The sequence below is a fragment of the Sipha flava genome, unplaced genomic scaffold (genome assembly GCF_003268045.1).
Source record: "Sipha flava isolate LNK unplaced genomic scaffold, YSA_version1 247_pilon_pilon, whole genome shotgun sequence".
NCBI lineage: Eukaryota > Metazoa > Arthropoda > Insecta > Hemiptera > Aphididae > Sipha > Sipha flava.
Genome location: NW_020272895.1, coordinates 486563 through 611626, shown reverse-complemented (window position 1 = coordinate 611626; position 125064 = coordinate 486563). Strand labels below are relative to the sequence as shown.

General features: G+C 28.9%; 11 protein-coding genes and 2 long non-coding RNA genes across 23 annotated transcripts; 6 read left to right on the top strand and 7 right to left on the bottom strand.

Moving 5' to 3' along the window:
• Positions 1-10889: 10889 nt before the first annotated feature.
• Positions 10890-18188, bottom strand: LOC112684265 (RNA polymerase II subunit A C-terminal domain phosphatase). 2 transcript variants are annotated; one of them, XM_025555692.1, is made up of 8 exons: positions 17993-18188; positions 17654-17911; positions 17374-17533; positions 17180-17305; positions 16874-17118; positions 16044-16249; positions 15055-15930; positions 10890-11286 (listed from the first exon to the last, which is right to left on the bottom strand). In XM_025555692.1, the coding sequence occupies exons 2-8, from the start codon at positions 17872-17874 to the stop codon at positions 11057-11059; spliced, it is 2064 nt and encodes a 687-aa protein (XP_025411477.1). In that variant the 5' UTR covers positions 17875-17911; positions 17993-18188; the 3' UTR covers positions 10890-11056. The 2 variants fall into 2 exon arrangements, with proteins under 2 accessions (XP_025411477.1, XP_025411476.1); XM_025555691.1 differs by having other exon boundaries at positions 17654-17894; positions 17993-18187.
• Positions 18189-18976: 788 nt separating this feature from the next.
• Positions 18977-20920, bottom strand: LOC112684261. The gene is given in 3 exon segments (XM_025555687.1): positions 18977-19009; positions 19012-20659; positions 20745-20920. Coding segments are annotated over 3 exon segments (1857 nt in total).
• Positions 20921-23322: 2402 nt separating this feature from the next.
• LOC112684254 lies at positions 23323-28286 on the top strand. Of its 3 annotated transcripts, XM_025555672.1 has the most exons (8): positions 23323-23508; positions 25171-25224; positions 25408-25458; positions 26455-26529; positions 26768-26973; positions 27368-27735; positions 27904-28081; positions 28139-28286. In XM_025555672.1, the coding sequence occupies exons 1-8, from the start codon at positions 23472-23474 to the stop codon at positions 28211-28213; spliced, it is 1044 nt and encodes a 347-aa protein (XP_025411457.1). In that variant the 5' UTR covers positions 23323-23471; the 3' UTR covers positions 28214-28286. The 3 variants fall into 3 exon arrangements, with proteins under 3 accessions (XP_025411457.1, XP_025411459.1, XP_025411458.1); XM_025555674.1 differs by lacking the exons at positions 23323-23508; positions 25171-25224 and having other exon boundaries at positions 25409-25478; XM_025555673.1 differs by lacking the exons at positions 23323-23508; positions 25171-25224 and having other exon boundaries at positions 25409-25482.
• A 1742-nt stretch (positions 28287-30028) lies between these two features.
• LOC112684252 (ras-related protein Rab-2A) lies at positions 30029-31727 on the bottom strand. Its single transcript, XM_025555669.1, has 5 exons — positions 31151-31727; positions 30997-31068; positions 30636-30879; positions 30400-30580; positions 30029-30339 (listed from the first exon to the last, which is right to left on the bottom strand). The coding sequence occupies exons 1-5, from the start codon at positions 31194-31196 to the stop codon at positions 30247-30249; spliced, it is 636 nt and encodes a 211-aa protein (XP_025411454.1). The 5' UTR covers positions 31197-31727; the 3' UTR covers positions 30029-30246.
• A 2424-nt stretch (positions 31728-34151) lies between these two features.
• LOC112684251 (phospholipid scramblase 2) lies at positions 34152-54046 on the top strand. Of its 5 annotated transcripts, none has more exons than XM_025555664.1 (9): positions 34152-34453; positions 49477-49653; positions 51388-51447; positions 52045-52335; positions 52473-52583; positions 53097-53314; positions 53403-53567; positions 53659-53820; positions 53881-54046. In XM_025555664.1, exons 3-9 carry the CDS (start codon positions 51414-51416, stop codon positions 53938-53940), a joined length of 1041 nt encoding a protein of 346 aa, XP_025411449.1. In that variant the 5' UTR covers positions 34152-34453; positions 49477-49653; positions 51388-51413; the 3' UTR covers positions 53941-54046. The 5 variants fall into 5 exon arrangements, with proteins under 5 accessions (XP_025411449.1, XP_025411448.1, XP_025411450.1 ...); XM_025555665.1 differs by lacking the exon at positions 34152-34453 and adding an exon at positions 35713-35956; XM_025555663.1 differs by lacking the exon at positions 49477-49653.
• A 7478-nt stretch (positions 54047-61524) lies between these two features.
• Positions 61525-67699, bottom strand: LOC112684246 (dolichol kinase). Its single transcript, XM_025555658.1, has 8 exons — positions 67592-67699; positions 67292-67530; positions 65958-66172; positions 63381-63572; positions 63044-63253; positions 62672-62930; positions 62191-62268; positions 61525-61801 (listed from the first exon to the last, which is right to left on the bottom strand). Exons 3-8 carry the CDS (start codon positions 66012-66014, stop codon positions 61671-61673), a joined length of 927 nt encoding a protein of 308 aa, XP_025411443.1. The 5' UTR covers positions 66015-66172; positions 67292-67530; positions 67592-67699; the 3' UTR covers positions 61525-61670.
• Positions 67700-70663: 2964 nt separating this feature from the next.
• On the bottom strand, positions 70664-75250 carry LOC112684245 (DNA polymerase delta catalytic subunit). Its single transcript, XM_025555657.1, has 2 exons — positions 75160-75250; positions 70664-74130 (listed from the first exon to the last, which is right to left on the bottom strand). Exon 2 carries the CDS (start codon positions 74105-74107, stop codon positions 70835-70837), a length of 3273 nt encoding a protein of 1090 aa, XP_025411442.1. The 5' UTR covers positions 74108-74130; positions 75160-75250; the 3' UTR covers positions 70664-70834.
• A 3351-nt stretch (positions 75251-78601) lies between these two features.
• On the top strand, positions 78602-82472 carry LOC112684249 (heat shock 70 kDa protein cognate 4). Its single transcript, XM_025555661.1, has 4 exons — positions 78602-78708; positions 80211-80474; positions 80536-80684; positions 80780-82472. The coding sequence occupies exons 2-4, from the start codon at positions 80270-80272 to the stop codon at positions 82400-82402; spliced, it is 1977 nt and encodes a 658-aa protein (XP_025411446.1). The 5' UTR covers positions 78602-78708; positions 80211-80269; the 3' UTR covers positions 82403-82472.
• Positions 82473-84642: 2170 nt separating this feature from the next.
• Positions 84643-92568, top strand: LOC112684283. Of its 3 annotated transcripts, none has more exons than XR_003148681.1 (4): positions 84643-84782; positions 84904-85070; positions 92262-92370; positions 92445-92568. It is a non-coding gene; the product is annotated as an uncharacterized LOC112684283 (long non-coding RNA). The 3 variants fall into 3 exon arrangements; XR_003148680.1 differs by having other exon boundaries at positions 84644-84782; positions 84961-85098; XR_003148679.1 differs by having other exon boundaries at positions 84644-84782; positions 84904-85098.
• LOC112684280 (gastrula zinc finger protein XlCGF26.1-like) lies at positions 90056-92861 on the bottom strand. 2 transcript variants are annotated; one of them, XM_025555707.1, is made up of 5 exons: positions 92727-92861; positions 92575-92639; positions 91727-92212; positions 91510-91648; positions 90056-91015 (listed from the first exon to the last, which is right to left on the bottom strand). In XM_025555707.1, the coding sequence occupies exons 3-5, from the start codon at positions 92138-92140 to the stop codon at positions 90096-90098; spliced, it is 1473 nt and encodes a 490-aa protein (XP_025411492.1). In that variant the 5' UTR covers positions 92141-92212; positions 92575-92639; positions 92727-92861; the 3' UTR covers positions 90056-90095. The 2 variants fall into 2 exon arrangements, with proteins under 2 accessions (XP_025411492.1, XP_025411491.1); XM_025555706.1 differs by having other exon boundaries at positions 92575-92861.
• A 147-nt stretch (positions 92862-93008) lies between these two features.
• On the top strand, positions 93009-94107 carry LOC112684281 (sorting nexin-24-like). Its single transcript, XM_025555708.1, has 3 exons — positions 93009-93394; positions 93482-93654; positions 93853-94107. Exons 1-3 carry the CDS (start codon positions 93254-93256, stop codon positions 93989-93991), a joined length of 453 nt encoding a protein of 150 aa, XP_025411493.1. The 5' UTR covers positions 93009-93253; the 3' UTR covers positions 93992-94107.
• Positions 94108-94125: 18 nt separating this feature from the next.
• LOC112684279 (caltractin-like) lies at positions 94126-96480 on the bottom strand. The gene has a single exon (XM_025555705.1). The coding sequence runs from the start codon at positions 94719-94721 to the stop codon at positions 94209-94211; it is 513 nt and encodes a 170-aa protein (XP_025411490.1). The 5' UTR covers positions 94722-96480; the 3' UTR covers positions 94126-94208.
• A 17019-nt stretch (positions 96481-113499) lies between these two features.
• Positions 113500-118664, top strand: LOC112684278. The gene is made up of 4 exons (XR_003148678.1): positions 113500-113649; positions 113727-113974; positions 114805-115007; positions 118569-118664. It is a non-coding gene; the product is annotated as an uncharacterized LOC112684278 (long non-coding RNA).
• The last annotated feature ends 6400 nt before the right edge of the window (positions 118665-125064 follow it).

The window sequence follows — 125064 nt, the reverse complement described above, 5'->3', positions numbered from 1 at the left end:
TGGTTCGAGAGCACACCACGTATAATTGTCCGTGTGAAAATCATAATGTGCTCAAATCTAAGCTACAGATAGACACGTTTGATCTTGAGACTTATTGATAGTCATTGAAAATGCCAATTTAATTGGAAATTGAAGGTGTTTAAATTGTGTTGGCACATCTGTGAGTATAATAGGGATTCGCGGGAATAATATATTTTCACCTCGGAATTTGCCATTTAAAATGATGGCTTCGATAACATTTTTCATTAATTTTTTAATGACTAATCGCGTGCCGTTGCACAACCGTAGTGGGTTCAAATTACGAAGCAAAATAATCGAAGATCCAATATTCAGTTGTAAATTATGCGGTGGCATGACTGGTAAATCCAATGAGTTTAAAAACTATTGGATAATTCACAGCTTCAATAGCATCGCAAACTGTATCAATAGATTTGTATGACACCAAGTCTCCTGGTAACAAATGTTGTATCTTGAGATTCAATTTATTGACGTCCACATTTTTTGCTACTAAAATTGCTCTTTCTGCCAGCCACTCTTGATTTGTGTATTGTCTGTGTATATTGGGAAATATCTGGTCAATGAGAGCAAATTGCGAATCAATGATTGTGCAGAAATCGGTCGATAATTGTATGCATTTCGTTTCATCTGTAGTAACTTTCCTATCACCGATATCTAGCAATTGTGTTGAGAAACTTCTACACGCAACTTTTTTTGATTGAATCGCATATATCATAATCGTTCGCTCTCTATCTTTACATACATGTCGACCAAGCTCACGACATCGTAGAATAACGTTGTTCTGATCGCATCTAATCATCAATCGATATGCATAATAATCCTTCGAACTAACATTCTTGTTTATTTTGGCACCTGTTGCGGGATCTTGTTGTTTAATATTCATGCAATACCCGTCATTGAATACCAAAAATAAAATTAATAGCTTTTAAATAGGTTTTAATAGTTTTTTAATTATAATTATAATTATTATACTTTGAAAAAATGAAATTGATGATTCCTCCCTTTTGAGTCTAATAAACATTAAAATTAAAAATGACAATACAAAAATCTTTTCTACATTCTACCATCTTCTAAAAAATATTTAACATGTTCTCCTATCAAAATAATACAGCAGTTTGCTAGTAATACATTTTCTAATGATCAATTATTTAATTGTTAATAATTGAAATAGTTGGTCTTTTTTTCTTCATTTTTTTCTTTCACTTAATTTATATAATGTAAAATTAATTAATAATGTTAATTGCTTATTGTAAATGTATAGTTTAACTGTTTTAGTTTTTTTTATCGTTATTATTACATTCATAATAATTGTAATTTTGAAGAAGTACCATTGCTATCATTATAATGTAATTTTTAAATGAATTTAGATTTATGTCTGTTAATAAATTAAAATAAATAATAAAATCACTGAAGCTAATTCATGTTTAACATTAATTAACATTAATGTTCAATAAAATGGGATTGGGAAAAATACATTTTTGACAAAATATTTAGTTATTATTTAAAAAAAAATATATAAGTTACATTACCTACCACTAAACTACCTATAATATATGTATAAAGTTTAATGCGTAGGGCATAATACTATTCGACATTCGTAGATATAATATGAATAAAAACAACATAACTAATAAATCGCACTTAACATATCCTTAAAATATAAAATGTATCATATTTTTGTAGAGTTACTTACAGTAAAATGGCCGCGATGAACAAATAATTAAGAACCTCTACGTGACACGTGTTATATAAAAAAAAAGCATGAAACACTACAGCTTCTAGACTCAAGAACATAGAAAAGATAACAGAGAACAAAGGAACGACGTCTAACCATAGACAAAAATACCGCATTGAATTCAATGCTAAGCATTGTCTTTTATCTATTATTAACGCGCCAAACGAAAAGTTGAACACGGCCGGTCGGAGCCAATTTAAAAATATGGTCCGTTAATGGACTAATAATTATAATTATTATCACACCCGTTAGAATGTGCTTCATAATATCGAATATCATGACATCGTTTTAACATATAAAGCATAGGTAGTTTATTGTTTTTTTATTATATAATTTAAACGGTTAACCTTATGAATAATTGTTACGGAACATTTTTTTAGAACCAAATTTTACATTTTTTTAGAACCAAATTTTTCTTAATCAAATGAATGTATTTTCAGAAAATACGACTCTTGAATGAGAGGACCGGCCATACATACTTTTTATTTCATACATTATTATTATTGTTATTGTTATCATGTATAAAAATAAAAATGTATATAAATATATAATATTATATATGAGCGTGTGTAAAAAAGGTTTTCGGCCATTGTGCAGCCACAAATCGTCTTAGAGCAATTTCGTAAACAGCTATTATGAATGAAGACGACCGTCGACCACGTGCATATAACATAATAAATGTTATCCCTCCCCTTTTTATTGAGTTTGGTATTTGTTGGCCGGGTTTCGACTTAGATGGACCGTTTCTTGACCAAACGTTTCGGTTTAGGCACTTCTAAAACGTACTCCCATAGTCGGGGGTCCTCGGACCCCCCTCTAGGTGTATTTTGGAAAACGTTTAGTTTTAGTACGCCGTTTCCGAAATTCGAGATTTGGGTAGTTTGGAGATCGATGATCAAATTCGGCGTCTTGTGTCGAGACCGTAGGAGCCATTTTCCTCCGTCTTTTGGGGCTTCGAAAGTTCAACATTAGAGTTTTTCGGATTTTTTGGTACACACACTTAGATTTTGGGCGCGGTGAGCCGTTTTTTTAGTTGGATGTTACAGAGGACTTTGCGCCGGATCGATGGATAGCAAGATCGAGGTTATTCGAATTTTGGTTCGGGAGTTATGAATTTTCGTGTGTTGTTTGTACACAAAAAATGACGTCATTATGTGGTTTTTGGATTTTCGTTTAATCATTACGAAACTTCAGATCCTAGTCTTTTGGAGTATGACGATTCAAGATCTATGGTCGAAATGCGTACGACCTTTATTTCGCCTGTAATCGGAGTAGCAAAAAGTTGAAAAACGCATTATGTGTTTTTTCGTATAACCATTATTTTTCTTATGGTATAGGCCTACGTACCGGTACGTCCATTCAGGCCCGGCTCAAGGGATAGGTGACATAGGCCCACGTCTAGGGCTGCATTTTTCCTCGACAATTTTTATGTATAAAAAAAAAATATTTGATAAAATATTTACACGTAAAGGGTGGCAAAAACTAAATTTCGCCTATGTTTGTTTAAACACTAGAGCTGGGCTCTAGTGAACACTAAACTACTAAAACCTATAATATTTATAATAAGTCATCAATCACTCTATAATATATATATATATATATATATATATAGTTAACAACACAAAATTAGAACAGCTGCACCTACATTTTGATATAGGTTATACCATTGATTATATAATAGTCTATTATATAGGTAATCAATGGTTATACTATGTATCCACAATAACATTTTACTTTTATAACATAATATATATATATATATTATAATAATTTTATTATTATTCTTATAATATTATAAGAATTCTCTAATAATATTTATTTTTATAATTCAAACATTATATATGATGTTTGAATTATAAAAATAAAAACTTTTTGGATATCTAATGAACGTATACGTAATATATATATTACCAACTATAATAGGAATTCTACTAATTACAAAATATCAATGTCTAATGGACATCCATAAAAATCTACTGTGGCTTATTTACCAGTTACTTTCTATGAATATCTAATAGATATCTACATAATGTCACAAATGTACTGGACATAAAATAGATATTTGGAATATCTAATATATATCTAATGGATGAGTTGTGTTATGTGGGTAGTATCATACAATAATTAATTTTCAATTGTACAGTTATCGACCGGGTCAAAAATGGTTAAATTAAACTACGATTTATTAAACAATAGCACTTAGGAGTATAAAACATAGATAAAAACCTATTCGCAGACCTACCAAATGTATTTATGAAATTTCATTAAAATCAGTTAAACCGTTTTAGAGGAGTATGGTCACAAACACTGTGACACGAGATTTTCATATACATAGATTATTAATTTTTATACTTCGTTATTTAATAATCCAATAACTAATATCATTGTTTGTAAAATATATATATATGTATATGTATATATAAAAAATTTAAGTACTTACCAAGAGAATTATTATTGTGTAAATATTTTCATCAAAAACTTTAGGTATAAGTGCTTGAACTGTTTATACAACTTCTCTTTATTATGAAAACTATCTGTAATTATCCTAATGCACAAACCTAACAAAACAAAAAAATGAACACTTCTCATACAGACCAATATCTTAGGCATGATGGGGGGAGGGGATTAAAGGAACTGTAGCCCACTCATTATGGTACTATAATGGAATACTAATATTTGGTAAGTGTTTTAAAACTTTGGTACTAACTAAACATTGAAGAACGGGTATTTATCTTTGGTACATAAACGTATTACTTCTACCGTGATTACTACAATCTTTTTAGTGATTATCACGTTGTGGCCATAGATAATATAAAAATATATTATTTAATTATTATTATTTATTTATTATTATTTAATAATATTATCTATGGTTGTGACGACTCTCGTCTTCTCGTCTTTGTAACACTATCGCTTCATAACCACTACAGTTTTTATTCCATGTTATGTCCAGTGATATATTGCTAAAATAAATCATGGGTATACGCCTTATTTCATGTAGTAACTATCATATGGTAGGAACCACAATTATAGATCTATAATATCTTTAATATTTTTAATTTCTTATATCTATTATATCTTTAATCATAGTAGGAACCAAAAAAACTCATTCATGAACAACACATCCTTAATTATGACTGTTTGATAACAAAAACTTGTTAAATGATAACAAAATCTGAATTTTTCATAAAAAAAAAAAAAAAAAGAAAAATAATAATAATATATCCGATATCGAATCACGTCATAAATATCACCACAAGTTAGGTTAGCCAAGGTATTATGTAGTTATTTTTCAAATTAGAAGCTATACGCTATATATGGTCGTACACCCGCGCAGTGGCGTAGCCAGGATTTTTAAATGGGGGGGGGGGCTAACCACTTTTTTGGATAAGTAAGGTAAGAGAGGATATGAGAAATCACCCTTAACCCCCCCCTACCATATACCACCAAGTTTCTAAACGTAATTCAAGCATTTTAGTATAGTTTTAAAAATATTTATGAATATATAATTTATAATAATAATAATAATTTTGGTTTCAGTGTTCAGTCACTAGTAAGCTTGCTCCCCTCTGACAGCTGCATCCTCTTAGGCGAATTTCTGGCAAATTCAATTATTTCACTTTCATCGAATTGTTCTTTTTTATTTATATTAGTCATAGCTAACCCTTTCAGTCTGTTTTCCGACATGGTGCTTCTTAAAAAAATTTTTAAGCGATTAAGTGATGAAAACGTTCTTCCGGAGTGAAAGAGATAACTGGTAACGTGGCGAATAATTGTAAAAGTATTTTAATGTTAGGTCGAAGATTGGTGCGATAAGAGAGTGAATCAAGAGCAGAATACGGTTTTGGAATAGTATTTTGACTCCATTGTTGCCTCCATATGAACAAGTCAGCTCTGATTGTATATGAGGTATCATCGTGGAGATCTTGGACATATATTTTAGCAGCTTTTATAATATTTTTATCGTCATACATATTTAAATTGGACAGAATAATTCCTTCAAGTGGCATAACATCAATAAGTCTTTGATTAAAACGAGCATCCATTGATTCTATTAAATAGTCAAGATACATTATACATATAAACACGGCCTATGGGGGGGCTATAGCCCCCTTAGCCTCCCCCTTGGCTAACTGCACCCGCGTATCATCATTTTTTTATAAGCTATACGCCATGTATAAAAATAGCGTATGGGTATACGCCGTGTACCCCCGTATACCCTCCAATACATCACTGGTTATGTCGCGGTAGTTCTACCGCTGCTGACCACCGTTAATTCATTATTATTGTAAATTAGGTATATTTTAATAAATATTATTGACACTGGAATACATTTATAAACCTGGTAATAGGCAAGGGATGAAGGGTGAACTCTCATTGCTTCACTTACCTAACCTGCCAAAAAAAAGTGTTTATCCCTTCATGTTTAGAAATCCTTGCTACGCCACTGATACGCACAAATAAGTTTATTATCAGTGTTTGGAAAATGATTCGAAAAAGTGATATCAAAACAAATTAGATGCAATCTTCAGTGCTAAGAAGTTGTACCGAATACTGAATTTGGATTCAGAGAAAACCACTCGTCAACCCACTAGGTCCACCGTATTCTTGACGAAATAGCCTTATGTCGTTTGAAAGTAAAAACTCCTGCTCGGTAGTATTTTTTAGACGTAACACAAGCTTCTGATCGGGTATGGCACACCATCTTGCTCTTCAAATTAAAAAAGTTCCTCCCAGCTCCACTCTAGACATAATTATACAAATAAATGCGTGGAAAAATATTTTAAAAGGTTTACAAAAAAAAAAAAATAAATATTTTTGGCTGTACCCGACAGTTTGTTTAGTTGTAAAAATTACGAATGTAGGTGTCGAAAATATAAAAAATGAAAAACATAAGAAATTTAATTTAAAACAAAAAAACACAGACTCGTCGCATTAATTACGTTCCGTAACGACTCGTAAAAATCATTCATAATGCTCTGATTGTATTGTGTATACCTTAGTATACACCTAATTCGTAAGTTACCAGAAGCACGGCGACACGGCAGTTATTATAATTTGCAAACGACAGAATACATTTCTGTTCGATAGTTATATTAATTAACAAACTCAACAATTAGACATATAGCGTTCTGCCAACTTTTAACCAGCCACCTCGGTATAATGGTCCGTCCCATGAGTTACACAACTATCACGCACCGACGCCGGTGTAGAAAACTATTGTCGTATTGCTTGCCGTATACAAATACAAATATACAAAATATTTATACTGTGTGCGAGACCAATATTGTTTTAAACAAAAACGGTTTGCTGTCGCAAAACGACTGAAAAAATTAATGGTATTCGCGTACGAACGAAATTTAATCCATAGGAGTTCAGGCATTTATTATTAAAAAAATTATAATTATTATAGGTTTATTAACTATTATAAATATTTATTCGTACACACAAATAAATAAGAACTAACCCGAGTATATGTAATATTGATATGTACGTAAAAATTTGCTTCAATATTTTTTTACTGGCACGCTTTGGTAGTTTTATTTTGGAAATAATGTTTCTTCTTTACGGAAACTACATAAGAGGGCATTATAATAAGTGCTCATAATATAATATTCACACTTTTGAGACTTAAGACCATAGGCGCAACTAGAGCCCAAATATTGGGGGTGCTAAATTACATAGCTCGCACAAACCCGTGGGTGGCTATGCCAACACTCCTTCCACCCCAAGTACCTTATCTCAATTTAATCATTAAATGTATCATAACAACACACATACACTAATATTTTAATTTATAAATATTAACAAGCATAAATTGTAATATACCTATTTATTTCATTATATCATTTTATTTAGGTCATACAGCTTTAAGAAATATACAAATTAAAAAAATATTATACAATATAAAACATATAATATTTATACTGGTATTATCATGCGATGACTAGTGGAATATTTTTCAAGTAATTCTGACGATTTAATTAACTAATAGTCATGAACAATTCATCTTTTTGATAAAATCATCAAATAAAAATAACTATATGAAATAAGAAAAATACTATTTTTTCACAGAATTTTTCCATTGTTAAATTTTTAACTGGGGATGCTAAATTAGAGTCTGGGGGGCTATAGCACCCCTAGTTGTGCCTATGCTTAAGACGGATTTAGACCAGTGGCGCAAATATCGGATAAGTAGGCAAAGTGAAATTTTGGGGTCCCTGATTTATCGAAGGCTCCCTATAGGAATATTATAATTATTATTAATTTATTTAATTTATTAATTATTATTAATTATTTACAATATTATAATAATGCAAGTGGTTGCTCGGCGTACAAACAATAAAATTGGTTTGTTTACCCTATATTTTGCTATAAACATCTATGTATAGCATAAAATTATATATTTCTTTTATAATTATGCTGTTATTGTTGTTATTAATATTCTATGGAGTACCTATATTAAATTTCGAGTTATTGATTTATTAATATTATAAAATTATTACCATGACTAAATAATAATAATTATAATAATATAGGTAATATTAATAAATAATAATAATAATGGAGCCAAGTATAATGTTTGAAATATCCAATTTTATTCCTAATAAACATATTTATAGAAATTCGTTATCGCGACTCGACAAGCCAAAGCCGATGAGCGGAGGAGTGGTGTCACGAGTACGGTTACTATTAGTAGTAATTAAACTTAAGCATTTTGTATATGTTTTTTTACAAAGAGCTCTTAAAATATTAATACTGATTTTACTTTAAAAGCTTATAATATTTAAAAAAAAGTTAGTTTATAGAATTATTTTGGATTTTAAATGAAATTTCAAACGATACAATGGTTTTTATTATCTTATAGGTGGGGAGGAAGCGGGGATTTTTAAGGCCATTTACGTTTTTGGTTAGGGAACCCCATCTTATATTTGACTTTGGGGCCCCCAAGTGTCTAGTCAGTGATTTGGACGTCGATTATTTTACATGATTTTCATTATAATATTATGATAAGAAATACTATATAATATAGATTTATCGAAGAACATTTCATTTAATGCCGTTTTCACGGATTATTTCGCACAAAAGTGTTTTTACGTCGAGCGTCGATAATATTAAATAATCACCAGTTACCACTAACTGCAGTAACTGTTATGTTCTTAAACGTCAAAACAGCTATTTCAGACTTTTGGAAACTCGTGCAAAACACACACTTTCACACACACGCACACTGCACGGTCTATTCAATTACGTTCAAAACAATTGTTCCAAGATAGTGATCCATCACAAAGCTTCAGCCGTCCGGACGTATTTCCATCCGCCAAATGATATCAGTGCATTCCAACTCCGGGGACCGTGCACAGCTATTGCGCACGAAGAAGAACGTATAGTTTGTTTTTCAAATAAAATCTACCGTTTCACGGGAAAAACAAATATTATTATTAATAATAATAATAACAACAATAATCGAAATAATAGTAATAATAATAATGATAATCGAAAAACTTTCGTACTTTCGATGTAGATATTACATTATTGTGTAACAGTTAATAAAGGATACCCGTATTAAATGATGAACGCGTAAAGATTGATGGATTGTTTGTTTCGATGGGACGGTAAATATTTCTACGTGCCAACTACGTTACTGCGCGTAAGAATCAAATTATACATTGCGTGAACTTTGTGTCAACGACTTAAAAAATAAACATATATACGGTACACTGGAACACAAATTATATTATAATGTGTTTGAAGAAGATCGCTATCATTTGCCTAACCAACCCTTCAACCTTAACGCGGAGTATAGGAAATATTTCCTCGTTGTAACATGCGCCAATTGTATATTATTACTAGTTATTACTTTTTACCATTTAAGTGATTAAATATGGGTGGGCGGTCTTAGAAAAATGGGGTTGCAAAGGTGTGTTTGTGTATGCGGTTAAAAGTTACATTTGTGTAATTATTATTCATCTATTTTTAGCGTTTGGTCGTTTTACAGTACGGACTAGAACAAATATTTACCATAGTTTATAAATTTACAAAAAAAAAATATTTTTATTTATTTATTTATTTTTTATACCCAAGGTTGAGCTCGAAATGGCGTAAATGTCAGATAGGTAATATTAATATTTCAAAGCTGAAAATAACATGGATTGAAGAATGCAAGAGGAGGAAAAGTAATAATAATAAGCAATGATAAAGAACAGTTTTTGGAGCAAGAAAAATTAATAAATCGAGACGAAGAGGAGCTTAAAGAGTTAAAGAGCAAGGAAATATTTTAAACAAGAAGACGGTAAAGTGTGTGCACTAAGCAAGAGTTGAACAATAAAATGATCACATTATCAATACATTTTGTTTAAATTATTCATAGATACCTACGAAGCTTTACCAAAAGTTTTAAACGGTTTACATGGAAAAAGTCGACTGAATACATATCCTTGTTAATTATCCGTTTATATATTTACTTTGCGGACATGATAAATGGACTATAAGAGATAATATACTCCAAATCTTGTATAGGATCGATTCGTTTGCATACATTTAATAAATCATTAAAACAATTTTCAACATTACTTAATATTAAGTACTTGACAATAGTTGGTTTTAAAGAAAGTAAATTAATTATATTGATAATCTCACAGTAATTAACAGTTTTCTTCATAGTTCATATAAAATATTATCAACCTTAATAAATACATCAAAATGTATACATTATATTTATACTTATTTCAATTTAAAATCAAACATGCAATTGCCTTTAGACTACCGACTGCGTTTTTTAATAACCAAAAGGTTTTGTATCAACTATTATTTATTTAAAATTGATTAATCGCTTAATTTTATAGATAAATTACTTTACAGTTCAATTTATTGTCGACTAAAACATAAATAATAATAGTAATAGTATTTTTAGAGACAATTTTAAATAACACTTTGAACACATATTTAATTTAATCAACACAACAACTATACAAATATCATGATCAATAAATTTAGAACAGATATTAGTTTTATATTTTAAAAAATAAATAAGCTACAAATAACTGTTGTTTTAAACAAATGACACATTTTTAAATCTTAAGAATAAATGTGTAATTAACATATAATGAACTACAAAAAAATTCATAAAATTTACATGGACACAAATCAAATAGAATTATAATACATTCATTATTATTAAAACTTGGCAAAAGACATTTTACATTATACAACTGATATGTACAACTCATATAAGTTTATTTCAAACAAATAATTTACTAAAGTTATATTTTATACATGTAAACAATCAAATACATATTATTGTTAATTATCCAAAAATTCTTTTTCTAAAGCAGCGCCTAACATATTCCATTCATTTAACTCATCGGGTGGATCTACACTATTTTCACTGTTATTACCCCAATCTAAACCCAATTCCTCTAAATTTCTACCTTGGCGAAATTGTTCATTTAATGTTTCATCTTCATTATCTGTTGGATCTGAATTTGTTTCTTCCGATGAACTATGTCGACGTTTGTGTCCTCTACTAGAACCTAGAACAAAACAATTATAAGATTACATAATATACAGTGGTAAATACAAATTTATAAAAATTATCAAATTATCAAGTATCTTATCAAACATATATTACAAGTTATATTATGTATAATTAATTATTTATTAATATTCATTATAATTTATATTAATAAAAATAATAATTATAAACAGCTAAATATTTGATACATGGAGCTTAGTTTTATTTTCTGACAAATACAAAATGTTACTTATTAAGAAAATATTAACAATATTATATAGGTTAATGATAAAAAAAATCTTATATAATAAATTAAATAATTAGGCATATTATGATTGAAACTATCATTATCTGATGTACAGCAGCTGAGCGATCAACATATTTCTATTGTTGTTAATTTTGTTACTTGTTACTGTCTACTTAGTGTTTAGCTATTTCCTATTATACACTATTATGGACAACTCTAACACATAAAAAATACATTTAAATTACAAAGAATTTTAAAAATTATTATTTAATTATAAAATTTTTTTTTATTATAATGATTTTATGAATAGGTTTCTCTGTAGAAGGAGATCAGAATACTACCATGGTTAATAAGCCAGACGTAAAAGACGATTAATGAGATTACGTCAGGTAAACAACCAGTGTAAAAATGTTGTCAAACTGTATGAAGAGTCCAAATCAAAACTTGGGCGGCTTGTCCATCTCAGATGTGTGCGGGACAACATGTGAAAGGAAATATCATAGTTAGAGGGGGCCTAAACGATGAAGTGTATGATATGGACAGCCAGTGTGGTAGCTGTTTCACCAGTTATGTGTTCAGGTATACCAAACACGGAAAATGTCAACGATGTAGGGTCATCACATTACCATTGCGCCCGAATTAAATCTGCGTTTAGATATGAGAGATAGGTATAAAGTGAAAATAGGCACGTGGAATGTTAACATAATATTTAACGGCAGAAGTAGAGAATTAGCAAAAGTATTGAAAAGGAGGAAAGTTAATTTTTGTTGTGTTAAGGAAATTAAGAGGAAAGGAGAAAAAGTAAAGAAATAGGAGAGGGTTATAAAGTAATATATTCAGGTACGACTAGTACTAGGAATGGGGTTAAAGTAATACTGGATGAGGAAATGAAAAGTAAGTTAGTTGATGTAGAAAGAAAAAGTGATAGAATTACTACGGTAAAATGGGTATTTGAGGAAAAAGTATTAAACGTTATAGGTGTGTATGCACCACAAGTAGGATGTGAAGAAAAGGAAAAGGAAGATTTTACCGAGAGATTGATGGGGTGATCCTAGGAATACCAGGAAATAAAGATACTATTATTGGTGGTGATATGAATAAACGTGTAGATAGTGAGATGGTAAAGTATGAAAGAGGAGTTCATGGAGGATATAGCGAGAGTAATGATGCTAGAATTTTCGATTTTGCATCATTGTATGAGCTTGCAATAATCAATACATATTTTAGGAAAATAGAAGAGCATTATATAACATATAAGAGTGAAAGAAATAGGTCGCAGATTGATTATTTTATATAGAAAAAAGACAGCATAAAAAAAGTAAAAGATAGTAAAATAATTCCTAGAGAATGTAGTAACACAACATAGGTTGATGATAATGGAGGTATGGTGTTGTGGAAAGAAGGTGAGTATAATAAGTATAAAAAGGAAAACCGGAAAGGAGTTGAAAATTTGATGGTGTAAATTAATAGGAAACAAAGAAAAGGCGTTCATAAAGAAAGTAAAAGAAAAAGCTGTGAGGAATGTTGAGGGAAATATAAATGAGGTTTGGAAAATAATGGCAACTTGTGTTAAGAATATAGCAAAAGAGATTATTAGTGAAACCAATAGTAATATGCCAAAAAACAAGGAAATGTGGTGGTGGGATGAGGAGATCCAGAGTAGTATCAAGTAAGAAATAGCAATTTAAGTTATGGCATAAAAGCAAGAGAAAAGAATGGATAGAACAAGGCGTATTTGAGGGGGGAGCGCAGGGGGCATTCGCTCCTCCCATGGCTTATATTTTTTTTGAATATAATACATTGATTTATTTAAAAAATGTAATGTGTAAATAATTAAAAATATAAATTACTAGTCTATCATTAAGTAAAATTTTTTTTTACCACATATTTACTAGTTAATCATTTTTTGGTGCATTTATGCATATTGTATATTTTTGTATTTATTAGAGCTATATAAGTCCTTAATAATTTTACTTGCCTATTTTTTTTTTTTACAACATAATATCTGGTATTTTTTGTTGTGCATAGGTATTTAATCATTCTTTTTAGCACAAATGCATGCATATTTATATTATTTTATTTGTGTAATTAACCATTTATATATAAATTGTAACATTTAAACCTAAACAAATTAAATCTATCATTTAAATTTTAAAAAAAGTAACCTACATCAAATGTCAGATGTGTTGATACTATCTAAATTAGTACTTAATTAAGATTCATAAATTTTCTCTACTTGTTAAATGGTTTTGCATATTAACAAAATCATTTTATTATCATAAAACAATTTAACAATTCAGATTAATTTGTCATAAATTAACAAATTTGCTACAATTTCTATATTTATTTGCTCAAAAACTATTTGAAACTCATAAGAAAAGAAACATCACCATTTGAAATATTTCAGAAATCAGTTTTTCATTTCAGAAATCCTGTCTAATAATGACACAGAAATAGATAAACATTTTCATCAGTCAATTATACTATAACTAATACTTTTTTTACTATCAAATTTTTAGTATATTGAGTCATAAATGGTTATAATTAGGGCTGGAAATTTAATGCTCTAAAAATAGTAAAAAATGCTCTAAAAAATAAGCAAAAATGCTTTAAAAATTATAAAAAAATGTTCTAGAAAAATACATTAAAAATTTATTTACTATAGTTTAAAAAAGATATTATAAAAATCATATTACCAAATTAATTATATTTATTTAACATAATCACAATAAAATATAAATCTTTTTATTTAAAATTTACATTTTATTTAATTTTATTAAATTTGATTGTAGTTGGACTCTTGCAAATAAAAAAATTTCTTTCAAATATTTTAATTTTGTTCTGATTTTTATCAAATTTATTAATATTTATTAGTTTATCAATTAAGTACCTATATTACACGTACAAGTTTTAAACGAACAAACGCCAAAATGTGTGATTAAATACCTTAATATTTAAGAATTAGAATAGATAAATTCTGGAAAATGCTCTAAAAACTTGAAAATTGCCATAAAAATAGTAAAATATGTATATACTAAAAATGCATATAGAGTTAAATTCATCATAAAATGCAAATAAAAACTACATTAAAGTAATCAGTATCATTTGAAACACATTGTCTACTAAGGACCTACGTATTGAGACATTTTTAAAAAAAGATGCTTTTGCATCAAAATCCCAGCCCTAGTTATAAGATTTCATATTAAATCATAGAAAAAATAATGAAATAAATAAAATTAACCTCCCATACAGAGATGAAATCAATTATGATACTCTAGAACCTATATGCTTTTCTTTTCTTCCAAAACTTAATAATGTTAATTGATTCTATGAATTAGCATCATATTTTGTCATCAAATTGTTAAGTAAATTAATTAAACTTAATGTTTAAGAACCTTGAAATTAAAATGTTTACTTTTTTTTTTGCTTTTTTTTTTGCTATTGTAAAAAAAGAGATAAATTTCACTACAACCTACTAAAAAAAATATAATTATTCTATTATGTACTACAAGTAAAAAATTTAAACAATACAACTCTTACCAGCTAAAGATTCTTCAGAACTTGAATTGCCATCTTTATCTTTTTTTGAAGTTTCATCTGCATTATTTTCATCATCACCATCACAACTGTCTTCATCATCAGTCATGTCTTCTACTTCTCCAGCCATACGTTTAATGTCTTCATCAGTAAAAGAAAGTAATGGGTTAAGTGTATCTGAGAATTTATTCTGTTCTTTAATACTAGAATTCAAGTTATTGGATATTGGAGATGGGGGTGAATGTTCTGGACTACTACAATGTGCAGGTGGATCACGATTAGAAGAATCACCACAACCAGATCGAAGAGGAAATAACTTTTCCTCGACATGTTCCCAACGTTCGGCACAAAGCCACAACCATTCAGGAGTCACTGTTATTATATCAGGACGTTTACGAGCTGCAATAGCTTTAAGCGTTCCTTGCCTAACAGCAACTAAATGAGTTGTATCTGGTTCAATATTCTCTGTAACTTCTGAGCCTAATAACCGAGCAACTTTATAAGCTCGACTTTCAGTTAGTGGTACAGGAGTAGGTACTAAACCGCTAAACACCAATTTTTTGCCAGCTAATATTTTAGAACGGTATGTTGGTATAATACGTTTCATATCAGGAACTTCAACATCATTTCCATATAATTTACATTTTTGATCATATTCTGCAAAATATTCCTTGTGCAATTTCTTTAAAATATCTTCTAAATACAATAAATAATCATCTTCTTCCTCGACTTCTATTTGTTTATCAATTTCATTTTCTTTAACTACCACATCTTTTTTAACTTTTTTTTCATTATCAGGTGAATCATCATCAGACAAGACTTCTCCATCTTCTATTTGAACATTATCATTAATTTTGTTCTTTTTTTTTACAGTTATACCTGTTTTAATTAGAATTCAATAATTATTATTTACTACAAAAAGCAATATTAAACAAAATTTAGTAAATGTAAAAATATTTTTTTTTATAAGTAAAAAACAAAAGAAAATTTACCTTGAACCAAGTGAGTAAAATCTATTTTATTGTCTTGTTGAGAAGAATCATCACAATTTTTTTGTAAATTAGGTGGAGCATTGATATCACCAGTATGTTGAAAAAAATGATATGGCTTGACATGTATTAAATTTAATGCATACTCCCAAACATCTTCACGGTCATCGATAATACAAACCATATTATCACCACATGGGAATAAGCCCCTAAAATAAACATATTAATATTATTTTAAATAAAACAAATTAAAACGATTAAAATTAAAACTTAAAATAATAATTTAAAATTATGTATTAATACAAAAAAGAATACAATTAATTTTATATTTTTAATATTTTAGATTAAAAACAGTAAAGTTAAAAAGTAAAACTTGAAGTAAAGTTTTCAATAGAACGTAAAACCAGAAGAAAAAAAATTAGATAAACAAGGTTAGGTTAGGTTTTTATATTTTTAAAAATTAACGGTTGATTAATATTAAACAATTATTATACAATAATATGTTATTATTATATTTGCACAATAACTATACAATATACAACTATTAAAGTATGACTAATTCAAATTTAGGATATTCATAAAAATAAAGACATATACCTAATATTTTAATTTTTATCGATAACAGATTTGCATCTAAAAACAATTACAATGATAATAAAGTAAGAATTAAATATACTTATTGCTTTTATTATTAAAGTGATTAAAAAGAAAAAAGAATAGAAAAAAATATTCAAAATTATATAATAGTTTTGAGTTATTTTAATTAGTCAAAGTAATAAATATTTATTGACATAAGAACCAATTATAAAAAATTTAAAAAAATATTAACATACTTGAGATTTCCTGTTTTACTATTTGGATTGAAACACTCATCTCTAGATAAAACTCTATGAGAAAAAAGTTTTCCTTTTGGATCCAATATATGAGTTATAGTATGGGCATAGTTTCGTGCACCAAAAGTACATATATGGAGTTCATACAACTCACTTATAGAAGACAAAAATTTATATGTACCTGGTCTAAGTCTAGTATGATACCAAGGTGAATTAGGTCCATACAGTTGAAAATGGTAAACATCCTATAAAAATAAAATATGCATAAATATTTTGAAATTTACATAAACACTTGAAAAACCATACTTTGATATTATTAGGTATATTATCATTTGTCGTGTGTATGATTGTTTGATCTAAATCTACTAGTAACACTAGTTTTCTATCACTTAGCAATCGTTTTTCATCAGCTTTTCCCAATAAAAATGCACTCTACACCATTTATACCATAAATCAAAATTAATATTAATTCTTATATTTTAAGAGAAAATAATACTTACCTGTTCACTGACTTTCAGATCGGGCACACTGTGTATCATAGAAACTGATGCAGTTGGTTTAGATGCATTATCGATTCTTAAATCAGCACCACAATCTGCACACAAATCACTGACTACAGTACTGTGGCTGCATCCCGGTTCTAATTCAAACACTGGGCTTCTAAAATAAGTAATGAATATTAACAAATCAATTATATGTCAATAATTGTAATAAAAATGTATGATTTTTAAGAAAAACAATAAATAAGTAAACTACAATTTTTTTTAAAAGTTATCATACCCAACTGGAATTTCTTGACCTTCGTGTATTAAAATTTTTTTAACAACACCAATATGATTAGTGCGAAAACTCTTTCGATCTTTTTCTCCGTCCTCCTGATAAAGAAGCACAACAACGGTACTGTTGACCAAAGTACCTTCTTTCACTCGCCATTTTACAAGTGTTGCCTTTTTATCGGTTGTTGGCAAATTTACAAAGATAGTCTCTGAATTGGTCTCCATGAATTTGTCACATTCAAACACTATAAAACAAACATGTCTAAATGAAACAATTGATAGCGATCGATCGAAAATGAACGTGTAGTCGATAAAAATATAAATTGAAATAAGATACACATACAGTGATCTAAGATAACACGTTGATAAATTTTCAGATCAGAATCATTTACGTTTTTTAGAGCATACAAATATTGAACAATTTCAAATAAACTAAAAACAAGATTTAACAGTTATGATAAGCGTTGGAAAATTCAAATGTGTAATCGTAAAGCAATGAAAATATTGTTTTGTATCAATCCCACTCCCGAGCCCGTTCGTGATAATAGTAACACACGTAGTGGTATTTTGATACACAGCAGAACATAAAAAATACAATAAAATGACAACGATGCTCACCATTGTAAAAACATTATACATCGACCAATTCGTATGCATTCGCATGGTTTATATGATCCACCTTGTAGAATTCGATCTCTTGTTTTTATTTGAAATCGGTATGAATTACAATCAAATAAATAATAGATTATTATAAACTTTAGGATTTGTTATTTTTCTCCATTTTTTTTTTTATATTTTTTTATTGCACAATATGTAAATCAATATCATTAATACGAATGAAAAATACAATTTTAAATGTACATACCTATTTGCTGTAATGTTTATGACAAAGACAAAATAAAAAATATAAAATAAATGTATGAACACAACTAGATGAATCGCTAAATGCAGAAAGGACACATGTCCAAGTTTTACATTTTTTCAGGAAACACAAAAAACTTAATATATTTGAAAAAAATTGAATTACAAATTGTATGTTATAGAATAATATAGTTAAAGACATGGTATACATATTTCTACAATCACTTAAAGAAATATAATCTAACTGTAGGTATCTGAAGGACTTTAAGGTTGTGGACATGTGCCGTTTATGCTTCAAATTACCATTTATATTTCGAAAATAACCGTTTTCTTATAAATAAGTAGCTTTAATATGCATAAAAGTTAAATTGACATGATTAAATAATATACAGTAGATTATATACTAATATTGAGTCAAAAATATTTGATATATTTTTAATAATTAGAAATTTAATTATATAAATATTTATGTTCTATTTTGCCTTGCTTGAGGTTAGTAACAGTCTTAGTTTGTAACGAAAATATATAATTCCAAAATGATTGCAATGCTGGCTCCGGAATATATTTCGCTAGTTGCTTCAAATCTTTCATTTTGCTTTCAAGAATTGGTAAGCTTGAAGTATAAACTAGTGTTTTTGGGAGTTGTATGGGCATTGCATTGTTTTTTCTCAATTTGAAATGGTTTGATATTATTCCGTCAATAAATTCACTTGCCTCAATTATTCCACATTTTTCCGATACACATTCAAAATAATGGTACTTAGAAATTAAAAATTTTTCTATTGTACGACGTTGTTTCAATGTTTTATTACGGCTTAAACATTCTAATGCGTTAGTATTTTTATTATAAGATTGTGGAAACCACATTTGATAGTCATAAATCATACTTTTATCAACTAGAAACACTGAAAATTTTTCTGGGTTTCTTGATGATTTTAAAATAAGTTCTATACAGTCTTCTAAAGTGTATAGACGATCCACTCTGTTCAGTTGTTTTTTTATCAATGCAAAGTCACGATCACACGGCAAAAACGAGTGTCCTCTTTGTGGAAAAAATACCTGAACTTTTTTTAATTTTTTAATTTCAACTAGAGCCATAATCATTCTGAGTAATGCATGGTTTTTGTTTTGCCCAGCACAATTGTCACAAAACAAATGCAATTCCTCAACATTATCATCAACAAAATTATTAATATAGTGAACCAAAAAAGAGCATACATCATTTGGCGTTTTTCTTGCTGTTGCCTCATGATAAACATAACAAAATAAATTATTCGTATTTAAATTATGAATACCAAAAGTATTGACAGATAATTGACGATAATAATATACTTCCTGCACCGGTATTTTAGGTAAGTCAACTACAGCCATAAAATCAAAGCAAAGACCTAACACTTTTTTATTCTGTTGAGAAATCTCTATTGTTTTTTTAATATTATTATAAAATTTTTTGCTTCTACGTTTATGAACTAGTAATTCCGCAGCAGCAACTCTTTTTGCAACATCATTTAAATCTTTACTCATTATTTTTGTATTTAATTCTTCGCATTTTGAACAAGCATCTTTGACTGAAGCACCAAAGCTTAATGAAAAATTATTCTTAAAATACTCCCAATAATATTGATATTTTATTTTCCCTTCTAATTCTGGATACTTTTCTAAAAACATTGTGTGCATAGTTTTAACACTTAATTTAGGGTTCAGATAATTTTTCAATCGTGTTGTGTAATGAGTATCTTTAGTTGGAAAACTCAGTATATGTTCATGTATTTTTTGACAATACTCATATGGCATAGTATTAGCACTAATATTTTTGCTTCTCATATCAACTGGGGTAATAATATTTTCTAACAAATCGACCAGCCGTCTAATTTTTTTAATAGAAATATTATAAACGTTAATGAAAGCTTTCTTACATACTTGAATACGCTGTCCATCTACTATTAAAAAATACTGAACACTTTTGGATTTCGGTTTTTCTTTTCCTTCTTCTGTTTCTATTCGTTTTCGTTTTCTTGTAATTTCTTTTATTTCTATTGTTCGTTGAAGATGAAGGTCTTGTTCATTTTTAGAATGCATTTCATAAAACATTTTCATTGTATTTTCAAGTTTTTCTTGTTGAATGTCTTTGAGACATTTTTTTGAACAACTTTAAATCGAAAATATTATTGTAAAAATATAAAAGCTACTACTTATTAATAACGAATAAAACAAACTAAATATTATATAATTACCATTCTTTAAGTATTAATGAAGGATCATTCTTTGTAGCAACTATTTTTCCAATCCAGTTTGTATGTTTTTTCCCTTCGATTTTTGCTTGCTTAATAATATTTCTTTTATATTTATCACTGTTAGAAACACCTTTTTTTCTTTTGAGAGGACTAACACATTCGTCGCCTGAACTCATATTTTAAAGTTATACACGTTATGATCGTACAAGATCGTACCAGTACAATATTTATTTTATTCACTGATAATCATTTTATTTTATAATTAGGTAAAGCAACGTTTTCCCATTATAATCTTTATTTACTGATAAACAATTATAAAAAATTAAATTTATAAATAGAACAATATTTCATGTCATACAATAAAGTAATTTCACGAAGTTTAGGCCTGATAATATTACTAAAGTATAATTTTGATGCAAAAAGGTTACATGTCCAGGACATGTGCCTTTTCTGCAATTAACGAAATTTTAAATTATTTTTAACGGGGATCTATTTAATAGGATATGTGCCTTGTCTGCACAAAACCATGTATTTATCAATATTAAATTGGATTATGCAATAAAGTGATTTTTGTAAAATATTGGACATGTGCCCTTTCTGCATTTAGCGATTCAGATAAGACTTAACCAGCAAAGTTTTTCGAACATAATTTAATACTCGTAAATAGCGGAAAATTAATTTTTAAAAATTTTAGAATTTTCCTTAAAGCTATAGTATTTCATATTCCGAACAATGTAATTACTAACCGTAAGCTGTAAAGTAATAGCAATTGTCAATTGGTACGTTTTGATGTGTAATCGTATTTTATTGTGATATTGTTGCGATGCACTGTTGTTGAATTTTCTAATAAGCATTAGTAAAAATCAAATACCCAACAATTAATATTCAATTTTTTTCAGTAAAAATAAAAATATTAATTATGTTTTTAGCAACTTTAATTTAATATATCAGAAAAACAAATTAAATTATCGACAATACGATTACATTAGAAACTGTTTAAGATTAAATAAACAGTCTTTTAGTTTTTAATTATAATATTAAGTGCTCAAATTCTCAAAATCATATACTATAATATATATGAAAATATATGGTTTTTTAGGGTTGTTTATATGTCTTTGTTATAAAAAGGGGGTAGTTTTTTTTATTTTCTCGGTAGAAACTCCTAACCCAGTCCCGGCCCTGTACCTACGTTATAGGTTCGGAGAAGAAAAAAATTATTGGTTGTTATATAATTAATAAAATATATTTTGAAATCGTATAAATAACAAAGATAGATTATCAAAATGAAAATCATAATTTCTTTTATTTAATCGCCAGATTTACAACTTATTATTTTGTTAAATGGTAAATGCAGTCTTCGTTCAACGTTTGCACCATAGACAAAGCGCACCATGCATAATAGAACCAAGCATTTTTGTTAACAATTTATAATTCAACCAGTCCAGACTGTCTATGAAATCAAAAATTTGTAAAAGTACATTTAATTTTTTTCCTAATAAATTCATAATTTTTTCAAGTTAAATTTTTTGATTTTTCGTGCTATTTGTAGCGCATATTTTAGAATTTTTAAGTGCATAAAAAGTATCATTTTTAGTGCTACAAATTCTGAGCCCTGCTTATGACAAATACGGCATCAACGACGAGTAGTACGGCGAGTTGTATGAATGTGTGATATATCGCCAAGCCCGGATTATGATAATTTGAAGATCGGGGCCAAACATTTTTAGGGGTCCATAGCTATAATCAAAATATTGAAAACCCACACATAAATATATTTTAGAGATAAAAAAAATTATATTCTAATTTATAAATTTATTTCTTGCTTTTTTTAATACAAAAAAATAAAAATGTTATTTATATAAATAATTTTTTCTTTCTTTTTGGGAAACAAACCCTTTAATTATATCATTGGTATAATTACCTCTCAAACATTTCTCTCTGAACACAAAACCATAAACCTAGGTACATACTATTTTATTTTTGTTTTTTATAAGAACTAAAAAAGATTTAAAAAAACGAAAATAATCTACTAACCTACTATAGTGGGCCCGGGGCCATGGCCTCCTCTGCTCACCCCTCCTTATTCCTTGGTCGCGTATTACGAGTTCGTACAACTGGCAATGCTCCACTTGAGTGGGGACGCAGGGGGACGGAGTACCCCAATTAATTTTCAGAAATTTTAGCGTCCCCCTACTATTATTACGCTATAATCATAACGCTCAGCCAGTTTTGAGGACGTTCTTTTTTTTTTAAAGTAAATAGAGTTCCCCTTCTTTAATTTTGCCAAGTCGAGCACTGACAACTGGTGTACGATTATTTGTACCATGTATAGCACGCTTTAAAAACTGATCTATATAGGTAATTAAAATATATATGTATACACATACATAAATACATATCTGAGGCTTTATATAAACTTAATACTTATTATTATTAATTATTACTTATCCTTAGTTCTTAGTTCGCATAATTTCGGTTTTTGTTTTTACCGCGTATTCGTGTCTCTTCAACGCGATTGGTCCAAACAAGTCAATATTTCCTGTGATTCGTTATAACGCACGCGATTCGCCACACCGTCTTATCATCGACGCACATTTTATCCGTTTCAAAAACAATTGTTCAAAATTTCATATTATCTTCTTTAGGATAGAATTGTTTTCATTGTATGCTTATGTATCGATTGGAATTGTTTTAATACAGTTACGTGTAGAATTGTTCTAATCTATCATGGAAGTGGATGAAGACATTAGTGTAATAGAATCGAGTAAGTCTATAAAGTGTATAGTATAAATATTACGCTATAACTTGATATATTTTATGTTAAATCTACGAACAACTTTGATAATTGTTATATATTATATTTATGTATTTTGGTGAAATTAATTTTGGTACATTTTTATAATGGGATATCCATATTGCAATCGGTGGCGTATCCAGGATTCATTTAACGGGGATGTTTTAAAATTTAATAAACTTACAGTAAGTAGGTGGCTCTGCCCCCTCCCGTACTACATCAATAGATACCATGTATTTATATAAATTATTATATAAATGAAAATGATTATATTAAGACGGTATAAGTAAAATCTACAAGTTGTATACAACGTTTATTCAAATTATACTGTAAGTTTGCAATTTGGTAAAATACGATAAAATACTATTAGTGGGGGTGTTTTAACACCCATATCACTCCTCCCTTAAATATGCCCTTGATTGCAATTACTATTTATTAATTAGAAGGATGTTTTGTGAATTCATATATATTATTAATATTATGTGTAAATATTATCATGGCTAAATCAAATTCTAAAATAGCCCCAGAAGTTTTAGTTGTAAAGCACCAAATTACCAAATAATAAGTGGATATGTTAACACTTTTTATTCATTATATAATAAATGTAATAAAAACTACAATTTGACTTTGGTTATACATAACTCCATTTCCCATATGGATTATTTGTGTATATTAGTGATAAACACTTTCTATTCCTATTTATCGGAGTACATTGTATTTATAATAGCAAACATACAGTCTACAAATTACAATAACAAGACAATATATGATGCTGAATGCTATATACAATTAAATTCAAAGTTTTAATTTTTTATTTTCAATTTAAATTAAAAATTCAATGTTTTTAAATTATTTAAATTATATAACTCAACAAGACACAGAAATTATTTTGAAACCTTAAATTTTATTTATAAAAATAATCTACAAGATATTTATCCTAATTTTTAATAGCATATTAAATATTTTTAACCTCACCTGTGGCAGTACCATATTGCAAACAAAGTTTTAGGTAGTTAAAACTAATCAAATCCTATCTTAGATTTTCAACCAATCAAAACAAACTCAATCATCTTTCAATTATTTTAATCCAAAATCAAGTGTCCAAAAATGTTGATTATGACGATATAAACAATTTTGCGCCAAAAAAATCAAAATTAAATGATAATTTGTTATATGTACTCAATTTAATTAAAATACTATTAGTCAATAGCCAATTTATTAAAAATTATTTTTATATCTGAGCTAACTTAGTTGGTAAGCCTATTCTCAATTTTTTAGAATTTTCTAAAATTAATTTAAATAACTATGTTAAACATTTTATATTGTAAAATGTACATGTCAAGCAATAATTTTTATTTTAAAAATGTTATTTAATACATATTTTTCTTAATCAAGAATTTATGTTTCTTTTGTCTTTTTCCATTTTTTGAGAGCAATTGGAACAAAAGTAGAACAATAAAGGGGACTGAATTATGAGAAAGCACTAATTTTATAATTTTCCCCGGGTAAAAAATATGCTGAACTTGACCCTGTGTATTATTATATGCATATACATTTTATATTTCATTAAATTAAATTAATTTTTTTTTTATCTTATTTTATGTACTTACTATTTTCATTATTTTTGTTTAGATGTATCAGAAGATTGCCCTGAGGCATTTGGAGATATATCATGTATCACTACAGGTAAGCTACTATCAGGGCTATTATTACGGCTTTTTATTTATAATTTATATTATGGATTTGTTTACTATAGTAAATTGATAATTTTGAATTAATTATCAATTTTAAAAAATATTCTATCATTCTTGCGCAAAATGATTTACTAATTTAACTAGTGTAACTAATTTTTTAATTTTATTATTGTAGATGGAAATCATGTGATAAAAGAAATTGGTTCTGATGTATCTGACCAGGAAGGCTTGTATTTTTTATATTAATTAAGTATCTAAACCTTAATTTTTTATTAACTAATTAAAACTACATATTTTTTCTACAAAAAATAAATTAGATTGTTATTTAATTATTGATAAATAATTAATTTAAAAATTTAAGCATATAACCAAAATATTTAAAAATATTAATTTATCTAATTAGTTGACTATAAATTTTATTAAATCATTAAATATCAGTCTTCAAAAACTAAAGAATAAATTAAATTCATAAACATTTTATACATACACATAACAATGGCATTAATTTATATTAATGATACTTCATGAATTATTTTATTTTATAAAATGTTTTCTATAATACTTCTTATTTAATAATAAATTATAACAATACTGGATTTTAAAGTATGCTAAATTTAAAGAAATTTTGTTTGGAATTTATTTGGGATTTCAATAATTATTTGATGTATTCTTAAACATTTGATTAAATTAATTTGATTGATTTAATTGATTTAAATTTAAATTGATTAATATTGAATATTATAGTTTTGAACATAGCAAAATTAATAGTAAGAAAAAATAATATATTCTTTAATACGATTATAATTTTACCATGGCTTAATTCACTAATATATACTTAAATAGTATCAGAATATAAAAAAAAGTATTACATTTATTTAAGACTGTTAAAAATATAAATATAGTAAAGAAATTAATTATTCATTGTATATAAGTTTTTAAGAATTAAAATGACTAAACAAAAATCCATATTTATTTATAGCAAAGTTTTTAGAAAAATATCTGAGTATTTACTAACTATACATAAAAATTTGGCAATAATGTAAAGAAAATAGTTATATAAGGCTATTAAATACTAAAAATAATGTTAGTTAAAAAAAATGTCATATTATTTATATTCTTTATTTTAAATAAAATTTGTATTAAACCATTTTATTTTTAATTTCTTATGAAATAAAGAATATTTAACATAATGTCATAATTAATATTTTACTTACCATTGCAGTCTCAATATTAGCATCATCTAAAGATTATACATCTTATAATACAACTGATCTTATGGAAATATCTGATGTACTCGGTAAGCTACTAATATTGATTAAATATTATTCTAATAATATTATAAGATTTGATTTATTGAAGTGAAATATATATATACTTCCTAATGTTAAAAGATGCAGGATTTTATTAAATGATATTTTAACTATCTTAAGAAAATAACGCTTATTAATTGTATCATCCTTATACCTAATACCTCAACAAAACTATAAATTACCTATGATTTATGTGTAATTACTGAGATATATAATTTATTTTAGGCCTTGTTGGTAAAAAATGGTCAATATATCGTGTATCTCCATTGTGGAATTTACAATTTAAAGCAAAATATTTAAAATCCATTTCCGAGCAGTTGAAAGATTATATAACCTCAAATTTAAAAAAACATAAACAAGTCCACTCATTTTCAAACATTTCTGTGGAAATCGAAGCAAAAGAAGTTCATGATGAATGTATAGCATTAAAGGTGATAAAATAATATAATTGTTGCAAAACTCTAAAAAATTGGTTTTTCTAACAATTGCAATTAATGAAAAATTAGATTATTTAACATTCTTTCAATATTTTCTTTATAGTTTAAAACAAATGAAAATAACTTAAAACTAAAACATTTTAATGTAATGATGAAAGCAAATAAATTATTCAATGAAATAGATTAATATTACTAAAAAAAATAAATATGTTTTGTACCATATATTTCATTAATCTACATAAATTTTTAAAAAAAATTTTTGATTTATAAAAAATATTAATTTCAATCTTAATTTCTTTGGTAAGTTTGTTATATTTTACAATTTTAAGATAAAATTTAACATACACCAATCGTTGATTATGAACTTGAATAACAATATTTTTTACAGATTCAAGTCATTTATCTAGAATCAAATATTCTTCTTTATACTGGTGTATTATTAAAATCACCAAATTATAGTGAAAAATATAATATGACTAAACTCTCAGAAATGCCTGTATTAATGGTTCAAGGAAATACTTCATTTATATTAGCTGTACATGAGTGGTTAGCTGAACATTTTGATTGCATAATTCGGCCATATGAATTTGCCAATTATCAAGTTCTGTGGCTCATTGCTATATCAATGGCCGATGCAGGAACCTCATACAATAATACTGTTTCATACCATTATCTCTTTAAATATGAACTGTCAAAAGGTAAAATGGATGTAAAATGTTCTGTTGAATCAGAGTTCCTTCGTTCAACTTTATCCAAGTTAGTAATTAAAAATTATAGAAATGTATCACAATATTTTTTTTTATTCAAATCAATATAAGATTATGTTTGTAAAATAAATACAAAAACTGAACTATTTTAATTATATTTCCATAATATTTAAAATATATATATATATATATAATGTTACAAAATTTAAATTCACAGAATATCTTTAATTCAATCATTAACTTCGGAAGAAAATTCGTTCCATTATTCACATTTAATTAAAATTCATGCTGAAATTGAAGATCATTTTAAAATGACAAGTGGAATAAATGTCTCAAAATTAAAATTAATTGCATTTGAAGCTCCAAAAGTTGTGTCGATTAATGTTTCTGGAAAAGTAAGTTAATTTATTTATTAAATTAATACTAACTCATTCTTTAAAAATTTATTTTAGATTCGCGCAGAGTCATCCACTTTAATGGATTTGATAATGAATTACATTATGGAACTTGTAAACAAATCTTTGTAACATCGTTTTTTCTTCTATATTTTTTATGTTGTTATCATTTTACTTGGTAAATAAATAGATTTTTTTTTTTTTATGAATATTTATAAATTATATTTTACTATGTATATTAAATTAAAATATTCATAATAGAATTTATATACTTCTTATACAACAAAAATGTCTGCATTATGTAAATTTTCTACCCTACTAATGCTGCTATGAACAATTTATTATTTTATAGTAGTTGAAATGCACTATTTCATCTTACCACTCTTACAGTTAAAATGATTACGGTGTTGGTATTTTATAAAACTTCTCTGTTAAATAGTTACTTTTAATAATACATTTTTTCATATCTATTTAATTTTTATATATTTTCATTAAACCATTAATAAGAGACATTAATTAGACCATTAATAAGTTCATTAGACCTATAATAAGTTAGTATTCTTATTTAAGGTTATTTACTAAAACATTACTGATATCTTATGTAATTTACCAAAATATATTCTTCCTAATTTATAAAAAATGTATTCTCACCATAGCTCATTGAAATTAATGCAGTAGATTAACATTTATGCAATGATTATAGCTTGATGTCAAGAACTTATTTTTATTTTACCTTATTCAAGCCTAAGAAAAATTCAATAAAATGTGTTATTAAAAAAATACTTGTATTTTATTAAATATTTTTCAAGTTGAAACAAAGGTTCCTTCAGAACTTGAAATAGAAAATTTAGACCCATTATGGACAAACTGCACAATATAACATATATATTATTTCTTATAAAATTATTTGAAATTTTCACCTAGTAATTATAATATAAATATTATATTTAATATTATATTATTTATATTATATAATAATAATTGAATTGGTTGAATTAAAATTTATTGTATATCAATTGTGTAAAGTTAACAATATTCCTAATTTAACCCTCCACAGATGGGCATGTAAAATATGCTGATTCAAATTTTTTTTTTTAATAGGAAATTTGACTAAAATTATAAAATTGATATAAATTTAATCTATAGAACTTGTCTAATGTAAATATGTACTATTTGTTTAGTTGTATATAAAATTCATGAAAAAAACTTATCCTTATCTTGTTTATAATATGATAATACCTTAAAATGGTGAACAAAGGAAATAATTAACATATGTGGTTTATTTTTAGGCTTAAAATTAATACTTGAAAATATAACAATGTATTATTATATTAATTTATTATTGACATTAACCAAAGTATCATAGAGATAAGATTAATAGAGTCCAATATGAACATCGATCAAATAAATAATATAAGGCATAATAAATTATAAGATCTATGAAAATTATATGATTAACGATATAATATTAAATATTTACACCAATAGTGTTTCTAAAATAATTATGGTTTTATAAGTACTAAAACCAAAGTAATAATAATGCGTTCAGTAACAAATGAATATAAATCAATTTTTAAACAGTGTTTAAGTAATATAATTGAGTGGTCTTGATTCAATTCCCAGTTGAAATTAAGTATGGCAAGAAAAAATAAGTTCTAAACTAAAATATCATACAACTTGTCATGTTGAAAATATGAGTTAAAAAAAAGATATCTTTAAAATATTCAAATTGATTTACAGTACATTGTAATATGTTTCATTACTAATACATTTTAATACTGATCGCATATTATATAGATTATAAATATAATAAACAATAAAAATTCTAACAAACAAAACTTTTAGGAATAACTTAAATTCCTATACCTAAGGATAAACACAAAATAATATTAGATGTAAAGTGTATAAGATTTTTTTTTTTAATATTGGTTTAAAGATTAATACATGTATGACTTAAAATATTTTTACAACTAGACCAGCATCGTAAAATTATGTTATTTTACTTTCAACATTAATTTCAGTGATGTAATAACATAAGGTCTATTAATGAATATTGAATATAATTCACTCAAAAAAAAAAAAAAAAATGAAGAAGTATAACCCAAATTTTAAGCAAATATAGAAATTGCATTAAGATAGTAGTAAGTGGACCTTTGAAAAACTAGTTAACAACAACCATTTCCACTGGATCGATTATTACCACCAGGTATACTGCTGTTACCAGTCGAATGTTGAGGTCCAATTTTAATACCATTTGCCTAAGAATAATAGAAATTGATAATTTTTCCTGCATATAAAATTATAATTAATTAACTAACCTCATTATTAATATCAAACACTCCTTCTTGAATTTTTTCATAAATTTCTTTAGCTGTATTAATAAATGCTTCTTCTACATTATCAGAAGTTTTGGCAGATGTTTCCATAAATACCAATCCATGTTCTCGGGCAAACGCCTCACCTTCTTCTTTCTTCACTTCTCTTTTTGTTTCCAAATCACTAAGCAAAATTATAAAATGATAATAAATCCATAAGAATTTTGACTATGAATTACCTTTTGTTGCCAATAAGCATGATGACCATGTTGGAATTGGAATGTTGTCGTGCATCTTCTAACCATGTTGTCAAATGGTTGAATGTATCACGACGAGTAATATCATAAACCAACAAAGCACCAGCTGCACCCCGATAATATGATCGTGTGATTGATCGGAATGCTTCCTGGCCTGCGGTGTCCCATATCTGAAGCTTGATGGGTTTCGTATCAATAGACACTAAGCGTGCACCAAATTCAACGCCTGAAAAACGATGACGGATGTAAAATTTTCAAACACTACGAACAACAACAATGGAAATATTGCGGAACAAAGTTAGGTTAACAATGATTAGGAAGGAGAAATATGTAATATAACAACCGATTGTGAGGTCATGAACGGGCTGGAATCTCTTATCCGTGAATTGCAGCAAAAGACACGACTTGCCCACACCTGTAACATATGCCAGTTTGCGATTACGATACGTGCACTCAAAAAATACGGACGAGTAGTGGCGCGAGGGTGTCGGACTGACCTGTGTCTCCGATTATGATGTACTTGAACAGGTACGCGTAAGACATGACGAAGGTGGCAGCGCAGACCTGAGATGATTAGAGGGTAAACAGCCGAGGGACGGTGGCAACACAGTCGTAGTTGCGGACGGACTGACGATCTGCGAGCGGAACAAAGGAAGCCGAATACGATCCGCGATGCGTGCGGGGATGTGGAAACACAAGAAAACGGTAAGAATATTCTTTTGTGCGCACGAAAACTGTGGAAATATTACGCGTTAAACCTACGTACGTACGTGTGTGTGTGTGCGTGAGTGTGCGCGTGTGTGTGCGCGTGCGAGCTAGTCAACACCGCGCGTATCACAAAGCAGCCGTACAACAATAACAATCCATAATATCACAAACGCGTAACGCAAACACAAGTTCACGGTAGTATTAGTTGTTGTTGATTTGATGGTACATTCAACGGTAATAGTTATTGGGATAGTGCATCTTTTTCGCGTTCCGACGACTAACCACAGGAACAATTATTATTAATAATAATATATCACTACTGGTGGGGTAAGGTAAGGGGCGGAGTACGATAGAGTGAGGAAATCCCTCTGTACGATAATGGCAATATTGAGCAATGTTGACGTGTGGTGGTGATTCAGTGATAGTGCGTAGTAATCACATTCGAACTGTACCGTAAACAGTACGCATGCGCGCTTTTATCCTTGACTAAGTGGACTGTTTTTACAATTGATAAGTTTTTCAAGACAATTTGACAATCAAAATATTCTTTATTATTTTTTCTAAAAATAAATATGTCTTTTTGATCTCGAATTTTGTCTGATGTACGTTACAATGTACCAATTATTTGTAATAATGTTGTTCATGAATCACATAATTAAAAAAAACCAATTACCATTTTAAAAAACAAAATTACGTAAAATCAATAGCCAGGTTTTATAGTATTATTTAATCATATTAATAACGTCTCTGTCGTCACGATTCCTACCCTTGCTACACTCATCCATGATTCAATAATGATGGTAGTTCGTGAGTCAACTCAGAGTCGACTTGGGTGCAGGGGCGTACCCAAGGGGTCCGAATCCCCCCCCCCATTGAAATGTCTACATACTCGATGGTTTAATAGTAAATAGTTAAATAATAGTATATAGTTTATTTAAATTTCCCATTATCTTCAATGTACAAAGTTTATAGATTATATAATATACCTTTTTTTTGTGTTTGAACCCAGTGTCGAGTGGGAAAAAATATACCTATAATGTTTAAACCATGTTTAATTTATACAAACGACCAGGTATGACTGATTATCTTATCATGTGCTGATACCACGAACTGATTCCAAAAACCAAAAACTAATACAATTTCTACAATTTTTGTGATGAGGACTTGTTCCCAAATTTATACAAGTTAATTAAACTATTATGTATCTTACCTGTCACGATATGTACTTCTGATAGAAATTTTTCATCAGTAAAAAACCTTAGAACATGTATCAGAAATACTGTATCGGAAGACAGACTAAATGGACTTGCTATGTTTAATATTCAAAGAAAAGGAATCTTAAAATATACCAATAGTCCACAATTCATATTATAATAACGGGAGTACCTTATTTACAAACGAACATGGGTATCCACCAGTGGCGGATCTAGGATTTTCTCATGGAAGGGGGGGTTATATTAAATGATTTAAGTACGAGATGTGTATCCGTAATCTGACATAAGTTAGATACGTGTATCCTTCATGGTTACGAAATAATAAAAAAAAAGTTTTTATTTAAATTGTGCATACAAAAATTGTATTGATATATTGCCTACGGCCCACGGAAGGGTTCTATTCCCCATATCCCCCCCATAGATCCGCCGCTGATATCTACTGATTAAATTATCTGTGTACCTTATGATCATGGAACATGTTCTACGCAGGGTAGTTCCCATAGGCATAGGGTATATTACATATACACCGTATACTCTCAAGATTTTATTTCAATATATATTATAGATATACTGCGTATACTCTCAAGTATCAAATAATAAAAATACAAAATTTAAATTTGAAAATTATTTAAACAGTATAATTGACATTTAAGGGGTCTGCTCGCGACCTGTTTTTTTGCTGTAAAAGATGCCTTACAGGAAAAACTCTCATGGCTCATAGAGTGATCACATTTAAATCATTTTTTTTTTTTTTTTTTTTTATTAGAAAGAGGAAGACTTCTTACAGGGCGCATTGAACTTCAATTTTCAAAATTGTACGTTTAAGCATCACATTAACCGTTTTAATATGATCAATTTTTACTTATTTTTAAAACATTTTTTTGCCGTTTTTATTCAAAAATTTTAAAATCAAATTTCAATGCGACCTGTAAGAAGTCTTCCTCTTTCAAACAAAAAAAAAAAATTATTGAAATCAGATCATTCTACGAGCCGTGAGAGTTTTTCCCGTAAGGCATGTTTTAGAACAAAAATGCCCACCGAAGTAAGGAACAAAAATAATCAAACGATAAAAATAAGTTGCAGAAAATGTTTTTTACCAATGTATTTTATTAATCGTTTTAATATTTGTACAGATTGACGAGGTAATATAAAGAGGATATCAGGGGCACAATATCAATGAAAAAACTGGAGGTGCTGAAGCCCTTCTATCTTTTTCATGTTCCTTAATGGTTATAGACACCCGCAAACCGTACAATTGAACATTTACTAAAATATTTAGTAAATATATGAATGTTTCTAAATTTAAATTGTTCACTTTAATTTTATATTTTTATTGCGCGTAAAACGAATTACCTGTCTGTAAACACAAATGTTTTATCGCATGATCACTATTAGATTTTGACTGAAGCTCGTACGCTGTGTTCGAGATACAACCCTACTAGTTAACGACGGTCCGTGGGTCTAACGACGGCCCGTAGCGGTAGCGGTTGATCGTTTCGTCGCCGCGATAACGTCAGCACTGCGACGACACCCACTCAGCTGAGTGCGCTACTGATGGTAGACCCGAACGTAAGTGATAGCTAGTCGGAATTGAAACACATAGCAGTACCGCTAAACCCTCAGTCAACCGTTGTCCGTTGTTAGTGATAGTTGTGCGCGCAGCTTGATCCACGGCCGTTTCTCGGGCTCGACGTTCCGTTGCGGTTGTGTTTGCGTGTCCAAGATTTGGGCGATACTCCGGTTTCGCGTGAGAAAATTCATAGTCCCCAAGACAGCTGAGATTTCCGGCGAGGCACAACGTTTCACAGTCGTCACTGCGTGAACATCGCCTTTAAAAACGCTCGCAAACAAACGAATATAATCAACGTCCGCGTCAAAGTAAGTCAGCCTTGCGGCCTACACGATTACAAAAAAACATCCAACGCAACTCGGCCATTGATTAAAATGTTAAAATCATAGATCATAATAATACAACAGTACAGAGGCGTATTTAGACTTACTTCAGGGGGGGGGGGAGCGACTCAAATTTTTTCATCAATTCAGGCTCAACATTTTTGGTAATATTTAAATCAGGTGAATCCTTAATACTTGTGGTTTTTTTTTCTAATCTAATACCGGATCCACTTAGAATCGACTTTTGTGTAGTTATTTTTTAACACCTACCTATCTGTGTTTTAAAAGTTATGCTTGTGTTTTATTTGATTTTTCATTGGGTATAGACCCGACAATAAGCCCAATTCAGTATTCACAGCTACGTGTAATTTGATTTCGTTATAAAATCAACATTAAAAAAATTTGAAATGTGTAACTCACATATAATAAATTCCTTAAATATGGATTCAGGGGGGGCAAACGTCCCTTCGTCCCCCTCCCTAAAATATGCCCATAAAAATGATACAAGTTTGAGTGCGTTTGTTTATAATTCTTTATTACATTAATAGTATTATTAATAGTATAGTTAGTCAAATGATAATGTCTGCTATCGAACTCATTAATAATTAAATTCATAAATGTCCAAGTTATATTCACATATCCATGTATAACTGTAGTTTTGTATACTTTGTGTAGCTTTCAGGACCACTAGATTTTAATAGTCTAAAAACTGGCCCCCTAGTAACTTAAAGTTGCCCGTCCCTAACTTATACTATATAGCAGGGATGGGCAACTCAAAGTAACTAGAGGGCCAATTTTTAGAACTTTAAAATCTGGTGGGCAAATGAAAGCAAAAATGAAAAAAAGGTCATTAAAATTGACATTTAGCTTTTATTTAAATTAATTTAATTTTACGTCTGAACCAATACAATAAAATAAGTGCCTTATACCTACAGAAAAGTTAGCTATGCGGATACGGATATAAATTATACTTAGAAGTCTAATTATTTAACTGTAGTTCAATGTTAGAGAAAAGTATAATACCCACATTTTACGATCAACGTGAAAAAAATTAGATACTGATAACCGCCGAAACGTAGTACGGGTCAAATGAAAAAAGTACGCTGGTACGCCAGACGCCCATCCCTGCTGTATAATGACGAAATGTTGAAATAGTGTACCTTGATCTAAGGATTAAAATGTATTTAATCTAGTGTGATACACTGTATTAGATGGTAGTATAGCGATGCCCGGGCGAAAATATATTTTCGTTCTATGGTTGGGCAAATGATGACGCGCAAGGGAGCGCACACCCAAGTTGACGTTCCAGCTGTAATCTCTACTGACTATTCGAACGTCCGGATATTAGAAACGTTGACACGTGACAGCGAACTGAATGTTCGGTGAATCTTTTGGCGCTATGTGATACGTCATACGTCATCCGGCCGAATGGAAGGAGCCAATATCGCGCATGCTACGTATTTTGGCAGGGCGCGCATTAAGACGCAGGTAGGGAAACGCGACGTAGTTCTCTGTAATCCATCAGAACTAGTGCTTATTGGTAGGCAGGGCAGGGCAGTGCAGTCCTGCTGCTACGAAAGCCTGCACCGCACAGTGTTTACGACACGGTTTCCTGCGATTGAGTGCCGCAGTTTTTATTGCTAAATTCGTTTTGATTGTTCCTAACAACGTTTAATTTTTTCATTTCTATCGTTATTTATATTTTTTTATTAATCTATAATATTATGATGGTAGAAAAATTATTGTTTGTCAGAAAATTCCGACGACAAATTTAACTAGTAACTTTTTTTGTACGTTTAATTCAGTGGTTTACTACATGGGGATCGCGAAAGATAGTTCGGGGGTCCCCGAAAATAATGAACAAATTAACATAGGTGGACATCAGATGAGGAAGGGCATAGCCCCCCAAATCGAAACTTTTTTAGAAGTGTTATCCGTTGTTTTTATAATAATCTGTTAGTTTTTTTGAAAATCGTAAAATAAGAAATAATAAAAAACTATTTACAATAGCATCAACATACCAATTAGTTCGGCTACTTGTGAAAGAAGATTCAGTGCAATGAGAAAAAAATAAAAACTTGCTAAGGTTCAGCGATCTTTCAATACTATATATTGAAAATGATATATCGAAAATCTCTGCTGATACAAATAGATATTTATCATTAAATTAAAATATTAATTATTTTTAAATATAGGTTATTTAGTATTTTTTTTAATACAATTTAAACATATCTATATTTTTAGTAGTAATAAGTCTTACTTGTGCACGAGAAGGGGGTGTGAGGGCGAAGCCCCTGCGAGTTATTTCACATTGAATTATTATAGTCCCCCAAAAATTCAACCAAATGTCCGCCTATGTAAATCAAAATGTTTTAAATTTAATCTTATTATTACGAATGTACAATAACATATCGAATAAAATAGCGTGTAGCGTAATCTTATATGACGACGGATTGTTAACCATAAGCGATTTTCGACACCGATCTTAATTGATTTGGCATTTAATATCTGGTTATTGTTACACTCATACCGTATACGTATATTTCTATAGACCTTATACTAAGTACTGAAATATTCATTGACTTTATACTTAGTATAAGGTGTATGGGTATTTTAATAATTGTACTAATATACTAATATATTTTATTAAGAGTAGCAGTTTCTAATATGAAATCTAGTATGGAAACTTTAGTTTCAAAAATTGAAACACAAGATTCCTATAAAAATAAGAAAACTGTTAACATACATTTACATATTATTTATTTATTTTTTAAATTTTTTTATTTTATTTATTTTAGTATATGTATTCAAAATATTTTCATATTTATATTATTAATTATTCGTAGGATTCGTATCGAAAAAATAAATTGGGGTTTGCGGTTCAAAAAAAGTTAAAAACCACTGGTTTAGTTAACGAATGTATCAAAATAAGTTCATTAAATTCATCATTAGAATTTGATTCAGAATTTAAATTTATTAAATTTTCGGCTTATATATTGATCATGACTAGGACTTGGGACTTCATGCTCTGAAAAACCTTAAAATATGCATGTACATATGCATATATGCTTAAAAAATATGCATGAATGCTAAAGTATGCTCTTAAAAATATTTTATTTTCCATATAAAAAAACAAAAATAGCAAATTTATTTATTGTTTTTTTCGCTTCTTCTTTAAATTTTTCTTTGAACAAAACAAAAAGAAACAAACATTTCAATTGTAAATGCATATAGTATTTATGATTTAATAGTTTTTAATATTTTACCCAAATTAATTGCATTATATGACTAATATATTTCGTATATTTTCCAATGTAATGAGCGATGATTGTATGCTAATAAATGTTTGAATCTTGAAAACGGCTTTATATCTATTGCACCGATCGATATTCGAGTTAATATATTATGCGATTACCTCATTGATACATACATTTATTGATGAAAATACAACTTTTCCCCCGTATCTTTGGTCATCGTGTAACATATCAGGTGAAAGAACAACAAATGCCTGTGAGGCATTTCACTCAGCGTTTGGGAAATATTTTTATTCATCCCATTCAAATATTTTTGTTTTTTATGAAGTTTTAAAAATAATGTAATACAACGATTATAATACGTGTTCTCTTATTATAAAATTATTATAATTATTAGTTATCACAAATATCCCAAACTCTAAATTTATGACAAAAAAAATTATTATTAACCCTTTTTATACCGGCGCAATAGATGTATACTGTACAGGTAGTATCCCAAATTCGGCGCAATTGACGAATATCGTTGAAAACGAACGTTCGACATCAACAGATGTTATTGGAGTGAATCGATAATACTTTAAGCCGTTAACTTCCAAGTCTTCAAGATTTTACATTGAATTGCCAATTCCTTATAGTATATTAGAAATATTTTCAATAATTTCAAATCCTTTATATTTTAACATTATGTTTACTAATTTTATATAAATAGCTTTTCCCTTTTCTCTTTGTGGACTTCGTATTTTTTCTTTGGCAGTTTTTGCTACGAAAATAGATTCGGATAGCATCATATTTTGTTTTTTCTAGAAGTGTAATATATGTTGAAAGAAAACTATAGTTTGAAAAAATAAATACCAAGTTTGCTTTCAAATGTGGGTTGTTTAAAATATTTTTTATAATTTCATTATTTTCAAAATAATAAATAGCCGTATCTAACTATGTCCTCCAGCGAGTTAAAATTGGTTGTGGTGGTTTTGGAATATCAGGAATTTAATTTTTAAGTATACGAGTTCGAGATGGCGGTTTCAAAAAAATCTTTTTTTCATTCTAGATATTAATTGGTCAACTGTGTTAAAATTTGAACATACTTATTCGGCCACACGGAACACATACATGATCCATCTTTGAGTAAAGTTGTTAGATTGCTTTTCCCGATTTCATCGTAGGCGAAGCGTTTGACAAAAATAACAAAACATTATCATTTACGCCTTGTAGCCATAAACAATTCATGAATTTATCAAAAAGTTTAAAAATAGTTTGAGAATTGGACTTTTCTAATTCTTCTGTATTTAATAAAAATATCTTACCCGGGGTCCCTCAGTAAGTAAAACTCCTAAAATAACATTGGCTACGAAGCGACTTTCGACGTCGGTCGAATAGATCAATAGGTTATACGAATGGCTCTTAGCACGAAAAAATGTTTGTAGAATCAATGACGCGTAGCCCATGATACTATAATAACAATTATGAGGATATCATTGTTTTGTTTTTTTTTTTAATTTAAATTTGAAATTAATTTTGGTGTTTGATTTATTTTCGGCATATCAAGTCGGTTAACTGACTTGATACGTTTTTCAGTTTTTAAGATAATGCAAAACAGTAAAACGTTTTTTAGCCCTAACTTTAACATCACAATGTTTACAAAATAGTACTGAATAATTAATTAAAAACCCCGAACTACCAAATTCTGACTGTAGGCGATTATATTTATTTTTTATTTAAGGCATTTTAAATTTACAAAAAAAAAAAAAACGTTCCTGCTTAGTCTAGAATATAATACTATATAAAATAAAAACTAGTTATATATAAACGTAGTACGAAAATATATATGATACGAACCGATGAATAATTCAGTTATTGATATCAACCGTATTCGGTTTTTGGTAGTTTATTGGACTTTAGTTATAGAATCGACCTAATCGATAGATTAAACTATTTTGATTATATTTATTGAAAATTTATAATAAATATTATATAGTTTATATGTATAAAATATAATTCTTTATGTCACATATAAAATATGTCAAATATGCACTTAAAATACAAATATAACAAAATATGCAAAGTAAAAATGATTGTTTTAAACTCGAAGTACTATGAAACAATTTTAATATTATTTAGCTATGTTTTGAATGATTATTGAAAAACATATCAACTCCTTTAAGTCCCGAGCCCTACTCATGACCTAACCGAATGAATGGTTAAGGTATATTTTCCAAGGTGCGACATGTCAATATCTGCTTATACGTAAATAGTATTAACTGTTTTGCAATACGTGTAAAATATGTGAACTATGCACTTAAAATACAAATATAACATAATATGAACTTAAAGAGAAAAAAAGAGCTGAATATATAAAATATGCAAAATAAAAATGATTGTTTTAAACTCATAGCATTATGAAACAATTTTTATATTATTTAGCTATGTTTTGAATGATTATTGAAAAACATACCAACTCCCTAGCCCTACTCATGGCCTGACCGAATAAACGGTTAAGGTACGTTTTCCAAGACGTGACATGTCAATATCTGCTTATACGTAATTAGTATTAACTGTTTGGCAAGATGCAACCTATCGCTACAGGTCGCGGCGTCCGTACTTTGGATCATCGTGACCGACGACATTACTGCTTCGATAGCAGCAGTAGAGATGGGCAAAATGGGTCATTTAAAAGATCCGGTAAAAAGACCCATTCCGATATTCGGTTCAATTTACTTATATGTATAGATGGGAAAAACGGGTCAGGGATCATATCAATGACCCGTTCGTTCGCGAACGACACATTAAAACACCGTAGTATTATTAAAATACAACTGATAATAACTGATACGAAAATACGCATACAAATTATACACCCAATATCCAGAATTCATTCAATGATACCCACTGAACCAACAAAAAAATATTTGACGAACGACCGGGTCGGGTCTTAGTGATCCGGATCTTTTGGTTCATATCAATAATCCGTTCAATACGATCCGTTCATTCGCGAACGACACATCACTAGTTAGCAGTATCTACACGACACGTAACGACGACCTGTATACGACTTTAAATATTTTAACTATTTAAAAAAATTTTAATTTATATTTAAAATGGCAATAAAATTTTTTTTTCCTGTCGAATGATGAAATGCTTATACAAGAAATAATAGCTAATTCTATTTTGTATGATTTGTCCGATGCTAATTACAAAAATGTGCCTATTCATTCCTGGCCACCAAAAATATGATCTAGCTAAACTTTTCATACTAGAAGAACCCATATGACATGAATGAAGTTCGTTTAATATGTTATTTCGAAATTTAGTTGGTATTATAACACGGTAACCCCACAATAAGCATCCTTGTTCCATTAAAAATTAATGTAATGTGCTAATACGGATATCGAAATTGAAATTTGTTTAATTTTGTTAAATGCTTGGTCACATTGTGGTGTCCAATTTCATTTTCTTCCGTCACGTAAAAGCATATTTAATGGTTTTAAAATATTAGTAATAAATTTTATGTAGTACGTAATTAAACTTAAAAATGATTTTAACGATGTTTTATTTTCTGGAACTGTGGCTTTGTTTATGACATCCGTGTGTTTCGTTATTGTGAGTAAACTGTTTTCATATAATTTGATGACCCAAATATTCAATTGATTTTTGTAAAAATTTACACTTTTTCAATTTTACCCTTAAACCTACATTTGACAGTACATTAAGTAATTTGTTACTACCTACTAGTGTAATAATTATTTAAATTTAAACTGGATATACATATATGTTTCCTAAAAAACATAAACGAAGACTTCAATTCAACCTATAAGGATATAAAGATATTTTTATTTATTAATGACTACGTTTATGAATAATAACTTGCCTATACGTATAAATTATTATTTTGGTATGTGATCTGATATTATGTTATCAAACTATATTAAATATATTACCAATTTTATTAAAAAATAAGAGTATGTATTATTAATTATGATTAAATAATCATTATACAATTTATATATGCCCTCCTCTATCAAAATAACCAAGATCCGCCCCTGGCTATGAAGGATATTTCTAATTCTCGAAATGTTACGTTATTATTTTTTAAATGTTTCAATTAGTAATTTTTAATTAAATGAATAAAACGTGACACACAAACAAGTTTACTAGTAAAGGTTCGCAAGCCATCTTCAAGTGAAATCGTTACAACACGTCGCGTACGCGACGTACTACACGTGTAGTACAACACATGGAGAAAAATGTGTCTCGGCTGTCGGTCACGGCCACTTGTCGCGCCTTGGAAACGTACCTTTACACAGAACTACGTATTGATTGCGCTCACACAGGTAGTGCAGATTTTTTCTACACTGCGCTACCGTACGCTACGTCACCTCAATGTGCGTCCAGCCTTTATAGCTATTTCGATTGGGAGTCCGTGGTGGGCAAGGTAGGACAACCGATTATAAAATCAACAGATAGCCCATACAATTCGGCTACCACCTCGTTGGATGCAACGTATAAGAGCTTAAATTAATAAAGATATTATTCGTACTTTTATATTTGATGGCCCGCTCTAAGATAATTATTTACCAAAGTAGCACGCCAAGAATAAAATGTTCGACATCACTCTACTATAGGGCAAGGGCGTACTCAAGTGGGGTGTTTTCGGGTCTGGACCCCTCCCCATTGAAATTTCTACATACTCAACAATTGAGTAGTAAATAGTATAATAATAGTATATAGCGTATTTTAATGAAAAATTAAAATTTGTTATCATTTAATAACAAGTTTCTGTTATCAAACAGTTATAATTAAGGATGTGTAGTTTTTTCATGAGTGAATTTTTTTAGTTCCTACCTTATGATAGTTACTACATGGAATAAAACGTATACCCATGATTTATTTTAGTAATACATCACTAACTACTCTGATACTGTAGTACATGGGTCACTAAATGGCGGCCCGCGAACAAATTTTATCCGGCCCGCAGACAAAAAATAAAAACACATATTACGACAACATTTTATGTTTATAATATTTATGATATTAATTATGTTCTTAATGTTTAAAAACAATAGCAAATAATAAATAAAATAAATAATGTTCTCATTACATCCAATTTTAAAATAATATCTATTGTCCTATTATATGTTGAAAATATATATTTAGAATTGTAATGACCTGCGAAAAATGTTCAGATTCCTAATATAGCCCTTCAAAATATTAATTTGTGACCACTGCTGTAATATATAACTAGGACTGTGCTTTGTAAGAAAGTGTATTTTTTTTTTTTTTTGGTTATTGTGAAACGTTACTTTGTAAATACATAATTTAAATTATGTAACAACGAATCCATTTATAAAACTTTTATTTTGTATTATTTTGCATTTTTTGGTCTTTTTTAATTTTTTGGAAATTTTTTTACGTATTTTCCTTTTTAGTTCATTTTCCGGTATTTTTAATAACATTCTGTCAATTGATATGTTTGAAAACTTTATTTTTTTTTTTTACACAGGCTGTGTATACGTCAAATGTATATTTTATAAAATATTGGTAAAGATAATGATAATGATTTGATAAAATAAGGAAATTGCTAGATAACCAGATAGAAAAATTGTTAAAAATTGTTTCAGGTGAATAGAAAATTATACAAAATTCAAATGCAATCATCATTTTTATTATTTTTTTTTTATTATTAAATAAACACATTTTTATGCATGTAAAATTTAATGTATAATATATAATTGTACAAATGTATAATATCCTATAATATCAATATAAATATAAAAACCATTTTAAGTGCATTTTATGCTATAATTTTTGGCATTTTATATTGCATTTTTTGAATTTTAAAGGTATATTTCATTGCATTTTTTTGACATTTTTAATGCAATAAATTCACAACCCTAAATATAACACTACCTGCAACTAACCTGCAACAATTCGTCTCATAATCCGTCTAAATCTGGCCTGCGAGCTTTTTTTATCTGATCCGTGCTATATTTTCAAATTATATCAATTATATCTTATGCCATATGACATTTAGACACTTAACGATGTTAATAACAGATAACAAATATTATATCAATAAGATAGAGTATACACGATAAACTTTAAAATTTTATGATATACAGTCAAACCTGTAGTTTGAAAATACAGCACGGGCCAAATAAAAAAGGCCCGTGGACCGGATTTAGACGAATTTAAGTTATGGGTAGTGTTATATATAAGGTTGTGAATTTAATGCATTAAAAAATCTTAAAAAATGTCAAAAAATGCAATGAAATATATACTTAAAATGCCAAAAATTATAGCATAAAATGCACTTAAAATGGTTTTAACTTTTAACTTAAAAAGTTTTTATATTACATACATTATACGTATACGCATAGTATTTAACCATTAGCTGTTTGTATCGCACTATTTTAATTATATTAGTTCCTTCATATTATTCGAATCGTGTTGCCGCGTGCGTTAAATTTATTATTTCCGTGTATAAAAATGCTAATTAATATTCATATTTTAAATGACTTTTTTTTGTTTTCTACCCTTTGGCCCGCTAGATTATAGTTTTCTAAAAATTGGCCCTCTAGTTACTTTAAGTTGCCCATCCCTGTATTATATTATTTTATGTTTATCAACCAACAATTTTTTTTCGCCTCTCTCTTTTTACCGCAATCTTTCGCGTTAATCTGTATACGCAAATAGCTCTAACATTGTACCATAGTAAGTAAACCATAAACAATCAAGGTTTTTGATGTTTACCAAACCTACGTATTTAGTGTCAACGGCTACGCATACAGCATTTTTATATGTGAAACATTTTGTGCCTTTTAATGTTAATCATGAATTCAAATTCTATTGGAAAGTATAAAAATTGGATCCATATCAAATTATTTCAATAGAAAAGTTTCAACTTCACAATTAATGATGATCCACATTTTGCTAAAGCACAGTTTACACGATGTTAGTTTACTAGCAACTAGTAAAAAATGTTTTACTATGTTTTACATTATACTAGGCAACTGTTTTACTAGCGCAGCGGTTCCCAAAGTGTGCGCTGTGATGTCTGAACAAGGGCGATGCCATGCTGTCATGAAATACTATCTGGTCTAAAATTTTCTTTATGATTAGTTATGCTATGACTTGTGGAAGGGCGCCTCGAAAAAATCTTGGATTAAAAAAGGCGCCGTGAGTCAAAAAAGTTTAGGAAGCACTGCACTAGCGCATAGTAAAATAGTTATTTCATATATACAATGCTAAAAAAAAACAAAAAAAAAATTGTCACTTTTTTTACTAGCATATTATCTATAGGGGAAATACAAGTTACTAGTTTAGAATAAATAATTAGTTGTCTGCTTACATGATTCTATTTTTACTCGCAACTGATAAAATAGTACCCAAATTTGTCAAAAAGTTTAAATATTTCTACATTACTCGTAAACTAATTTGCTATCTAAATAGTTTACTAGCATATTCAATTAGATCATACGTTTATACTAGCAAATAGTGAACTAACGTCGTGTAAACCACGCTTATCCCACGTAAATGTATATTTTAGTTTATAGTCTTATGTAATGTTTGTTTGGAGACGAAAAAATGGGCTTTCCATTCTTACTGTATACAAAATTAACTGTCACACCCAATGATTTTATATCCTTTTTTTATTTCTATCGAAGAAATTGAAATTTGTTATATTTTAACAATGTATATTATACATTTAAATATAATATTAATGTATATATATTAATATTTTTTATCTCACTTCGATGGAAAAAAACTAGATGTCGTTACGTCGCCGTGAAACAAAATCTTCCTGTGAATGTTCGAGTTTTATTTATAAAATCAGGGCGCTGTGCCAGAGACCGCAGCCGAGAAAAATATAAATCTTTCTATTTCTTCTTATTTGTTTTGCGAATTTATTGCTTGCTCTATGGGTTTTCAATAACAAAATTCCCTAGCGTTTCCTGTAGCGGAACACGTATTTCGAGACTTCTGCATAGGTACGGGTGATTGTTAACTGGGACCGTATTTTTTTTTAGATAAAAATAATTTAGGTGTAAACTCGGCCCGGGGTTTTTGCAGGTAAAAATAATTTAGGTTTAAACTCGGCCCGGATAAAAACGTACATATAATTTTCTTGATATATTTTTGAGAACCATTTAGCATTACCCAGAGGACACCACGAGGATGCCTTGTATATATTCCTTTTAACATACCGAATATCACTTACTTTTAGATCTTGCGCGTCAAGTATATTGTTTACTGCACTACAAAAAATTTTGTTTGGCCTACTGCAGATATCCTCAGTTCCTTTGCGTTTGGCCACGGTGGTAACACATTGTCGTTGTAGTACTTGGTCCCTGATAGGTTCATGTAGATGATCATCATTTTTCTCCGTAATATCATTATTTATTCCAAACAGTTTTAAAAAAGCTGTACATTTGCGGTTTATACATCGCCATTTTATTTCACCTATAAATATTATCGGGCCGAGATTACAACCGACCTTTTTTATTACCTGAAATTTCCGAGCCGAGTTTACAATCTACCTACTTTATTATCTAAAATTTTCGGGGCCGAATTTACAACAAAAAATAGTTAATCGCGAGCCCAGTTTACATTTGCCCATAGGTATCTATTTCTACAGCGATTGAAAACAAAATTGAAAAATCAAACGGGTCCGGCCACTGGTGGATTAGGTTCGTGACGGCATTTAGAAGAAATATATTGTTTGGTAAATGCAATTCTTACATATTAAAATATTAAATAACATTTAATAATTACTTTTAACTTTTTATCATGTGTGCATTTAAAAAATTTTTTTTTCTGCGTAGGCTGTAAATAATTAAAACTCAATGCCCTCCTCTTATAAAATTCAGCAGTGGGTCCGACATTTTTCTCGGAATGTTCCAATGAATCTAGGTCAAAATATTCAAGGACAAAATATCCACGGACAAAATATCCAAACCAAAATATCCATGGACAAAATATCCAAATTTATTCGTTTTTCCGAAAATTAGTACATTATTTTCTAATACAACTAGCTCAAATATCAAATTATTTAATCATAAAAAACCTACATTTTTTGAAAATATTAGCTTAAATATTACGTATATTATTAAAAGTATAATAAATTACGTTAATCGTTATAATATCAAAAAATACAGGGTGATTTTTTTATCGTAAACCAGTTAATATCTCGGGAAGTATTAGGAATTTTAAAATAATATTTTTTTAAACTTTTTGGGTTTTATTATTTTACACTGTGTTACAATTTTGATAATTTTAACTTCCTCCCTTATTTGATAAAACACTATCAACATTCGATTTTCAAATGGCAATACCTATTTTCGACAACAAAAATTTATAAACATACTGAAAAAAATAATTTTAACGTTTACAGAATTTAATTTCAGTAATCCGTTTGCGACTTATTATCGTTTAAATATTCGTTCAATTTACTGCTACTGGGCAATTTATCAAACCCAACAGTAAAAACCGGAAGTCAAAACGGAATTATATCTCAATTTAACAATACCCAAACAGTCATAAACAATAGTAACTGTGATATTATTGCTACTAACAAGTCAATTAAATAATTTGATACTAATTTTTAGAAAAAACGGATAAATTTGGATATTTTGTCATTGGATATTTTGACCGATTACCGTTCCAATTCACTCCGGCCGGTACTACTTTATGCCGAGCTTACCAAATGCTTAGTACTTGTCACTCGCACTAATACCACACGTGTAAACAGGTATAGCACTATTCATACCATAGGTTACCATACCATACGTTAACACGTTACGAGTGCAACCACGAGTAGAGTAGAGTCGTGGAGGGTGTAGCTATTTGTCGCAAGTTTACCTTTATTAAAGGCGTCTATTCATTCACACTCGCGGTTTTACTAACACTAAGCACTATTAATACCAGTTTACACGTGTGGTATTTGTAAATCCTGTAAATCGTAGAAAATCTAAAATTTTCCTTTGTTATGTAATCGTTTAACCAAAAACTTGTTTCTTTCTAAATGTTTTTCATTGGCATAGTGTTATAATTTAAAAAATACTTTTTGTTCATATATTTAAATACTAAACACGGTTTTGTATCTTTGAAATAAAATTTCTGTTTAGGTATCTAAAAAATATTATCGATAAATCAATTAACATGTATAAATGTAAATTGGTATTTGGTGTGTATTAGATTATTTCATTAACCTCGTATCTAGAACATCTAATCTCAGGTTCTGGTATTCTTTAGTATGATTATTAATAATTTTAATATATAGTATATCGTCTGATTAACAGAACGATGTAAAGAGGCTATGACTCAAGTTCTATGAATTAAACAATGCATCGTAATGAGGTCTATTCAATTTACTATATAAAAAATAAAATAATGACGTCTTATGAAAAACAATTGTGAACTTTTGGTTACATTGAAGTAATTAATTACCATTATCTACGTGATAAAAATTCAATCACATATTGTAGGATTATTAAAAAAAGAGGAGTGTTCATTATGTAAATAGAAGTAGTCATAATCACGAATTGGAACAAATAATTAGTATTAAGAGCACGATTTACGATATATGTGTTGTCTTCGTCTTACAAAAAATATAACAATAGCAAATCTGCATTCAGTAGAATCCATTTTATATAGTTAGCTTTAATATTAAATTAAAATTATTTATTATTAAACTAATAAAAAACAGCGTAATCTGGTTTGTACTTTCACATTTAAAAAACGAATATTATCAAAACCTTAACCCAAAGGTAATAAATAAAATTGTTTTAATCAAATTATAGATATATTGTTATGAGTATCCAGAAAAAAATATTTTTCAAGAATTCTGCTTAGATTCTTGCTTATTGGTCTTAACCTTAAAGTAAAGGATAAAGTAAAGATAAAGTAAAGTTTTTTAAAATATATTCATTAGTTGTTATGTAGGTATTATTATTATTTTTTTAAAACTTTTTCTATTAAAAAGCAATAAAAACAATATTTTTTTGACTTTTAATTACATTGATTTACTTAGTATCTTTTTATTAATAAAACTTAGAATAGACATAATCAAGTGATACTAATTTTTAACTAATTTTTCTTCAATACAAACTTAAAAATAATTTATAGTTCATAACCTACAGCTCATGTTCCTGTATAATGATAACATATTATAATGATAGACTATTAATTTATATTTTTAATTATTTATACGTAACATTTTTTAAATAAATCAATGTATTATATTAAAAAAAAATACGAGCCATGGGGGGGGGGGGGAATGCCACCTTCGCGTTCCTCCCCCAATCAAATACGCTCTTGTTTTGATATATCTTTTTCAATATATAGTATTGAAAGATGACTGAACCTATCTTAAACCAACGATGTCCTTAACCAAGTTTTTATTTTTATCATTGTACTGAAACTTCCTTTCAAAAGTAACCGAACTAATAGGTATTGTTAATGTTATTTTAAATAGTTTTTTATTATTTCTTATTTTACGATTTTTAAAAAAAAACGAACAGATAATTATAAAAACAACGAACAAAATTTCTAACAAAGTTTCAATTTTAAGGGAACTATTAAAATATTTGAGGGCTAAGCCCCCCCCCTCCAAGTACCCCAAATAAATTAATCATTATGGTTTATCTTTGGCTTTTAAAGTATGCTATAAAAATTAAATTTTTAAGATTTAAGGATAACTAATGTGGAATGCAAAATTATAGAACATTAAAGTTCTAAGGTATGTTTTCGTTTCTGCAGTTAAGTGCAGCAGTGGCTGCACGCAGCTGTTGCCGATGTGGCTGCATGCATCAGTAGTGGTTTTGTTTCAACAGTCGGCTGCTTGCAGTTTATAAACAAGAATTATATTGTATGTACGGCTGTATGTGACTTGATCAATGCTCCTTCTCACCTGTAGTTAATTTAGAAAAATTTAAGGTAATATTATGATAGAACTTTTAATCATCCAACAGATACTTTAATTAATGCCATTAATTACGTAAACACGCATATATGTAACGTGTTGTAACATTACTGCTTCGCGCTTGTAACTTGTTTAACTGACCGAGCTATTATATATAAATGAAATATTTGTTTTCTACTGAAAACATATTTTTTTTCTGCGCCTATTTAAAAAATTTCAATTATTTTTGATGACCACTGTTGCTTGCCTCCGGCTAACAATATTTCAATACTTAGATTATTTAAGAATTTATTTTATAGAAATTTTGAAATATATGACTATTTTAAACGTGATAAAATACTTATAACTTGAATAACTGCTCAGCATATACTTCCTATTAATGACGCATTTATGGGGGGAGGGTAAAGGAAGTGAATGCCTCCAGCGGCAACATTTTAACGGTTTTATCGAGAGTATTAATAATAATTTAATATTAGTATAATAATATAATATAATATAATATTATTAGTATTAATATTAGTATTAATTATTTAGAGTATTATAACATTGGTTAACGTGTAAGTATTACACTTTATGATTAACAATGATTTTATGATAACAGATTATCGAATCAAATCATTTTGAGTTTAATGTGATAACAACTGATTCTTACTAATTATTACCATACGAGTTCAAAGTATATTTTCATATAAGGGGCATATTTTTCATAAATTGAGGGTGGAAAGGGAGGTTTGAGGTTATAAAGACAAGTCGGGAGAGGGATGGCAATAAAATAATTTCGTCCCGGGGCGCATATACTCGTATTCTAAATGCACCACTGTTTCCATTGTTACTTAATAGACTATTTTAGTAGTCTAATAGTTATTCTTAGTAGACTATTACTTGACTATGACTCATTATTCACATGTGTCCTTCAGACATCAAGAATTTTCATCGTATTATGATACTCGCAATTGACAATTAGGAATTCGCTACATATTTTTATACAACAAGTAAAATACTTTTTTAAGTTTTTTTTTTTTGTTTTGTCCCATCTCGAAGTTTAATTTCTTAGAGTGTTAGATAATAGAATCAGTACATAGTATTAAAATGTATTATCATATTCAAATATTGATTCAAATAAAATTTAAATAATAAATAAAGTAGGTGTATTATTATTTATTAAAAAAAACATTATCTTAATGTAATTAAATAATATAATTAATTATTCTTGATTAAGATATATTCTTATTTCAATGTAGTAAATTATAATGCTATGAAGTAATGAGTCATTGGAAGTCACGGGTCGTTGCATAATTACCATGACAACAATAACACAATTATTTTCATAGTCATAACATAAACATAAACTTATAAACAACTTAACAAATGAATATAAATAGTAGTACAGTGTGCTTATAGTTTACTATAGTGTATCATGTTCACAGTGGCATTTATTAAAAAATTTTGTAGGAAGGGTAGGGCTTAAAATGTTTCTAAAAAATAAGTGATTTTATAATATTTTATAAATTATATATAAAGTATGAATTAATAATTATATTTTTGTACAAACATTACAACCACAATATAAATTAATGTTCTCTTTTTCTGTACCTTCATAGTAAGTAATTTATGACTATTGAACCATTTTTTCTTCTAATAGAGGAGAGGGGGTCGATACCCAGCTCCCCCTTCGAAAATACACTATTGTATGTACAAGTTTTTTCTAAAATTATGTAAGATAATAATATTATTTATTTTTTTTTCAGAATATTTAATCCAGCAAAATATTGAAATGTATTCCAGTCCTAATGCACCACCGCCAGCAGGTACATTTATTAAATTAAAAATATGTGATATTAATTTTAGTAGAATATTTTACTAGAAATAATTGATTCATATTATATTAGTTTTAATTTTAACTAATATTCTAGAATTCAACAAAAAAAAAAAAAAATATATTAATTTAATTATATCTTATGTCCATAAATGTTTATTTGGTATTTATTTAGTACCTATAGGTATTTATTTTCATTTAATTTAACATCATGAAAGTTATAATGAATTATGCAAATGTTCAAATAATAGACTAATTACAGTTTATGAAAGATAATTAATTAGTATTTTTTAAATATAAATAATCTGTGTGATTATGTATCATATAAGATGTGATCATGTGTAATGTACTAGTGTGTTTGTATGCTTGTACAATAAAGTATCTGTAAAGTTATTATTTTGTTGTGTATAATTTTGTTGGTTAATTTTGAATAACACTTCCCTTTTGAAATATCTAGCTACGTGCCTGGTTTAAATAATCAATGTTTTATTTGTAAAACTAACATTCTTTTGTTTTTTGTTATTAACATCAAATAAACATCAAATTATATTCTAATACATTTTATAGTGTATACATTATTATTCTACAGGTTTTTCTCAGTATCCTCCTCCTCAAAATCAATATCCACCAGCTGCTAATCAACACCAATATCCACCACCTGCTAATCAAAATCAATATCCACCACCTGCTAATCATAGCCAGCCCTATCAACATGATCAATACAATATGTATCAACATCAACCATTACCAGGACAACAAAATCAAGGATATCCTATGACTCAAAATCCAAACTACCCCCCTCCATATTCACAACCTGGTTATGGACAAGTAATACAGCATCAACCAAATGCATACCAACCACCTCCTCAAGCTTCATCTGGTAGGTTTTATTTCTCAAATTATGTAACTTAAAGTATACTTTAATGAATTATTGTTTGATTGTGTTTATCAATATACATGATCAAAAAACTAAGTTTATATTATTTTGATCATAACATTAATTTAATATGTTCATAGATGGTTGGATGCCTATTCCTCCAGCCATACCACAAAATTGTCCAAATGGACTTCAATGTCTTTCAACGATTAATCAATTGTTTGTTAAACAAAAAGTGGAAGTTCTTGAAGGTAACTGTATTTATTATCTGTGAAGTATATTATATTCACATTACATGATAATATGATAATTTTTTTAATAGCTATTACATGTTATGCTTTTCTTGTATGAATTCTTTCTCTCTGTATTGAATACTCAAAATACAACAAAATATTGTACTCAGTGTCTATAAGAAGTTTGATTAAAAATTATAATTTAATACTATTGTTGTAGATGCTAAACCAAAATAATTGCTAACAATTTTCATAAAAATCTTATGCATCTTTATTATATTTGACAAAGAAATATACATTTAGTAACTTAAATGCAATCATTTATTATTTGTCACTATTTTGAATATTTGTTAAGTACTTAACACATGACACTGGTTGTACTGAAGTGAACAATACGTGTTTTTAAAGATCAACATTTGTTTTTAGTATTTATAATCATTATAAATCAATCTACAAATATGCATTTCAATGTCAAAAGTATTAAATTTTTTTTAATTTTAACTTATATTCTTTGTATATATGATTTTATAGCTTTAATTGGTTTTGAGACAAACAACAAATATACAATAAAAAATGGTGTTGGTCAAAAAGTATTTTATGCAGTCGAAGATAATGATTGTTGTACACGAAATTGCTGTGGGCCAATACGACCATTTGAAATGAAAATATTAGATAATTATAAAAATGAAGTGATTCATTTATCAAGACCTTTAGCTTGCCAATCTTGCTTTTTCCCCTGTTGTATGCAGGTAAACTTATAAGTCATACTTTCGTCTAATATCAATATCAGGTTCAGTTTCTATTGGTTATAGGATTAAAGTTATAACTTATTCACAGAGAATTGAAGTATTTTCACCACCTGGATGTCTGGTTGGAAGTGTTGAACAAGACTGGTCTATTTTGACACCAATATTCACTATTCGTAATGCTGTTAATGAAGAAGTGTTAAAAATTGAGGGCCCAATTTGCCGATTTAGCATGTGTGGTGATGTTGAATTCAAAGTAATATTTTTATCAGATTCAATTTAACATTAACAATAAATATAATGTATTCCCTAAAGTATAATTTCAATACATAGTAATATATTTTCAGGTTTTATCTAAAGACCAAACAACTCAAGTTGGTCGTATTTCAAAACAATGGTCAGGTTTGTTAAGAGAAATATTTACCGATGCTGATTATTTTGGAATAACTTTTCCGATAGATCTTGATGTTCGTATGAAAGCAGTTATGTTAGGTGCTTGCTTCTTGATTGTAAGTTTAATGTTTAATTACACTTTTAAATTTTCATTAAATATTAATTTACTTTTATAGGATGTCATGTTCTATGAAAAAAGGGGAAATGCAGAAAGCGACGGTATTGGACTATGTTAACTTATTAAATGTTCTAACACTGACTGATTGTTATTATGTAATTCTTCACAAGATATGTATGTGTGTGTGTATATATACACATATATATATATAATATATAATTAACTTACAGTCTCAACTTAAGTTTTACAAAATTGTACTAAGTATGATAAATATACAAATTATGTGTAATATACTAACGTTTATCTATTTAAATGAAATAAAAACTATTTTCATTGGAAATGTGGAAATTTTTTGGTATAAAACCTTACCAAAATCTCATAATATTTATTACAAACAGAAAATTTAAGTAAAGTATGTTATATGCACAGTCCAAAGCATAACCAAATTATTATTTATAATCAATATCTTATATATATGTATATAGTAAATTATTTTAACTTACTGTCTAGTTTACAACATTTTTACTCATGAATAATGATTTTTGCTTAAAATAAATTACTTTTTTTTTATTATTATTGTACTCTGAATATCATCATTTATGTCATTGGTTTTTAATATTCTATTCCAGCCTATAATTTTAAACTCTTCACATTAAACTACAATATTGCTTACAGTAGCATTACAATTATTTAATGAAATTGACCTTTCACAATAAAAAGTTCAATTGGAACTGAATTTTATAACTCTAGTATTATTTATTGTTTTTCATAAATGTTTATCATACACTTAAGTAAATTATATCAGTAACTTGATCATGACTGTACAAAAAAAAAAAAAAAAAATCGACTTCATTAAAAATAATATTTTTTGTATAATACACTAACAATAGTTTTGAGTTCAAACAAAATATTCTGACTAACAGCAAAGTTTATAATTTCACATTTTGCACATAACATAATTGTAATGGATATTTTTTTTTTTGTTTAATTAAATTCTTGGTTAAATGTTTATATTATAATTAAAAGTTAATTTATATTATATATATTGCTTGTTAATTAGGTAAACAATTTATCAAGCTTCCAACAAGTGTTGGATATTGAGAGTAGTATAAAATATTATATTATTTATTTAGAAATTGTCTGATTAATAATCAACAAACTTACTTCATATGTATAATTTATTTTTACATAATTTGAATATTAATATGTAAATTTGTTACAAGATATTTTACTTATTTGCATACCTACTTAAAATATTGAAAACATATATTATTAGCCTATTTCTAATTTAAACATGGATAGTTTACCAATGGTTTAATTGAACATTATAAATTGATATTCATAATCTATTGAATTTAGAATTGGCAATACTACAAATTATTGTTGCTATTCTATTGTTTTATTATTTATCTTTGAAACATGTGCTATGCTTGTAGCTAAGTTAATATATTTCACTCATATGTTATCGATTATATGATATAATTTCCTTATATAAATATTTTTAAACAAAACATGTGTTTAAATCAGAGACGAAGCAAGCTATTTTAACACATGGAGTGATGATTTTAGTCTAACTCACCCACCCAATATTTTATTAAACATACAAAAAAATTTGCTCATAGAGATATCATAGCTTAATGCACACTAATATTATTACATATTATAAAAATAAAACATATATCGGTTTCAAGTCAACTATTTTTACTAGTTATTTACTATTCTTAATTTATACTAACCTCGCAATTCCCAAAACAAAAATTGTAGAAAAAAACCAGAAACTGTGACAGTATGATATATTCATGCACATTATTAGTGTATTATTAATTATTGTATGTATATTAAGTATATTAATTAATATTATTTTAGAGATTTACAAAAATAATATAATTTGTGATTTAGACACATTGATAATGCACTAATTTTTAATGTTTTCACTACATACTTGTTAATGCTTGGATTATCTTTTGCTTATTATTATTTTGTGTATACTAATATTTCATTATATACAATATAAAATTTCATGTACTGTGTATATATAATATGTTAAATATTAATAGACCTACCCTGAATGTAATAGGAGTAGGTGCTCCTTTAGACCAGTGCTTCTCAAACTGGGAGCCATTGCCCCATAGGAAGGCCATGGCTATATTACTGAAGAGCCGTGAAATATTAATTTTATCTAAATTATTTTCTTTAGGCCTTGATTTTTTTATTTGTATATATACGTGTATAAAGTTTAGCAAATAAAATAAAGTTTTCTCGAAAGTAAATTAAAAAACATTAATTTGCTACACATATTAATAGTTAATCTGTATGAAGTAGTAGTTGTAGTTTTAATATATAATTAAGAAAAAATAATGATTTTGATTAAGGGAGCCTTGACAATTTTATATTAAATTCAGGGGCCCTCATGACAAAAAGAGTTTGAGAAGCACTGCTCTAAACCTCCACCATGCTGCTGGTTTGGAGCTTTACATTTTACTTTGTAGACTGAAAGTGTTTTATAAATTCAAATGGTTTTGATTAAAAATACTTGTCTCACTTGTCAATTGAATACTTATCACCGAATTATTCAATACTCATTAAAATTCAATTATCAATTTAATCTCCTAAAACGATCCGAATGTTTAACAAATATTATAAGAATGTATTTTGTTTTTTTAATAGATTGAAATTATTATTGAACTTTTATTTTAATTTATACTGTCTTTTATTTATATGCATTTAATAATAATTAACTGTACTATTGGGTGATAAGTTCAAATTATTATTTTATATAACTTATAAATTATAAAAGATAAGAATATTTACATATTTAGTCTACACTGATCAGTATACTTATATAAAAATATATTTGTAATCAATACATATTTATACCGGTCACTATATTTTTATATATTTTTCTATTTATTTGATGATATTAAATTATGTAATTCTTTTTGCAATAAAATGTGCTTTACATGCTTATATTATATATTAGTATTTTTTTTATAAATAAACTTATTTTTATGCTTTGTCAATTATATATTATTTTATCTGTAATAAAAGTTGGAACTAAATTGCATCTACCCAGAATTGGTTTTATTATCAGGGCCGGTGCTAAGTATTTTTCCGTCTCTTTCAATTAATGGTTTCCCTATGATTAGTACATAGTTATTTGTACAAAATTAACAAAATTAATGAAAAACTGGATTATGTTGTAGGAGATCAAATTATAAAATTTCGTCTTCTGAAAATTTAAAACAAAACTTAGGGAAATTTAATTAATTATAAGTAAATTTAATTAAGGCACAATAATACCTTTATTTAATAAAAATTAGAAAAGAATAAAAACTATCAATTTATTTATTTCAGTGTTATAAAGTTTGAAATAATCTTAAGATATTCTGACACCCATTAATTCACACTTATTAATAATTATTAATTATATATTATTATATTTAATATAATTATTATTTATTATTATTTATTAATAATAATTATTATTTTTAATTTTCAATTGTTTTCACTTATTTTAGTAGATTTTTTGGTCGTTCTTGATATTCATTTTTTAGAGTGTTTAGGGCATTTTAGCTTTTTTTTAAGGCATTTTTATGTTGTTTTAAAGATAATCAACATCCTAACTCTGTTTATTATTATTAAAAATAAAATTTATTTATTTATTTATTTATTGAGAAAACATTTGTAAGTATGTTATAATATGTATGAATTATCTACTGCACTTTAAACCGAATTATAGAAACATAAATACTACTAAAGTTATGTAAATTTCATTTAAAAAAACTGCTGGGGCTTTACCTTCCCTTAAATTTTTTTTTCTATTCGCGCCACCAAATACAATGTATGAAAATAATTTATTTTTATATAACAATAATAATGATGAAATGGCTAAAACAATATTTAGTAATAAACAACAAAAATACAATGCTTTGGCACAAACCAAAACAACTTTGAGCCTGATACAAATTAATGCAATAATTACACAGAATTTTAAAAATAAAATATTAATTTTAAGTTTTGTGTATTGAAAATTAAGAATCTGCTTTGTTAATAGCCTAGATAAAATATCAATGAATTCATATGTAGGTTACGTACATTCAAATGTTGAAGTCATATATCGGGAAGTATTTTTAATTTTCCATTGTATAAAAATAATTTATCCACTTGATAATAATAATAATTGTACAATCAATTAGAAAAACACTCACCAAATAAGAAAATGACGTGTAGATACACTAAAAAATATGCGCAACACCCTATGATCGATGTCTTTAACAATTCCCTGACGAACAGTTAAAAGAAAATTTTTTAAATGCATATACAAATATACAGTAAAAATATGTACAGATAGACTACGTATTGTCATCACTTGTCACAAGCAAACTATTTTTATCGCCGATAAAAATTATTATGCAGGTACAATAATTATTATTGTACATCATTTTTTGGAGAACTTTATTCACCGTAAAGATAATCGTGAATTGCGCCGAGCAACAATGTTAGCGGCTATCCCATATTATATTGTTTATAAATAGGTACTTTTGTAGTACTACATAATATGATATGGCACAGTACCAGTCAAAATAATATAATATGCTTTATTTTGAATTTACAATGATTAAATATAATGATTAATCATAAAAAATACATATTTTTATTTATAAACTATGCCGCCTCTAAAATTTCAAATAAATTTACCGCCTTGTGCGGTCGCACGTGCCTTCGCCGGCCTTGACTATAATATAACTGACTCATTTAACACTATGCTACAAATACAGAGTACTAGAAAATCTTAGCGTAAGTTTATATTTTGTAACAAACAACATAGCAGGCCCTATTTTGATGTGCAACCCGACACACAATGTGCACCACGAATGTACAAGTGTGCACTACGGTCTACAAAACAAAAATTAAATAATAAGTCAACTACTAGGAAATTTGAGTATTATTGAATTTTTTTAAATATTTTTTAAATATATATATATATATATATATATATATATTGTGTATGCAATATATTCCTTTTTCTAAGACAGTAGCGAGACTAAATTTTAATTTAAAACAGTAAAATCAAGTGTGCAGTCCGAAATTGTACAAATAATAGGGCCTGCAACATAGTGTCAGTTTCTTAATCTATCTTTTAATAAAAATGTAATAATAATATTAACGCTGTAATTACTTTGCTATAATGAAGAAAGATAATATAATAATATTAATAAAAAAACTATTAGGTGTGAGTAGACAACGGTTGTAACAACAGTGGTTTGATTTTTCAACATTATCATAAATCTTAATTATCACCATGAAATTATTACTCAAATTTCACAAAATTACAGGTTTCTCGTGATTTTTTTTCAATCAATATCATTTATTTTGTATTGTATGATGTGTAAATGTATAACACTTAAAAATGAGTATTAAATAATTTGTTATGTTTATTTTACTTATCATAGTACAAGAATATTTCTTAATAAATGCTCATGGCATACATTTATAATTAATCATTATTAATAATAAAACAATAACAATTTTAACGAGTTAAAATGAAATTAATATATTAATAATAAAAACACAATAACATTTTTAACGAATTAAAATAATGAACCATCACGATCATTATCGATAACTGACTTCAGTACAAGCAATACTTCTTTGTGTCACTGTTTCCGATATCATGCGCTATTTTTTACATGATCCCAAAATAAATCAAAACCCATGGATTTGACAATATTATATAATTTATTAATTTTTATAAAAGCCAAAAGTATATTCGACTATCGATATAACGTACAACGTATTTAGAATATCGATATCTAAATATTCGTAAAAAAGTTTGCGATATCGGAGAAATCTACTAGATCAGTGCCATATACATAACTTTTATGTGGGGGATCATTTGCAAACAAATCATTATTTTTTTTATCATTTTTTTTTTACGTTTCTAACGCCTTTTATTTTATAATATTTAAAAAAAGGCCTAAAAGGAAATATAACTCCCACATCTCCTCCCCCTTGTATACGCCAATGTATTAATAATATAGATTATATAATATTTTACCTTAAAAGTACTAAATGGTCATATTAAACTAACTTTAAATTGTTAATACTGATGATAAAATGTTAATATTAATCTTATTAAATTTAATAGTATCTTAAATAATTATATTATTAAATAAATAAAAATAAAAAATTGCTAGAACAGCTTGATTATAATAATATGTATCAGGTACATGGTAGGAAATAATAATCATTTCCGAGATGTGGCAATTAAGTAACGATAATTTGTTTTTATCGTCTCAAGCGGTATCATGAAACTCCGCATATCGTTAAGTCCATAAGTTGGAACAGTGAACACTATGGTGCCACCAATTTTGATAGTGATCGATGTTAAATTTTGGGTTATGTAAATTATTAAAGTTAGTGATGTAGACGTCGTGACGCCAAAACAATCACCTAGTCTTCATTAAGTTTCTTACGAAATTGGGTGAAAAAAACAGGCCGTAATCTTTCAGAAATTGAAAATTTTGTTCAGCAATGAATGTTTGACACAATCACTGGCGTACGTCCAATACGATGATTTTCATAAATCAAAATCATTTACTTTAGACCTGGTTTCCGCGTTTACGTAAAAGTTGTTCGTTTCGTATACGACATCACCCAAGAGGATTCTGACGACCTAATTATGAACCGCTATAAAACATAAGCTGATGTAACAGCTCCGCTAATTTTTTTTTTTTTTTTTTTTTTGGGGGAAACGGCCTTTAAGACCAGCCCTCCAAGTATATACTTCATCTATTTCTATCCTCTGCTTTCTTCTTCTAATAGCTCCACTAATATTCAAGAATTTTAATTATTATATTTAGGTAGGTATACACGTAGGTATATAAATATATAACAACAATAAATATTTTTCAATAAAAAAAAATATTACCTATATAACAACAAATTAGATATTTAGTATAAAATATATTATAAAAAATGTATAATATAATATATTACTAGTATACCCATTGCGAAAATTTGCAATAGATAATTTATTTATATAATAAAAATTATAGGTACAATCGAATCAATACATAAACACATTTTAACAAATCAATAAATGAGTACCTATAATATCGAAAACTGAAAGACATATCGAAATGACAGAGAGTGTTTATTAAAATACATGTTCCGCATTAGGATAGACTATGTGTGAGAGGATGTAATTATTACATAAAATCATTTTATAGTGGTTCCTTCCAGAAAATATTAGATAATATAAGTAATAATATTAGTATTGTTTGTGAGTTGTTTATTGTTATATAACTAGGTAAGAGTCAATGAGAATGAAGTATTTGGAAAAAATTGAAAGTAAAGCTGATTGTGCACACATAACTTTCCTCAAACTCAACGAATTTAAGCAGTTAATAGCTCAAAAGAAAGAACTTGATCCACTGAGTGTTCTGAAAGTTAAATGATCAAGATATATTCATTATAAGAGGAGATATGAGAATTTGAATGTTTCTTGAGTGATGTGTCCCATAAGAAATGTATAGGGAAGAATCGCGTTTGTGGGAGTTGAGTCAATTTCAATGATTGATGACATATCTGTATCTAAATATCTTTCATTTAAAAGAAAAATGAAGGAAATCGGACGGATAGAACGGCCAGACGGACTGACTTTAGTTTTCATATATTTTTTTAATATATAAGATACATATTATGTACTAAGTGTGGTTTAATTTATTTTGTGTCGTAAAAACTGCAACAAATTCAATTTGATAAAATAAATGAAATAGGTATATATTAAGATGTAACAAACAATTGGTTCTAAAATCAAAAACTTGTGTTATTAATCGTATTATTTTAGAACAATAACAATATATAAAATATAAGAGGCAGTACTAAGTTATCGACTTGTTCGGTTTTTGCTTCAACAAGAGTTATAATACCAGCTCCAAGTAGAGGTACCATAAGATTTATATCACATAATAAACCTGTAGAAAATTAAAATTCATTAAAAAAATCATAATAAAAAATTTAAGATTTAAATTGAAATTTTCGAAATTGAAAAATAATTTTGATTTAAGTATAATTAAATGCATGTTAACTATTTCAAACATAACACGCATAAATAATAAAATATTTTAACGACAGAATCAATAGCGTGAATTCTTCATTTATGAAACTTTTATTTTACCACTCAAATATAAAGATTTGAGTTAAAAATAAATATTGAAACTATTTTTAATTTAACTATCAATATTTTTGCATAACCTTACGTTATATTAGTAAATTTTATTTTTAAAATTGCACTGTAATTAAAAGAATCAAACAAAATATAAGTATATAGGTATATATATGTATATGATAGTAATATACACACCTGTATACTTGAGCGCGATGATACACAGAGCTTGAGAAGTGAAACAAGCTATGGAACCCTCGATGGACTTTTTCGAACCTGTAAAATAACGTAAGCATACGTATCATAACAAACTTACTTCGTAAATATTGAATAGTGGCTAAATTTTAATTTTAATTAATTCATGGCAAGGATTTTAAAATTTAAATGTAGAAAAATGAATATCTAATACATTTTTTAGTTATGATGTTATGTAGTGTGATTATATTTTACGATGAGTGGTATGTATATGATTTAGAACCTGAATCAGATCTTATTTTAACACATTAGTGCACAGGTATACTTGTGCATGTTATAGATTTATTAGCGCAAGTTTGGTTGGTTTTTATTGTATATAAATCCACGCTTTACTTATTACTAACGTATTTCCATTGGATGTATACATTTAAAAATATACAGATCCACTAAATAGTTATATTATAATAATACATGAATAAAGTACCGTTCCACTTGTGTCGCCCAAACTTAAAGCCGATCACACTGGCGGTCGTGTCTCCAATGCCTATAGACAATACGCCGGCCAATAAGGGCAACAGACTCTGGACGTCAGGTTGCGGATGGATCCAAAGCGGGAGAGAACATCCGACCAGCAAGTAAATCGGAGTGAAAGCCACCGGTCCTTCGTCCTTCTCGTCCGAGTACACGCGAAAACCTTCCTGAAGGACTGCGCCTAATGGTGGAATCTTAGCAATGCGTAATGTCTATCAAACAACACAAAATTATGCGATTGTTTAGCCCGTAGGATTAAAGATCTAAGTTAGGCACCTGCTATAAGTATGATAACTACAAGGCACTTGTGATTGATAATACTCACTTCCAACAATACGAAAATAGCAAAAGCCACACCGCTTGCCAAGTATAACAAACAAGGATCACGAACCAGGCCCGGAACATACACGAGACAAACAATCAAATGGAAGTTCTTCCTGATCGACGTCGATGCTTTTACGTCACTCATTATTTGTGTGCACACGAAAATGAAGGCAAATGCCGTACACCCGATCCAGTACAGCAACAGGATCGTCTACGAGTATATGTACAGTGTATTGTAAAACAATTTATAATTATTATTATTATTATAATAATATATTATTTAGTATCGTTTTTGCACGATTTAATTATCATGAATATTTATATTATGGATTCCTTACCGTATAACGGTCTTTTAAGGCCCAGTTTAGAATTTCCAGAACGGGATTAGCGTCCAGGACGATTTGTAACGGTAGCACGATTGTAACGGATATGAATACGGTAAATACCGCATAAAACCTAGCGGATGAGGTGCGCAAAATTTCAATTTTGTACACAGCCAGAGAAAATAGGGATACGCCAACGATTCCAAACTGTAAAATATAATGTAATTACGCTTAATTCGCGAACATGCATAAATATTGGTGAAACCTTGTGTACATCACGCATATATACGAACAGGGACGGCGCGAGGGGGTGGGCAATAGGGACAGTTTCCCAGGGCCCCGCACCTTAAATTATAATTAAGGCCCCGCGATTCCGATTTAACTGAACTTAAAATATTTTATTAATATAAATTATAAGACCCAACATTTATTTTGCCCAGAGCCTCGCAAACTCTAGCACCGTCACTGTATACGAGTACATAGTATTTATTTTATCGAATTCCAGACGATGATATAAAATAGCGGTTCTCAACCTGGGGAATGCGACCTCCTCGGGAGCCGAAAACATTTTTTAAAATGCAACAAAACATGAAAAGGTTGTTTTTGATAATTTTTATATTTAACCACAATTTATTGGAACTAAGCAGTCTTAATCCTATCATTAATTGTTATCTACTTAATAATAATACATTTAAAATTTAATATTTAAGAAAGTGAATATAGTATAATTTGTTTTAATAATTTTAAATTATAATAATATTATATTATATTATTTTTATTTTTTTTCGTATTATTTTCTTAACAAATAAATTCATTAAATATTTAAAAAAAACTTCATTGATTTTCAAATTATCATATTAATCTTATAACTAATATTATTATACATGATGTACTTATAAATTAAACATTGACATCATAAAATAGTATGAAAGGAGACATGCAATTTAACATGAAATTATTATGTACTACTACTGGCAAGAACTTTTATATACATTTTAAATTTGATTAATACAGATATATACAGATATATAACGAGATATATACTTATTTAATAATAAATTGTTATTATATAATTAATATCAAACGCAGTTTTAGAATTAATGTACAAGATGAAGAGTCTAAAACATTGAAATTTGGATTTTACCATAATGAGTCATAGACATAGGCGCAAGCTAGGGAGACTTTAGCACCCTTGATGTTCGATTCGGTTCGAAATTCAAACTCAGCATGAAAAAAATTGAACCGAACTATCAAGTATCTTTTACAGTTCGAAAATCGAACTTGAAAATATTTGTCGAACCAGACTTACTGGTCACGATAGTTCGAAAACCAAATATTTTTACAATTCTTCAAAAATTATTTTTGAAAAATAAAAATTGATAATGATTATTTATAAATAATTAGACTATTGACGATAGAAAGTGATAATCTGTAATGGGCAAGTTATGCATAATTTATAATAATAATGTTATTTTTCCAGTCGCATGTTACACATCCACCCTCCGCCGACTAAAACATTAATAAGTTGCATATCGCCAATAGAGGTAGTGTACCTACATTCATAAATTAGTTATTTTTGTTTTTATCATATTTATTATACAGGTTAAAATCTATTTTGGGTAAATCCATGGTAATATTCCGATACCGCGACTGTGTTCTTAATAAAAACATGTATACAACTTACGTCTTACATTATAAATTCTACTTATCATTCTATATTTGTGAATTATAGTTATTATTACTATTTTTTTTATATATTATTAAAATGTACTGATTGTATTGTCATATTACACTCAATACTCAATACTCAATGAATATTTTAAAAGCTACAAGACAACACGAGAGGGCACAATACTGGTTTTGAAAAATAATAATAATAATAAGAAATTATCTAAAATTCAAATGTATTATAAGTAATACAATTACTTAGACTTACAAGTTAAAATTTAGAATAGGTAATACGAAAACTTAAAATACAATAGTAATTAATAATTATGGTTGTTTTAATTTGTAGGTAGGTACAATGTACATGATAATAAGTATTGAGTTCGAGTTCGAGTTCGACTTAAAATCATAATAGGTTTGGTTTGGTTCGGTTCAGTAGAAAATATGAAGATTTGGCGAACCGAAGTTCGAGTTCGAAAAAATAATTTAAAGTTCGGTTTAAGTTCGGTTCGATTTAAAAAATCAGGGTTCGACCCATCACTAGTAAAAACCCTAACAATTCTAACAATAATCAGATTTTTAATTTTTAATTGCAATATATATGTGTAGTTACAAATAAACAATTAAGTTGAAGTTATGTAACGATAATATGTTATAAATGGCATTGGCATTAATGTTTTGGAGAGAGTGGGTTAGTGTGGTAGACGTAATTTTAGCACCCTCCTACCCAACTAAAACTTAGGTCTTGTTGTGTCTATGGAAAATTCGTAAATTTGTCAATACAAATACGAGAATGTAGGTATTATACTCGTATTATCCATGGAGCTGAATAGATACCGTAAAAGTTAGATACAAAATGTGATTGAAATAAGAATCAATTGCATTCAAATTGATTGGAAAACGAATACGCATCTTTAGTTTAAATACCTGCAATATGGTCGTGAACACGCCAAAGCACGTTTGTACGTGGGACGGCACCAACATGTTTGTAACGGAGGCGACGGTAAACAGCAGCACGGCCTGCGTTGTCACGGCGGCTTCACCATACGTGAAACTCAAAGGACAGCACGAGACGACTGATTGCAACAGTTGGTGATAGGAAAGGGCACAGAACACGGCACATGTCACGTTATAGCCGATACCTGTGATGAATAAATTCTATATAAAATCAGCAACATTAAGAATTACTCAAGAATCAATAAGATCCAGACGTTGAAATCTTTAAAAACCCCATACAATACAAATACATACATGACGTACAGAACACAGTGTGTATTGATTAAAAATAATAAAAAGCAAATAAAGGTATTTTAATTACCCACTGAAATTATGTATACATTTTTAAAATTGGAAATTACAACCTTTCTTGTATTTGTATGAGTACCTACTTACAATATTTATATGAAAACTGGTTTCAATTTAGCTCAAAAATTATGAACTCTATTGAAGAAATAATTTATTTGTAATTTTTCTATCCAATAGGTAAGCAGTGGAAAATAATTAATAAAAAGTCAAAATTACAAAAAAGTGACTTAAAAGTATTTGAATATAATATAAAAACAAAAAAAAAAACCTAAAATGCAATATAACATAAATTATTTACTATATTTAATGTATTTCAGTAGGTCCTCAAAACACATTTTAACAAGAAAATCATCGATTAGAATGATAGAAAAAAAAAAGCCATGTGTATCATCCGGCTTCCATATAATATACACTTTATATTCGTATGCATAATATTAAGTAAATATGATTAAAAACAGAGGTATAGGTACCCTCAGTAGAGGTATATTTATGGAAAAGTTTTAGATTTCAACTCTAACCTTTTTCTGGGTCACTTCTAATATCAAAATTAATTTTGGTAAAACAATACTATTCATAAGTAAAAAAATAAATAAAATAAAATATAGTACTGATGTACTTTTTATCTTTTGAAATTCGGTATAATGTTTCAATTGCTTAGAAATGTAGAGGGGTAGGGATCAAAATGACAATATGATTTTTCCTAATAAAATATCCGCGGAACAAAAATTCTCACTAGAACATAAGGGTTAAGAGTACCAGCCTTTTTTCCGAAATTACGCCACATACACACACTGGCCGTGATGAGTCCATCTAGAACCAAGGTTTTGTGTCCAATACGAATTTGTTTTCTTCGAACAGATCTATTTTCTTGTTATGTGATGATTATACTCTTTCCAAGACTAGTATTTCACTGCATGCGTACAATATACTATTATGATTTAACTATATCAACTTGCCCAAATCAGTATAAAGAGTTAATAACTGCGCGACAACAGCTGCGGTAACGATGTAACTCAATGGTTTGGCTGGAAACCGGTCACAATGTAACACGTTGGACACAGCACTCACGAGGAGACCACAACTCACAATTGTCGATATGACGTATGGTTCCGAATCGGTTTTATACGTATAAAATCCAATGATTATTGCACAAGGTAACAGAAAGATCAGCCATACTCCAGGCGCCGCGTTCCGTCTGAAATAAAAATAAAACAAAATTATCACGCTATTACTGACACACATTTGGTTTCAGGCACCTCGACCCATTAAGTGAGGAGTAGGCATATTCACTTCGGGAAGCATGAGCATGCCAACGTACGCGTAACCAGGCTGTGGTTATGCAGGGTAGTCGCGAAATAAGCAGTGTTGTGTTTTAAATAAATTTATCTAGATATGTTATCTAGATAAAAACTTCATATCTTTATCTTATCTAGATAAAAAATAAAATTGACATCTAATTTTCATTTAGATAAAAATCATAGCCATCTAGATAAATTTATCTAGATAATTCACAAAATCTGTAGCTAATAATTAGTAATAAATATTCTACAATTTTATCATTCAGTATAAAATAAATAACTAAATAAGAAATTTCATTAATTTCATTAATTTCACAAATTACCTACATAATATGGATGGGAGTGAAAATTATTTATAATTTCATAGTATGGCCCACACGGGAAAGTTTCATGCCCATATTACTATTGTTCCGTGGTATTACGAACGCCGAAAGAGCCTTTACAAGAATATTAGATTATATTTAGAACCAGAGATAACGCACCATAGGTCTAAGCTGGTTATTATTGCAATTGCGCGGTAGATGGTATATAAATACTAAAATACAGAAATAATTTTCGATAAGAAAATGGCAATATTACAATATGCATTACGCTCTACCTATTCAGAAATTGATCGTTCTCCATCATCATTCGACCGCTTTAAATTTAATATTTATATATTAATTATGTCCATTGTTCATGTAATCATGTGCTCTAAATAATTGTCATTACCGGACCTTAATTCTATGAATTCGTACTTAGATGTGTCTACATAATATTATTGTACAACAAAATAAATATTAGGCGTGAAACGTCTGTTATTTATTAAAAACTTGTATGTACTATACGCAGCGCATTCATCCTCAACGTGTTCAGTGTTATTCGTCAGACAGTCTTCATATTTTTCATAATTTTGTCTATAACTTTCAATTTTATTTTATTGGTGAAATATTTTATATTTTGAAATGGATCGTTACATAATATAATCATTATCCAAGACCAAAAGTGTTCGTCTACAAACGGATGAAAACTTGATGCTTTATATTAATATCTAGATAAAAATTATTTTATCCATCTATATCTAGATAAATTCAATTTCTACCGTATTTATCTATATCTAGATCATTTTAAATCCAGATTTATTATCTTTATCTAAATAATTTTTTTTATTTAAGCACAACACTGGAAATAGCCACAACTTCGAGATGGATGAATAAGCGGTTGCGGACAAGCTCATCATCAGGGATTCTACTCCTGGTACTATATCGACCCGTTCCTGGACATAACTGACTTGGGGCGGGAGACCTAAATACACCTTTTGCAGAAAAAACTAACTCTCTCAACCCCCAATTCGGCAAGGGAACAGATTCGTGTCCATGAGGATCCTGAAGTGTACCTGACAAAATGGCAAAGGAGCGAAAGTACTTAGTTTTAGTGAACCCAATAAAATATCAGCCCACCAAGGCCGTGATCACGGGTGGGGGTTTAGAGTTCAGACTCTCCTCTCCCGAAATGTGTTTCTTAAAATATAACTGAACGATTTTAAATGCCTATTACATTTTACATTTTAAAATTTGATAATTAAAGAACGTATTTATTCTTTAAACCTCCCTCAAAATATCTGCCTATGACCTTGTAAACCACTCGAGATGGGTAGATAGAACAAGTGGGAAAAGTGTTCAGTATTTCTACCGGAACTTAAAAATATTAAAAAGTGGCACTGAAACGAGTTTGGTATTGGCAGATCTGAGTATCATAAGAATCTACAGCTGTTACATCTCACCAAATTATCAACAAGATAAGACTTTAAGACTAAGAGTTTCATGACTTCCCTGACTCACTAGAACAGAGCATCAGGTCAGTCAGCGAAGATTTTATACTCTCAGGAGACTTAATGCGTATGTTCAGGTTTGGGAGTCTCCAAAGATGGAGAGAGGGTTAGCACTCTTGGAGATGGCCAGGTTAAACTTTGGTCTACGAGTGAAACGTGTTGCTGGGGGCACAGAGGAAGATGGCTGCAGAGCAGTATATCAAACAAATGGGGCGAGTTTAAATGTTTCAACCGAGCAAGAGTTGAGAGAGGACGTAATCCAGAAGTGGCAGAGCGAGTGGGAACGTTCCGAGACTGGACGATGAACAAGGAGGTTGATCCCACACTTAAAACCGTGGTTTTTAAGGTTTGTAATAGTTAATTAACATATAATGCCGTTTCTAAAGGGGTATGGGTGTTTTGGAAAGTATTTCTTAAAATTCAAAAGATATTTATAATTTCAAAACTGTTATGGCAGTAATAAAAGAGTACGTTATTTAGGTAGTTTTAGAAATTTAAAAATATAGGTAAGTGCCCGAAATAAATGAAAACAATTTAATAGATGAACTGCTGATGAATTTATGAAGTTTTTTATTAATAAGTAACGTATAATTATTTATTGGAATAATATAACGCTTAATAACTTCCTTATTTCCATTGTGATTTTTAAGTGATTCGATTATTTTTATTTTTATCGGTAAAGGTGTATTTGAATCAAAAAACGAAAATACTGTTTACTACTGTTACTAAAATAAGCTTTTTCCACAATAAAATATATCAAATGAAATTATAGATCGACTGATATGCCTGATAAACGTTTTGAGTTAATTTTGAAAATTGGAACCAGTATCATATAACCTGAATTTGATCTAATATTATATATATCTAATATATATATTTTAATAAAATTACAAATTATGTGTTTGTAAAATTTTGCCCTTTTGAAAGCACTTGATATTTTAATGTGTCCTTTGACTAAAAAAGTTTAGAGACTCCGAGTCTAGACACAAGAATTTGATATCAAACTGCTTTATTTTATTACTTTTTTCAAATTAAATTGGACTGTATCCTTGTGCTCTTAATATTATAATACATACCCATAATACTCTTTAATGTTTATAATAGATAAGATAAAAAAAAAAGATTTTTGTATTTTACCAAATTATTTATATATAAAATATTCTTTTTATTTCAATTAAAAAAAATGTCTAGAAAAACTTATTATTATTCATTATTATTAATGTTTATACATTTATTATTCATATATTACCGATACATTTTAAAAAGATATAATTTTTAAAATCAAGACTAAAACTCATAGTAAAATTAGTATAAGTATTTAACATTTAAATTTTTCAAATAATACAAGATTAAAGTTAGATCTGATGTCTAGCTAACGTCTATAAATTATTCTATTTATTATTTGGATTTCCAAATCGATCCATTGTTTTCACTTGAGCAGTTAAATCAATTTGTACTTTCTTTCTTAAATAAAATATTGGGCAGTCTCGACTAGTACAAATAACTTCTTCATGTAGACTTCCTTGACAACGTTGACATTCAGTCCATAAACGACAAAACTTTTCTTGTAAATCGTTCACTTTAATACGTTCACGATAATATAGTTCACCTTGTTTTGGCAAACAATACTTGCACAAGGCGTTTTTGTCTTCATTGGCAGGCAGCACACTTTTACATCCAAGACAAACTTCTTTTTTTTTTGTAAATGCGGATAACGCACTCACTTTTGATGTTACCATGGCTTTTTTGCGTGTATGATCACCTTTCAACAATATAGATTCAGCTTTATCACCAAGAATTGGAGAAAATATTCTAACCAAAGGTTTAGAAAGCTGATTTTCTAAATAATAGTTGAAATCAATAGGAATATTGTTTTCCAGAACAAATATTGGATCTTCTGCACGTTGATAAGCTGGTGTACCTTTTGTACCTGTTGTTAGAACAAATGGTACACGATCACCTAATTTTGGTGCGTTACCAGGGTCTCTTTTTTTCATTTTTATTGATAATTCAACATGAGCTTGTTTAGCTGCATAGTCAGATTTGCTCAGCTCCTTAGTGATTATCAACTGTGATATATCAATTCTATTACATAACAGATCACCAATAACTTCTTTTGCATAGGCAACTGCTCCATCAGGATCTCTATCAATAAGCAGCTTTTGCAAACACGTATTAATCATGTTAGATACCAAAGGTGAATTATCTCTGCGCACAGTCTCCAACCCTTTACAGTCCATCTTGTCGTATTTGTCAGGACGTGTAAAATAAAGACCAGCATAACGTTTTTTATTAATTAATAAATATGGAAAGTATACTTTTTCAAAATCTAACTTTATAGGGCTGATAAATTTAGTTGTAACGTATTCAGCTGCTTCGCGCCCCAATTCCATTGCTTTCTCAATAGTTTTTACTCCAAATTTTACCATCACCGAATCAGTATCTCCATAAATAACTACAGCATCATGTTCATAACCATTAGCAATGCAATACTTTTGCTCAACTTCCTGCTTAGTACGTTCAATCATCATTCTACCATATGAAGTTACACTGGTTGAGATTTCTAAACATGGCAACTTGCCAACTTGTGCACCAGTAAATCCATACACTGAATTAGCACTTATTTTTAATGCTAATTGTCTACCATCTAAAACTTTTTTTTTGAAAGGATCAGTCTCGGACTTTAAATCTGTTTTGGCTTTTTTACGTGCAGATAACAGATTTTCTAAGATTTCTGGTAATAATCCTTTGCGCTTGGAACTTGACAAAAAATAACTACCAGAAGGTGTTTTTTTGTAATCATCTTCCGATAAATTTAAAAGGTTTATGGTTTTTTGAGACAACAGTGTAGTATAACATAAATTATGCGCCATCATAATACTTGGATACAGAGAAGTGAAATCTAGTGTTGCAATAGGATCAGCATAATAACCTTTTATAGGTTCTATCACAGTAGCTCCTTCGAATTGTTCATCTTGCATACCACTAGTCATTGTAGGCATTATGTAATTCTTTTCTTGAGCAAGACGAAGTAATTGAGATACAACTTTAGCCTGTTGACCTCCAGTCACAAGACTTCCCAATGGAACACCAGTTACTCTGGCCATTTCCATGTAATTAATCAAGCACATTAGCTTATCTAAAAGTTTTAATGGAAGAAACGCATCCTTTAAACAATAAACTGCGAGACGACGTCTTGTTTGAGGAGTGCCGTTTTGTAAATCTGTAATAATACTATGATGAACGTCTTCTTTTTGTTCTTGTAAAAAATGATAACTGACAGAATTTAATGAATATGAACGTAACTTATAGTCCCGTACTAAAACTAAATATAAATCAAAAGGAACTCTTCCATCAATATTAATACTTTTATTTTCTCTTCGACCCATTTGTTTACTTTGAATTACTTGTTCTCTTATAACGGATTGTATGTCTTTAATACGCCCTAAGAAATTAAAATTTTTGGCATGTAAATGTTTAGCACGATTAATTAGGTAGGGTAAATCAAAATTATTTATATTATATCCAGTAATAATATCTGGATCACATTCACGCATAAATGCAGCCCATTTTTCAAGCATAACATTTTCTTTTTCACAACTAATAACTTGACTACCAACTATTGGTGCGCAAGTATTTAATGTAAACACATTTCTTATTAATCTTTTATTTTCTATTTGCACCATATTAGCTATTTGTATTACAGGGTCTTTGTCTGGCTCAGGAAATATACCTTTACGACCAGCACATTCAATATCAAAGCTAAGAATGCGGAAAGGTGCAACTTTACTCCATTCACCCTCTGGAGCATGAGCTATCAAATTTTGCCAGTCAACATCTACTTCTAATTGACATCTAGAATGTATTTTTCGGTCAGAATTGAATTGACGTTTAGTGTAAGAACGAGCAGGAAGTTCAATCCAACTACAACCAACAATTTTTAAATCCACCATAAAACGCATATCGTAATCAACATTAGTCTCGAACATTTTATAATGATGTCCAGGAAATGTAGGAAATACCTGTTCTTTTTCTAAGAGCCTTTTTGCTGCAGGTACTAATTTTGGTAAGGCCATAGTAATTTTTAAATATTTTTCAAATTCTTCACCATGATAACCATAAAGATTCATTTTTTGAACAATTTCAACCATGAGAACAGCCTCTTGCACTCTATTTTGATTTCCACGCATGTCACTTACAACAACTGCATTTAAACGGGTTTTAAATTCTTTACAATGCTCAGGACCAAAACCTTCAGGTGCAGTAGTATAGAAATATGGTGAAAAACCATGTACATTACAGCATACAGAATTACCTTCTATAGTTATACCAAACATTCGAGTAATAGGAACTAATCCAGTTTGTGGACCACTCATTCCTTTTATTGGTTCACCAATATAATTGTCTATAGTAAGTTGCTGAAAAGCTAAATTATCAGTATCAGGATTAATTTCTTTTAAAGCAGGTCTACCCCACATAGAACTAGCATTTTCTTGATCAGGGCCCTCACCCAATACATCAGGTGATGACTCAAATTCTTTATCCATTTCTTCCATAACAGCAAGATCATTTTCAAACATGGATTGTTCATTGTCTTCGTTTTTAAATTTTTTATTAACATTTCCAGGCTTATCCGATGAATTTGATCTTTTCTTATTATACATTTTTCTTGATGTTTTAAATAAGTCTGCAATAAAAATAAATTCAACAATAGGTTTTACTGAGTTACATAATAGATATAATAACAATTAAAAGTAATAATTTTTTCAACCAAGGTAATGATCAAGATAATTATGGCAAAGGAATAAAATAAAATATAAACAGTTTATAACTTAATAGTATTAACAGTATTATTATAGTTTAATTTTTAACATTTTTCAAAACAAATAAAATTATAATAATTTTTATTATACTTGAAAACCACAAAGTAAATATTTGTCAAAAATCTATACTATGAGTTTAATGGTTATTAAAAGTGACAGTTAAAAAATTATATAGTATACTAATAGTTTCAATACAGTATAAAAGTGTATCTTAAATGTGTTTACATTTCTAAATACGAATTAACTTAATAGTAAATTTTTTTAAGACTGACCAATATATTTTAATAATGTGCCTCATAAAAATAATATAATTATCATTTTCATAAACCACAAAATAAATAGTTTCAATAATTTAATTGTTATTAAATTATAACATTATAAAAACCAAATAAACTCAAATATTATAAAATAATCTATCAAAATGTACTGTAATTATATAATACCAAATATTTTTTAGTTGTAACTAACAGATAATAAAACTAACAGCAATAGTATACCTTATGCATTATGTATAAAAAAAAATACATATATTGGTTTAAACTGAATTGTTTTTAAAGAATAAATTAAAATATGTGAATTATATAAATATAAAACAAAAACTATAAAAAAATTAACAGATTAAATAAGAAATAAAGTATCAAGATCCATTAATTACAATCAAAGACAACATTAAACTGATGTTTTTAGAAAAATATAATTTATTGAGTTATAATAGTTAATAAATATAAAATAAATAATATATATTATATTTTACAGGTATACAGTAATCATTACAATAATTTCTAACTTATATAACCATAACGTATTTTTCATTTTATGCAATCAACCTATACACTAATAATCTATGATTAAATCCAAGATTAGAGAAAATGTTTTAAATTGAATATACTAACCTGTATTGTAAAGTATTTAACTGTGCAGCTAGATTTATATTATCATCTATAAAATTGTTGATGTCGGTTATCATGGCATATCCCAAATAGAACTTTGATCAATAGTAATATAAAATTCTGAAAACAAAAATCATTGACAATTAAAATAGAAGACAATATATTATAGTAATTATAAATTAATATTTTAAAATAATAGTCATCTAATAATATAAACAGTTTTAAGCTAAAACTAGTTTTGAGCTAAATAATAACTAAAAGCTAGTTTATTTTTTAATTAAATATTCCATTAGAATTTTTTCATTGAATATAGAAAAATAAAGCTTAGTGTTAATTGAAAAATATGAGAACAGATAATTTAATAATTCAACATTAAATACAATTATTCATTAAGATAATCCCGTATTAAAAAGGAAAAGAGCAAAGTTTAATGGATATATGGTGAATGTAATTTACAAATGATTATTAATAAGAACTAGAGTAGAGATAATTTTCATACTATTTAAAAAAATTGTATTGTATATTCTGAACAGACTTATTTTAAAATATACTAATCATGTACCAGTATAGATCAGTATCTTTAACAATGATAAATGTAATTTAGAATTCCAAAATAACTCATATACGCTTGTAATAGCTCATAATTAGCTCATAGTTTGTATTTAAATCATTAATTTCACGAATAATGTATAAAGCATCAAATGATAGATATTTATAAAGTATAGGAGTAATGTACAAGACAAATAAATATGTGACTAACAATAATATAAATTAACTTTCTTATCAGAAACAATAAGTGATTACTGATTTTACTAATGTATGTTCAAAATAAGTTTATCCGTTTCAATATGGATAAAATAAAAAGAAACTTGTGGTAAAATGTTTTCATTGCCCAAAGCACTACAATTATATTGCAAACATTAAATACTGACCGGAAATAATTTTTCTATACTGTTCAACGTACTATAAACACATGTTTACGAATTGTGGTATAATATTGTAGTGATTAATTGATACGAGTAACTGCTGCCTATATTAAGATTTTAAGCAACCTAACATTTTTTTCTGCTAATTTTCCGAATATATTTTATAAGTAGATTCAAAAGATTAAAGATCACTCAGCGCCTATCAAACGAGTGCACATGATGAGTCGTTGGTAAAAATTGTGCATACAGTATACGTACTCAGTTGATGGCGCTGCACTCGTGTTGTTAGGCGATGGAACGGGAAAACGAAATTACAGGAAAATCAACTGACAAGCAGTAACGAATGCACCGACCAATAGGAAGTAGTAGTTAATAAGATTAATAGCGATTAACGATTGATTAAAGGTATCAAATTCCAAAGCTGAAGTTCTGAAATTAATCAATCGGGTACTCGGATATCGGATGACAGACGCCGAGTTCAACTTAATAACAAAGGAAAAAACGATTAAACCAATAGAAAGAAGCGGGAAAAATGTTGATAATAGTGGTTGATAACGGTTACAGAACAGGAAAACTTGGAACAGAAAATCGTTTCGCGTTGGAAACCTATCAGCGTTCGAAAAACAATGGAGTTGGGATATCCGAGAAGACGAAAGAAGGAAAAAAAAACAGTTGTTGTGAATCGTCACTGTATTGACGCCAAAAATATTGCGGAGTGCTTATTAGAGATGAGATTAATCGTTCACCTAGGTGAACTATTCAGTAGTTCATCGTTCACTAGAACGAACAAGTTCAGAGAACTCGTTCATCGTTCATATTTATTACAAATCATTCATATGTATTAACTACTCGCCGTATCGACTATCAACGATACGGGGAACTAATCGTTCACATAAATGAACGATTCAGTGATTCAGTCATTACATCGTTCATATTATATAATAAATTTATTGTATTACGTAATGTTCGAAGTGTGTTCTTCGTACATACGTTCAGTGGCGGATATGAGGGGGGATGGGACGATCGCCCCCCCCCTTTGGGCCCTATTTTTTACGTTATTTTTATATTATAAAATTGGGCTGAAAACGGATATTTTTTTTTTTTTATACTACTAATAATTACACATTAAGCATTAGTTATAACTTATGATGGGTCTCCGTAAAACTATTTCCCATTCTCCGTTATGACTTTTCCTGACCTGATTAATGATCATAATAGTGCAGAAACGGCACTTTTCGAACGCGCGCTGCTAGTGTTGTTATCAACTTATCGCCATCGTCATCTTATAACAATTTGAAATGGGTTGTGCTGATTATACCAATTATATATTATTTTTATGTAGGTATTATTATTAGTTTTTCAATAAACTATAGGTGATAAAAAAAAATGAATTGAAAATTCACCCATCCTTGTATGACCTTTGGATCCGCTACTGCATACAGGTATATGAACATGAGAAGGCTTTGAAGTAGTATGTTCATATTTCAGATGTGATTATTATTATTTTTTATTTTTATTTTTATATATTTTGACATAAAAATAAGTGAATATGTCTATAACTAATGTAGTATGTATCGGTTAGATAGTTGAGTAAGTTGAGTAAAAATAAGCAAATCAATTTAAATAACATGCCATGGATATTTTCAGTGGTCGAAATGGCTCAAGATAAATGGAGGGATGCCTTATAATTTAGATTTCCTGATATCATCATAATATTCTTCACACCTTGTGTACCTATAATATTTTTTATTTTTTTATAATTCACATAAATTTTATTATCTTAGTCCGTGGGTTTAAATACGGGTATAATACGAGTTGCGAAACGACTTATACTAAACAATACGATAAGCCAGGCGCTCGGGCCTGAATGTTAAAAACAATTATTTTCACCGAAAAAAAAATGTCGTATATAAATATAAAAATGATAAGTATATCATTTTAAAATACAAATCATAGTAGGAATGCGTTATTCTAGACAAAACAAGTAGAGGGATGAAAATTGTAATTACAAAAAAGTAGAAGGATGCCTCCCTCCGTATCCCCCCCCACTTCGAGCACTGGATATTTTTCAATTAAAAATGAAAAAATGAAACACAAACAATAGTGAACTAATCGATCCGAATTTTAAATCGTTCACAGTGAACGGTGGTGTATACTGTACATGTATATTGCATAAAGTAATTCATGATGTGAACGATATGAAGGAAATTAACGATGAACGACTAGTTCATATCGTTCACTAAAGTGAATAGTTCAATTGAACTAGGTCGTTCATGAACGACACATCTCTAATGCTTATGTAATAGTACACGATTTTATGAAGATAATGATTATTCGATATAATTAATATTTCAAACGTTTATCGTGCTGCGATGAAATTGTAATTTTGAACGCCAACAACCGCCGAATTATTATCAACGCGAATGGTTTTTATTCCATGAATATCGCCTTCTAGAATGTTCTCGAACACCACCACCACTGTCCACCCAACCTAACAGGCACAACGCCACCAATGAGGGTTAAACTTATTGAATTTTCAATTGGACGCCATTTGCTCATTGTACGCGTACGCTGACGGTTTAACTTCACCGATATTTTTTTGACATCCTTTATACCTTGACTCTTGGTAAGTTGTTTTGATTTTTATTTATCCTTAAAGTCTCGTTAAACGTTTCGCTAAATACTAGTGTTTCACTGTTTCTTTCTACGGATAATTTATAATAATTGATTTGCTATTTTGTTCTCGGTTTTATAGTGAGTTACGATTTAAACACGTTCACCTCCAAACAATAGGTTCTTAATTCATTTTACCGCATCTAAAACTATTATTATTCGAGTTCAATTGCTTTTTCTCACGTTCTTGGTTCACGAACGAATACTTTTTCAATTAGGTTGTATTTATATTTTTAAACTCGATATGCCCGAATCTAGGTTAGGTGTGTTGTATATTTGAACTGTGTATGTTTTTAAACGTATAAATTTCTGTTTCGAATATTTTCCTTAGAATGTAAAAACTTTTTTTCATTTTTTTGAAGTTCTTGCGAAACATCGCATAGTATGTGACTCGCCACTACCATGAATATATGTGTGATATCTGTATTATGTATGTATGTAATATCACGTGATATTTCAAACATTTTTAATTTTAAGTTTGATTTCGAATTCTTAGTATTTCACTGTTTTTTGTTCAGCCTTAATCTTGATCAAGCTTCAGCTATTAACCCCACGTTAGTCGCGCTATGGTCAAAATGACCGCACTTTATATACATTTTTAATTAAACATTTGTTTTATATTTTAACCATTGATACTCAGTATACCTTTCATTAATGTTATTAAAAATGATATTATAATATTCCAAGTATACTTAATTTCGTATATATAGAATAACATGTAAAAAAAGTGCGGTCATTTTGACCATAGCGCGACTAAAGCTGGGTTAACTTAACGTTATAAAATACTTAGCAGCATGATTGTTAATTTATTCAATTTATAAAACACATTAGTTCTACATAGTTGCTCAAAACTAATTAGTGTTAAAAAGGGCAATTTTCATTTTCAAAATCAATTCAACTATTTAAAAATTATTTCATATGTGTAATTAGTATTTATAAAATTAATGTTGTGTACTTTCAGCTCAATAATATTCAGAAGCTATTTTAATATTGATACATACTTATTTTTGTAGAAAATTTTATCAATTAAAACATTGTTATATTTTTACTTATTGTAAATCATTATGGTTTAAAAATATCATGAACTTAACTTGTTTTATTTTATAATGAATGATGGAAAAAATGAATACATGCTTTATAAGCATTGATATTTAACTTTAAATTGTATACAATATTATGTAACCTATTAAATTCCTTTAAATTTATTTTTGTTTGTACAAAATATTTCATTATTATATTCATTAAAATCTGATTAAAACCAAATTTTATATTTTTTTTAGCAAATATTATGTTTATTATAAATTATTTATTAACCTATTGGGTGTTTAATATTTGTAAAAATAGTACATTCTTATCTCTCTGAGACTAATTAAATATATATCTTTGATAATTTACTATGAATGTGATAAATAACATTTTAAAACTATTTTACTTAATACATTTTATTATTTACAGAGTTTAACAAGAAATCAGTTCCTATTATTTTATTTACTATACAATCGATATAAACAAAAATGGCAAAGACACCAGCTGTTGGTATTGATTTGGGTACAACCTACTCATGTGTAGGTGTTTTTCAACACGGCAAAGTAGAGATCATTGCCAATGACCAAGGAAACCGTACTACTCCCAGCTATGTTGGTTTCACCGATACTGAACGTCTTATTGGTGACGCTGCTAAAAATCAAGTTGCTATGAATCCCAATAACACAATTTTTGGTAATTTTTTTTTCTTTTATTTATTATTATAAATTAAAAATACATTATTTTATTTTTTTAGATGCCAAGCGTTTGATTGGAAGACGTTTTGATGATGCCACGGTACAAGCTGATATGAAACATTGGCCTTTTGAAGTAATTAGTGAAGATGGTAAACCTAAGATCAAAATCTCCTACAAAGGAGAGAACAAAATTTTCTCACCTGAAGAGGTATTTATATTATTTAACATACAATTAACATTAATTTTCTTGTACTTGAAATAAAAATATAAAAATAATTTAACACTAATAACGTTTATATATAGGTATCATCTATGGTTTTAACCAAGATGAAGGAAACTGCTGAAGCGTATCTGGGAAAAACTGTTACAAATGCTGTTATTACTGTACCTGCTTATTTCAATGATTCCCAACGTCAGGCTACCAAGGATTCTGGTACCATCTCTGGTTTGAATGTTATGCGTATCATCAATGAACCTACAGCTGCTGCCATTGCATATGGTCTAGACAAGAAAACATCTGGAGAACGTAACGTTCTCATTTTTGATTTAGGTGGTGGTACTTTTGATGTATCTATATTAACCATTGAGGATGGAATATTTGAAGTGAAGTCAACTGCTGGAGATACTCATTTGGGAGGTGAAGATTTTGATAACAGAATGGTCAATCACTTTGTTCAAGAATTCAAACGCAAGTATAAGAAAGATGTAACTACCAACAAGAGAGCTTTAAGACGTCTGAGAACTGCTTGTGAACGTGCAAAGCGTACCCTTTCTTCATCCACCCAAGCCAGCATTGAAATTGATTCCTTATTTGAAGGAATTGATTTCTACACTTCCATCACTCGTGCTCGTTTCGAAGAATTGAATGCTGATCTTTTCCGTAGTACTATGGAACCAGTTGAGAAATCTCTACGTGATGCCAAGATCGACAAGTCTGCCATTAACGACATTGTATTGGTCGGTGGTTCTACTCGTATTCCCAAAGTACAAAAATTATTGCAAGATTTCTTCAATGGTAAAGAACTGAATAAGTCAATCAATCCTGATGAGGCTGTTGCTTATGGTGCTGCAGTACAAGCAGCTATTTTACATGGAGACAAGTCTGAAGAAGTTCAAGACCTTTTGTTGCTTGATGTCACCCCTCTTTCATTAGGTATTGAAACTGCTGGTGGTGTGATGACTGCTCTCATCAAACGAAACACAACAATCCCAACTAAACAAACTCAGACTTTCACGACTTACTCTGACAACCAACCTGGTGTATTGATACAAGTGTTTGAAGGAGAACGTGCTATGACAAAAGATAACAATTTGTTGGGAAAATTTGAGCTGACAGCCATTCCACCTGCACCACGTGGAGTGCCACAGATTGAGGTGACTTTTGATATTGATGCAAATGGTATATTAAATGTTAGTGCTGTTGAAAAGTCTACCAACAAAGAAAACAAGATTACTATCACTAATGACAAAGGACGTTTGAGTAAGGAAGACATAGAGCGCATGGTGAACGATGCTGAAAAATACAAAAATGAAGATGAAAAACAGAAAAGTATCATAGCTGCTAAAAATGGTTTGGAATCCTACTGCTTCAACATGAAGAGTACAATGGAAGATGAAAAAATAAAAGATAAAATTCCTGAAACTGATAAGACCACCATTTTGGATAAAGTTAATGATACTATTAAATGGTTGGATGCTAATCAATTAGCTGACAAAGATGAATATGAACATAAACAAAAGGAATTGGAAGCAATTTGCAACCCAATCATCACCAAATTGTATGCTGGAGCTGGTGGTGCTGGTATGCCTGGTGGCATGCCTGGTGGTATGCCTGGTGGTATGCCAGGATTCCCTGGTGGTGATCCTGGTTCTGGTGCAGCTGGTGCTGGAGCTGGAGCTGGTCCAACTATTGAAGAAGTCGATTAATTAAGTAAATTATTATAATATGCTGCACATTCCTCAATTCAAATAATAATCTTGATCATTTTATCAATCACATTAAATAAACATTTTTGTTATAAATATAAAATACAAATTTTTTTTTACAGATATTTTTTTTCTTATAGTTATTTGTTATTTGATATTAAAGTTTCATAGAAGTGTTTGTATTATGAATTAAATGAAACAATACTACTTTTACAAATGTTTTGATGTATTACAAGCTGTTATCACTCTAATATAATTGGTAGTATCATTAGCAATTTTTAATAACAGATTTATGAGAAATAGGTATATGATGCATATATTTTATGTAAAATATTGAAAGTTTGAATTATAACTATAATATCCAAATTATTATATAAGATTTCTAAGATTTTATTTCTAAATAAACTGATTAAATCCTACAATTTAAATGGTGTCCCATAGATCTGATTTTTATTCTAGTAACTAATAAATAAAGTAGTTTATAAAATGTCTCTGATATGTTTAACAATATATAAGATTTTTGCATTTTTATTTCATTAATTTCTGTAAAAAATATAGTACTTAATAATGGACAAAGGTGCAAATGTAGGAGAACAGAAGAAACAATTGTCCCCCTTAATTGGGTAGATGGTTGGGTAGTCATGGACAATTGATGGTTAGTTTTCAGACAATGAAGCATTAAACTTATACTACGTAATTATCACGAATACTACTGTTACGAGCGCAACGACCCGTTTTTCTTTTCATAATTGGGTATTGAATATTTTAGTCCCCCTCTTCATAATTCCAACTTAGCGCCAATGGTAATTGATTTATGTGATTGTACAAATAAAATATAAAATATGATAATCATCCGGTTAATAATAATAGTATACGCATTGTGATTCCTTTTAAAGATGACACTAAATAATTTTATCCAATAGCATCAGATTGATATACCTACTATTTTTGGGGGAAGATAGGTAATGCCTAAATACACATTTTTCGAGAGTTTCAAATTGATATCCCTTTTATTGTACGCATGCGCAACAATATGTATTTTTTAAATAGCAACACCTATTTATAATAACAGATTTTGATAGAACATTTCTTAAGTCAATTTGGTCCTTTTTCTACCATAGCTCTAAAATTAAAATTGACTAAATGACAACGATAGTATCGATTGCAGAAATTATTAAATACATATATATATATATATATATATATTTATTATTATTTTATCATAATTATGTATATTTAATCTACATATGAACAGGGGCGGATCCAGAAATTTATCGAGGGGGGTAATTAAAATTTATCCAACAGATACTATTCATACTTAATAACATACTTTTAATATTATTTTTTAAAACTGATATCAATGACAACAATTATATACTTAAAAACACAAATTTTATAGATATGGTACACCAAAAATAAAAAAAATTCAAAATAATTAAAATACACATTTAGAATTAAAAATTTAATAAGGTAACATACATTTACATTGTACACAATAGAATATTTCAATAAGATAATAATAAAAATAAAATATAAAGAATTAAGTCTAACTTTCTATTTTTACTCTTGACAAACCGGTCAATAACTTCACAGGCGTAATTTCAACATCATTATGTGCATTCAGCAAAGCTAATTCAACTAATCTCTCTTCATTATAATTCTCAATCACATTTTTAACCTTTTCAGGATAAAAAACGTCTCTGCCGTTGACACTGTCACTGGTAATTTTCTAGGATAACCTCAAGAGGGGGTATTTACCCTATTACCCCCCCTTGAATCAGCCACTGCATATGTAACTGATAAGCATTTGTTAAAATGTGATTATTGAAAGTCATTCCAAGTTTTAAACTCGTATGTAACGCACGTATTTCATTGAAATTTAAAAATGCCAAGTAACAATGAAAAGGTTGATATGCTTTTGGTTTATGGTGAATGTCAGTATAATTTACGTAATGCCGCTAGAATTTATACACAACGTATCCTTACAATTAATTTGTCCGAATTGAATAGTCTTTGAGAAATAGTAGTAAACTAAATGCAAGACAAAATAATGACAGAGACGTATTTAGAGTTTTGACGCCCCAGGTAAAATTGTATTGCCACCCATACACACGTTATAAATGATTTTTCTAGAAAGATAATATTTATTATCTATGGATTTTACGCGGTCAACTTTTGATAATATTATCACGAAAATAAAAATCGCAGTGCAGTCCCTATGTAAAATCTTAAAATAATAAACATTTTGATTGACGGATAAAAATGGTTACAGAAAACCCCTTAATTTCCAAAAGAAGTTGCTTAAATACGTTTCTGGATAATAATCGACAAAATCAAAAACAATTAATTGGAGAGGCAAACGAACAGGACGCATTTTCAGGTAATAGCTTATATTTAAGTATCGAAATTGAAATTTCTTAGAAAAAAGTTCATGAAATAAAATGATAAAAAAAAAAAAATTATACCTGAAATGACTGATTTAGCATAACAAATGTTATCAGATGATTCTAATCGTCGAATTAAATTTATTGCATGGTTAATGGTTCAATTACATGAAGAAACCGATTTTTTACGTTTTTTCTGTTGGACCGACGAATCAAAATAGCTGCATCCAAATTGGGTCCCGAATTTAAAATTACTACATCAGTTGGGTTCTGAATTATTTTAGGTATACACTAGTTTCTGCATATTTTTTGGTAAGTACTATATTATATTAATATTTTCCTTCCCATTTTAACAGACTTAGGACTGTCTATGATTTATTTAAACCACAGATATGGTTAAAAACGTTTTTTATAGTTTTGTTTTTTGTTTCTTTTCCATTAATTTTTATTTATATTATATAATGATTTTAACATTTTTAATATTTTTTCATTAACATACGCTGTCCGGTCATAAACTATGTTCGACTCGCACGCACCGGGATACCATTTGTGTAATGGGTTTGAATTATTATTATTATAATTGTTGTAACTTATGTCATACAACCCGGATCCCTGCCATCAGAAATACCTACCATACCATCGGTGCTTGACTTGGTAAAATTAAAGATGGGGGACTCTGAATAATTTTAAAAAATAGAGCATCCCTAAAACTTGTTAAGCGTTATAATTATAACGTAATGATAGTAGGAGGACGCTAAAATGTCCGAAAATTATTTGGGGTACTCCGTACCCCTGCGTTCCCCCTTAAGTAAAGCACTGAATACCATACTATTCGATAAAGATGACAATAACTTCATGACGGCTCTCACTTCTCTCTGTATATGCATAGTGCAACTTTACTCAAACTACATATTTTTAACTTGAGTATCATACGTGAGTTGCGAGTGTATAAAAATAGATTTTAATATAATAAATACTACTAAAAATCGTGAGTGTTTAATTTTTCGTAACTTTAAATTCCACTTTAGTAGAAATTTAGTTTCGAGAAATATAAGTTGGCGTTGCGTTAAAAAAAATTGTTGTGCATATGTAAAAATGAATTGTTTAAAATAAAAACTAATCGATGTTAAAGACAGTTTTGACTACAGTAAATAAAACTTAGTGTTAATTAATTAAATGTTGTTCAACTTAGAAATCCTGGATTTAATGTTAGTTATTGTCATATTGACTAATTTTTTTAAACCCAAAATGTTGGAAAAATTATAAAATTTAACCTACATTATTTAGACAATTATTATTTAAGTACTATAATTTTTATAATAATATATTATATATTTATTATAATTATACACGTAAATAATTCAAAATTTCAAATTTTATTCATTTTTTCTTAATTTTGAAATTGGTCCAAGTATATGGAATGTCAAAAATAACGATAATAAAAATTGTTCGCAATTATAAGCAATCGTTGATTTGGGCTCAGACCGTCTTTGCCTTGCCTTAAAAACCTCGTCTTCGCCAAAACCGACTTCTTAAAAATAGGTATTTACTTACTTAAAGTAAATAATTCAAAGTAATACCCCAAAAATACTTCGAAGTTTGTATGGAGTGTAGGAAAATCGATAAAAATGACACAGAATGTTCAAATATCGAATCTATACTACTGCTGGGTGTTAGGTAAGAAGTAGGTATTATTTCCAATGTTATGTTATTGTGACAATAATTGTAATAAATAGCAATAAGATTTGACGAATTTTACTTCTCCAAAAGAATTCATATTTACACGCTTACAAAACACACACAATAGAAAAAATATCAGGTTGCATGTAACTGGAAACCTCTAGGCTGCCGCCAAAAATTAATTTTGTTTTTTTAATTTTCCAAAAACTTTGTACTCAGTGGCGCATTTAAGGAGGGCGAAAGGGGCAAATGCCCCGGACGACAAATTTTTTGGAGCGGCTAAATATTCTAACTTTTATTATTGATGTGTTCATGATTTTTTTAATTTTCAGACCTTTTTCGGTATTGTTTCGTATTTTAAAAAAATACTGTTGAGCATTTAATAAGAAATTAAAAAAATTATAGGTACTATACCTAGTCACCTAGGTAATAGTGAAATAGCAAAATAGGTATATTACATTTATTATTCAATATTATATTTTTGTTCAATGTTTATAATAAAGACTCGGGTACACAGAACGCGGTATTCACTTTAGGGCACATTTAAAAAGTTTACAAAAGGAGTAAAATTGTACCTAAAAGTGTTCAATGTATGTTAGCATTTATAAAAGAGAATAGTTTAGTTGAAGTGTATCCTTATATTGATATTCCTCTAAGGATGCTACTATGTATGTACACCTTCAAGTAATTGTTCAACAGATAAATCATTTTCTACATTAAAAAGTGTCAAAACTTATTTAAGATAAAAAACGGGAGAAAATCGTCTTAATTAATTAACAAACCTCAACATTGAAGCTGATTTAACGAAAATTATTAATTTTAATGAAGTTATTTAACATTTTTCTTCTCAAAAGTCAAGAAAAAAAGTGTAAGCTATCAATTATTTTATTATATATAATTAATAATAAATATAATATATTTAATCTAATAAAAAACCATGTATTGTTAATCATTGTGCATATAATAAGTGTTAATTCCATTTTTTATATTTAATATATATATTTTAAGAAAGGAATATTCATTTTGAAAAAAAAAATTAGGTTAACATTAGGTATTACTATACAATTATCTAATACAATATCGTAAAACAACTGATTTATAATTTGTTTCATAAAATTAACTTTTTTATTGTTTAACTTTGAATTTATTTATATATATTATTTTTTTTTTTTGATAAGGGGAAAGGGTGGAAAAATTATTTTGCCCCGGGGCGCGTATATATTAAATGCACCATTGTTTGTACTTATTTTTTACTAACAAAAGTGGTACAAAAAACTTCAGCAGACTGTCAGGTATAACAGTAAAAAATTTGGTGACTATACGTTAAACAGTATGGATTTGTATACGTAACAAAAAAAGCGGGACTTTCTATTATAGTAGGTATAGAAGATTAAGTATTATATTTAACCAAAAAAAAAAAAATATATATGTATACTGTAGAAATCATTCATAATACAGTTGATAAGTTTGTTATTTAATTTTTATTTAACATTTTAAATCAAATTGTTTGAAATCTTATAGTATTAATAACAATTTATTTGGCCATAAAAACAATTTGAACATATTTACAACGGAAATAATGTGTAATAGATGAAATATATCATTAAGTATTTAATAATATATAATCATAATTATAAAGTATTTGGCCCAATTCACCATTTAAGTAAGTATGTCCTCGTTTTGATAAAATAAAACTTTCATAAATTATTTAAATATGTAGTTTATAACGATTGCAAATTTTAAGAAAAAGAAAAAAAATAATAATAATAGTAGTCATAGACTTGCGCATACTTATGTTTCAGAGGGTTCTTACAATACTTTTGGACCCAATATTAATAGAACATGTAGGTATATTCATAGGCGTCACTAAGGGGTACCGAGGGGTATCTTTGTTACCCCAGAAATGTTTGTGGGGTAGCAAGGGTATCTTTTTGCTACCCCCAAAAAAATGATAGATTTTAAAAACATTTTTCAAGTTTATCATTCAAGTTTGTATGAACTAAATATAAAATAAGTAACTAAATTTAGTATATATATTACTAAATATAGACCATCTATTATTGTGATTGTATCTAAAATTTTTTATATTTTTTGAAAGTCCAATACGGACAATATAACACTATAAGTCATACCAAGATTTATGAAGAAGAGTTAGTCATTTAAGTAGCACAGTTATCATGTTAAACCTTTAAAAATTTATTTTTCAACTTTCTAAACATAAACTTTGCTACTCCAAAATGTGGACTTTAGTTACGCCCATTGGTATATTTAATAAATAATTAAATAAACGTAATTTTAATTTCTTATTCAATATTATGGTATATTAATCCCAATAAACATGTTTTCTTTAAATTTCGTATATTTTTCTCGGATAGCTTCAATTATTTATGAATTTTACTTTTGTAGTCAATTTTAACTGTCATATTATCGTAATAAGTTTTTGCAAAAAAAGTTAGAAAATGTAATTTAATTTTCTATATTTTTTTACCAAATATTTTAGAATAAATTACATTTTATCTAAGAAACATCAGTTGAAATACGGACTCCTTCCTCCTAGACTTGAATTGTAGGGCGCCATTTACAACATTTAAAGGAATATCCAGGTACAATAAATCCAGCACTCCCATTGCGCACGTATATGAGCGTACCCTTTATTTTTCTTACAACCCATTAATAAATACAATAATTTTAGCCAAATTCATAAATTTTATAATATCAATCAAGTTCTTATTCCATATTATATGAAAATCATATAAAATGAATGGGTAGATATGTAAATATATAATATTAAGAATTTAAGTTAAAAATAACAGTTGAACCTTTATTAAACAACATTTACTATATATATAAAAATTTCATTTATTTTTTAATATGGTCACGAAGTCTTAAAAACACTTTTCAATTGAATGAAATAAAAATTTCTATTTGACAAATATATTTTATATTCTTATACTACAATAATTGTTTAATTATTGTAATTTGTAGAATACACAATTGTTAAATTATGGTTATTCGCATACATCATAATAAATATTATCTGCATAGGTTTTATACAACAGAAATGAATTACTTAAAAGAAAAAAATTATTTAGAATTTAAAAAATTTTTTCTTAAAACAATTATATGTTTTAACTACACTCCGTTTTAAAAGAAAGCGCATTGCGACGGTCACTGATAAAAATTGTCTGATAAATTTCAATTGATTGCTTATAATAAGTAAAATAATTCTGTTGTTCAAGTTGATCCATAATGTACATCCAAAAGTATTAAAATATTTTAAAAAAGACGATGTAAGATATGTTCTCTTTTGAAACGGAGTATAGATCATACAATTCGAGATAAAATAATAATCACATTAAAAGGTAAAAAAAAAACCCAATATATTTTGATATTTTTTTTTGTTTTCTTTTTAACTAAATTAACTTTATAAAATAAAATAAGTTTAAAACTTTTGTCTAAACAAATTTACTATTCATTGATCAAATTTATAAAATTTACTAATTTTTTTATTATTATTTCTCATTTATAGTTTTATTCTATATAATTTTATGATTGTGCAAATAATATTTTAGTATAATATAAATGTAGTACAATCAATTATTTTCTAAGATGCAGCATTAAAAATTACTTTAAATGTTAAGAAATGGAAACTGGTGGGGAACAACATAATCGGATAAATATTGCTGTGAAGAATTAGGAGACAGATCAACACCATCATTTAAGCTGCAGACAAGAGATGTTTCAATTGGAGGATGAATCCCAGGAAAACATGAATTTTCTTCGCATTCTATCTTGTAACTTGATGCTGAAGCTACTTGAAGTACACTTTCTGCTACGTCAGCACTACTCAAATCTAAATTATCAGAATACGCCATCATAGAATATGAAACCGTATCTTCCAGACCAAGTTGACTAATATTTTTTTGTTTCAATCTTTTCTTTTCTTCGTTTATGACAGCTAAAGGTGATGAACGACTATCGTCTTCTACAAAACGTTTGATTTTAATAGACTCACTGTATACTTGATTATGGATATTGACTTGATGACGTCGTAAATTTGATGCAAATTTAAATACCCGTTTACAGTGACAAACATATTTTTTGGTTTCCAAATGGTTTTTCATATGCCTTGTTAATATAGATTTTAATTTAAAATTATTACCACACTCGTTGCAGACAAAATTCTTTTCTTCACTATGAATGGCAATTTGATGATCTTGTAAAGCATATTTACGATAAAAACAAGCACCACAGTGTTCACAAACATAATCTCTAACTTGCATATGAGAATCTTTGTGTCTTTTATAATTGTTTCTATACTGAAAACTCTTTCCACACAAATTACAAATATAATTATTGTATTGTTTAAAATGTATTTGTTTCATATGCGATGACAAATTAAATTTATAATAAAATATCTTTGGACAATGAGCACAATATAATGGATTGCTGACTTTGTTGGCTGAATGAACAACTGTTTTCATGTGTCGTTTGAAGTATTTTTTCTTCTCAAATGTTTTTTTGCACTCAATGCATTTATAAACAATACCTGAAAATGATCACAACAAATTAGAATGTTAATTGAACACACTACTTAAATCGATTAATAAATATTAGAAAATTTTAATACTTACAATTTTATAGAATAACTGAAATCATTATTAAGTTGTATTTTCAGATGAATATTTATGTTTAATTAAATCATACTATATAGCAGATGTGAAAAATCTATTAAATTTGTATTAGAGAATAAAGAATCTATAAAAATTCAGTAAATTTATAATGAAACCATAGTTGTTTAAAACTATTTATGCAATATTAAATTTGAATATTTGAATTGAACTCATTATGTTTGAATAAAACTACAAAAATTAATTCCAAATTAATAACTATAAGTGTTATTACAATCTATAAATATTTAATATAATTTCAAAAAATTTAATTAAATATGATAATATACATCATAATTAAAATAAAAAACATATTAATGTTTGATAGTGTCAAATATATAACTAAGTTATCAAAAATAATTACTAAGTTTACCTGTAGTAGTTGCCTCTTTACTTTTTAAATAAATGTCAATTGGAGGTGTTGAAGAAACACACAGTTTTAAATGTTTATTTAATTTTTTAGAATTTGCGTACTGGGCATTGCAATTGAAACAACTATAAGTGTCATGTTTCTGAAAATGATCACAATAAAATTAATTAATGGACTTAGTAATTAATGCACCTAAAAAAATAAAAGGATTTTTTCATACTTGTAAATGCAATTTGTATTGTTGATTTCGAGTGAATACTTCACCACACTTATGACATATAAAGCCATCACTGTGCTTGACTGTTTTTACATGGTGTGCAAGCTCTAGCCTATTATCAAATGGTTGTCCACAATCAAGACATATAGTACCAGTGTCTTTGTGTATGGTCTTGTAATGTAAGTGCAATGAACGTTTTTGAACAAATGTTTTCATACAGTACTTGCATTCTAACATGATTGGTTCTAATTTCGATCCATGTGCAGTTGACATATGAGTAACCAATGTCTTACGGCTGTTGCAAGGTAAACCACAGACATGACAACTGTTTCGCTGATGTCCATTGACATGTAGCTCATAGTGTCGGCGATTTGAAAATGTTTTCTCGCAATGTTCACATCCATAGTTTTCAGGCATTTTTTCTACTTTTAAACTAATTATTGATAGTTGTATTCTTATGTGTGATCCACAGCACTTTTCTTATTTTACCTGAAATATAAAAATCAAATAATTTTTTAATTTTTTTGGTGATTAAAAGGAACTCATAATACAATCCCGCTGGATTTAAAAACTACCAGATGTTTGATTATGACAATTTAAACGGTGGTAACTTTAATTCATAATTATACAATGGTACTTATACACAAGTAACTACAGATTTTCCTATTCTCAAACATATACTTGATGAACTTTGTATTTTCATTGAAATTTATGTTTCTAGTAGCGCCTATGTATTTTGCAAGCAACCACTGTCAGCAACAGCTGACCGCCAAAAATGTCTAACGAAACCACGCGGACAGACTGTTAAGCACTGCTCTAGCAGCGATTAGGTTGTAACGCGTTGTACTCACGTAGGACAGCAAACTTGTGGTGACGCGACGGGAGTGTTCGGCAGGTGTCACTTCCGACGTGAGTTCTGTAAAACATGGTTTTGTAACAATAGCGAACGAATCATTTTATTTCTGTCCATAACGATCGACGAGACGACGTGGAAACGACATACCGTTTTCGTATGTGTTGGATGTTGTCGTTTCGTTGATCGTTCGACCGTTATCGCGTGCAGTAGTCGTGATGTTGTCACCGTAGCAGAACAATAACATTATCACAAAACGTTATCTCGAAGAACCGCCGCCAAACGGAACAAGGTTGGTCGGACCGAGTTCTTGGGAGCGGTCGCGGAACAACGATCGACGGTCGTCGCTGGTAACAGTAAGAGACCGCTTCCGCCACAACAACAATTACGCGGACGAATCGGACGACTCGCGGAGGTTATCAGTACGATAACATGCGAACCACCAGCGCTGACCTGCGACAATCTTGTTTACGTTTGTTTTTTTGATTGCATTTGATTAGTTTTGTTGTTCACGTCGTCGTCGTACCGATCGACGATCGAAAACATTGTTCGCGTCCGTTTCCCGACCGCCCGCGTCCAGTGTCCGTTCGTTACCCGTGTGAATGTCACCGTCGTTGGACGATCAGTAGTCGCAGCGGCGGCGGATCGCACCCAGAGACTATGCGTCCCGCGCTACCATGATCGAGATCACGGTACCCAATTACAGGCTGGTGCAGGACGTCAAACCCCATTACGTGTACACGATTAGAGTGCTGTCGGTCGGCCACCAGGAGCTGGTGGAGAAACGGTACAGCGCTTTCCACGCGTTTCACAGAGAGGTACACTCTACTCCACACCGCTGATCGGTCGGTTGCTTTACACGGTTTTTATTGTTTTCGTTGTTGCCGTTGGTGCTCGGTGCGTAGCTGAGAAAGTCCATGTGCACTCCGCCGTTCCCGTCCAAGCGCATACGATGTTCGCAGCCTAAAGTACTCGAGCAGAGAAGGGCCGGCCTGGAGAGGTATTTGCAGACGGTGTTCAAAATCGAAGATGGTTACAAACAAGTTATGGAATTTCTCGGTTTGAAATACCAGCCAAGGTAAACACGATCAATCACTACTAGCTTGGGTATTTACACCAGCGTTTCCCGATCATTCGCTTTCATGGCACATTAATCTCATTTCGCAGCACGCCTATGGTGGCTTCACGACATGTGCTGCAGCAAACTGGTTGGGAAACATTGGTTTTCAGTGTCATTATGTTATAACAAATAAACTGTACTTTTATATTTGTCTAGTCATAAAATCGACATCAAGTATCAGCGACCGGTGTTTCACATGATCAGTGAACATATCCCATCCAAGATTAGACATGAAAAACGATTGTGTTTACCGGACATAATCACTGATGGTGTCCTTAAAGCTCTGTATGGATAATATTCGACTGCCCGCTAACATTTAGTTAAGACATTTAAGCACACTGTTTTAGTTTTTTTGTTTTTTTTTATTATTATTTATATACATTAACACTGAAAATCAAATTTATTTTTAGTAATTTTGTTATTATATTTTACTAATTATTTATTTTAGACAAAACTGACCATAATAATGATTATTTATTTTAATATAGTACACAAATAATAAAAGCCTTGAATTACAGAACTTTTCTTGCCCTGTTCATAAGCTTCAAAAACTCTGTAAGGTTGACTTTTCCATCTCCGTCTTCATCTGCAGCGTCTAACATATCGATAATTTCTTGATCTGATACTCTTTCTCCAAGCACTTTTGCCACATTTTTTAGACTGTTGAAATCAATTTTCCCAGTGTCTTGTTCATCAATCAACCGGAAAGCTTTTACCATATCATTCTCAACATCTCTACTAGACATTAGCTTACACACTTCTTTCATGAATATTTCTTTATTTATAAAACCATTTTGATCTTTTTCTATTCCAGATATCAATCTTATATATTGATCTCGAGGTAGTTCCAATCCCAATGCCTTCAGAGCAAATTTAAAATCTCTCTTACTAATTACCTTATGGCCATTGATGTCCATTAAGTCAAATGCTTTACTTATCTCAATATCCTTAAAGGGTTTGAAAGAAACATTAATTTTTAAATAATAATAATTTATACAATGGACAAGACAAACCTGATAATTCATGATCTGGTTTCTATTTTAATTAGTTTGAATATGTTGTATATAGACAATAATCACTACTCTTTTGAATTGTTTACATTGAAAACTAATTTGAGAATTCAGTATTAAAGATATTGAAATGTTAATTCATTATTATCTTAATTTGTTTATATTTTCTATGGTAACTGTAATTATTGTATCTGCTATAAAAAACGAAGAAATCTATGCCTATAAAGTAAAAAAATTATTTATATCAATTATTGAATTGAGATAATTTATAACTCTTTACTAAGATTCAGACAACGTTCAAAATCAATGAAATATTGCAAACTAAACTAGACATGGGAAGTTGGAAAGAATAGAATACAATAAATAATATTTGTTACTAATTTAATTTGTTGAGCTTAGTCCACAGTTAATAATCAACAATAATAAGTGTAATTAGTAAATGCAATTGAATTGTGATTTAAAATGTTAAATAAGTATAATAGTAGGAAATAATAGTTATCCGTACTTGGTTTGGTAAAATGGTTTAAGTTTTTTCATTGATTTTTAGCAAGATGTAGGTGAGTATCAACTACGAGTAAATTATTAATATATATTTACTTTAATTTATTTTATATAATCAATGGTTACACACTTATTGACCATTTTGCATATATGAATTATTAATAATATACTTAACCAATAATTGTTAAAAAGTATTCTTTTATATCTGTATGTAATGAATACCTAGTTGATAATTTATTATTAAGTTTTAATATGTTTTAAACAGTGATGAGAAGAGCTATTTTAACACAAGGAGCGATGATTTTAGTCTACCCATCACCCAATATTTTATTGAAATTTAAAAAGAAATGTGCTTGCTACGCTCCTTGAAATATTGATGCGCATTAATATTATATTCAATAATAATAAAATATACTACAGTTTAAGATCTGCTCTTTTTATTATTTAGTATTCTTAATCTGTATTAAACTCACAATTCACAAAACAAAAATGGTGGAAAAAAATCAGAAACTGACAGTATGATGAATTCATGTACATTTTTAGTATATTATTAATTAACATATTTTTAGAGTTTAGACCATGAATTTTAACATGTAATAGTTATAGTAGTATAATACGAGTACACAAAAACAGTAAAATAATTTATGATTTAGACACATTGATAATATTGATATATTGATAACTGATTTTAAACTTGTTCACAATATATTTGTTAATCCTTAATTAGACGATCTTGTTGCTTATTATTATTATATTTTATGTCTACTTCATTACTTCTATTATCTAATAGTATATACTGTGTACATATAACATGTTAATTTTAACCTAATACTCACCCACCCCGAATTTTGTAGGAACGACCGCTCCTCTAAACCTCCTTCACCACACCACTAGTTTTATATATATATTGTCTTTATTATGTACAGTTGAAGTATAGTTTTTTCTGTAAGCTGCACCGTTGTCATCATGCTTTCATTGCTTGAAAACTTTTTCGAATAAAAAATATTTCTGTGGTTGAATTTAATTTAAGATTTTTTTCTTCTATCAAAAATGAGTGGCAAACTTATCTCGTTAAATTAAATAAACTCGAGTTTACAACATTTCGTTGATCAGACATATTTATTAGCTTGCTAAATGAAAATATCGTATTATATGAGTATAGCTAGTGTACGCGTATTATTATTTTGTTGCATACAATTAAAAAAAGAAACCTTCATGAAGATATTAGCGTAATTCTTTCCGTGGGTGTTTTGTATAGTTGTTAATTCAAGACACATTTATTTTTTATTTTTTAAAACATCAATCATACTTGAATGGTTGCAATCGATGGGATTTTTATTATATTTTATACATACAATATATATATATATATATTTATTAAATACTCATACTTTTCAACTTGATTTTCTTGTGAAATATATAAGTATTGAATATAGAATGCATTTATATTATTTTTGCCGCTTGTTTTACATTAGCAAAGTCATGAATAAAATCTAAATATGATGAATATATTTAAAAACGTAGGTTGTTAAAGAGTATTTATTAAAATTGACTGAAGGTTCAGATTCGCATATATATACATGAGACATACCTACTTAAAAATAATTACTCTATCCTATGTGTATTTTAAAATTAGAACAGATTTCAATGTTTTTTAAATATTTATAGGCTGATTTTTAACGTTCCAGATGTTACTAATAGATTTATAGGTGCACGTGTATAACATACATTTATTAAACTCGTAAGATGCATGTGTTGGAAAGTTTTGATGTAATTCAATTCAATGTTCTTCCCGTTCATACATTATTTTCTTGTCTTTTGTAATTCATTTTTTATTTCTTGCGAGCAATTTACATTTTCTTTATTTTAAGAAATAATTTTGACGAATAGAAAAGATAAGAAATAATTTTGTAGTTGAAAAATATTTCATATTACGGATATGTGTTAACTTAACGACTGTATTATCCGTGCGGATGAAAAAGGCTTTGAGCAACATTATTTTTACGAAACCATGATTATCAAGTTACTCGACACAAAACAATAGACAACGATAAATGTAACAGTAGATAATATTTTTATAATATTTTTCATAATAAATAAAACCAATCGTTTATTAGAAACAATTGGTTAATTGACACATTCCAACTTTGTCCGAGTGTTCCTAATAAGCGGCTTCAAATGTATATGAAATACATTTCAGGATATATTATAGAGTTCACCTATAAAATATTTACTTAACTTCTGTCTGCGTCCATATATATTTTAGTAATCGGTCGAATCGTGTTATTAAGTTAACTGTCGTGTTATGTATAATATTACCTATGATTGGATGTTGAATGAACGATCGTTCAGTACTATACATGTAATACATTTCAAATTTTCTGTGGGGTGATCGAGAGGATAATTTTTTTCGAGACCTGGGAACCCTTCCTAAATACGCCACTGACTATAATAGACGGCGTACTAATATAATTATATATATATATATATTACGGCAACGACGCAACAAAAATAACCAAAAGTTAAACCCAAGTTATTTATACAAATTGTAGGTAATACGAACATTAAAAACAATAAAAACACAATATTAATTAATATTCTCTTTCTCGACACCTACGTAGCAAGTTATTTATGTATTTTTAATCTTTTTTTCTGAGGGGGTTCGAAACCTGGGAACCTCCCCGTAAATATTCCACTGAATATATTACTACCCCAAGCAAACGGATCATCAGAATTAATAACTATACAGTCATATAGATGCAATTATACTCGTATTTTGAGTGAAACGTCAGACTGATAGTAAAGTATTCTTACAATATACTTCATACTCGTATATACACCAGTGATGCATCCATAGTATTTTAAGATAAGTGAAACGAGGAATGAATTGGTTTTACTATGATCGTTGTTTTATTTGTTTTGTTTTATGAGTCTGTGAATAGAATTTCAACCAGAAGGATTTCTCCGATAATCACAACCATATAAAATTTCAGATTGAAAATGTAGTCTAGTTGGTATTTTTTGAGGTCATTTTACGAATTTCCTGACTGTTTTCTTAATAAATGCAAAATATTAACGAAAATTTATAAAATTACGGTAAAATTTACGATAAAATCAAATTATTGTTTTTTCTCGTAACTCAAAAAATATTAATTTTAGAGATATGAAACTTTCGCTGTATGCTTATAATACTGTTTTCTATAATTTGATTAAATATATATATTTTTTAATGAAAATTGAAATTTTCGTATTTTCTAAGCTTTTTTTTTTTAAAAAAAATGTCGGTAAAATAATTTTGGTTTAACAAAAAGTCTTAAAAATGTTGTACATGTGGTTATTATTGTATATATTATTGTAACGAGATTGTTACCCACATAATATAACATAATATAACTATGGCACTCTTTTGGATGGATATTTCATATCGTATTATTCATATTATGGTACACTGAACAAATGCATTCATTCTGACGTAGCAGATCAGACATGAAAACGATGAGCTGTGAGTAGGAAAGCGAGAAACACATAATTTGCGTGATGTCTGCTATAACAAGTAAATATATTATATTAATATTTTCTTATGAAAGATAATATATATATGCTGATGGTGGCTGCAGGGTAGAGTCGACGAAAGAGAAACGGCGAAACTGTACAACTGATAAAATTGAAATACAAAAAGTTCCTGAAGGATAAAGTTCAGTTTTATCATTGTAATTTTATTTTTTGTTAATAATTTTAAATTATTTTCAACGAATTCGTTCCAAACGTACTACCAAAGGTAGACATGTTACTCGATTGTCCTAATCAATTAAAATATGTAAGCTCTTATACAAAAACACGTGTTTTCTAAAAAAGTAACAATTTGGACTTGTCCTTACCATCGATGGTTGACGATCAACCCCTACCATCAACCAAAAGCAAACAGTTGACTAAAAATCGTTTTGGCAAGTATCTTATGTTTAAACAGTTTACTGCAATACGCAAAATAGTGATTAAAAATCGCTTTTTAAATATTCCATACATTTTTTTCTTAATGTGTATTTTAATTTTAAATTAAGTATTAAAATTTAAGCACCCTCTAATTATTTAAACGTAAAATAAAAATCTGTTTTAAATTTGAATTATTTATCTTTTATATTTTAATATTATTTAGTTAAATTGTGTGTGTTACATTTTTGTGGTTTGATGCTTAAAGGGGTTTTATTGGATAAAATTATAATTATATGATGCTTTTCGGTAGGCACTAATTTTTTTTTTTTTTTTTTTTGACCAATTATACATAGACCATTTTGATTGACGTAAATATTATTTAACGACAGGCAACTTAAAAGTACACGAAATAATAATATAAAAATATATAATTATATTATATATGTATTATATTTATATTATTATTTATTATTATATTAATATATAATTACGGGTGTCCACATTCAGAATTTAACCGTCATATAGTTCCATTCGTTTAAAAATAAAAGAACTTAGGTGGTATCAGAATTCTAAGACCTTTACATGAAGACTATACTGTAAAGAAAATAATAATTAACCTATGCTATTGATTATTGAATCACATCCAAAAACGTTGTATTTTGGCTATAAACATTGTGTACGTACGGTCTGTGATTGCAAACATTTCTCGTTAGCGATTGTACAGGTATCGAATGAAAATCAATCGATTTGAACGGTTTTTTAAAAAAAAAAAAAAAAACCAATAATTTTATTCATTATTTGTGCATACAGTTACTGATCAGCTTCTTCGATTTCTATAGACCCACTGATTTTAAGGTATGTACTAATACATATCAAAACGAATAGAAGATGCGACCGCCTACGCGCACTACTTCACTTTTTCAAACGAGACAATAAAGTGTGCGTGGTGTGCGTGTGCATATGTGTGTGTGTATGTCAGTTGTTCGATTACAGTGTAATAAATACAGTTTTTTCATTGTTAAAATAAAAGTGTGTACGCGAGCTCATATAAATTATTTTCAGCCGCCGCACGGTTATTAATAATATTTCGAATGATATTACAACAGTCCCGTGCGTTCCCGTGCGGTATAGATATTATAATTAATTAAGTAACGAACAGGTTTATACCCGACGGTCGCGACCCCGTACGTACCAACCTATATGATATTGTAATTATCGTATTTTTAACGTATGCGTTGTTCCCAATAATAATGCGCAAACGAATATTGTGTTTGCTCTGGCATCGATATTTATGCGTGCGCCTGTATATAGTCATCAGAGGAAAACGAATTATTACATTGTTAAATTCATATCACGTATACTCACGTTTAGAAAATCGTTCAACGTGAGGGTGGGCCGTGCTGTTATTTGTCGAATTCAGTTCACGTCTGTATTATCTTCTCTCTCTTCTTTCCACGGCGGTGCATGCGTAGTATTGCACCGGAGTGTAGTTAAGATCAATGAGCGTTTTGATTTTAAATCGTTTGCGTTACAGCATTGTTACAATAATGACTGCATAAACGTATCTTGAATTTTATCCGAACATCGTTGATGTGATCCAGCGGTGTATATTCTAATTTTACATGGTGGAGAGGGGGTTAAAAAAATAACGTCATCTCTCAATAATCAATCTCTTTTCTTCAATAGTCAAATACTTAAAGGTAATGGTCCGAAGGGGAGAGGGAGGGGTTAACGGGTTATAACCCCCCCAAATGTCTCTCTTATTTTGTAAGATATACAATCATTTTACATACTCGTAGGTATAATTTTATACTCATACGGTCAAACATTAATTTGTTATAAATATTATTATTCTTACATCTTTCTCAAAAGCTTAATAAGCAAATAGTTGTATAAATAAATTATCAATTTATATTCATAAAAACATGCGTATTTTAGTGAACATAACGATGTCACAACTATAAATTATGTTTTTACTCTTAGCTCAGAGCGTAATAATAATTATATTCAAATATCACTTTATAACTTTTTTTTGGCCCTGGGTTGAGTTAGAACACGACCTCCCCCCCCTCCCGCCGTAAGCACGCCACTGATGTGATCACTCATCTTTATTAGGGAACTGTGTTAAGAAAAATAATAAAAATATTTTTGAAAAACTGTAAGCACTCGTATGGCAATCACTCTTCTACAAAATATGTTTGTACACGTTTTTAATTTTAATCGATTGTTAATAAATTATAATCGATAAAAACGGTTTAATTTTCCTACAAAGGAACCCGTTAAAATATTACGTATTTTTATTTCGCACATTTGAGCACTAAAAATGTACAATATTCACCACGTCGCACACCTTTCCATTTTACATAATCCTGCGCAGTCAGTGTTAATGTTGTTCTGTAAGTTTCTCTCGGGTTATGCGCTCGGATGATATTGCCAACTTGTTCCATGGCGTTCGTTAACGCACGGATTTCTTTGAACGGTTGCCGCTTCAACGATGCGCAGCAGTTCGTCTCGTCCGTCCATCCGTATACGCGGAATAATCGCAATCGATTACACTTTATACTCGTCGGAAAGAATAATTGTTTTTCGCTTTCGACTTATCGGCAAACGAATGATGTATCCTTAGTGAGAGAGAGAGAGACAATCGTCCCAGTCGAATGCGCGTTTAATCGTTAAATCGTACGTGACCATGTCAAAGGTATGTTACGAGTATAATACTGTTTATTCCAGCCAAAGAATTTATTGGTTTTAATAATGGGGTGTACTGTACGTTATTGTCACGCAGTTGAAAACACTGGACTTTAGAGTTATCACTTTGGCGCTCTATCCTCTCCCCCCTCCCTCCGAAACGTTTTGCATCACTTCATGCCGACACTTTAATGACGTTGACGATTCGAATGTCGCACCGGTAGGGGAAATTAAGTTTGCGATACGTTTCCGTTATTTTCCCGTACAATATAATGAAGTCGCATATATATATATATATATATATATATATATAATGTTTATATTATACTATTCTTTTCTTCTAATTTCTAATTTTTTAATTAATTTTTTTTTTATAACATGCCAGGCTGTTGAGTTAAATAGATTCGCACGTCAGCCGTCCTAATCAAACATTTGAGGGGGGGAGGGTTCAAAACCCCCTTATATACGCCACTAGATTTATCAATCACCACGCATACTGCTTGTTTCCATAAAGATAGTTGAAAATCTTTCACGTTCAGGCAACTATTCACCTGTTCACTGATCGTTTTGATTAATTTTTGTTTAAATAAATATTATAGATGTTTTTTTTAGGATATTAAGAAAATAGCTATTCATTTTCGTAAACATTTTGATAGTTCAATTCATCCACTTCGCATACACTTTGTAATATTTTTTTGTGTATTTTTTGTTTTATTAATTAATAGAATTACATCATGACCTTTAAACAACGATGGTAAAAACGGTAAATGAGCTGTTTTTTCAACATTCTTAATATGTTTTATATGTATACCATGATGTACTAGAAATACGTCGTCGAGAATATTTGAAAATTAAAAAAATGTCGAATAAATAAAATAATTCAAATTCTTCCGTACTAAAACTGCACTACTTATAGTATTAACACACGGCGGCTAGTAATGTATTATTGTGTGCGATTTAATTCAGAATTAACGTTTTATATTTCAACGGCATATGGCGAAACGAATTCCGCGCAAAAGTGCAAAAACTGTTAAACGGTCGGAAACGAAAAATTTACAAGATAATGTATGATATAAACGGCCGCAGGTGATTTTAAACAACTCGAGTAGCATGACTGAAGATGTGTCATTTCGTTTTCGTCTCGTAGACAGCATTGTTAAAAGAGCTATAGGTACGCGTTTACACATGCCTGACAATGGCGATCATATGATTTCGTCCGCGAGGAGGGGTTATGTGATTTCTTAACCTTATATACGTACACTTTGATCGTTAAAAATACAGTTCGTGGTTGAAAACCAATATATTAATTTAAGAACAAATGTTAAATTATTAAATCTATTTTTAGATTCTGAGTGAAATATAGTGGTTTTATCATGATGTGTTTCATTTTCTAAAAAATTATTCCTATTATCACCAAAACGATTAAACTGTTTCAAAAAAAAAAAAATAACGATGGGAGTTGTGTTGGATATTAATATATGTCAAAATAATATAATAATAATTTATTGTAATGATGGCAGTGGTGATAATATTATTTAATAGGACTAGACGTGTACAAAAAAGGAATTTTTAGGGGTTAAAACCCTCTCGAAATTCAGGAAAATTAATAAATATGTTTTTATAGAGTAAAAACTATTGATAAATTATATAAATATGTAAATGTACAACATAAACCCTTCAAAAAAAAATTTTTGGTGTATGTACCTGGATAAGGCGATGCACGAGTTGTACAATTTGCTGTACTCAAATCGGAAACCTTTTGAGTATAAGAACTTATAAAAATCATTTATCATTTTTAAGGTAAGCAACACAAATTTATATTGAAAAATAAACCAAAAAATTGTTAAAATAAAAGGTTTTAAATGTTGATAATTTTTTGTTAGGGGGATCTAGAAGACCAGACTAAAACCACTATTCTACTATTAATATTAATTTTTTTTGAAACATTTTGTAAAATAACTCACATTTGTAAAATAACAATAAAAATAAAAATACTTCTAAACTTTTTTTTAGATAGTCATTTTGGTAAATAGAAAAATATATTGCAATTTTGGATATTTTTTATTGCAATAATGTAATCGATTTTAATATTTTTTAGAATAATAACTTTCGAAACCTTGTAATTACAAATTATTATTCAGTTATTCCTGACATTCCACAAAATATATAATAAATCATTTACCAAATAAAATTAAAGGACAGTTAATGTATAGAATTATGACATTAAATTCAAAATTAAATGTTCTTATTGTAGAATCAATTAAGTATGAGTAATAAAACCACCCTTACATTTTATTTGAATAAATATTTAGATGAAACGATTATTGATTTTTAGTTTTATGTGAATTGGAAACGTAAAATTATGAATAAATAGAAAAAACACTATAATTTATTGTGCACAATTGCCGCAATCGATAACTGTTGAGTGTCATTATCAGTGGCGTATACAGAAAATATTTTCGGGAGGGGCTATTGTGGACAGAGTTAAATTACCACTGCTATCTAAGAATTACTAACAAGACACAGTAGGTACTTATCTACATTTAATTTACAAGATGTCCCAAAACGATTTCACGTTGAATGCAAATTCTAAATAAGCATAAAGTACCATTAAAATATAACAAACATTTAAAATAATTTTTAAGTTTTTTAAAACATTTCGGGGAGGGCTGTAGCCCACTAGGCACCCCTCTATATACGCCACTGGTCATTATTATAGACTTTTATCGTTTTCCTTTGCGCTTAGGTTTTTAATTTTCACATTAAAACCAGTTCCGTCAAAAATTTCGTTGGATATTATTTTACGATAAGTCAATTGTGTGTCAAATATACGTTCACGTAATATGTATAAATGTACTTATTATGTAGAATATCATAGTAAACGAAAAGATATCAATATAGTCCAGGGGCTTTATTTCAGTTTTTTTTCGGATGTGATAGGTCAATTTTAACATTTAACAAGGCTATTTAAAAAAAGATGTATGTGTGTGCGTGTGTATGTATGTATGTATGTATATATATTTATCTATATATTATTATAATCATAATTAAAATTGTAATTTTTAAACAGAAAGCAATTCAATTAAAATCAATTAAAAGCTTATGAGCAACTATAGCAACCAACTGAAGCCGTTTCACTATACTTTTTGGAGAAAAAGGCAAACGTGGTGCATAGAAATTCACATCGATTCCAAAATCAAACACCAATATTCATAAAAAATGATATATTGATATTATGAATTAAGAGGATTGACATGATATTAGTAAAAAAAATATAATATAACATTAATCACAAGTATAATATCAAAACGGTTCGTCCTGTCGGCAGCAAGCTGACACGAATTATTTATTCGCGTTTCACTCATCGTGGTTATCACATAAAGGTATATTTAATAATAAAGCAGAAAAAAAAATTAAATAAACATATCAATTTAAAGGAAAAAAATAAATATGGATGTAGTATATTATATGCATAAATATTTTATTGTTATTCATTTAATTATAACAACCCATAGAAGCATTAATGGAGGGCCAATTATTAACACTATTAAGTTTGTAGTGCCGTCGCACATCTTGTTATCCCCTTCCTCTGTAAAAAAAAAAAATTACGTACCTGATAAAGTCATGATAAAACGAAGTCGTAAATAATGTACACGCGCGCACGGATAAAATATTGTGCGTCGAGCAGAGAATTTATTTTTGTTTTTTGTTTTTTTATATGTTATATGGCTGTGCTTAAACTTTACAACGATGATATGGTTATACACGTCAGACTATTATGGTCTAAAAAATGATCGTGTACATACAATGTGCATCGTAGTTTCAGTGTCCTGAACCTGTTTATTTTCATTTACACACAAATGTTTGTGGATATTTCGTCAGAAAATAATAATTAATACGCCTTCGGTTTCGGAGTTTTCAAAATTATTATAGAACGTTTTCGTTAAACGACGTTCTGTTTTTAGTCGGAACGATCGGAAAATAAATAGAAATTTTCTGCTCCAAATTGCAGAGCAGATTCATCACGATTGCTGTGTAGGTATATTATTGTAACAAGGATAACATACAGATCGTGTTTCCCCAAAATTCAACAGTATTTTATTGTGGATCATATATTATTATATTATAGGTAGAAAAATTATAGATACATTTTTAACACATCAAATCCGATTGATATAAAACCGATCACTTTTTGCGGAGTAGTTTCTGTTCAAAATGTATGAACAGCACTATTATTATTTATTTTCGCTTTTGCGCAGTAACGAAAAGACAGTGTAAATAATAACAATAACAATCCAAAACCATTCATCTGCCGCTCTGATATATTTTTATAAAATCAATACGAAACCATTGGAAAGCATTGTATTGTCTGCAGATATATTTATAGACACTAGTTAAAGATCTCGGGAAACAGTCCATGAGTAAATATAATAATAATAATAATAATAATAATAATAATAATAATATTGAACGGTACGACCCCCACCCGTCCCCGCAGGAGCAGTGGCCTACACCATATTGTTGAACACCGTTCCTTGTATAATTTATACTATAAAGGATCATTAAACAATTTAACCAAAACAACGCTCGATGCCACTCGGTTATTATTATTATTTTTTACTTTGCCGTACCAATTTTTCGTCATCCTCATCTCCCCACACCTCACCACGTAGCCCTTTTTACTATTACGCGTTTTACCCGCGATGATGATCACGTTTTTTATTTTAATTTTATTTCTCCAGTGTTTATCTTAGGTTTTTTTTTTTTTTAAATAGACGTGCTGCACACTAGTCGTGAGTTTCTTTCACGTATGCTACGTATTATATACACTTCTCTTTGTATCGCGCGCGCGCAACCGAAATAAATTAAGTCCGAATACATCGACTAATTATCGTTATCCCATTCATTAAAGTTACATCTTTTTTTTTCTTTTGTACACCATTCACGTTACACGCGCGCGCGCACGTACACAATAACCCTCGAGAACTTGTATAGTTATATATTATAAATACGCACGCATGGTGTACACATATTTGTACAGTATCTTCCAGACAGATATAATATATATTATACTAATTAGGGGCAGTAAATACGTCTTCGCGACACCAGCAGTGACCGGTAAATGGGAATCGCAGGACATACGTAGCGGGTAATAATTATAATATTGATAATAACACGTGAGTAAATAGCTGTGAGCCTATGCCCATATTTTTGCGACACACAAACGACGATTAACATAATATGCTTCATGAACCTATTGTAAACATGTCGACTTGATTGATTTAATTTCGTCTGTTCTTGTTAATTGTTTCGATTTTTTACCAAATCGTTAAAAGTTATTATGAAATTATTATAGGATTATAATTAATAATGTCATTATTATGATATTATAATATACATATGAAGTAATATATATATTATACATAAGATGAAAAAAATTGCTATTATTTTTCACCACAAAAAGTATATTATATAGTAATAATAATAGTAATAATAATAATAATATGAGCAATTGTTTATATTAACAAAACGGTTATAACTACAAGCGAAGCGATTCATCACGTGGTTTTTCTTTTTGTATAACGTAATAATAAACCTAATAGAATCCGAGAATCGTGATAAAAAGTAATAATTATAATAAAAAACGTTTCAAAAATTCCTATCGTCTGGTCACTGAAAAATTCGTCGAAAGAGATTTGTTTTTACAATAAATATCTTGATTTTTAAAACTATAGGTACATATAAATACGTTTAATGAATACTCGATGCGTTTGCATGATTATTAAAATTATAATTTTGTTATTCCCTCTTGAAGGGCGATATTTCAACAGACGTATGCAGAAACAACAACGACACTTGACGGCATTTGTTTTCAATCGACAGCATTTATTGAATCGTTTGGGCCAGTCGCCTTTTCGACTGAAATTACCAACAATCGATTTTGCAGAACATTACGTTTTCGCCGACGTTTTCAGTACAACTGTTTTGTTTAATGGAGTTAATAATAGTAGGTGTATGTACATATATCGTTAAATTTACATGGGTTTTGTTAACTACGGCGTATGTGAGTGAGAATCCCGCCGGCTATTGACTCAGCCGCCTATGTACATCCATTAGAGCTCATCGGATATAGTATAATTAAGTCCACCCGAAATTTAATCGATTTCAAATGCGTTTTCAACGCCGACTGTTTCATAATGTAGGTTATATACTATTATTGTTTCGAGTTTACCGCTATTTCGAATAAATAAAAACTCATTTAAATACCATACCAATACAAGAGTACAATGTTTATTTTTAATTATTTATGAATATAGAATATCATCAAACGATCAAACATGTTTTGAAGGCGTACCTACTCACATGTTTTTTCTCAATATTTAGACGAGCTTGATGGACCAATTAATATTAATTAAAATAAAAATCCCAATTATTTTTTAAGAGTCTATTTGGAAAAAAAAAATCTGTCACCAACACACTGATATCTATAAATTATAGTGAAATAATTACATTGACGAGATTTACTTATGTCTTTATGTCATACCTATACATTTTATTCGAAGAAATTATATTTTTCCCACATGTCTAGTTAAATTGAAAGACTAGAAAGTTAGAAAAATAACCTTAAGTTAGTCAATACAACCGTGTAGGTAAACTTATACCCTGCACCTAACCTAACCGTGAATTTACATTATAATTGATATTTTAATAATTGAAATTCACCTTTCGTGTTAAAAGTAAATATTGAGATCAATTTTAACCTATGTAGTTGTCAAAAAAAAAGTTATTTAGTATTATTAATATATTTATTTATGTTTTTCTGAAACAGTCATCGGAATCAGCATTTTAATTTAACGTATAACTTTTATGTAAAAAAACTAAAACAAGAAAAAGCTAAATTATTAATTAACTAATATTTGTTTGTTATTGGTACCAATGTGCTGCATAGGTTATAGAGATTTCCTAAACATCATAATAATAATAATTTGTTTACGGTTTCGATACTAAGATTACGTGAACATGATTCTCGTTAAAAGTATAACGTTTAAAACCCGGCAAAACGTTTGAATAAATAATTATTAAACAGAGCAAATAAAAAGTGCAGCGTTACCGTTATTCTCCTAGCCTTGTATAGCTATAGGTTTACTACTATTATTTTTAATTTTGGCGTGAAAGTTGATGCATTTGTAAAACGGTTCTAAACGGAGATCTATTTTCAAAGATATTAAACTAGAAATTGGCTGTCCTTATAATTTTAACAATTTAGTTATGGTCATAGAATTATCCTTAATCACGAAGAATCAGATTTTGTGTGACGGTATTTATGTATGTACATATATTGGATGCGTAACATATTCACTCATCCGGAGTTGATTTTGGTCGTTGGTTGCTGCGGACACTGACCTGGAGTTTCTAATTTTGAATATGTTTTTCAATCTTGTATAGCCGGTTAGGCAGAACTATATGGTAATTCTGTATTTTGTATTCATACTGCGTGCCACATTAAAAAGGTTTAATAAAGGATTACAGTAAAACTAAACATCAAAACGGACGGGAAGGCTGTGTCCCTATTTTGTTTTTTTTTTACGTTGCATCTACATCATTTTGTAATACGCGTAATGGAAAAGCTACGAAGGATCTAGGAAGCGAATGAAATAAAAAAAGAACACGATATAGTTCGAACTATATCAAAGCCGTGTCAAACGTGTACTGTATATACTTGTGAACATTGTAATATTATACGTCAACAATCAGCTATAAAATAATATACCACTGCGATTAAAATGCGGCATAATGCTCGATAATATGTTTTCTGATCTATTCAATTAGCGGAGTTTACTGATATCAATAATAACCTTTCCGATTTTATTGGTTTTAGAGTACATATCGGCTAGGAAAAAAATAGGTTTTGGTATCGATTTCGGTTAAAATTGGTTTTATAATAATATTATTAACCTATAGGTGGGTAATTCAAATAAGGGAATCTATCCCGATAGATATAAGTCCATCATCATAAAATCTACATAATAAGGAGTGAAAATTATTTATCATTTGCCTAAGCATACATATATTGGGGAGGACAAAGGCGGATCGTAAATATATAAATATATACATTACACCTACTTAAAGTAAAAATATAAAATTTAGAAATTTATTAGAATACAAATATCTAGTTAGGTTTTTACTGTTATTGAAATCTCACCGAACAATAGAGTATTACATTTTAAACCATATAATTGATCAAAAGAAAATAATGTAATTTTTATGTTAAATAACACAACAAAGCATACTATGTATATAGTAATTCATAATTTTAATTGAAAAAATATTTTTTATTTACTTGTTAGTTAATTAGTTAACTTTTACTTAAAATATCGGATTCGGATTTAGTTGCTTCATACGAGTAAATGTTTTTCTGGACTTTGATTAAGATTTCGGTTCAAAACTGGTCTTTTTCAGTTGGGTTCTAGTCCTTGATTTAAGCAATACCCGAAACATGGTATACTGAATCTCTATCTATGGTCGTATTCATATTAAAATTGCCATTTGTATAGTGAAACTAAAACGAAGCAAAATAATATTTTTGATGAATATTCTTGAATAAATTAATTTTCTATATATTTTTATTTATAGGTATGATAATCACGCTGGGTTATATTATTTAAAGAGACATAATTTTAAAAAAAAACCGTTTTCAAACAATTGATTTTGAGTGACAATAATTTTCGGCTGTATTACTTGTTATTTTATTAAACGTATCTACATGTATTTGTAATCATTAGTCGAAGATTTTTAGATCAAGATTACTGTAATAATCATAATATAGTCGATCGACAGTTATTAATCATAAAAATCAAAAAATGTATTCACTAATATGATTAGATCAATTTTCTGTTAAAAAATATTTCTTTCGCTATTTGGTTTGATTAACGCTGTTTTTACAAATTACGTTCTAAATACTGTATTGTGTAATGATATATTTTATGAATGATTTTAATCCATATTCAGAACGTTTGCAGGTTTCTTGCAAGGTCTAAAATCGGTATTAACTTTGTTATGACCTTTGACCATTGACCACTTTTAGTTTTACGTCCGACTGCAGTGTAGATCTATACGTCTGTTAATAGTATGTTAACGTTATACTTCGACTGTTTATTATTTAACTTCGTGCCGGGTGATGCGATACGGAAACACAATACGACCATTGGTCGTTCAGAATATTATTCGAACGCAGCGACAGACTTTTTGGTTAATTTCTTTCTTCTTTTCGCATTCCATCGTTCGGTCGACATTATTCGGCTTACGTAGAATCCTACCGTCCTCGGATCGTTCTTGACACGTATCGCATCGATAGATCGGATCATTCTTGATCTCATAGACGGCCAACGGATCTGCACACGCAGTACCTGCCTCCGAGTACCGGAAACAAATCCATTCGACATCGATCGTGTTTACGGTCTCGATTTTCGCGCGCACGACCGATTGACCTGTTGCGCCGTCCGGCCCAGCGTCTGACGTACATGTCCAGCCCCACTCATTTTAATTTTTCAATTTTTTCCAACACTAATATTTAGTGCTCCATTCCTGCCGATTCCTGCCGATTCCTACCACCACTTCCGGGACACGTGTCCCCGGCTAGATTAGATTTTTGATTTTTGCGTGGGGTGGAAGTCGAGCAGGAATTCTGGAAGTGGTGGCAGGAATCGGCAGAAACGGAGCACTAAATATTGGCGCCGGAAAAAGTTGAAAACCGAAAATGGGTAGGATTGGGGACATGTACGTCAGCGTCCGACCATTCCGGTTCGTTCGCACGCGCTGTATTCCGATATGGTTCGTGTTCGGTGACGTACTTAGAGTTTTGACGCCACGGGTAAAGTTTTATTGCCATCCCTGAACATACATGTTTTATATGATTTTTCAAGAACGATAGTATATTATTATTATTAAACATTATTTCGTATTTATCGTCTACGGATTTCACGCGGTAAACTATTGACCATATTTTGACGGAAATATAAATAGCAGCGTGGTCACTATGCAAAATCTTAAAATATCAACATTTTTTTACTGACAAACAAAAATGGATGATGGATTATGGTTACAAAAAAAAATTTGACGCCTGGAGCGATGGTACCCCCTCGCTCCCAATAAATAAGTTTCTGGATGAGTTTGTTCGTACGCGTCACGCGCGGTACCGTGTTCCTGCGCGCGGATAATGGGATCCCGAAGGGTCGAACGGTCGTCATTATATCGCCCATAATATCGTTAGACGCTGCTATAAAAAGGAACCGCATACACGGGACGATGTGATGGGCACATTGCCCCTTCGGCCCCACTTTCCGGGCACATTCGTTGGCGCCGTGATCGTACAAATCGTTTTAACTCGATTCCGAAACTCGCCGTCCGACACATGTTCGTTTTATCGTTTAACGATCGAACTGATCCGATCAATAAGCACTACGGCGTACGTTCAGTATGCGTTAATATATTGTTAGGTATTCGAATGAAATACCTTTGGATGTACGTTACACGATCCCATAGTACTTAGATCCAAAGGTGAGGCAAGTCAATTAAAACTGCCTGAAATTGAGTTGAATATAGATATCACAAGACCGTTAAGTTCACAAATCATAAATTTAACTAACTAATATTAAAGTTAGCATTGAAAAAAATATTAATTAAACTTGGTTTAAAAAAAGTTAATTACTTTTTAATTGGAACACAGAAAACGGTTATATTATTTTTAATTTCTTAAATTACAATAAACTAAATATCAATTTTAATTTATATGATAGTTAAATATATAAAATGAAAATATTTACCTTTAACAAACATTTTATTTTTTGAACGATTTATTATTAAATATTGAAAACATTTATTATATGTGAACAAAAATATTATATAAAAATTATTATCGTCCATTTTTTCATTAATTTCACTCCTGCACTAAAAAACCTTTTATAAAAAGTTATTTTTAAATTTTTTTCTTTGATACCTTGAATCTGATTGGTGGCCATATTATAATTGCCCATAAAATCTAACATCTATATATAATGTTATATTATCATAAAAAATAACCAATATGTTTAAAGTATTTCAGTATAGGATTATTTAAAAAAAAAATGTCTGCTTTATTAATTATTTTAAAATCGACTGAAAAAAGCTAAATTATTTCAACAGTCAATTAAACAAGTTTTATAAATTTAACTTTTACCTTTTAACTAGTTAATTCTTATCTTTACTTAAACTTAGAGGGTATATCATTCCCACGAGTGCTAAATACAGTAAATAGTAGAGTTTTATTTGGGAGTATTTAACGCAGAGTTGAGATCGATTTTCAGTACTAAAGCTTTGCGGGAAGAATACGTTACCTAAGATATTAATAAAGTTTTATCAGTTCGAAGTACACTTAGTTTTTATGTAGATGTAATTAGTACAATTAAATCATTAAAAATGTATTTTATTTTTTATTAATATACATAAAATAATTAATTATGTCATCTACCAACATTCGTGGACATTCAAATTTTTTTTTGCCATACGTTAATTTAATATTGATAATCGTGTATGGAATGCGTACCGATTTTGTGTGTACATGGCGCGTTTTGCCGTAATCTCCCGTACGCTATTGTGTACGGGACATATACGCGTTTTTCGGAATCCAGATGATTACCACAACCACACGAACGGAACGCCTATGTGCACAAGGATCGCACGATGAGCGCTGGTCGTCACACACGCACGCACACGTTTCTCACGGTGAAAAATGACAGCATTGTTTAATGCACCACGAGATAGAGGAACGGAGCGACAGTCGGGGAGGGTGATCCTTTATTTAATTACATATTTTTCTCATTTTTTATTTTTTTTTTTATTTAACTTTTTTTAATTCAATCCTAGGACGATATCGAGTGAGCGAGAGCCGCATCCTTTTTTTCGCCTTCCGTGGGTGGCCCCGGAGGTGAGACTGTAAACGAAAACCCTAATGCTGCTGCTGCTGCTGCTGCTGTTACGGCTCTCCGCTTTGGATAGAAATAATAGCCATTAGCCCGGGCGAGGATAAACATACATTGCGGTCGTCGTGATCTGACTGATGGTGTGTGTGCTGCGTGCGGGTGGGTGGTAGTGGACGAGGATTTACGTGCGCAGTAAGTATAGACATATCCGCATGTACATCATTTATATATAATACAAAACGACCGCGCACAGGTATTTCCTCTATAATTTGTGCTCTCCATGGCGCGTTTAATCTCTATAGGTTCTCGGTGGTGGAGTGATTCAGGATTATGCGGTGTTTGTGTGTGTATGCATGTATACGTTTGTGCTATGCGTGTGTGTGTGTGTGTGTGTGTGTGAGAGAGTGTGTATTAGAGGCATTTACAAGGAGTGGTGCGGGGGTTAAATTTTTCTCGTTGCCTCTTTTTCCACTTTCAAAATTCCATTTTACTTTCATCACAGCCAACGCTGTATTGCAAAATATTTCTGCTAAACAATGTTCACGAAAAGAAGACCACTGAAAAAAACGTGGCAATATCTCCAGGCTCACGGCATAAATATTTTTTCCACAGGGTCGCGTGCGATCAGTCACCTATCCCCGTTCGTGTTAAGTTTGAACGTCGTTTATTAGTCAGTTATTCTGTTTTACACTACAAACGCGAATAAATAAAACTTATAAGAACAGCGAATGTATTATTACACCTGTAATTATATTATTCAACTCAAAATTAACAGATAGTGTTGACGTTGACTGAAATAAGAAAAATCTAAATCATTAGCCAACTATCTTACCCGTTGTACTAATTTATCAATGTTACTATGTTGATAATCGGTGTATATTTAATATCAAAATGAATTTCCTTACTAAATTTTTGAGAAAAAAATGCTTGTTAAAAGAATAATGATATTTATTACAATTTTATTTATTTTTATCTATTGCATTTTTAAACAGTAAAAAAACGATAATGTCCGTGTGTTTCAGACTTCAGAATTTCATTTCTGTTTCTGCTGCTCGTCAACCAAACCAACAATAATAGCGTCGTGTTATGAATACTGTAATGAGTGTGAAGTGTTTATGTGTGTTCGATGTTCTTCCGATCAATATGGCAAAATGTCACTAACGCAAGTACAACACCATGGTATTATTCAATGTTTACATTATATGGAAAACAGCTTTTTCCCGAAGTTAGTTTAATTTATTTTGTTTGTAACTAATTATGTAATAACTATATAGAAATGTTTAATATTTTTGTTTTGATAATTATTAATTAATGTTATCACAAATTTATGACATAAAAAACTATGTGACATAAACATAACTGTAGTAACAATATGATTATCTTATATTTTACAATGTGAGTCAATTTGGTATCATTTATCAAAATAAATTCATATACTTGTTATTTTACACTATAAAACCACCACTGGCGCACCTAGACCTCGCCATATTTTTGCACGATAGGTTAATTGATATATTTTGCACTTGCTGTTTGTAGCAATTTAATTTTTTTTTTTACTCTATTGTTTTTGGACAATTATCGATTTTTGTTGTAGTCGCTCAGACGCAATGTGTACGAATAGACGTACGTTGACGTTAATTCCGCCGGAATATGTCAGTTATGAAATCATAATATACAAACACGCAACGATATCATATTTTATAATTAAAACAAGAAACTAGTTTTTATTGATATGTCTACATAAGCAAGGGTAAATAATATGATAATTATGGTGTTTCGGTTTCCACTAATATATTTACAGGCATAAAATAAAAAGTAGATACCTAATATATAATAAAAAATATGTAGCTACTGTTACGAATGTTTTTCTACTAAACTATGATTTAAATTTTCTTTTTTCTTCTATTTTCTCCCTCAATCTCCACCTCATAGCTTTAAATTTAGAATTTGTATCACCAGGATAATAAAAATAATACTATAGTAGTTGAAATATTATAATATAAACCGTTGTACCTATACTGGCTCAATAAATATGTCGTGGAACGAAAGGTTTTATTACAATTATGTTGTATATCGTAATAACTCGACAAACTGTACGTATTTATCAGTAGAAAATATAGAATCGAGTATTCGGATTCCCCAAATGCTGAGCTAGAAATAAGGGTTTGAATTTACCAACGAATTTGAATTTTTCGAGATAAACATTTTTAATTTAATTAAATAATCAAATCCTGAAATACATTTTTAAGAAAATTTTCACTATATGACGTCTATCAATATTAAAATACATAATAACATATATTTTAACTTGAAAATAATGTATACAGCGATACGTTTGTGATTAAAATTATTCAACTGCACGTATATTTAAATAAAAATATGAAGGAAATAAAAATGAAAACAATTTTATGATCTTAATCACTAAAAAATTTTTTTATTTTGTTTTTATAATACATATTTCAATTAATCGTTTTTAGTGCATATTTTTGTATCACAATTTTTGTTTCACCTTATTCCATAATTTTTTAGGAAAACTATTAATAATTTAAAGGTCTTAGGACTATTAAATTTACTCTGGTTAATAATTTTCATCGATTTATGAACCTTTGTATAGTTTAGTGATTATTGTTATTTGGCGTTCACGCTTCAGTTCTGCAATTTTAAGCGTGTTTTTGAGCTACAAACGACATAGGTACAATATATATAGTATAGTCTACAGAGTCAAAACATACTGACATTTCTAATGCAACGATAATTAGTTTGAACTTAAAACGTATGTCACGCGATCACGTGTCAACGTCGATTTCACGAAAAATTAAGCAATATTTGTAAAAGATAGGGAACTTTTTTTATATGTTTTTATTAAAAAAAAAAATCGAAAATCTGTTACATATAGTTAAAATAAGCATATGGCTGTACGTAATAAGTGCTTAGGGCGTGAGTTGAAGACGTTATCAATCAATAACGCTTCGGCGTATTTTATTTCAGTATATTATAAATTACAAAGAAAAATATATAATTATATAATACAGTTACAGTCGGAGCAAGTGTATGTTTTTTTGATATTTATTTGATGAGGTATTAAAAGTAAAAATTCCAAAGTTTTGACTTCAATCGATATAAAAAATTCATTGAAGAAGCTCCTGATATTCAATATTTAGTAAAAAGGTAGATGAGATAAAATTGTTTTGTACATATTGACTATTCATTCTCCGTTCATTTATTACGATGTATGTAATATTCATTAGTGAAATATATATTACACATGAAAAAAAAAACTTCTCTACTCAAAAACAAATTGTTCACGATCATTTAATATTAAAGAGGATTTATATGATATTTTTTAAGAAATACATGGATTTATGACCCACAAACATTTTTTTTTAGTTGCAAAAACGGTTAATGCATCAAGCAGGTTATTGGAAATAACAAAATTGAGAGTATGCCTAAAGAAATTGCAATATATTTAAATTTTCTGTATTCCTGAGCTGATACAGATCGTTTTTTTCGCTGAACTTCAGCAACATTACTGACTGCTGGTGATGTTACAACTAGTGACGGGAATAATAAAATGGAATAATCGAAATAATGGTTACAGATATACTTATTTACCAAAAGCAAATCAATTAAATTATTCGAAAAATTGCGTGTTTTACTAATTTCCCATTGGGTACTAAATACCCCTCCCCATATACGAGATTATGTTTTTGGTAGTCCGGGGGGTTTAATTTAGGTATAGTCTACGATTAATAAAAGCAATGTGTAAATCTATTTTCTTACTATTTGTTTTGTTTGATTGTACTGGAATTTTCAAATCATTGTCAAATCTCGATGTAACAACATTATAGCATAACATATTGAATAATTTAATTATTAATTGTCTACAGTATATTTACAGTACAGTAAGCTTGGCCTATAGTTAATGGTAGTTATTGAGATCCGTAATAGTAGTCTGATCTGGTGATTAGACTGATCAGACGTTATTCAACTGAATCGAACCAAAACCGTTGCGTGGAGAAATTTTACGATGATAAAACATATTTTGTTTTCGTAGCATTTAATATTGTCACAATATTGTGTTAGAGTGTTTCCATAACGGACAAGAGGTCTGCAATGGATGGCATATGGCTCTATGGTGTAAAAAAAAATGTAATAAAATAATTCATGATCATTTTAATAATACGACCGTCGGTACGTGTACAGTACGTATATTATTATATCATAGGATTTTGAAAACGAATTATAATTATTGACCTCCGCCCGACGACAGAAGCAGCTTCTCAAAAATATTGGTTGACCATCTGTACCCAATAATGTTATTATTATTAGTAATAATTACTAAGCACATAATTATTATGTGCTGAGCCTACTTATTATTATTATTTTATTCCTCGTATGTTAATGTTAAAAGTCAGTTGTTCCTCTTTTGACTTCTTAGGGTAGGATAAATGTAAAATATAGAAATTGATATTTAGGTATTTTTATAGGCAACATTTGAAAATCCTATGATGATAATCACAATATATTTTTTATTCCATCACTATATTTCACCAAATATACCGAAGTGTAACATCAGGTTGTAAATTTTCATTAAAAAAAAAAAACAAAATATAATCTAATATCAATGAACAAATACTATAATTATCTTTAGTAATGTTCCCTATTCACTACTTAACTTTGATTTTCTTCAATTTCTTTCAAACTTTTTTTCTAATATTTCTTATAACATGATTTTGTAAGTTTTACTAGTTATTCTATTAATTGTTTATTATAATTATTTTTTCAGGCTTGTTGTTGATCTCGTATCTGCAGAAGAACACCTGGTGTATTGGAATTCTCTTTCTACTATTAATTTTTGTTTATTTGAAAAATAAAAATAAATTTCTACCATAAAATAATGTATGATTTAGTAAAAAAAACTATTATTGAAATATGTACGTGATCATTGTTTTTTATATTATTGTGAATAAATGTCATATAATTGATATGATAAATTATTTATTTAACTGTCATGATTAACTACCCTAATTTTTAGTCATTAAATATTTGTTTTTAACCACTTTTAAATGAATATGTAGTAAGATCAAAAAGATCTTGGAATTTATTATTAGTAATTTTAGTTTTTGTCGTAATCGTAAATAATTTTTGAAAAGCAAACGACCGACTAAGACGACGGTTCTATACGCCTGTACGATACATACATATTTATAAATATATATACGTAGGCGATGTGTGCATTTAGAAATATTACATTGACCCTTATAATTGGCTATTCAGGGCGTGTGCCGAAATGTTTGACTTCTTTTTGAAATAAATCTTCACCGGTCTTCGGATTTTGTGAGTTCGGTTTTATCTCTCTCGGAAAACATTATTATTGAAATGGTAAAAAATCTGTTACAGTTGCGTTCTCGCCCAGTATTTCATCTTTATAGAACGGAAATCAAACATTAATATATTGTAGTTTTTCTTTCGATTTTCCTTTCAGAGTTTGGAGGAAAATGCTTTCAAAAAATTAAAAGTTACTAAAAATGTATGGTTCACTAGTTTTTAACTGAAAAACTGATTTCAATGATCATTATCGTAGTTGTTGTTGTTCAATACCTACTATGTCTCCAGGGTCGGATTGGAAGGATTTTGGTCCAATGTTATCTTTAAAAAATCAGCCCAAATACCTACACCTTTTACTTATATAAATACCCCATAAGTTAAGAACTCCAATTAAGTTTGTTTATTAGAAAAACAATTTCAAATATAACAGTGCGTATAGATTTTAAAATTTATATATTTATTAAATAAATAGATTATAAAATCAATAAAGATTCAATCAATCAATCAATCAAAATGTTCTACCCCTCTATGTGTATCCTGTAGGCACAAAACTTCAAATTTATGTTCCCTCACGATTTCCGATATTAGCTGTTTTTTCTCCGGTGTGAGTCCCTCGATTTTAAGGGACACCAGCGTCAAGCATGGCCCTGAAAAGGGCCGCTTTGGCTGACTATGGGTGATAAGATTGACCAGAGTTTGATTCATTATTAATCTTATTTATGTCCTTGGGCAGTTATAAGGTGTGGTGTATGAAAAAAAAACTCTTACCAGGGGCACCACATGGAGGTTCTTACCGTGCCCCCATTTTCTTATATAACTGCAGTTTACTGTGTTTTAGAAATATAATATAAGTATTAAAAAAAAAAAAAAATAATATATTTGTTTGTTTTTTATTTTTATATTATATCATAACTTAGTATCTTAAAAAAAAAATACAAATTAAAAACTGTTGGACATAGTTCATGTATTGAATTGAAGATTGTATGTATGTAAGTGCGTTGTAGTTTAATTGTATTCTTCTTTTAGATTACTATATTGAAAAAAGATTCTGATGGGATTGCAGATTGAATGTAGATATTAATAAGGAGTTTCATGATTAGATATTACGGCTTTATCATTTATGTAGTCAGGAACAAGGTGTTTTCTTTAGGGGATGATCTGAAATATATGCAGCGTGTTAATTAATTATAAAATGAGTTGTTTAACTCATAATCATGATAGGACATTTGAGTAAACTTTTTTTTTTTAAATAATATTTCAGAAATGACCTATATTTTATGATGATAAATAAAAAAACATTTCATTTTTTTTTTTTGATTTCAAGATGGTCATTTTGTAAAACTGCATAATGACAATAAAAATATTTCTTTTTTTCTGAAATTGAATTATATGACTTTAAAAAATAGTTAACTTGAAATTTTGAAAAAATGTGAATACTTTTAAATTTTTTTTAAGTCATCTGAAATATTAGGCCATTATTTAAATATTACCTTAAAAATACTCCATTCAAATAATTATACTAGATTATTAGTTGTGGCGACTGACTTTCTAATTAATTAACATATTGTATCTTATTATGGGAAACAGTATACCTTTTTGGAGTAATTATGCATTGATTAGAACCATTTCTGAGGTAAATGAACCGAAGGATCTGATGAAATGAAATAGTGAGAAGACAGAAAATTGTAATGGTCTATTCTGCTGAATGTTTGAGAAATATTAATGAATTAAATAAATGGTTGATAACATATTGCATTGTTTTAAATTATTTATTTTCCATTACCTAGGAAATTACGTTTGTTTGACCAATACTTTTAGAATTTAATTCGATATAGTATATTATATAGTATATTACTTTTTGATGAGTAGTGAACGTTTTCAAATTTCGTGAGAATTATCTTGAAGATATTTTTTTTCCCAAGTACAGTTCTCCAACATTGAAGCATCATGCCACCTATTAAACCCTTCAGACTAACAAAGCAAACCGGACTCAAAGGTAAATTGATGGTAGTTTGAATTTTTAGCTTAGTGTGACCTAAAATCATGTCAGTTATTCCGATTAGATTTTTGCGTTGAAATTCAAAAAACCTGTTTGTACTAAAAATTAAAAATATTTCATGATGTGTTTAATAGTTATTCACTTATTCGTTTTTATATTATTAATTGTTCATCACAATGGCGTAGCCAGGAACTTTTTATGGGGGGAGGGTTCAGCAAATTTATATATATTTAATCGGTTGCATCCAAAAATCGCACACATTTGATTTTAACCCCAAAAAGGTTGGTAGACAAAAACCACACACTTTATGGATTGCCAGGTAAGTATATCGTACAGCCAAATACTGCACACTTATAGTGGATAAAAACCTCACTATATAATGTATTAATAATAATGTATTTTGTATAGACGAATGTTGTATATTTAATAATAATAAACAGTTGTATTAGTTCCTTCGTTCTGTATAAACGAGCGTGTATAGTGTTATCGGTGTGTCGCATATCTTAATTAATAATTGCGTAATCCAATTATTTACTGTATAATGTTATGCAATGTATGTAACAATGATATTTACGAGGAAGATGTGTTGAAGTGTTCTACATGCAATGAATTTTTTAATTTTGGATGTGCGGTGTTAAGAGAAACGACTTTTCGGAAAATGTCAATGACGGCTAGACAAAAATAGGGCTGTGCAAAGTGCAAATTCTCAACTGATACTAAAACAAAATCACCTACTGTGAACGTTAAGAAGGGAAATGAAGCAAGTGTGTTAACAAATGAATCATTCATTAATTTAACGGATTATATATAATGAAGATACATTTAATTTAAAATAATGATATGTCAAATTATATTTATTGAAGTAATGAAAAGTTATTCTTGCGTGGGTCAACTGAAAAACGTAACGATGAAAAAATGCCACACACGTTTACTGGAGTATAAGTAAGTATAATTATATATAAGTTGAGTACACCTACGTGCATGAATATTTATGAATACGAATCAAAAGGCAAAAAAAAATATTTTACTTCGTAATAATAAGCGCACTTTAAAAATAACACATACTATGTTGTTAACAATCGTATCAACTGTGATGCACTTATTTGATTCGTATACCAGAGCGAAGAGGGTTGTTTTATATTTGTTTTTTGGGGGTGTGAAATAGAAAACGATTAAAAGTCAAATATTTTCTGAAAGAATTAAGGAAAAATGTTTTAAAAAAGTCCGGTTAGCTCTGTAGGTTTCGATCTTTATTGTTTTTAGTTTAGTGTTTACGTGTGAATTTAATGATAAAATTATGAAAATAACACAAGGGCATTTAAATAAAAAATTTCATATGAAGCATTTTCAAAGTTTAAAATTAGCACTGTAATAATAATTTATAAGTATAAATTTTATACTTAAAAAAATTAGTAAAATTAAAGGTTAAAAAAAATATCATAACATCAAATTTTAATTGGTTAAAAAGTGTTTTTTCTAAGTTTGCTAGGGACGCTAGCTAGTCTTCGTATGCGACTAGGTATTTCGCTGGTTAAAATACATTGATAATCGTAATCCTTTTAAAACTTAAAAGCCTTCAATATAATTTTTTAAAAAAAGTTATTCAACACCATGGTATACTCACATATAGGACAGTGCCACCGAGTGGGTACTTCAGTTGGCAATCGCCGAATTCCGTCCCGGGTTGCTGAAAATGACCGAATTCCGTCCCGGAGGCGGAGCAACTATGTTCGAATTCCGTCCCGGGGGTGGATAAACTATGTCCGAATTCCGTCCCGACTAGTCTTGGATATAATAATAAATAATTTAAATACTAATTACACATAACATATATTATACTTATACTCTTAAATTTATTAAAATACTTATATGACTCTCATATTTATACATAAATGGCATATACTGTAAGTGGAGTTTTTTTTGCTCCGTATGTCAATAATAAATAAATAAGGCTGTTTTGCCGGATTTTACATTTTTAAACATGCCAGCAAAGCTGCCAGTCCTAAGCCTGGAGAAAATGTGAAGGAAAATATTACTGCCAAATATATCATAGTTACAGGAGGTAGTAGGACGGAATTCAGACATAGTTGCTCCGCCTCCGGGACGGAATTCGGTCTTCAGTTATGGAACCATAGGGGGCCCGGGACGGAATTCGGTACCAGCCCTTCAGTTGGTCCAAATGAACCACCAAAATTAAGTGGATGTGGGTGTTTGCTGTCCCCGGATGGTAGATAACGGTATAATTTAATATGCCCAATTGTAATTAGTATAAAACTATTTTACAAGACGTTCTTCTTCTTCTTCTTTTGGCCATTTTACTCTCTAAGAGTTTTAGCCGTCACTACAATATCCCGCCACTTTTCTCTGTCTTGAGCGATTACACGCCAGTCTTCTATGCCCATTTCCTTCAGGTCTTCCGCTACTCCATCAATCCACCTCTTCCTGGGACGTCCCCTCGGTCGTTTTCCCTTAGGTTTCCACTCGAAAGCAACGCGTACAGGGTCGTTTTCTTCCCTTCTTAGGATATGTCAACATATTAGGATATTTTACAAGACGTTACAACATTGTTTATAAGAAATACATTTATTTACCGTATAGCGTGTGTATAAGGAAAGAAAACAGAGTAAACATAATGGATAGTGATGTGTGTATCGTGCGTTCTATTTTGGTCTTAGTACAATAATCATTGTATAAAAACGTGGACTCAAACTTTCGTATTGCACCGTTATAAATATAAATTATATAATATTTTTATTTTATAAGACATATTTAGCTTGAACAATATTTATTTTTATTTTTGTATGAAACGAAGGGAATTGGGATCATATCTACTCAAGTACCTACTTAAACTTTTGTAAACCAACGTCTCTACAGTATCGCAGCTTTCACACTAGAATCTATATTGTTTTTGATAGTTTTACCTTTTTTTTAAAAAAAAAATAAAAACTTATAATGTATAATGTGATACATGTATAAAAGTAAAGGAAGTACAATTAAAATACATTTTTACGTCAAGTAATGTAAAATAAAAATTAAAAAAATAAAAATTAATACGCCTTTACTGCTGATTGTTTCCATTAAAAATTATTTTTCTAAAAATTTGTTATTATTAATGGTCATCTACATATGGTAGGTACTTATATTTTCGTTATAAATACCTGATTTGTTGAATATCTTTTTTATTATTTTATTATCTATTCATTAACTATTGATTGATGGTACATTGGGTGGATAGGTTCTTAATTTATTTTGAATCACCATTATTTAAAGATCACGGCGCCACTGATAGGATATTATAAAATATGAAGTTTAGGGAAAGAAATTTTGTAAAACGTTATAGAATGACGGAACAGCTGCAAAAATACTCGGCTTATCAAATAAAATGTTAACGGATGCGGGACTTTATTATATAATCAGCGTTAATTCTAATTTTTAGTCTTTCTTCACGTACACGAAAACTATTGATTAATATTGTAACAATTCCGTTGTTTAAGTACATTATCGATTTAAAATAGAGTTTTCAAATGAGACTTTTGATGAAGATTTTCTAAACATAGGTATATAATATAAAATGTTGTGTAGGGACTCTTGCTGATGTCTTCTGGGGCTCTCGTTGCGATACTAGTGTGCGTAAACAGTCGAAATCCATTTAAAGCACGTTTTTGTTGCTTCGAAATAACTATTTCGAATTTTGGACAAAATGCCGTATGTTTCATAACGATAAATAAATTCCTCGTTTCTATTATGTCTTATGGCTGAAATCGGAATGAAATCACTCGTTACCGAGTCGGAAGAAAAGAACAACAATATAGTATAAGTATACTTAATAGTTGTGATATCAAACGTCGTTATTTGTTTTTTTCGATTATTTATTTTAAATACCTTACGAAAAATTCGTAAAGAAAAATTCAAATCGTATTTTTTCGCTTCGGCGTAAGCATTGCATTTAAGTATC

Excerpts from the sequence above, each read along its gene's own strand:
- LOC112684265 (XM_025555692.1), bottom strand. The coding sequence starts at position 17,874 with ATGGAGACCAATTCAGAGACTATCTTTGTAAATTTGCCAACAACCGAT. Across the intron at positions 17,119-17,179 it reads ATATACCTAATAATATCAAA|GATGTTTACCATTTTCAACT; the intron begins GTATGGTTTTTC and ends TTATTTTTATAG. Across the intron at positions 11,287-15,054 it reads TTCTGAAGAATCTTTAGCTG|GTTCTAGTAGAGGACACAAA; the intron begins GTAAGAGTTGTA and ends GTTTTGTTCTAG.
- LOC112684254 (XM_025555672.1), top strand. The coding sequence starts at position 23,472 with ATGGAAGTGGATGAAGACATTAGTGTAATAGAATCGA. Across the intron at positions 25,459-26,454 it reads TGATGTATCTGACCAGGAAG|TCTCAATATTAGCATCATCT; the intron begins GCTTGTATTTTT and ends TTACCATTGCAG. Across the intron at positions 27,736-27,903 it reads CTTCGTTCAACTTTATCCAA|AATATCTTTAATTCAATCAT; the intron begins GTTAGTAATTAA and ends TTAAATTCACAG.
- LOC112684252 (XM_025555669.1), bottom strand. The coding sequence starts at position 31,196 with ATGTCTTACGCGTACCTGTTCAAGTACATCATAATCGGAGACACAG. Across the intron at positions 31,069-31,150 it reads CATCATAATCGGAGACACAG|GTGTGGGCAAGTCGTGTCTT; the intron begins GTCAGTCCGACA and ends CATATGTTACAG. Across the intron at positions 30,581-30,635 it reads ATGCTTATTGGCAACAAAAG|TGATTTGGAAACAAAAAGAG; the intron begins GTAATTCATAGT and ends AATTTTGCTTAG.
- LOC112684251 (XM_025555663.1), top strand. The coding sequence starts at position 51,414 with ATGTATTCCAGTCCTAATGCACCACCGCCAGCAG. Across the intron at positions 52,584-53,096 it reads AAAAGTGGAAGTTCTTGAAG|CTTTAATTGGTTTTGAGACA; the intron begins GTAACTGTATTT and ends ATGATTTTATAG. Across the intron at positions 53,821-53,880 it reads TAGGTGCTTGCTTCTTGATT|GATGTCATGTTCTATGAAAA; the intron begins GTAAGTTTAATG and ends TTACTTTTATAG.
- LOC112684246 (XM_025555658.1), bottom strand. The coding sequence starts at position 66,014 with ATGTTGGTGCCGTCCCACGTACAAACGTGCTTTGGCGTGTTCACGACC. Across the intron at positions 63,254-63,380 it reads CCTTAAAAGACCGTTATACG|ACGATCCTGTTGCTGTACTG; the intron begins GTAAGGAATCCA and ends ATATACTCGTAG. Across the intron at positions 61,802-62,190 it reads CATCGCGCTCAAGTATACAG|GTTTATTATGTGATATAAAT; the intron begins GTGTGTATATTA and ends AATTTTCTACAG.
- LOC112684245 (XM_025555657.1), bottom strand. The coding sequence starts at position 74,107 with ATGTATAATAAGAAAAGATCAAATTCATCGGATAAGCCTGGAAATGTT.
- LOC112684249 (XM_025555661.1), top strand. The coding sequence starts at position 80,270 with ATGGCAAAGACACCAGCTGTTGGTATTGATTTGGGTACAACCTACTCA. Across the intron at positions 80,475-80,535 it reads TCCCAATAACACAATTTTTG|ATGCCAAGCGTTTGATTGGA; the intron begins GTAATTTTTTTT and ends TTATTTTTTTAG. Across the intron at positions 80,685-80,779 it reads AAATTTTCTCACCTGAAGAG|GTATCATCTATGGTTTTAAC; the intron begins GTATTTATATTA and ends GTTTATATATAG.
- LOC112684280 (XM_025555706.1), bottom strand. The coding sequence starts at position 92,140 with ATGCCTGAAAACTATGGATGTGAACATTGCGAGAAAACATTTTCAAAT. Across the intron at positions 91,649-91,726 it reads AATACAAATTGCATTTACAA|AAACATGACACTTATAGTTG; the intron begins GTATGAAAAAAT and ends GATCATTTTCAG. Across the intron at positions 91,016-91,509 it reads TAAAGAGGCAACTACTACAG|GTATTGTTTATAAATGCATT; the intron begins GTAAACTTAGTA and ends GATCATTTTCAG.
- LOC112684281 (XM_025555708.1), top strand. The coding sequence starts at position 93,254 with ATGATCGAGATCACGGTACCCAATTACAGGCTGGTGCAGGACGTCAAA. Across the intron at positions 93,395-93,481 it reads TCCACGCGTTTCACAGAGAG|CTGAGAAAGTCCATGTGCAC; the intron begins GTACACTCTACT and ends CTCGGTGCGTAG. Across the intron at positions 93,655-93,852 it reads GGTTTGAAATACCAGCCAAG|TCATAAAATCGACATCAAGT; the intron begins GTAAACACGATC and ends ATATTTGTCTAG.
- LOC112684279 (XM_025555705.1), bottom strand. The coding sequence starts at position 94,721 with ATGAATTATCAGGTTTGTCTTGTCCATTGTATAAATTATTATTATTTA.